The sequence below is a fragment of the Malaclemys terrapin genome, chromosome 1 (genome assembly GCF_027887155.1).
Source record: "Malaclemys terrapin pileata isolate rMalTer1 chromosome 1, rMalTer1.hap1, whole genome shotgun sequence".
NCBI classification, from domain to species: domain Eukaryota; kingdom Metazoa; phylum Chordata; order Testudines; family Emydidae; genus Malaclemys; species Malaclemys terrapin.
The window spans coordinates 201,468,237-201,612,415 of record NC_071505.1 but is presented as its reverse complement, the minus strand read 5'-3'; the positions used below and the strand labels follow the sequence as shown (position 1 = coordinate 201,612,415).

Here is a 144,179-nt window from a genome sequence, read left to right as displayed (position 1 = left end):
GGCTAGGATGGTGTTTTCTGGGAGGTCACCAATGCATTGTAGTTTTCTCAGGAAATCTGTGGTGTCACGGAGATAGCTGGGAGTGCTGGTGGCATAGGGTCTGAGTAGGGAGTCTACATATCCAGACAGTCCTTCAGTGAGAGTGCTAATGCCCGAGATGATGGGGCGTCCAGGATTTCCAGGTTTGTGGATCTTAGGTAGTAGATAGAATAACCCCGGTCGGGGCTCTAAGGGTATGTTGATTTGTTCCTGTGTTAGTGTAGGGAGTGTCCTGAGTAGATGGTGCAGTTTCTTAGTGTATTCCTCAGTGGGATCTGAGGAAAGTGGCCTGTAGAATTTGGTATTGGAGAATTTGTCTGGCAGCCTCCTTCTGGTAGTCAGACCTGTTCATGATGACAACAGCACCTCCTTTATCGGCCTCTTTGATGATAATGTCAGGGTGGTTTCTGAGGCTGTGGATGGCATTGCGTTCTGCACGACTTAGGTCGCATCATCAGTGATCTACAACCCATCCTGGACAATGATCCCTCACTTTCACAGACTTGGGTGGCAGGCCAGTCCTCGCCCACAGACAACCTGCCAACCTTAAGCATATTCTCACCAGCAACCACGCACTGCACCATAACAACTCTAACTCAGGAACCAACCCATGCAACAAACCTCGATGCCAACTCTGCCCACATATCTACACCAGCAACACCATCACAGGACCTAACCAGATCAGCTACAACATCACCGGCTCATTCATCTGCACGTCCACCAATGTTATATATGCCATCATATGCCAGCAATGCCCCTCTGCTATGTACATTGGCCAAACTGGACAGTCACTACGCAAGAGGATAAATGGACACAAGTCAGATATCAGGAATGGCAATATACAAAAACCTGTAGGAGAACACTTCAACCTCCCTGGCCACACAATAGCAGATGTAAAGGTAGCCATCTTACAGCAAAAAAACTTCAGGACCAGGCTCCAAAGAGAAACTGCTGAGCTCCAGTTCATTTGCAAATTTGACACCATCAGATCAGGATTAAACGAAGACTGTGAAAGGCTATCCAACTACAGAAGCAGTTTCTCCTCCCTTGGTGTTCACACCTCAACTGCTAGCAGAGCACCTCACCCTCCCTGATTGAACTAACCTTGTTATCTCCATACTGATTTATACCTTCCTCTGGAGATTTCCATTACTTGTATCTGAAGAAGTGAGGTTCTTACCCACGAAAGCTTATGATCCCAATACTTCTGTTAGTCTTAAAGGTGCCACAGGACCCTCTGTTGGTAAAAAGATAGGAAACAAAAGGTACGTCCAGACTACCCGCTGTATCGGCGGGTAGCGATCGATTTATCAGGGATCGATAGATCGCGTCTCATTAAGACGCGATGTATCGATCCCTGAATGCGCTCCCCGTCGACTCCGGAACTCCATCGGAGCAAGCAGCGGTAGTGGAGTCAATGGGGGGAGCCGTGGCCGTCAATCCCGCGCCGTGAGGACAGGAGGTAAGTCGGAATAAGATATGTCGACTTCAGCTACAGTATTTCCGTAGCTGAAGTATCTTACATCGACAACCCCCCCCCCCCCCCAGTGTAGACCAGGCCAAAGGGTAGGAATGACTGGTAAGTTTTCACACTGGAGAGGTGTAAATAGTGGGGTCCCACAAGAATCTGTACTGGGACCTGTGCTGTTCAATATATTCATAACTGATCTTGGAAAAGGAGTAAGGTGGCAAAATTTGTAGACAATACAAAATTACTCAAGAAAGTTAAGTCCAGTATTGACTGGCAATAGTTACAAAGGGATCTCACTAAACTGGGTGACTGGAGAAGAAAATGGCAGATGGAATTCAATAAATAAATAAATAAATAAATTAATGGAGATATCCCATCTCCTAGAACTGGAAGGGACCTTGAAAGGTCATCGAGTCCAGCCCCCTGCCTTCACTAGCAGGACCAAGATATGTTGATAAGTATGAGGAAATGAACATTGGAAAACATAATCCCAACTATGCATACAAAGTGATGGGTTCTAAATTAGCTGTTACCACTTGAGAAAGATCTTGGAGTCATCGTGGATTGTTCTCTGAAAACATCTCAATGTCCAGGGGCAGTCAAAAAGCTAACCATAATAGGAACCACTAGTAAAGGGATAGATAATATGACAGAAAATATCAAATGCCACTGTACAAATCCCCACCCTGAATACTGCATGCTATTCTGGTCACCCATCTCAAAAAAGATATTTTTGAATTGAGAAAGATAGAGAGAAGGGCAACAAAAATTATTAGGGGTATGGAACAGCTTCTGTATGAGCAGAGATTAAAAAGACTGGGAGTGTTCATCTTAGAAAAGAGAGAACTAAGGGGGAATAGATAGATATCTATAAAATCATGAATGGAATGAAGAAAGTGACTAAGGAAGTGTTATTTATCCCTACACATAACACAAGAACCAGGGGTCACCCCATAAAATTAAAAAGCAGCAGGTTTAAAACTAAAATAAGGAAGTACTTCTTCACACAACACAAAGTCAACCTGTGGAATTTGTTGCCAAAAGTATAACTGGGTTAAAAAAAAGAATTACGGTAGATTAATTCCTGGAGGATAGGTCCATTGATGGCCACTAGCCAAGATGGTCAGGGATGCAACCCCCATGCTCTGGGTGTCCCTAAACCTCTGACTGCCAGAAGCTGGGACTGGATGATGGAGAATGGCTCACAAGATAATTGCCCTGTTCTGTTCATTCCCTCTGGGGCATCTGGCCCTGGCCACTGTCGGAAGACAGGATACTGGGCTAGACAGACCATTGGTCAGACCCAGTATGGCCATTCTTTTGTTCTTATGTATCCCTTGAACACACCCTTTACCCCCCACAGGCTCATACCCAGTACCCACTAAACACAGTCTATATCCCCACACACATACACACTCTGTAGTCCCACAAACAGACACATACCTCATACCCCCTGCACAGTGACCCCATACCACTTGTACACACACCTTGTACCTCAAGCCCAAACCCTCTGCAACCTCGATACACTCATATACACCATGCATACACCTCCATAAACACCCCACATGCACACCCTGTACCCCGGCATCCCTCAGATCCTGTACCCCTGAAACACAGACACACTATACCTCCCCATACACACATATCCTGCACACACAGATAACCACAGAAACCCCTAATTGTACTCTGCACGTGCACATCCCATCCCCCTCTGCCCGGCACACAGACCCTCTGACCCCGGTACACACAGACACACCGTATCCCTGCTATCCCAGGCCTGCCAGGGCAAGTGATGCCAGGCCTGCCAAAGTGTGAGTGAAAGACAAGACTCCACAGGTCTCTGTCTGGGAATAAGAACCAAGATAGGATCAGAGAGGTAGTACAGGTATGTGAACAAAATCTAAAAGAGTCAGCTCTCTCAGGTACCTATTAGAAGAAGATACAAGCTGCGCAGGATGGGGATTCACATTGTTTGGGTTTTATTCCTTGTATCCATTTGTCCATTCTCTTTCTAGTGATGGGTTGCTACACACTGGGAGCATGATGCCATCTCTTCCATAGTTGGCGAGTTCTATGGACCCATGGTGCCTGGGAACCAGGAATATTCCTGGCCTGGGACCCACCTCCACCAATGTTTCAAGCCAGGTCTCTCCCTCGGCCCTGCATTCCACCCCCGGGCGCTCCCTCCCGCCCCCCCGTGTCCTCTGGGTGATTTAAAATGGCCCGGGGCCCCCACCCACCACCGGCAGCGCAGCAAAGCTGAGCGGCTTCCTTCCTGGTTGCTCCACTTGGCTGCCGGCCCCTCCCTGCGGCCCCTGGGCAGGGTGGGTCTGTATCTACATGCGCTGCTCCCGCCCCAAACGCCCCTGCGGCCAATAGGAAGCTGCAGGAGCAGTGCCTGGGGATAGCAGCATGTGGAGGCCCCCCGGCCTGCCCTGCCTAGGAGCCCCAGGTAAGCATTGCACCCCGCCACCCCTTCCCAGAGCCTGTACCCTCACCCCTTTCCCACACTCCTGCTTCCACCCCAAACTCCCTCCCAGAGCCTGCACCCCCACCCCAGCCCAGAGCCTGTACCCAAACTCTGTCCCAGAGCCTGCACCCCTCACCCCCTCCTGTACCCCCACCCCCAGCCCGGAGCCTGCACCCAGCACCAAAACTTCATCCCAGAGCCTGCACCCCTCACCCCCTCCTGCACCCCACCCCTTGCCCCAGCCCAGAGTCTGCACCCCAGACCCTCTCCCCCACCCAAACTCCCTCCCAGAGCCTGCACCCTGCACCCCTCCTGCACCCCAATCCCCTGCCCCAGCCCAGTGTCTGCACTCCAGACCTCCCTCCCCCACCCAAACTCCCTCGCAGAGCCCTAGGCAGGTGGGGGGTGGATTTTGGGGGGCGGAGTTTGGGGGGGCAGGCTCTGGGCGTTCTGGGCACCACCACCATTTCTACAAACCTGCCGCCCCTGATCTCTTCTATCGCCACCCAGGGTTAGATATTTTTACCTCATCACTTTTTGATTAAAAGACTTTTGTCATTCCTGATAATGCAATTTGGACAGTGGAGAAGAAGGTGTTTCTTCTTGGTCCCGTTGGTTTTAGTCACTACTCATCCTTGTTTCTCCCTAGTTTCCAACTCTAGTTTATGGTCACTGGTTCTGTATTTGGTGAGAATGTATTGTACCTTTGCATATTTTATTGCAATGGGGTAGTCTGTTAATGTGGGATCTGTAGCAGTCTAGGTTGTTGTTTTTTATTTGGTCTTTCTAGTATTTGTTTCTTGGTTGTTTAGATGTCTAGTGTCTTGGCCATTTTTCAGTTGAGAGCGGAGTTGCTTGCTGCATTGGTCAGAAAGTTGGTGTTGTTGAGCCTAGGAAGTGATATGTGAATGGATCGTGCTTTCATGTGGATTAATGTTTTCATCCTCTGGTGCTTTGTGGTGGAGTAAGCATGCGCTGTTTTGGCTGAGAAGACACTAAACATTCAGGCTTCATCTACCCTAGAGATCTGAGCTGAGATTTTGTTCTGTGCCTCCAGGACGTACAGCACAGAATGCAGAGCCCAGGGGGTTGGCGGGTTTCAGGCCGCCCTTGCACGCCTCTAATTCTGGCCTGCTCCAAGGGGGCCAGTTCAGCTCCCCCTTTTCCCCACAACAACCCCCCTGACATAAATTAGAGACGTTGATTTGCCTGCCCCTGCTGCTAGCTCAGAGTTACATCCTGAGCCAGCAAAGCTGCTTTGATAAAGAGACGGATCTGTGAGGGATAGAAATAGGAGGCGGAGAAATTTCTGGAGAGGGCTTTTATAGGGGCAATTGCTATTCAGCTGACTAATCTCCCAAGGGGCTGGGGTCAGTGGGGCCTCTCCCAAGCACACATCTCCCTGACCCCCACCCCGACCCCAAAACACACACATTGTTTGGAGAGCATCTTGCATAAGTGATAGTATGAACCAGTTCATAGATATACGGTCGGCATTTTATCTTTGAGTTGTTTAGCAGGAATCCTGGCTGTAGAAATTGTTCCAAAAGGGTTGATAGGTCAGTGGCATATATGTTGGAAAGAGTATGGTTGGGGTTACATCCATGTTTTGCTCTCTTTTAGCAAGCTGCTTATTTTTAATGATGCCCTATGTTTTTCCACCAAAGCCATATTGTGGTAACTTAAGGGTCAGTCCTGAGGGTCAAACTGAGTCAAAAGCTGTTTCTTTGTCTATCTATGAAATTGGCAAGTATCTTTGTTTGTTTTACGTTTGTTCCTGATCAAATGTAAGGTAAACATGTGACCAGTGGTTCATTTCTCAGGGAGAAATCCAATTTGACTAGCGGGAATACATTGTTGTTAGTCAGATAGTGCATTATTAGCATGCTTGCTAGTGAGATGGTTTGGTGGTTAGCATGCCTGCCACACACTTCAGAGACCTGAGTTTGTGCCCCTGCAGTGCTGCAGACTTTGTGTGTGACCTGGGGTCAGTGTGTTAGTTCCCCATCTGTAAAACAGCAATAAATATTACTTCCCTACTTTCCCGGGGTATTGTAAGGATTAATACGTTCGATTGTGGTGCTTACATATTACAGCAATGGGTGCCTAACGTAATAACTACCTCATAAAAGGACAGTCTATTTTAAGGATGCTACAGGTGTAAATGCAAACACAGATTCCTCTATACCTATGTGGACTGAGGACATTTTTGCTTTTGTGTATTTAGTCCATCCGACCATTATCTTAGAGAAATGTCTGGACTGGAGTCCTTTCCTGAGAACATGATAGCATGATCAGGTCATCTGAATGAAACAGGCAGATACCCCTTCCCACAAACCTTTCACAGGGCTGGCTTTGGCTTTTTTGCCGTCCGAGGCAAAAAAGCCTCCCGCCGCCCCCCCCCCACCCTCCTCAGCGCGGCAGGGGAGGCCGCCGAGCCCAGCCGCGGGCCGCTCTCCCCAACCGGCCGGAGCGCCAGGGGGAGGGCGGCGAGCCCGCCGTGGCTCCGCTGGCAGCCGGAGCCCCAGGAGGAGGGCGGCGAGCCCGCTGCGGCTCCGATCTCCCTGGCGGCTGGAGCCGGAGCACTGCGCCGTGCCGCCCCCCTCCAGGTGCCGCCCCAAGCACAAGCTTGGTGGGCTGGTGCCTGGAGCCGGCCCTGACCTCATATAAACTCTTCATACCCCCCATATTCCATGTGCACCCACATGCATGCCAGTACATCCTATATGCACCACATGCACACACACAATATTTATCAGAAAGCACTATCATGTATGTAACCCAAATCCTCCCACACACAACACAGGCACCCTATATGCACCCCATACAATCTCCATACACACCTTTCCACATGCTCCTTTTACATACCATACATGTGCAGCCCATAAAAAGAACATATGCATGTTTCATACATGCACATGCATTACATCCCCTCTAGCTGCTAACTCACAGAGAACAGCCCCATACTGTTCTCAGCTAATGGCATTACTTCTTCAACTCAACTAGTAGAGGTCTGTGCTTTGGTGTTGAAAGTTCCCTTCTGCTGACCATTGGAGGGAAAAATTAAATATGTGTTCCCTATAAACTCCAGCACATGCATACCCTATACCTTATATAGGTACATGCATACTGTACACTCCCTCTCTAGTACATAGGGAGTTTCTCTCTCTGCCATTTGAAGAAAATCCCCCATCTAATTTATATATTTTATTTTTAAATCAAGAAGACAATGTATCCTCTTCGCTGAGGTTTGGGGACAGGAAAAGGAATACAGTGACAAGATGTGGGAGGCAAGGCTGGGAAAGATATTTCTGGGGTTGAGTATGTGGATTCTGGGGGCCATTGATGTCAGCTGGGAAGTGAGAGAGACAAAAGTTCAAAACACTTCCCTGCAGCTGGGAACACCATGGCCTGCTTCCAAGAGGGGCTTCACATCTGGGAAGAAACTGCCTGCGGGTAATTGAGTTTGCTAGAGTTGCCTCTCTAATTAATAAGTGATTTGACTTGGAGATTGGAAATAATAGTTGAAATGATGGCATAAGCACAGGGGCATTGGGGCTGCTGCTGCACTATTAAGAAAGGCCTTTCCTGCAAAATCTAATGACACTATATGGCAGTTTGAGGAATGTGAAGTTGTTTGCCCAGGAGACCAACAATGTGATAATATTGGCATATAACCTTCTAGTATTTGAGTAATTAGTTGCTTAGCTACTTTGGATAGGTCATTATTTTGCAAACTGGAAACATTTGCAAGTGGTGATATTTTCCTCCTCTATGGTGAAAGAGCTAAACCTGTTCTGGCAGCGTTCAACTCCTAGAAATATATATGCATAAATTGTTTCTAATGAGACCATCTGCCTTTTATAGCCCCTTTGGAACTAAATAGTACCCAAAGACCACTCTGTCTTTTAGATAGCTGTGGTCAGAAAGCCTGCTCATGCCAGTAAAAGTATATAGGATTTTACAGATAAGGTAGCTTTTTTTATTCCTACAATTCTAGAAGGTTTGTATGTGTCATACTACTCATGTTTATTAAAATTATTAGAAATCACTGGCCCAGATCTCTTTAGAGACAGTATCTAGTTACTACTCTGCTAAATTAGGTAGTATCTCAAAGCTAGCACACGTTCTGATAGTTCAGTTATGGGAGGGGGGAGCTTTATAAGGCTTCTTTATTATCTCAATATGTCTCTTTATAAATGAAAAGCTTTGTTTTAAAGGGACACTCCATTTAAAAATCATGGCCCAAATTTTCGAAGTGGGCTCCTAAAATTAGGTGCTTAAATTTAGGCACCAAAATAAAAGTAGCCTGATTTTCAGAGGAGCTGCCTATCTGCAGTTCCCATAGAAGTCCATGCCATTCCTCTACAGTCAACAGGAGCTGCAGGTGCTCAATATCTCTGAAAATCAGAGGTGCCTAAATATGGCTTTAGGCACCTAATTTTAGGGAACCAAGTTTGAAAATTCTGAACAGGATTTTTTAAAAAAAGCTTTTCTTGACTTGTGTTCAGAACTGCCTACCTGTGAATACAGAAATAATTTCAAAGCTTACCACTCACACTGTTTGTCTAGTTTCTGCATTTCTCTTGGCTTGAACAATTAAAATAAACTAGTCAGATTTACTTTTGCTCACGGTTAATTTTTAATGAGTTTCATGTACAAGTTCTTACGCAGTAACAGAGATGTAATGTTACAAAGAAGGGTGTTTGTCTGTAAAAAGCTTCCACTGGATATTTTTGTTTTTTAAATTGTGTAAATGTTTGTATTGATCTTAGCTTTTACAAAAGGTGATTTTTTACAAAACTTAAATTTTGGTCTAAATTAGACTTGTACAATGTCTCTCTTTCAACATGCTTTGCAGCTTTCCTTGGAGAAGATAGCCATTGTATGTTGGCTGCATCCTAGAAAGATGATCTGGTAAGTAGAAAGTAAACATGTTGCACATTTTTTCAGAAGCTCTGAGAGAAGTCAATGAAGCCTGTGAAGGACAAAACACCGTACTTTCAGTTAGACGCATAAAACAATGCATTATCCTGGTAACTTGAATAAACATGGCATCTAGTTTACTTGTATCAGAATGCAAGTATCTTTGATTGGTTGGTTAGATGCCGTACACTGTGTCTGGTATTTTTTTTAAATCTCCTTCTTTCCTCCCATTTCCCCACATTGTATTACCATTGCTTCTGCTCCACTGGTGGTTACAAAATTGGAAGCATCAGTGGCTGGATTACTGTAATTCGCTACATCTGAAGCTGAATGGGAAGACAATACACTGGCTCCAGCTGATACAGAATGCAGCTGCCCACCTCCTCCCTGGCCTAGGCCCACTGTGAGCAGGTCAGGCCTGTGCTCAAATCCCTCCACTGGCTCCCTGTCAGCTTCTGATGCCAGTTTAAGGCCTTGGTCCCAATCTTCAAAAGCTATTAATGGCTAAAACCCCAGCTACATTAAAAACGGAATTTCAAGCAACAAACCATTGAGACAGTTGTGTTCCTCTAGGACAAGATCACAAAGCCCAGGACACAGCACGTGAGAGCTGGGGACAAAGCATTCTCTGTTGAGGGCATTTGGCTATTAAACAAACTTCCACAAGAGATTAGGCAAATCCAGAGTCTGACCATCTTTAGAAAATGCTGCAAAACCTTCCTCTGAAAAAACCTTTTCACCATTGCAAGTATGACACTCGCAACATTGATAGGCCCTTTTACGCAGATACTGTCCCACCAAAAAAAATTACCCTTGAAACAAATACATCAACCAACCCACAAATAAATACATCAATAAAAACCAGGCAGAGTTTGTTTTTTTCACCCCAAAAAGAGAGAAGTTCCAAAGACTCCATGAAGTCCACTAAGGACTTCATTATTGCTATCCATTTTATATGTAAAGAGCTCAGATACTATGGTGATGGGTGCAATCTAAAACCCTAAAATAGATAGATTGGTAGTAGAGATAGACCAGCATCAGTTTAACCACGGTGTCATCTAACTGCTCAGATCATGTATAGATGACCCAGTGGTTAAACATTTGTGGCCTGTCTACACTAGTGCTACTACCAATGAAATGGTAATTAAAGGGACATTTTTAGAAAAATGGTAGCATAGACAAAGCCATAAAGTCCACTTCTGGATTATCTCTATTAAAAGAGAGATTCAAACACTGCTAGGTATGGAAATGCACAAAAGTGGGTTTTAGGCGGATGATTAGTAGGTCATCTTCCTTGAGTAAGTCGGATAGTTCGGTGATACTCTGTGTTGTATTAAATATTACCTGCCAGGTCATGTTAATTAACATTCCATCTGTCATAACACAGCAGGGTAGCGAATGGAGGAGGGTGGAAAGATAAACACTTTTCATATTCACTGCCTGCTGCTAATTAGTGTAGTTTATAAAAAAAAGCGGTGTGTGTGTGTGTGTGTGTGTGTGTGTGTGTGTGTGTGTGTGTGTGTGTGTGTGTGTGTGTGTGTGTGTGTTTTGGGGTGGAGAAAGGTAACTGAACTTCCCTGAGTGAGTCGGGTATTTCTAGCACACCCATGATTAATTCAAAACTATAGACACTGAGCCTGGTATAATCTAGTCTTACTTATGGAAGGGTGGTAGCCATTCTGTAATTGAGGCTGAAGCTAGCTTCCCATTATAAGTCTGAATTTTCAGACCTTCCCCACCTCAGAAAGAAATGGCTCTCCTTGAAATTTCACTTGCCATATTTCATTCCAGAGTCGAATTTTACTGGGCAGTTTGGTAAAAACCAAATAAAGGAGTTTTAAAGTTAGTGTTTAAAAAAATTACCTCACCAACTTTTTTTGGCTGATATTAACTCTAGAACAGCTTGGCCTAGATGTGCGGGGGGTGGAAGGAGAGCGAATGCTAATCAAGGTTTGTGATTCCCAGTTCACATAGACATACCTGCTATAGCTCTACTGGAGCGAGTGTGCTGAAAGTAGTGTAGCTGGCATAGCATGGGCAGCAGGTAAATATTTGGACAGCTAGCCCAAGCCGCTACCCTGGCTACACTGCTATTTTTAGCACACTAGCTCTGGCAGAGCTGGCATGGGTACACCCATGAGAGCTGGGAATCACACCTCCCAGCGCAAATGTAGACATCCCCAAAATTATATTTGAGTGACGCTACAAGGTAGACTGAGAGTGAGTGATGAAAGATTGGCAGTGGGAAACATGCTGGATCCCTTAGCTCAGAGGTGGGCAAACTATGGCCCACGGGCCACAGCTGGCCCACGGGACCGTCCTGCCCAGCCCCTGAGCTCCTGGCCTGGGAGACTCGCCCACAGCCCCTCCCCTGCTGTCCCCCTCACCCCCGGAGCCTCAGCTCACCCCGCCGCCGGCGCAATGCTCTGGGTGGTGGGGCTGTGAGCTCCTGGGGCAGCGCAGCTGCAGAGCCGGGGACTGACCCAGTGCTCTGTGCTGTGTGGTGGCGGCCAGGTAGCGTGGTAAGGGGGCAGGGAGCGGGGGGGGTGGATAGAGGGCAGGGGAGTTCGGGGTGGTGGTCAGGGGGTGGAGGCGTGGATAGAGGTCAGAGTGGTTGGGGGGGACAGTGGGGTTGAATGGGGGCAGGGGTCTGGGGGGGCAGTCAGGAAGGTGGGGGGGTTGGATGGGGTGTCAGGGGGCAGTCAGGGGCAGGGGTTCTGGGGGCAGTCAGGGAGAAGGGGTGGCTGGATGGGGCAGGGGTCCCGGGAGGGGGGGCCGTCAGGAATGAGTGGAGGGGTTGGATGGGGCAGTGGGGTCCAGGGGCGGTCGGGGGACAGGGAGCGGGGGGGTGGATGGGGCAGGGGTCCCAGAGGGGCCGTCAGGGAACGTGGATGGGGCAGGAGTCCTGGGGGGGACAGATAGGAGGTAGGGGCCAGGCCACGACCCCCTCCCCTAACCAACCCTCTATACAATTTACGAAACCCGATACGGCCCTCAGGCCAAAAAGTTTGCCCACCCCTGCCTTAGCTGTTCATTTCCAGACAACAGGATTTTTTAAAGGTGCGGTATTGTTTAAAAAATGGAGCATATTGATTGTGGTTGTAATTGCTAGCTGAACTCCATCAAAACACACTTTCAGTGTAATTATTTTTTTAAAGTATTTTTTGTTTCTGAACACACTGTAAATATCAGCATGGTAGGCCTGCTGCAGAAATGTACCTTAATGTGTTTGAAGGCCATCCATACACATGCACAATGCCAGAAATATTGCTGTCCAGTTTGGAAACCATAACTGCTGGGATCAGAGAGAAACTTCCCTTGCAGCTTTTGGCATGGTTCAGATTGACTTTGCTACAACACAAAACGGCAGTAATTTTGTTTTGCACCTTTTATTTTTAAATTAGAGAGGGGAGGAATTCACACTTTGATCAAGAAAAGAGGCTAACTCTCAAAATAAATCAACCTGTGCAAATTGTTTCATTTACATTTAGCACATTATGGGCAAAGTAACTGTTATAGACACTAATGAAATAAGGGCACCCAGAAGCTGTGGGGAAGAATTAAAAATAAAAGCTCATGAGAAAACCCCAGTAAATAGATTTGAAGGCCAGAAGGTGTTAGCCTGAGACAGTTGGAACTAGGTTTTCCTTTACAGAAGATGGGCTATCTGCAGTGTTCTACCCCTTCACATCTATCATCAGTAATTGTGTAGTTAAGACAGGGGTAGGAAAACTATGGCCTGGGGGCCGCATCCAACCCTTCAGACGTTTTAATTGGGCCCTCGAGCTCCCGTTGGGAAGCAGGGTCCGGGGCTTGCCCTGCTCCAGCACTCCATCTGGGGAGTGGGGTCGGGGGGCTTGTCCCGCTCTGCGCGTGCTGTGGCTCCACGTGGCTCCTGGAAGCAGCGGCATGTCCCCACTCCGGCTCCTACGCATAGAAGCAGCCAAGGGGCTCCACACGCTGCCCCCGCCCCAAGCGTCGCCCCTGCAGCTCCCATTGGGCTGGAACCACGGCCAATGGGAGCTGCAGGGGTGGCACCTGTGGCCGGGGCAGCGCACAGAGCCACCTGGCTGCCCCTCTGTGTTGGATCCAGATTGGGGACATACTGTGCTTCTGGGAGCTGCTTGAGGTAAGCACTGCCTGGAGCCTACACCCCTGACTCCCTCCTGTGCCCCAACTCCCTACCCCATCCCTGATCCCCCTCCCGCCCTTCAAACTCCTCAGTCCCAGCCTGGAGCACCCTCCTGCACCCCCAATCCCTCATCCCCAGCCCCACTCCAGAGCCCACACCCCCAGCCGCAGTCCTCACCCCCCGCACTCCAACCCCCTGCCCCAGCCTGGAGCCCCCTCCCACACCCTGAACTCCTCATTTCTGGTCCTACCCCAGAGCCCACACCCCCAGCCCAGAGCCCTCACCCCCGCCACACCCCAACCCCCAATTTCGTGAGCATTCATGGCCCGCCATACAATTTCCATACCCAGATGTGGCCCTCAGGCCAAAAAGTTTGCCCACCCCTGAGTGAAGACAAAGGCAGACTGAGATTACAAACAGTCAGGTGGTATTTATTAAGAGTAACAATAACAGGCTAGAACTCCCTGCAAACTAAGATAACGCAATAACAGCTCAGTTGTTAACACCAATGATGTAAATGGGGGTGAACCCCAGAGCCCCAAACCCAAATGAGGAACACAGGACTAAACAAGAACGACTATACCATATCTTGCAGACACTGGACAGGAGAACAGGAACAGGAACACAGACGAGAACCAGGATCTGAGGGACAGGTGTCAGGAACGGGAAACACAACAGGAACTGGACCTCAGGAACTTCAGTGACAGGTAAGTAGATCTTCAGTATGTTGTCTTCTGTCTTCTATTCTTGATCTTGTCGTCCTGCATGCTGAATGCGAACGCTATCTCACGTGATGATGGAACAGGTGAGTGGAGGTAAGTGAAGGGAACCTTGGCAGATGTTACTGGTTCACCTCAGTCCTAATCCCTCAGGGCTCTAGCCAATAGCAGGACTGGTACACTGTGGGAGGGCTTCTATGCCTCCCTGGGATGACCTACTTCCACAGCATCCAGAGACACAGAGCGCCCCTCAGAAGGTGACACTCCCTTATATGCATTCTCTGTTGCTAGGCTGATTCTACTGCCATGAGACACTATCTTTCCCGCCTTTTCCTTGTTTTGGCGCCAAACTCGAAAACAGCGCCAAAAGTTGAAGGAGAAGGGATGCCAAGATGGAGGACAGGTTGTCCTTTTACCAATCCAAAATGGCAACTATGTGCACTTAATAAATTGAACCTTTCCTACCCAACAAAGGGTCCACTGTAATCATCTAGTCTGAGCTCCGGCCTAACAGCCTAACATAGGCCATAGGACTTCCCTGAAATAATTGCTGTTTGCACATAGCTTGGACATGGGGCTGGCCCATGCAGTGTTGTCATAAATGTACAGCATATGAGAAGTGAAAAATGTGACTGAGGGAGACGTGATGATGGTGCGGCTTTATCATTCATTCATTCTAACTGGGATTTGTGCATGTTAAGAGGGACTTTACCTTTTAAAGACAGTTAAAGCAGGTGAACATAAGATAATAAACACGGGGTGAAATCCTAGCCCCATTAAAGTTAGTGGCAACATTCCCACTGAGTTCAGTAGGGCCAGGATTTCATTCAAGGGAACATTATCAATGGACAAGAGACACTTGCCATCAGAGACAGTGTTTAGCACCCTTTTAAAAAAAAAGGTAGAAATGTGAGAGCTCCCTCAAGACAAACCATTTCATTCACTTCAGTAGGTTCAGGCACTGAACAGTGGAATCCAAATTTGGGGGGTAATTTCTATCTCTTGATATTTCAGAGGTATACACAGCAAGTATTAATTTTGACTTCCTACCATTTCTACTGCCTACCAGAAAATATTTACTGAAGTGTCTGTAACATCGTATATTTTGGGAAGTGAATAATATAAAATTTGTTTAGAAAATATTTCTCTCTTATATGATGCTACAGACAGGTTGGCAGTCTTACACTGAAGGAAGTCTCATGAATACTTCTGAGTAACAGGATGGCTGTGGCTGTATACCTCTGGCAGGTAATATGATGCAAGATTACAATTCTACACTTCAGCAAGCACTGGACACTCATTGTCTTAGTGAGTCCCATACAGTGTCATCTGAATACCAGAAGGTGAATTCCTGAAATTAAACAGACATCATGGAATGTTAAAATTGTCTTCATCTAACACCTTTTGTATTAAGTCCTGTTTTCCAGGCAGTAGATAAACCAAAATGGCCTATGTACTTAAAAAGTCATCAAGTTGTGGACAGATAAAGCAAAGCAATCGCAATCTGGCTAGCAGCATTAATGGGTGAGCGTCCTTAGAATCAGCTTTTTTAAACCTTTCACTAATAATTTTTACTTATATTCAACCACACACATGATGTAAGAGCATTGTGTATAGTGTGCTTCATTTCCCCTCCTTCACCCAAACCTCTTCTGCGTATGTGCAATACATATGTGTCATCTTTTCCAATAAGAAAATTATGTTGCTCTCTAGCATCTCTGGTCGGTTCATAGTTGGAGAGTGTGTGTCATAACCCCTCACCTGCCAATGCTGGCAACATTTGCAGATTTATTTTTAAATTCTAAAAACAGCCAAACCCCCATTAAATCATAGCATCAAAATATTGCATAAAACAAACCCCTTTATAAAATAAAGTAGCTTACAGTCTTTCCTCCATACATTTCCTTTTCCCTTTCTCTTCCTATTCTTCACTTTCATCTCCATCATATCTTCAGTGTTTTCAGTGTCTCTCCTACAAATTCTTCAAGAATTTTTCATCCTCTTTAAGAGGTTTGTCTTTGTTCAAAGACTCTTTTCTTTTTTGATTTGTCCCTTCTCCCCTAACTATTTTTACCTTTGGTGTTTTCTCTGTTTTGCCCTTTCCCCTCTGATGGAGTTTCTCCTTCCCTCGACCAGTGTTCCCTCCAGAGTCTCATGAGCACCCTGGGCCTCTTGTGATGGAGGTCAGAGTGTGATCACCTTCTATAAGCAGATAGTGAGTATTTTGGAGAGTGAATGACTGACAGTGGATTAGAGGGTGTCATCCTCCAAATGCTGATCAGTGCAGCCCTCAGTATGGGAAGTACTTACCCTGACGTCTCATAATTGGTGACTGCCTTACAGCTTCCTTGTTTGGTAGGAGATGTGTCCTTAGCTTTTTCTCTTGCTCCAACTGCACTGTCCCTCTGAAGCTAGCAGTCTACCAAAATGGACTGGGCACCAAGCTTGAACTGACACGTTATTGCCTGCTGCTTGTCCAGAGGCAGGTCATTGGCTTCTCCCTGGTTCTAAGGTGGAACTTTATTCTTCTCCATGTTCCTTTTACTATTGTAGATAGAGAGAATTCACAGTTGCTTTCCCCATTGTGTTAATAAAAGAGCACCAAATCTGTTCATTTAATAATTCACCATTATCTGAACAGATTCCAGTTGGCTCTTTAGACTCTCAGTTTCCCCTGGGACTTTGTGGATAGCAAAGAATCTATAAAACACATTATTTAAAAACATACATGCTCACACCCGCCATCAGCCTTGGTAACTGTCCCATAACTGCTGTTTTGCTCAGACGGCCTGTCAGCACCCCTGCTTCTGAAGCAGTGTAGCTGGTGCAACTACCCCTTTAAAAGCTGCAGCCTCTTACAGCTGCCTCCTCTTTGAGGCTATACTCTTCCTCCTCGAGGCCTTAGATTCTCTCTCTGCAGGATGTCAGCTGTCCTCCTTGTCTCCTCTCTTCGGTGGGATGGCCTCCTTTGCTCTTACTGTGATAAGAGGTTTTGTTTTTTCTCTCTAATATACCCTCAAAGAGGCTGTTACTGCTCTCTGCATTTTTCTGATTTATACCTGCATTTATTTTATTTCTCTAAAGGTCACACTGCCTTTCTTTCTTCACCCAATGCAGTCCAAAAGAGCTCAGCTATAATACAGTTACAAATAATAATATTCTGCTGGCTAAATGTAGGGTTACCATATTTCAGCAAGCAAAAAAGAGGACGTGAGGAGCCCCGCCCTAGCCCCGTCCCGTCCTGCCCTAGCCCCGCCCCTCCCCCTCCCACTTCCCGCCCCCCTCAGAACTCCCAACCCTCCCCCCCGTTCCTTGTCCCCTGACTGCCCCCTCCTGGGACTCCACCCCCTACCTGTACCATGATTGCCCCAACCCTTATCCACACTCCCACCCCCAGACAGACCCCTGGGACTCCCACGCCCCATCCAACCACTCCCCACCCCCTGACTGCCCCCCCCAGAACTCCCGACCCATCTAACCCCCTCTGCTCCCTGTCCCCTGACTGCTCCGATCCCTCTCCCCACCCCAGCGCAACACACAACCCGGTCCCTGCCCCTGCACTGTGCTGCCGGAGCGGGGCGCTGGGCTGCAGGGGAGGAGGAGCTGCCGAGGCCCGATGCAAACGGCCTGGCAGGCCGGCCGGCTCAGAATGCAGGGAGGGAGGGAGGGGGGGAGGAGGAGCTCTACAGCTGCTCCGGAGTCCAGCCCGGCAAGCTGCAGGGGGAAGGGCTCTGGCTGCCAGAGCCCCATGCAAGCAGCTGAATTTCCTGCAGCCCTCCCAGCCGCGCCTCGTTCTGCATGGGGGGGAAATCCCGGACATTTTTAATGATTTACAAATTCCCCCCCGGACGCTATTTTTAACACAAAAAGGAGGACATGTCCGGGTAAATCCGGATGAATGGTAACCCTAGCTAAATGAAGCAGTGTTCAGTCTACCGCTTACATCACAGGAACTAATTTAGCATAGGCAAAAAAATGCTAGTCTAAGATTTACTTGTGATTTTATTTGTTTAAGTGGCTTCCTTAATTCATTATTTCCAGGGAATTGTCAAACTAAGGAAGTGCATGCCCTGTCTGACACTAATTCTGACTCCATTAGCAAACACTTTTCACGTGTTACATTGACAGGTAAATCCTAGAATGGAGTTTGTTATACTAAATGTGTTCTAGCTGACCCTTGAGCCCTGTGGTTGTACTGTGATTGGTTCTGTTTCAGACTAGAGGAAGAAACGATGGACCATCAGGTTTGTAATGCCTCACTTCCCCAGTCTGAACAGTGGCAGCACTTTTTGCTCCAAAACAGAATGCAGCAGCAGCAGATTCACATGGCCGTGATGTAGTTATGGTGGTACATAGAACAGACTTTCATCTTGGCAAAGGTCAGTATGGGAGGATTTAGATTTCGTAAATCTGTCAAAATTGCATCTTCCAGCCTCGGTCATGCTTGGCCTTGTGCTCTACTTCCTTGGACCTCTTCTGCACATGGGGCATGACCCCACCACTGTAATCATCTTGTTCAGGATCATCTAAATATCTCATTTGTGACAATATCAAACCAACGGATGGTGAGAATACACCATAACTGTTGACAGTAAATATTGTTTAGTTTACTCTCCTCAGCTGTTTTTAATGGCCATGTTTCTGCTCTGCTCCGTATAACAGAGTTGTCATCACTACTGCACTGAACTCTCATATCTTATGAGCATTCATATCTTAGTTGTCACATAGACATTCCGCCACCCAGAGGCCTTTGAAGAGTCTGAAATATTATTGATGCAAGACCAATCTGATGTGTGACTTCTTCAGATATAGAACCTCCTGCTGTCAGCCGACTACCCAGATAAATAAAACTATTCATCCACTCTGTGTCATTGCCAGCTACATGCAGTGTTGGCAGGTCATTCATTTCCATTTTGTAGGGGGCATGCATAGCTTTGGTTTGATCACCATTGATCTTAAGTCCCATAGATTCTGCAGTTTTCACAGCTCTTCCAGCTGTAGTTGGTCTCTTCAAGTAAGGCAATACCATACACGTTCTCAAGATCCTCTAAATTATAAATGTCACACCTCCTACTTTGGCCTCAATCAGATTTGTCATCAAATAGTCTATTAGAAAATTAAATAATGTAAGTGAAAGAATGCATCCCAGGCATACTCCTGATTCTACTGAGAACCCGTCTGTAATACAACCCTTGACCCATACCCAGCTAAGGGTACTGTGAGAGAGTTCCTCTCCACTACTCACATTAAGTCCTCTGGCACACCAGACTGGCATAGCAATTTCCAAAGTCCTGGTCAATGCACTGTATCAAAAGTGGCTGCAAAGTGTATAAAAGCTTCCTTTTGTCGCTCTAGTCATTTCTCAGTAACATTCTGCAGAGCATACATAGCATGGACTGTAGATCGACATGTGTGGAAACCACACTGGTTATCTCTCAGTTTTGGGTTGAGACAGTATTTCAGTCAGTTCAGTAGTATGAGCATAAACACCTTCCCTGGGACTGACAGCAGCACTATTCATCTATAATTTGAGCAAACTTATCACTCTACATTTTTTAAAAAGGGATGATGCAGTCCCTTATCCAGTCTTCTGGAATGTGACCTGTTTCCCATACTTTTAAGACAGCTCGATGAAGCCAGTGAACTAAATTCAGGCCTCCACTCTTTAGCAATTCTGATGACATTTTGTCACTACCAGGCACTTTATCATTTTGTAACTGTTTGACTGCAAGCATCACTTCCTCTGATGTCATTGGTCTATTTTCCGCTGGATTCATTTTTGGATTAAGTGGTAAATTTACATCTTGGTGGGGATCTGTTCATTAATTCACAAAAATGTTCATCCAATACTTAAGTTGTGCATCAACAGCCTGGCAGTATTCTTCATTTTTGTCCTTAACTGGCAGAAACCGAGAGAATGGATGCCGAATTAGCACCTTCAGAGTCTCAAATACACATTTCTGGTCATGTCTTTGAGACTTCTTCCACCATACTATTTCACCATTGATTATGATCATTCCGACAGATCCTCTTGGCTGCTTGTTCAGGACATTTATTTTCTTTTACTGACTCAACTCTGTGCATCTATTCTGCACCACACTTCTTTCTCCTCTCCTGCAGTTAGATGATATCATCTGTAATCCAACGTTGCTTTTTCAGACTTCTTAGTCCCAGCTGTCCTCCAGCAATCTCTGTGATAGAATCCTGAAATAAAGTCCACTCTTCCTCTGGTGTGGACCGCTAGTCATCTACTTTAGAATATTTGTTGGAACTCTCTACTGCATAACTATTAGCGATCATTTAATCATGAAGCATATCAACACTGAAGTGTTTCTATGCAACTGATACCCATCTCTGGAACTTTATTAAACAGAACATCATTGTTGCTATTAGGAGTCGATCAGATTCCAGAGCAAGGTCAGTACTATTTGTAACTTTAGCGCCCTCATGGCCAAGATGGAGTCTGCTCTTCAGGCAGCTCTGGCCAAGAGAAGGAATGCAGCAAGAGAAATCCCTTCCCCCCCAGGGGCACCTGTTCCAAACCCCCCAGAGTGAACACACACACCCACAGGAAAAGTACAGTGGATATAACAAGGGAAATATTTATTTACAGAGGGATGAGAGGAGAAAAACAACAAGGGTAAATATAGGGGGAGCAGTAAGACAGGGCTGCATCCAAGCCAAGGCCCCACAGGCCCAGTGGTAGCACAGTCTGGAAGGGCAGACACTGAGCAATGTGTCTGCACACAGAGTTCAGAAGTCCTGAGCAAAGTTCCAGTCCAGTGGTGAGTCTTGGGTGCTCCTGGTCGTCTTCAGCACCAGTGAACTTTCCCCCAACAAACCCCTCCGGTGCCCTCTTCTGCCACTCTCTGCAAAGCCACACAGAGCGACCACCTCCCCACTTAACTAGCTACAGCCTCCCTCCTTGTTCCCAATGTAGAGTCAGAAGGAGGGAGCCTTCTCACAGCCCTATGCAGCTCTGGGCAGCCGTGATACTGGGTCCTCCCTCTCCCTCTCCCTCTCCTTGGAGCTCCAGCGCTGCCCCCTGGGAGGGGGAGAGTAAGAAAAAAGGAGGGAAACTCCAGGGGGCAGCGCTGGAGCTCCAAGGCTTTGGACTGGAACTTTGCTCAGAACTCCTGAACTCTGTGTGCAGACACATTGCATCATGTGGCACATATGTGCTAATAATTACCTCACGTCCTATTTTCAACCTGAAAATGGCAGCTATTACGCGTGGAGAATAAGCCTGACAAGCCAGTTGTGCAGGTTGCACCTCAGGAACAAAACCAGAGCAACTGCAATGTGTCCATCAGCTGTATCACAGGCATGCAGCAATCAAAAGTTCTGATCACTATGAGTCGGAGTTGTGCTCTCAATGTTCAAATTCCAATATGTCTCCTGCACACCACATATGTCAACGTTCAGTCATTGTTCCACTGCTCTTAATGATTGAACATTCCACAATCCCATCTTCAGTTACTGACGTTGCTGAAGACGTAAACAGATGCTCTTTATATCAGGTATTTTCCCTCCACCCCCACCATCATCATCATATAGTCCAACTCTTCTACATATCACAGAATAGATTAATCTTGGAGCTTAGTTCTGCTGTGAGTAGCAGATGAAACTGCCAAAGCAGATGAAGCAGGTGAAACCACTGAAGTTTTATGTCCATTTTTTCCGACGTTGTTGGGCTTGGAACCGGCACTAGGAATACGGAACTCAGTGGTTTGGTTCCAGACCAGAGTAGAGCTACTGGAAAACAGCCATTACGTCTGTGCAGGCCACTCACCATTTGTTAGCTCTCACGTGGATTTTGTGCAGGAGTAATACAGCAGTGAGCCACAGACCCATTGAGATTCTTCTAAAACCAAGCTCCATTAGAAAGAAATCCACTTTTATGCCTAAAAGTTAAATATTTTGAAATGTGTACAAAAGCTTTTGTGGCCTGCAGCCGATATGTGAACTAGCCCTGGATTTTACTGTGCATATCTTCATATTAAAGAATACATTCAAAATAATGAAAAATAGACTTGACTTTATACGAGGTCTATAACAAAATAAATTGAGGGGAATGTGTTAACTTTTGTTAACTTTTGTTTTATTTAACTTTGCCAACTTTCAAGTCAAATCTCAAGCACCCAGAAGGTTTTAGAAAATGTTTAATCTAGCTCAGACAATTTCCTGTACTCCCTTACTGGACCACCCCATTTTCTGAAATGCTGCCAAATCGTCTTACTTACTCGATGGCTCCGGCTTGTTATTCTTTCACAATTTCTTGTGTCCTCTAACCTCCACCCCTAAACTGTTGTGTGCTCCTTAATATAGTCCAGAAAGAGGAACCTCCTAGAATTCTCTGTAAAAGCCTGATTAAACAAACCACTAGCAATAGCTACCAGTTGTCACACAAGCTGTATCTGCTAAAGAATTGCACCAGCATAATAGCATGACAGTCTGATTAAACTCGTGCAAGTGTATCAGGTTAGTGTGTCTGCACTAACCGTCTGGTTTCAGGTAAACACAATGCAGCATGGCTACTCAAAGCTCTCCCTGCCAACACTGTGGGCCTGTGAATTCTTGCATCTAGCCCATAATGCTTGGCAAAGCTCCCTTGAGCATGTGCATAGAGTCTGGTTCAGTAGTCCCTATTTGCACCTGTTCACATTCGTGGTTTGTTCCAATGGATGCTTTGAATGGTTCTGTCCTGTACCAGGAGCCACACACATGCTGTGAGGGACAGAGGCTACACCCGTCTACCTCACACTTTTAGTGCAGATACTCTGGTGAAGAACCACTTGTCTGGCCCCTGAGCCACTGCAGGCCTGGGATACATAATGAGGAGTACCACTCCTTTCGGGTGGCAGGGGTCAAGGAGGGAAGGGGCCTGGTTTCATTCATTTTGCTCTTTTAGTCAGTAATTCTTATCATTGTGTTTGATTTGCTGTTGTTTGTTTTGCAGCTAAATTAAAAGCTTCCTTCTCCACCTTCTCCCATCCTTCCTATTAGCCCAGGTAGATCCACTTAACTCCCCAGGTGTGCTACCACCCATTTGTCATCCCAAGTCCCCTCTGCATTACATGTGGACTGGAAGAAAGGGGCAGAGTTCTGGAAGGCGGCACTCCCTCCACACGTGGGCCTGGCTCACTCCTCTTTTTGGAGCTTAGAAGGAATCACCGGAAGGGCAGTTGCAAACCAAACCAAAAACACACCATTACAATGCAAAGAATTACTGAAGAGATTAATGAAATCAAGAAGAATGAAATCAAGCCCCTTACCTCTGCGATCCCTCCCAGTCCAGCAGGGAGGCTAGTGACCCTCTACCAAGGCATCTGCAGAGGATGTAACTCCTGCCCTGCATGGCACATTCACAACTCCTCATGCAGAACAGAAATAAGCACTGAACCAGTGCAATTAGCACTAGTTCGTTCACCCCAGTGCAGGCAGGAAACAGTGCATTTCTATAGTGAGACGCAGCCAGAGGAGGACAATGGCAAGGTGGAGTCCTAATGGTGAGCTGCCCTGCAGGGGCAAGGAGGCCTCTGGCAACAGTGTGGATTTGCAGGCCTCATATTCAAATACTCAAAATCCAGAGATTTCCCATTGGAGCTAGGGTGACCAGTTGTCCCAATTTTATAGGGACAGTCCCGATTTTTGGGTCTTTTTCTCATATAGACTCCTATTACTCTCAACCCCCGTCCTGATTTTTCACATTTGCTGTCTGGTCACCCTAGTTGGAGCTGAGGGCGCATGCACTATTAGATGACCACACTCCTTCCTCTTCCATTCATCTGCAAATCTCTCCCCTGAAAGGGCTGGTAGGTTGGATTTCCAAAGCCTTGTGGGTTTTTTAAAATGTTTATTTTTTCATTCTGCACAAAATTTGCATGAAAGGGGATTAGCAGGTCAATACTTTATAAATAGGCTGCTTGGCAGAATTCAAGTTTATGTTTTCATAATTTTGACAGATAATATTGCTGTTTATTTGTAAGCATTTTTTAAATTTTTATCAATTTAAATTTTCACGTTGCACAAAATTATGCATTTTTAATTTTTTTATTGATTTACATTTTCATAATTGTGTGAAATTATGAAGGTCAGACAATAATTATTTAATGACAGTAGCTGTTGAGATTTAAAAAGTTAAAGCTTGATAACCATTAAAACACCAATTGTCAACATCCCATGTCAAAAGATACAAAGTAAACGTCCTTACTTCAAACTCTAATAAGGAGCATTTTTCTTATTTTTGCCCATTTCTAAATGTTGATCATTATCGACTGAAATATTTTTTCACTAGTTTGTATGTGTGTGTGGTGAAATAGATGTTTATTAATATTTACCAGTAAAAATTTAATCCTTCCAAGCCTATTTATAATGCATGTTTGGATGAAGGATATGGTATAAGATATTACTGTATTATTACTAATCTTTAAAAGAAATTAGCATATTTAATAAATAAGGAACCCACCTTCCTCCTTTAATGGATTAAGGTGCACTATTCTCGAGTTTTCCACATTGATACTACAGAACATTCTAAGTAATTTAATACCCATCCCTAGTTTGTAAATAAATCTGATTTTAATTACATTGATTTTTGATTTAGGTATTTGTATTTGATCAGTCAATAGTGTTGCAAAACTGAGGGCACGGTAAATAAGAAACTTTATCCATTGTATGTGTTCCTAATGCTCCCATCCCTAGGAGCCACATGTGAACATTCTTTTTTTAGCTCCAGAGGATCCAGAAAACCCTAACCCCATCTCCAGTTCCCACTTTTGACTTCAGAAAACACTCTGAAATGTATGTTAGTGAAGAGCTAATTTGGACCTGTTTACAATAGCATTATTATGAACTTTTATTTTCACCGGTCTTGTGTATCATGCCAGCCCAAAGAGATATGTGTAAAATGCACTGTTCAAATGAATACCTGGAATCTGTAGCTGTTGCCTTGAAGTTACCCGGGGTACATCATTAAACCTATAGCACTGGGGCTGGGGTTTGTGGACTCTGACTGCTATGGTTAGTAACTTTGAGAGTCTACATTTTAAGGTTAGTACCAGGAAATCAACTCTCCTGGTGTCATGGGGTTAAACAAATACCTGATAAGTAAATTTATTTGACAGGTTTATTTCTTTTACAGAGAGGCCTGGCACTGGAGGAGTCTATTTTGAAAGTCTCTCTTCCATGTTCTCTCACAGACACTGACTGAGATGCTGAATCACTTTTGGGGTTTGAGTGAATGGTGACAAAAACGGTGAAGAATTAAGGTAAGTAATAAACTATCCCTTTTTTGTGATTAAATAATAACTATTGGACAGGGACTATCTTTTGCACTATGGCAGCAGTGCCTAACACACTTTGGGTGTTTCTGAAGAGTCAGTAATAATATTGCAAATGTTGTGCTGCAAAACACAATAACCTTGTTAAAAAGCAACTTGCCCCCTCAAAACTCCACTGAATGTCTGTATATATATACACCTGAGAAGGGCAGATTAGTGTATTTTAGCCCTGAATACTCATCTCAGAAGTAAGCCCATCCTGGAACTGGGCTTTTTTCAGGGCTCAGTCTTGTTTCATTTTCATTGAAATTCCTCCTACGTTCTGGAAATAATGAAAATATGAACATTTCAACAGCCTGATGCTCAAATGGGTAGATTTTATTTACTTCAAACAGCAATTGTGTGTATGCTATGAAATAATCTTGGTGACAAGATAAACTGTTTTGTCTACATCAAGATAAGATCTGGTCTGAATCGCCAGTGTCTCCCGAATAACACACCCTTTCCTCTTCTGTGCTTTCCAGCACCAACAATCACTGCTTGCCTCGAGGAAGATAACAATGTGCCTTTATAATGCATTGTATTGACATCTATTTATTGACTTTGCTAATCAAACTTACTTTTAAGGTTTTGAAAGCAATGATAATCAAAGGCCCTTTGTTCTCTGGACACAGCTGCCATTTCAGTCACTGTAGAGACTGCACACCTTGCACCACTGGAGCTCTGACAATTTACACCAGCTGAGTCTCAGGTCCCTGCAGCACTTAGAGTCTAGAGTCACTTGTGACATGGTTCTGTTTCGATCCCTTGATGTTAACTATGGCCATCCCCGGTAAATTGCCTTTAATGGTGAGGAAGACTATGTGAAGCCAGCTAGTGTCTGATGTCACTGGTGAAGTGGCTGTGCTTAACTCTAGCCCTAGAGTTAAGGATGTGAATTTTGAACTGGTTCTAATAACATCCAGGGTATCTCAATGCCATGGAGTAAGGCTGAACTGTAATTGTAGTGCTCCACCGTGATGAGTAGGTTAATGAGATCAACTGACAACTCACCAACTCCACCTACATAAAGAACTCAAATAAGACCCCACACCACAATTTACCAGGAATTTTAGGGATATCATCAAATCCTTCCCCAAACAACTGGAAGAGAAACTCTACAAACTCATCCCCCACGAACCCACCCGAGGGATTTTCTACATGCTTCCCAAGATACACAAACAAGGGAACCCAGGATGACCCATCATATCTGGCCATGACACTCTTACTGAAGGAATATCAGGACTCATATAAATCATCCTCAAACCACTCACCACACAAAGGGCCAGTTTCCCCAGGACACAACTGACTTCCTCCACAAACTCCTCAACATTAACAACCTCCCTCAGAACACCAGCCTCACCACCATGGATGTCACCTCCCTATACACCGACATCCCTCACAATGACGGCATAGCTTCCAGCTTCAAATATTTACAAGACAATGGACAATCCTCAGATATCCGCCCCAAACACATCACCAAACTCATCCACTTCATCCTCACCCATAACAATTTTACGTTCAACAACAAACACTTTGTCCAAACCATGGGAACAACCATGGGTGCTAAGATGGCTCCCCAACATGCCAACCTCTTCATGGGCCACCTTGAAGAAGAATCTCTGGACAAATGCATCACAAAACCAATGAGATACCTGAGATACATCGATGATATTTTTATCTTCTGGATGGACAGCTTAAACTCCCTCATAGATTTCCACCACAATCAGCTCCCACAATGGAACCCTACAAACAATTATATAAAAGAAACCCACAGATCACCACATCTACCTGGCTAGATTCAGTAACCACCCTAAGCACACCAAGAAATCTGCGATCTACAGCCAGGCACTCAGATACCATACCACAGAATATGCTTCGAGGAGAAAGTCTGGGATATACACCTTAACACATGTAAAACCACCTTCACCAAACAAGGACATGCCACCAGAGAAGTAGATCATACCATGGAACGGGCCACCCAAATACCGAGAGAACCTGCTTCAACACAAAAATAAAAAACTTTCTTCGATTGCACACCTCTAGTTGTCACCTATCACCCCACACTGGAACCCACACGGGGTATCATCAAACAACTACATACCCAATGGGGGGCCGCATCCTGAAAGAAATCTTTCCTGAATCCCCTCCTCTGTCCTTCAAACAATCCCTCCCCACCCCCCAACCTCTCCAAGCTCATCCTCAGAAGCAAGCTCCGCACAGCCCAGGACGCACCAACTCAGAGATGCACCAGATCCTGCCAGAACAACAGATGCAAAACCTGCAGACATCTCTCCACTGCTACAACACCCCCCCACAACACACCTTTCAGGATCCAGGAGTCTAACACATGCCTGTCACAACATGTGGTGTACCGCATCCAGTGCACTAAATGCTCCAATAACAACTATGTGGGTAAAACCAGATAATCACAACGCTCTTGAATGAACTCACAGTAAAATGATAAAGGACAAAAACCCTCTTGCCTGTCTTTGAACACTAGTCACAAAGCGATCATGCTACATCTGACCCATTAGCCCTCATCCTCAAAGGAAACCTGCACAACATTTTCGAAAGATGAGCCTGGGAGTTTAAATTCATAACTCTGCTAGACACTAGAAATCATGGGCTGCACATAGACACTGGATTTATGGCTTATTACAACACTCTGTCACCCACTAACCCCTGCTTTTTGTCCTAGAATTGCAGTGGTGTTAAGGGACTCCTCTACCTTGAATGGGCCCTTTGGCTATGTGTTAACTACGTATGCTAAACAATCTGCTACACCTTGCATTTAGCTGTGACACTCAGGCTAGGTCTATACTGGAGGGGGATCGATTTAAGATACGCAAATTCAGCTACACAAATAGCGTAGCTGAATTCGACGTATCCTATTCGACTTACCCCGCTGTGAAGATGGCGGCAAATCAACCGCCGCGGCTCCCCCGTCGACGGCGCTTACTCCTCCTGACGAGGTGGGAGTACATGCATCTAGATGAGACGCGATAAATTGATCCCCGAGAGATCGATTTCTACCCGCCAGTCTGGGTGGGTAGTGTAGACTAGCCCTCAGTCTTAAATAAATGGAGATATACCTATCTCATAGAGCTGGAAGGAACCCTGAAAGATCATTGAGTCCAGCCCCCTGCGTTCACTAGCAGGACCAAGTACTGATTTTGCCCCAGATCCCTAAGTGGCCCCCCTCAAAGATTGAACTCACAACCCTGGGTTTAGTAGGCCAGTGCTCAAACCACTGAGCTATCCCTCCCGCCTTGTCTTGAAGAAGAGTTGTGTGTGGCTCAAAAGTTTGTCTCTCTCACCAACAGAAGGTGATCCAGTAAAACATATTACCTCCTGGATTTTTGGCTCTGTATCCTGGGACTGACACAGCTCTGACGGCACTGCATACTGTAATCACATAAGGCAGTGTCAATCATCTGCTGCAACCTTGTGGCTGTATCTACAAACTCATCACTGGCATCGTGACTGAGAAGAATAAATAAAATATGAATAATTCAAGGCCTCACTTTAGGTTCAATTTTTGTACTTTACAGTACAATGTCCTGTGGTAATATGGACTGGGGCAATATGGGAGGGGTGAAGTGGTACGCGTAGCTGTGTGCTTGGACCTAGCCGTTGCTGGGCCAAGTGTTAAGAGGCAGGATTTTGGGGGCTAAACACAAAAGTATTTGGAACTGATAATCTCAAGGGGGGGGTCATGTGATGTCTCAAATAGTTTAAAGCCAGTTTGTGCCTTTGTAGTGTTATAGCAATTTCCAGCCACAGATCTCAAAGCCAACCATTGTTATCCCCATTTTACAGAAGGGATATCGGCAGAACAGAGAGGTTACATGATTTGCCCAAGATCACACAACAAATCTGTGGCAAAGTTAGGCTTCGCAACTAAGTCTCCTGACTCCCAACACCATGCTCTATCAATAAAAACATAGTTGCCTTTTACCCAGGTTATTTAAGAGCTGTTCAAGACTAAGCCAGACTATTTAAGAGACGCATCTTTTGAGCATTCCAGCTATGGAGTTACATTTGCATAGTTTATTTGCCAAGGGTTATTAATGTTGATGAGTTGTTAAATAATCTGCCCTTTTCATTTCAGAGGCTGTCAGGACAGGCCTTCATGTAAATTGTACATCAGCAATGGTTTTACGGCACGCAGGCATAGGGCTTTCATTATAGAGCCTTTTCCCTGAAATGTCTACAGCTACAAATACTGAACTGTAGCTCTGACATCATGAGTGTTTGCTCCCTGTGTTGACTAGCTCTACATCGACATCCACAGTACATTAAAATGGCTCCAACCAAGGAGCCCAGGAATCAGCCCTTAGAACCACTGACACTGAACAGGCCTGAGGAAGAGCTCTGTGTCAGCTCGAAAGCTTGTCTCTCGCACCAACAGAAGTTGGTCCAGTAAAAGCTATTACCTCAATCACCTTGTCTTTCTAATAAACAGGCTGGAATTCCTGCCTCTGCTGGAGAAAAACCTAACAGATCAGATGAAGATAAAACCATCTGCACTTGAAAACAAAATGATTCTCTTTTAGAGAAAGAGCATGGAGATGTAAAGGTTGAAAATGTTCCTTTAAACTGCCCCACCTTGCACCATGCCCCCAGGGATACAACCACTGAGGGAATGCCTACACTACAGCAGCATACTAGACACTTCCTACATAGATGGAAGGGTTTTTTCCCATCAGCGTAGTTAATCCACGTCTCTGAAAGGTGGTAGCTAGATCAATGAAAGAATTCTTCCATTGCCCTGGCCTCAGCTATACTGCAGGTTAGGTTAACCCAAGTACAGTGATTAGTGTGAACAATTTTTCACAGCCCTGAGTGATGTAGCTAAGTAGATCTAATTTTTAAGTGTAAGGTAGACCTGAGATTACAGTTCTAGTATAAGTTCTTCACAGAGAGTGAAACTACATCCCACCAAGGCCATAAAGTCCTTGGGTATCTTGATATTAGCCAGCAACAGACTGGGCTTGTTTTCATGTCCAAAAGAGACTTCACTTCAGCCTTTGACCTGTGACTGGTACAGAAATGGAGGGGGCTAAGTCAGAGGGCATCAGAAAAAGGAAGAGCTATAGGGACCACTTTCCAGTCGAATAGTTGGATAGCTCTGTACAATCATCTGGAAATTCTAGAGAGAGAGAAAAACAACATGTGAAGATTGAGCAGAACTTTGCAATAATCCATGTGTTCCCGTGTGCCTAGTAATACTCATTACCTTATCAAATTCACAAAGCCAGAAAGAAACCTACATATAGATTCAATGAGGTATTTAAGAGGGATTTCAACATGCACTGGGGCAGTGAAGGAACCATCCCATCACCCTCATTTCTCAACCTCAGCAGAGTCAATTTTGTTCTTCTTTCTCTGCTTTTAAAATGCCGGCCATGCTCAGGGGGAAAGAAAGCTTGCGTTTTTCTGTGTTTAAATAGGCCCACAGAAAAAGAAAGTGTAAGTATGCTGAAAGTGACTAACACAGATTACTAGCTGATGAACCACAATACAACTATTCAATACATAGCCCTTCATATGCATCCCATCTCCTCTCCCCTGGCATGTGCCAATAGAGTTCAAGTGGCTATTGAATTTCTGAGTTTTTAAATTGATTTTCTGCGGAGCATAAAATAATAATGGTGCTTTAATAGCATATTCTTTGCACATGGGCATTTTCCCTTATTTCGCTCACCCTCCCTGCTTGGCATGTTATCAGTGGTCAAGGATGAAACACAATTACCCAGTGTCCTGTGAATTAGAAGGGGTGCTGCAGCTAGCACCATCTCCCCAGTCCTGACTGGTGTATAGGCCTAAGATCCTACCTTTGGCTGAACCTTAGATTTCCGAATGGCCAGCCACTCTAAAAAGCTTCGCTTTATTTTACGCTGAATACATTGCCACACCATAATGGTGGTCTAGTCCTACATACCGCTCTTTCTATGGGGGATTGACTTAACAGAACACTAGTAAATGTCAACAGATTCCATGTGGGGAGTGCCTGACTGCAGAGATAAGGGTGAGTGGTGCAGGTCCCTGCTTAGCTGTGATTGAAACGTTTCCCCATGACAGCAAAGGACAGGCTATGGTGAAGTGAGAGTAAGATGAAACTGCGGAAACAAACAGTGCATGCTGAGCCAGTCAGTTCAGTGGTGAGTAGCTTCTCATCAGCAGCTCTGCGTGCTGCAGTCAAGCTCCTGGATGTGTGTAACTGTCTTTTTCCATTTTAAAAACAGACACCACACTGAACATGTAACATCTGTGAGAACCCTGAACATTGTTTGACAAGCAAGATGGACGTGTTTCGCTTCTCTTCCTCTGCCCTCCCAGCACTGGTGTACATTTTAACCACCCTAGACAGGGCAAAGCAGTACCAAACTTTTTATTGTAATTTCAGTTTGCCTGTCTGAAACATACAGTACAGTAGCAACTAATCGGCCTATTGCTCACCCCACTGTTGAAGAAATTCTGCTGTACTCTTGCTGATGTTGCCGGTATATCATTCATTAGCCAAAGTTAAAATGTATAATTGATTTTTGTATTAAATAGATATTCCTATTCAATTATTGACAATTTTGTGACTGGCTTAGTATTTCAATTATTCTGATTTTTTAAATTACGTTATTTTAGAGATGCATATTTACTTTAAAAAAACCCCACACAACTGCATCTATTAACATATTTAAGAGAAAATAAACCATCCAGGCTGCTGTAATGTACTGTGTAGCATTACTTTGGGTGCTTCCTAAGCTAGGAAAATCTTATTTGTTTAATAATTTCCTCATGAATATGTAAATCTGCATCAGTGCAATACTTCACTTCTGTCACTATTAATGAGTTGCAAATTAATGTGACAACAAAAGGAAAATCTATTTAGTGGCAGAACTGTACTTCATACCTGGTGAAAGAGAGCAGCCAATTCCCATCACTTCAATCTCATGGAGTGTATGTGTGTGGGTAGGGAAAGTTAACATCTAGACCAGGGGTGGGCAAACTCTCCCCAAACAGCCAGACATGGCCCAGCCCCCACCCGCCCCCCACCTCTTCTTGCCCCCTGATGCTGCCACCACCTCCCAGGACCCCTGCCCCATCCACCCCACCCGATCCCTGTCCCCTGACCACCCCTGGAGCCCCCACCCGACTGGCTCCCGCTGCCCCATCCAACCCCTCCTCTCATTCCTGAATGCCCCCCCCATCCGGTACCCCTGCCCATCCAACCACCCCTTCTCCCTGACTGCCCCTGGAACCCCTGCACCCATTCAACCCCCCCATTCCCTGTCCTCTGACCACCCTGACCCGTATCCACACCCCAACCCCCAATACCCCACCCCGAACTCCCCTGTCCTCTATCCAACCCCACCTGCTCCCTGCCCCCTTACCGTGCTGCCTGGAGCACCGGTGGCTGGTGGCACTACAGCCGCGCCACCCTGTTGGAGCCAGCCACGCCACCATGCAGCACAGACCACCAGGCCAGGCCGTGGCTCTGCAGCTGCGCTGCCCGGCCGCCCAGAGCATTACGGCAGCACAGCATGCTGAGGCTGTGGGGGAGGGGGAACAGCAGGGGAGGGGCTGGGGGCCAGCCTCGTGGGCCAGGAGCTTAGGGACCTGGCAGGAGGGTCCCATGGGCCGGATGTGGCCTGCAGGCCATAGTTTGCCCACCTCTGATCTAGACTAACGCCATACTACATTATTTACCCAGCTGTGAGTTAACACTTGCATAGCACTTTTCACCATTCCCAGAGCCCTTTACAAAGCATTATCATTCCCATTTTCCAGATCAGGGAAACTGAGGCACAGGCATTGCTGGGAGGAGAACAAGGAAATGTACCGTGTAGAATGCGGGTAAGAATTGCAGCTGTATAAAGCATCAGAAGCAGCAAAACGTTTGAGAGTTCTTAGTGAAATCAAAGTTGAAAGGCAGTGCTTCTTGTACCAGTTCATCATGGTTGTCACTTGCAAGAAGATACAATCTCTCCACTCTGCAGTCAAAGTGAACCAGTACAAAGCAAACAAAAGATTGGAATACAAAACTAGCATGATTAACCTAGGAGTGAACATTATATATATATATATATATATATATATATATATATATATATATATATATATATATATATACACACATACACACACACATATATATACACACACAGGCTGAGAAGCATTACATGCAACAATTATTTTAGATCTGTTAGGGGTGTTTTTCATCCCCTAATGAGCCAACCCAATCTCGTGTGTGTGTCCTGTCTGATTCCTTCCCAAAATAGGTGTATCTCCAGAATATGTAGAAATGAAATAGTGTAAATACAAATCCAATAAAATATCAAAAATTATATCATATTTGTGGCATCAAATCTTTTACCAAAAGATCCTTTTCTGCCTGTGAATCAACATAGATGTAAAAATATAGTGCTCACAGACAATTTTAAACTTAGACACGATTTTTAAAACTACTTTAAATAGTACAAGTTAAAAATAGTAATGCCTTCAGTTTTCTTTTATAAACCAAAATAATCTTAGTGTTTAAAGGCCGTTTCATCAAGTATTACAGAATCTGTAAGGGACTAGAGCTACTGCTGTCTATATTTACCTCACTCTGACTTACTGAATAGTTCATATTAATGCTTAGTCCACAGATCAGTTCTCAAGTACAACTTGTGCTTGGCACAGAAATGAAAGGGGGGTGGGGGGGAAGTAGTACTTTCTCTATTATGGGATCAGCATGGCCTCTAGTTGCAGTTAGAGCAGATTCACGGTTGCTCTACTTTACCCTCTGCTTCCTATGGCCCTGAGTTCTACGCTGGGAGCTACTATAGGATTGCCTCAATAGCTGTGTTGCGGGGGTACTCCCTTACATGGAGGGCACTCCCCAAGGGCCGTTTTCACCACCTTTAAGCCACCAGATACCTTTCTCAGATTCTTTTGCACCAGTTACTATGTCTATAGCTAGAAGTATTACTTTCAAAGCTCTTTGGAACAGAGCTTCAGCCAGGCCGCAGGATTCTGGAGTGTGTATGGATGAAACAAAACCCCAACAAACCAGCAGAAAAAAGGGCACCCTTTTAGGGGAGAAAGTCCTCCCAAATGGAAGACTGCATTTGTAGTCAGGGACCTAAAGGAATATTCAGCCCTGTTGGGAGCTAGACGAGGCAAAAGGTAGGTTTAAGCATCACAGACCTGAGCTTTGTGCATCACTCTTAGGAACCATTTCCAGGATCAGACTTACTCCCCACCTAGCCTGGAGCAGGGTGTTTTCTAGACTTCCTCAGCCGTCACCGAGTAAACACCAACCAAAATAAACCATACACAGAGATCTGAGAGAGCAAAAGTAGCCACAGGCACCACCACAGTTCCCATCTGGTTTGTAAGCAGCTGAATGTGACTAATTACTGATGGGAATTGAGGGAAACTGTCGTGGGCAATGCCAGATTCTGAGCAACATGATTCCAGACAAGCAGGTGGGCAGACTCGGAACTAGAGAGCAGCTCCACTGCCTCCGAAAGATGTTTATCGAAGACAACTGGGCCAGCAAGGTCACCACAGCACATTCTGGCAGGTGTTTGGAAAGGAAGTAGTCCTACATGCTGCATCATAAAAGAGAACAACTATTTTTTTTTAAACCACATCAGGGGATAAATGTTATAAGGAACTCCCCTACCATTGCTGTATTTATATAGCATAGACAGGTCCTTAATGTGCACACAAACTTCGTTACAACAGTGCAGGTTTCTAACTGTATTCGAAAATAAAGTTCTGATGTGGACAAGGCATGGGTGTATACTGAGCATCGTGAAAGGACCCCACTGGCTGATGCTGAAGGTTCTGACTAGGCAGATATTTATTCTGAGCACATTTCAGACGATTCCGAAGGAGGTGGTTCAGAAAAGGAAATATACTTCCATTTCCTGTTTACCCACGGAACATGAAACCCACAGAAATTTCCCTCCTTTACGCTCCATGCCCAGAGATGTGGTCTCTGCCTACACCATAAAGAGATATACAGCTGATAAATACCCAGAAATCACCAGCCAATCAGCAAGCAGCTGATCAAACAGGTCCAAGAAACATTTGTTTTTAATACTTACACACAACGTAATTTCTATGCTCAAACCCTCATTTCCAGGGCAAGAGTAGAAATGTAACCAGCAACTAAGAACAAGAACTTGCCACTTTCAGCTGTTAGCAGACAGCCGAGCAAAGCAAAATGCCTGTTTCCAAAATCCAACTGCAGACTATGCATTCAAAAGAGGAGCTCTAAGACGTGTATTTTTTTTTTTAAAACAGGGGAACTTGCATTTTAAATGTAATTTGCTTTTGTGCAAATACTGTAAAACTGCTTCAGTGAGTGCATTTCAGCTAGATATCCTATGACCTTCTAGCGGCATCTTGTTTTCCGCCACCCACAACATGTGGGTGTTGGGCCTATTTCTGATCTCACATTGTCATAACTCCTCTGACAGGAGGTAGTCTAGATTTAAATTGGTGCCCAGATCAGAACTGGCCCACTATGAGTAACACTGCTCCTAGTTGGGGGGAGGAGTCAATGGGGGAAGGTGCCAGAAGAGGCTTTAACCCTAATGCTTCACGTATTCTCAGCCCTTTTAGGAGTCAGCCAACCTCTAGCATCAGTTAGGGCATCTCTGAGGTTGCACTAACTTCACTGCGTCTCATGGACCTCCATGGGCCCTGCGAAACAGATTTCACTTGCACACTGTGAACCAGCCAGAACCCCTGCATGCCACTAGTCCTTCTTCCCTGTACATCTGGGACTAACACTGAGCTCTGCGGCAATTGGGGAGAACACTCAAGGGCACAGGAGGTATTCTCAGGGATCCATTTCTGACCTTTTTGAGCCTCATGCATTTAGAGAAATTTAGATATTCTTTTTCAAGAAAAACACTCAGTTATAACTTGCAGATGGCACGATATGAATCGTTGCTGTATTTCCCCAAATCTTAATACAATGGAGGAAGTGTCACCGTGCAGCAGTACAAAAGATAGAAAACAATCCAGGAAAAAATAAAAACTTTACTGTGTCTATAGGAAGTCAGACATTTGTATAACAGCCCTCAACAGTTCCTTTAGATGTCAGTCCTGTAGGCATTTTTCTTTGTTTGGCTAACTGCACTGCTTCTAAATCTATTTAAGCACATTATGGTAGTACTGGTCAGAGATAACATCCAATATATTGCAAAAGAGACGTAATAAGGAGGTTTAAGTGTTTGGTTTTCACACAGGGCACACTTTAATATTAAAGATGGATCTGAAACAAAACTCAGGATCTGGTTCACAGTGGGAATCTGTTCCTCTAATGTACCAAACTTGAACACTGAATCAAAAGACTAAGAGAGTTAGGAAGGTTTAGATCTACATTTGGAGGCCAAAACCCCTGGATTTGGAAAAATTTGGGTTTCAGGATATTTTGGTAAGGCACTTTATAAAGGTATGAAGTTTAGAACCAGGAATTTGGTTCAAGGCTGTCTCTAGTGTAACAGGAGAGCACACATAAAATGCCCAGTGTGCTCACATACTCGATGCCTCTATACAGAAATTATCTAACAGAACATGTATCCTTTCTCTCCCCCCTCCCTGCCCCCTTAGGAACCACTGAGAAAAAAATTCAATCAGTCTAACTTTAAAGATGACAAGTGGGAAAAACATATTAAATGGATTCACCGTTCTTTAACTAAAATGTACTCCAGAAAGTCTTGAGACTACTGGTTTTTAAACGTCTGACCCTGTAAAAGGCCCATGAGATATTTTTCTTTTGACCTTGATAGTAGAAGGCTAATATAGATTCCACATCATATTTTATAAATTGCTTCCCAGCACCTGCGCCATTCCTGCTTGGCTCCAGGAAATGAGATCAGATCCTCCTTTTACAAACTTTAGTAAGTCAGTTTGTTTTATAATCGTGCAGAGAATAAAACTCATTTCAACATCTTAATTTTCTCAACAGTTTTATTGCCTTTAAGAAAATTTTTGTAAAATATAAATACAAAGGCAGGAGAATTTACTTACAAAGTTAAAACACGGATCTCAAACGTAAACACACAATTCAGAAAATTTTAGTTTATGTACAGTTTCAAGCAACTTCAACATATGTTAGTTTTTCAATATTTTACAAGATACAGAAAAAATAGTTCAAAGTCTTCTTTAAATAAAGAGCATAAAATGTTTAAACATATATAAACAATCCGGTTTGATGTGTGAAAACTAAATTTCACAGTTTTTAAATTAGGATATAAAAGTTCATACAATTAGTTGGTGTATATGGATGTGGTTTTAATTTATATTACAAGCTATTGAATTATATTCAATAGTGCTTACCTGGCCAAAGCAGGTAATTCTGTAAACAAAAATAATATCACGAAGTGCCTTACCAAATTCTATCTCCCAAACAAGCCACATGACTTTGATCACATCACCTATAAAAGTATGTTCTGTGTAATCAGTGCTTTGTATGAAACAAAGTCAATGTGTGGGTGTGTTAGATTTTTTAAATGTGTTCCAAGTAAAAACAAAAGTATCCCAAAGCCTGTGTGCATTTAAAGAAACATTATATAACAATTTTGTAAAAACTGATTAAAGTTCTTAAAAAAAAAAAAATGTTCCAAAGTTCATCAAACTGGAATTCAAATCTCTTATATAAAGGAAAGATATTTTAATATTTAATAGTGTCCTTTCTTTACAGAAACAATTGCATTTTTAACACATATACATAAAGAATTAACTTTATATGGTACTATACATTAAATGGCCTGGTGGCTCACCAATGGATATCAGAGAGATTATCATCATCCGGATGCAACCACTCAAGTGAAGAGCCAAGTAAAGTCTGAAGTTCACTTGTAAACTCTACTAAGTCCAAGAGTTCCTTGCTTTCCGGATTAAAAGCTTCAAGGTCCTTAGCACAAGAGAACAACTGACTCAAAGACGTCTGTTTGTAAAACTCTGCCTCGGTGATCGTGACAACTTCTACATTAGGGAAGTTGCAACGGAATATGCGGGATGACATTTTCAGCCTCTTTACTATGTCCGACAGCAATAGCCAGTTTCGCGGTCTGCAGAACAAAAAAAAAAAAAGGGGGGGGGGGCATAAATAATTGACAAAGTTATAATCATCCTGGTTATGTAAGCAGTAGCTTTACATTGTGTGTTAAATCCTGCTCACCACATTCCTGCAAACACTTTCACTGGCATCAATGAGACTAGCCGTGGAATTAGAATTTAGCAGTGTCCAGATGCATGTAGACAGACATACACGCATACTAATGTCATCCATGGCTTTTGGGTGAGAGGCTGGTTGTATGATGTATCAAGACAGGCCCTGACCCCGTAAATTGAGGTACATAATTTTACACAGGTGGCAAATAGTCACACTGACCACTACTCACATGTGTAAATGTTTACACGATGAAGCCTTGCTTTTTATTTAGCAGTCAAGAATTAGCTTACAGTTAAACAATCAGTATCTTGGGCAGCTATGAATTCTCAAGAAGCAATTAATGGGGAAAAACAGTGGATTTTTCAGATTAATATTAAACACTAAATATTAAATTCAATTTTTGTCTGTGTCAAATTTTGATTAATGTGCATTTAACCACAGTCAAAAAAGCTAGTCCAACATGGCTTATAAACTCTTCAGAGATAATAGGTTATGAAGAAACACTGTAGTTTTAAGTTATGCAACTGTTGCAAACTACGAACAGTTGTTTACTGAGCTAATTCACACTCAGGAGAGACTACACAACTGAAACAGTCCAGGTTTCTGCTTGTGATGAACAGTGTTCCAGTATCTGTATACAACCAACATGCTATAAGCCATTTCTCGATGTGTTTGATCCAATGCATTATTCATGGGTCAAATCCAGCTTTGCATCGGAGCGTTAAAACTGTAGTAACGCTGCCATGTCACTCATGAAGTGTCTATTAAGTGATAAAGAGATGCAAATTCACAAGGAAAAATTTCAAGATAAAATGTTAAATTACTTAATATTAATTTGCCAGAAGCAAATGTGTTATTTTGGGACCGTCAAGATCCTTTTTTGGGTGGTGGGAGGACGTTTGATATGTCTTGGGTTAAAACAGTAATTCACTCTTTTCTGGGCTGTAAAACCAGCTGTCTATGCTAACAGCATTTTGTAAATCACTTTATACTGTGGCAAATACAGTTAGCACACGCAGAAAGTTTAGACTGCAATTTCTTTGCGTACCCTTACGCTTTTGGAACTCCACCCTAGAGCTGACATATCAGCTTTCTTCCCTACCACCTCGCACAGTAGCACACGGTGTATGAATAATTGTACAGAAATACAACAGTTTAAATTGTGCTATTCTAAAAGCAGCATTCAGGCACTGACTCCTGCTACCCCAAATAGATTATTTCATAAAGTTATATCAGTTCTTACCCCTGAGAGAGAGACACTTGGATGTTGTAACATGGCAAGAGAGGCCCATCTGAAAATTCAAATTCAAACACATCGCTAAAGCCATCTTCATCCTCATCACTTGGGCCAGGTGGATTTGCCAGGATGTCAAATCCAGATTCATCTTTTGGATCTAGTTGGGGGGGTGGGGAAAAAATAAGGGCCGGGTCCAATCAGCATTAGGAGCATATTGCTAATCTTGCTTTATCATCCTGTAACTGATGCAGTAAATAAAACTAGACACTTCCCTTCAAAACTACCTCTGGCTTATAGCAAAAGAACACCCCCCCCCCCTTTACTCCCCACCCACCCACATGCTAGATAATGTTTTGAAACTCCTTCACATACAAAAAATAAAGGATAACATTTGCTCACCGCACACAGAGCTGCCATAGAAATCCCAGTACAAACCAGGGTCATCAACGCTTCGACCTTGCAGGTCAGTTAAATACTCTAGAGAAGGAAACAACAACAAAAACAAACTAATCAGAATGGAAAGCTGTATGATACACTGCCTGCTAAGCTTGCCAGAGTTCCAATATGCATATTTCATACCTCCTATCTAAAATCCACAACATATTCTTGATGCACATACTATGAAGAATACCATTCTTCTGAATATTCCTGGAATACACTTTTCTCATCTCCCCCCTAGCCCCGGTGGGTCCCTTTCACCCACTCAAAAACATCAACAAAACCCAACTCTTTGCAGCGACAGATTTTGACCCATGGATTCCTGAGCTTTAAACTGCAGCATCTTAATTTTCTGAGAGATGCAATCCTGACCCTTGAAAAAGTTCAAACTTTTCATCCGCCACAAGTCTCAAAGATAAGGAATTTGGGGCATAAGTAGCAGACATGAGGAGAAGGGAAAAGGTTTTCACACTAAGGGCTGGTATTCAGTAGGGATCCAGGCTGCTGCGATCGATGCAGCGGGGGTTGATTTAGCAAGCCTAGTGAAGACCCACTAAATCGATGGCAGAGCGCTCTCTGGTCGACTCCAGTACTTCAACTTCCTGAGAAGAGTAAGGTAAGTCGACGGGAGAGCATTTCCCGTCACAGTGCAGTGGAAACACTGGGGTAAGACGACCTCAGCTACGTAGCTGGAGTAGCGTAACTTAGATTGACTTACCCCGGTAGTGAAGACAAGCCCTAAGGTTCCATCACCCAGAGGCAATATTTAGTTTGTTTATAGCCTTAATTTTGGGGCATTTACCGGAATAAGACTGAAGTACATAAGGATTAATTTGGGAACGCCAACCCATTGGACTCCAATACAGTCCTAAAGCAACTAGCCATTCCGCAAACAATGCCATTTTGTATTTATACACAAGTACTTAAACTCCTTCATTACAAACAATAAAAGGATAGGATATTTTTCAGTTGTGAGCCAATGAAATGACAAAAGGATTTTCAATTGTGTTTACCTTAAAATAAACAGGGAAAGTGAATTTATTAAAATGATTCCACACTCACCCACCCAATTTACATATTCAACTCCTTCATATCATAGCTTTTTAAAAAATAAAATGGTAGGTTGAAGTTTTATAAACGTGAAAACTAAAAGGGGGAATTAAAAAAATTCTCTAAAGCTTGACACTAAAAGGTAAAAATTTGTATCACCTCAATAGCTGTAATTAATTATACTTAACATACTGCTACTATATTTGGTAATTTTATTTTTGTTTCAAGCAAAATTTTATGTACCAATAGAAACTACACTGATCAATGTCCAATTAGCTGGTCTCCAAACAATAAAATCTGATGGCAGCATATCATACATCCCACATAGCATATAAGGAGACAGTATCCATAGACATGCTTCTAATTTCTACTACTCAGTGTTTTCTTGGTAGGCAAAATATAAAGTCACTTAAGTGTGTTCTAGTAATTGTTATTTACATTGAACAATAAAACTTTGGTTGTTTGGTGCCTGGGAGGCAGAGACAGGAAATGTCACATTACATTCACAATAGCAGACAGAGTATAGAGTTACTCACCTGTTAGAAACGTTTCCATCAGTTCACTGTGTGTCATTTTCACAATAGTTCTACCTGAGTAGGTAGCAAGTGTTGGATCAGCGCCATAAGAAAGTAACAAGCGTACAATTTCTAAGTGATCATTTTCTACTGCGTCATGGATAGGCCTAGAAAAACAATGTCAGTGTTAAAATTTTAGAAACAGTGGGCCAAGTTTACCCTCCCCCCCGTTACCCCAGAGTAACTAAGGAGTGACTCCACTGACTTCAGTTCAGGATTATACACACACAAGACAAATTAAAAAACCAACATAGAACTATCAAGAGATCTACTAATCACTACCTTGCACAGTTTGCTCGTGCATCATTGTTTCATCTTTCCCCACACTGTCTTTTCAGAGCGAAAGCAATTTGGAAAAGGTACTTTTGCTATATGCTTGTACATTGCCTAGCACCTCTCAGTTGCTACTGTAATAATTACACTGATATAATGGAGTGCAGAAATTGAACAAATGTGTGTCACCACAATATACTTCACTATAGGCAAAGCACAATAACATTCCAAATTTCAGTCAATTTAACTTAATTGGATGGGCTGGGGAGGACACACTTACATATCTACCCAGAGGAGAATTGAAAGTCAAAGTTACCCAAAGGTTCTAGCTTATGTACATAGGAGCCATCTGTGAAAACGTACTATGAATGAATATGGAATAGTATATTTATTTAAGTGGTAGTTTATATATTCACACCATGATTAATAAATTCCACTTGCAGAATATATTCATCTAAAACTCAAAAATGCTGCATTAAGATTAATATATAGTGAAGTTATATAATAAAGTTATAAGTTTTACAGCAAAACATTAAGAATGTGGAAAAAAAACTAAAAATACCCTTTGAGCCTATAGAAGCAGTAATTATTATGCATGCATATAATTCTAAGTTAAGACTCCCCCTAAATTGTAATTAATTTCGGTCTTTAAAAATACTGAGTACATGTAACTGGAGTTATTTTAAAGTCAACATAGTACACCATAGCATCTAATGAGAAACAGGTCTTAAAATCCCAGCTTTTAGAAGGAAGCGAGTAGAGGAGGCATGTGGACCCAGAAGAGGTGTTTACATTCAACAGACTCTAAAGCAGAGTAAATTCACTTTCTCCAAAAAGTAAGAGTCCTTGTATAGACTTTCACTTTTAGACTCCCAGGTAGGAGCATTGTTACCACTAAACATGATACACAAGGGAACTTAAGCTTTCAAACTCAAGTATTTCCAGACAAGAAAAAGTAAGATACTGTTTACAATTATCAGAGGGGTAGCCGTGTTAATCTGGATCTATGAAAAGCGACAGAGTGTCCTGTGGCACCTTATAGACTAACAGACGTATTGGAGCATAAGCTTTCGTGGGTGAATACCCACTTCGTCAGACGCATGTGGTGGAAATTTCCAGGGGCAGGTATAAATATGCAGGCAAGAATCAGTTTAGAGATAACGAGGTTAGTTCAATCAGGGAGGATGAGGCCCTCTTTTAGCAGTTGAGGTGTGAACACCAAGGGAGGAGAAACTGCTTTTGTAGTTGGCTAGCCATTCACAGTCTTTGTTTAATCCTGAGCTGATGGTGTCAAATTTGCAAATGAACTGAAGTTCAGCAGTTTCTCTTTGGAGTCTGGCCTGAAGTTTTTGTGCTGCAGGATGGCTACCTTTAAATCTGCTATTGTGCGTCCAGGGAGGTGGAATTGTTCTCCTACAGGTTTTTGTATATTGCCTTTCCTAATATCTGACTTGTGTCCATTTATCCTTTTACATAGGGATTGTCCAGTTTGGCCGATGTACATAGAGTGGCATTGCTGGCACATGATGGCATATATTACATTGGTGGACGTACAGGTGAATGAGCCGGTGATGTTGTGGCTGATCTGGTTAGGTCCTGTGATGGTGTTGCTGGTGTGGATATGTGGGCAGAGTTGGCATCGAGGTTTGTTGCATGGGTTGGTTCCTGAGTTAGAGTTACTATGGTGCGGTGTGTGGTTGCTGGTGAGAATATGCTTAAGGTTGGCGGGTTGTCAGAACTCCACTGGCCATCACCTACAGTCCTCAACTAAAACCGCTCCAACGCATCATCAGTGATCTACAACCATCCTGGACAACAATCCCTCGCTCTCACAGGCCTTGGGAGGCAGGCCAGTCCTCGCCCACAGACAACCCGCCAGCGACACCATCACAGGACCTAACCAGATCAGCCACATCATCCCAGTTCATTCACCTGCACATAGCAAAAATCCTTAACTCTGACTCTGCATCCCGACCTGCTGTGCACTCCTCACTAGTAACTGAGTGTGAAATTCATCCCCCTGCAGAGGGCCAACGAAAGCGTTGAGGGCCATTTACATCCTCAAAATGGGGCTTAACTGGGACTCTGGTGATGCACAGGTCTTGTGCTAACCATCCACAAGGGGTGAAGTCCTTCCTGAATTAATATAGTCGTCTTATGATGCAGTTTCTAAGTAACTTCAGGAGAGGACGTGGGTATATCATAATGGCGTAGCATCAGAAGCGCTGGAAAAGGAAGGTAAAGTGGTGTCTTCCAGCAACTCCATAGTTTTTCTGGTGGATGAAGTTAATTGGGTTGTCCATCTTAGAGTGTAATTACCAAAACTGTGTGCGCTTTTTATTCAATTCTACACTATACAGTGTCTTATACTGCCCTCATCACAGTAGCATCCAAGTATCTTCCAGAAGCACACGATGCAATGTGACTAACATCCGTCACATGTGATTCATTCTCGGTTTCATTCCCCAGATGGAAAATTGTGTTAGTGTGGTGTCTTACTTATCTAATATCAACACACAGAATAGTGTATATAACATTTATAAAAGTAAGTGGAAGATGTGCACCTTACACTTGGTGTAGAAGCTCGTGAGGTTTGAGGTGGTTCTTGGTTCCTGTGGAAACTTGTCCCACAATTTTTTTTTATTTAAAAAAAAAAAAAACAGGCCACTGAGAAAACTCTGCCTCTACTATACAAACAAATTTACCCTTTCAATGGACAGCTAGATTGTGCCAGAGGAATGGAGTTGTCAACTCTGGTCCTCATCCCACAGCTTTATGAGATCTTTTAGATATCCTGGTCCCAAACCAATGAATGCCTTAAAAATGTGGATTAACACCATTAAGCTGACATGGTATTTTATGTCATATCATAGATTTTTAAAGTCAGAAGGGACCATTATAATCATCAGCTATGACCTGCCTAACACAGGCCATAGAACATCACCCAGTAATTCCTGCTTCAAGCCCATAGCATAGAGAGCAGAGAACCAGTTCAATATGCTTCTGGTGGCCCATGCAGCTGAGGCTGCTATGGAGAAGAAGAAATTTTGGAGTTTCTTGCTTCTACACTCCTCTGGCACAACGAAACTCTGTACAATAAGGGCAAAGCTGGTCTGTGCTGGAGACAAAACTTTCTCAAGGGCTGGTCTGAGACAGTGGAGTGAAATCCCCCAGAAAGCAAGGATCACCACAAACCTCACCACTTTCCACTCCAAGCACAAGGCACATTTATTTGACCTTGCCTTCTCCAACACAAACACATAGCAACATGCATTAAAAAGAGACAACCAAGTGTAAAACCCTACCAAAACAAGACACTCCACTACCCATGCTTTTCCTGCTGGGGAGGATGAGAGAACAAACAACATGTGACAGATGTATAGCCAAGTGGCTTAATGTACTACTCGAAGGCATTCCAATACTCTGGTGATGAGCATGGTGTAAGAACGTATATAGAAGAGAAGCTAAAGTCTGAGTCACTGGCCCATATGTGACTGTTAAGCTATTGTGTATATCTGTATTGAGAATAGGAGAAGGGACAACATCTGAACTATGTTGAAAATGCACACAAGGTCTGGTACCTGTAAGGGAGTAAAGCAGATACTAGTTGCCTAGAGGGGATGAACACTGATAGCAGGTCAGAGTTAGGCGGTTTGCAGACATTCAGTACAAATTTTCTATTTGTATAAAATTAGTGAAATTTATTGGAGCCTTAAACTTTGAATTCTTTGGCTTCAGTGTCTTATCTTTATGATTTTCTAACAATGATTTTATTGAAGTGATATTTATTTACAATCTTAACTACATTTTAAAGAAGTGGTTTGTCTGAGATGTCCCTCAAAGTCTGTCTACAGAAGGAACATTGTCCAAAAGTTGCACTAGTGTCACTAAATCAATGTAGTGGCCCTGAGAGGGCCTACACAGGGGAAGCAGTATCAGATCTGCTGTATCTTCTATGGGAGCGTGCCGCTCCTGCTCCATGGGTCACACAGAGTGTGAAGAGGCCTTTCACAGCAGGTCTGACTGAGCAGAGGAGAGATCAGAACACCTGCTGCCAGGGCCGCCGCGCCCCCCCCCCCCCCCCCCCCAGCGCGACAGGGAGGGCGCCAAGCCCAGCCGCAGGCCCACAATCCCTGACCGGCCAGAGCACCAGGGGGAGGGTGGAGAGCCCCCGGCAGCCAGAGCACCGGGAGGAGGGCGGCGAGCCCAGCCGTGGCTCTCTGCTCTCCCCGACCGGGGCTCTCTGCTCTCCCCGACCGGCCGGCGAGCCTGGCCGGGGCCGCTCTCCCTGACCAGCCGGAGCACCGGGGAGAGCGGAGCACATGCTTGGTAGGCTGGTGCCTGGAGCCGGCCCTCCTGCTGCATTCATTGTCACCCCTCTGGGGGCAGGCTTGGCTCAGGCAACTAGAGATGGGCGCAGAGGACCAGCCCTGCTCCTCTATCTCCTCCTCAGTTACGGGCCTGTGATGATTGCAGCTTGCTGTGCAGAGCAGCTGTCTAACTTCCCCCACACCAGCAAGTGACCTGCAGGAACGGTTTCCCCTACTTTAGTGGTGCAGGAAGCCTGCACAGGAAGCAGCTGCTCTTCAGGGCCTCAGAGCCCTATCTTTTTTACGCACACACACCCCAGTGGCAAGCAGAACTGTTTGAGCTTCCTAACCCTCCCACCCTGCCACCAAGAAGCGCCTCTTTTTTGTCTCCCTCAGCTGTCTGCAGTTGGGTGAGAGAGTGTGCCCGAGTGAGGGAGGTGAGGACGCTGCTCTTTAAAAAAGGAGCAGGAGTGACAAGTTAAGGTGGCTTGAGAAAAAAATGGGAGATAAAAGACCATAAAGAAGGGGAGGGCACAACACAGGGAAAGGAAGAGAGAGCAAGAGAGACAGGAGGAGGAAATGAGAAAAGGAAAGAGAACAACACTCAGAACAAGAGGAAAATATACCCAGAGATAGGGTAGAAAAAGGAAAATTAAGAGGAGGAGAGATGGGAGAATAAAATATGGACAGTCGTAGCACTGTCAGCGTACGGGGTTAGCAAATGAAGCCCCTACCAAAACAGTGTAAAGGCACAAGCAGGTACTAATATTTATACTGATGAAGGGGAGATATAAGGAGATTTCCTGTTTCTAGTGGAGTTTATTGCCCTCTCCGTAAGCTGCTAAAGGCCTTCTGCCAGGGATGACAACTTTTATCTCAGGTCCATAAAGATACACCAGACTGCATGAAATAATAGTTATTTAAAAAAAAATTCCCTTGGAATCCCCATACAGGGCTTTATTCACTACCACCCTCAAAAAGTGGTTATTTTATAGGAATTTCAAAAAAGAATTCCTACCTATACCTACGGGTACAATTAAAGTGGTGCAACCTGTGTGTAGACAAGCCCTTACAAAGGAAGGAGGCCCCTCCTTGGGAACAGGGGTGCGCTGCTAAAGCAGTAGCATCCTACACAAAGCATGGATTCAAATTCTCTACCATGTATCACCTCTTCTTAAAGGGAAATTTGCAAGCAGGGGTTTATAATTCCATCACTGGGTTCTGGCAATATGCAAGCCATTCAAATTTTGTGCTCAGTCTTTATGACACCATCAGAATTCCCTTGTTGCAATGATAACAAACTACTAAATTACAGGGCTATTTTATTAGGCACTGTAGTGTGTGCGTGCCAGATTTTTATTTAAATACATACCTTTATATAAAGGGCTGTCCTATAGAGCATATGAGGTGCAACCTGCTTGGAGGGTGGCTACTCCAGTTGAAGTTCCTCTAGTAAAATTAGCTGTTATAGGAGATCATCTTGTCAAGATTAACACAGGAAAAAGCATAAGACGACACCAGTTTTGGCATGGTCCTCTTAGGAAGAGGACTGACTAAATTCAGCTGCTAAAAACAACAAAAAACTGGCTGTGAAGAGTGAGTCTAATGTCCTAGAGAACTGACCACAGAATTTGTGACAAGAGAGAGCCTGGTAATAGAGATGTATGGTTGCAATGTGCATCAGACTTCAACATCCCCAGCCTAAAACTTTTAGGTTTAAAACAGCCTGCATCTCAGCTGAAGAATGTCTGCTCATCATGAAAAAATGGAAAAGTGTACATAGGGTTCTTACAAATAAGGATGAGATAAGGCCCAACATGCCAATAATGGTACTTGCAAATATCAGATGGTTGTCTTACACCCGTTGTTGAGCAAATATATTCCTATCTGGGAAAGAAAATGTTTATCAGAACCCCTTACGCATAGTCTACCTACTACTATTATTTAAGGGGAATACAGTTAAGAGTATATTTGAGACATAAAGATCTCAACCTTTTCTACAATAATCTTTGATTAGCCAATAGTTTAGCAACAAAATAGACATGTATTCACAAAGGCTGACACACTACAGCAATGACTAAGTATTCTAGTGAACATTCACGTAGCACTGGATTTCTAAAACCACATTTAACATCCAAAATCACTGTATTCAGTACAGGCTATTCTGCCACCTTTGTTCTCACGGAATGATACTTTAGTTAGGGTTACCATTCGTCCGGATTCTCCCGGACATGTCTGGCTTTTTGAGTTTAAAAATAGCATCCGGGGGGAATTTGCAAATGTCCGGATTTCTCCCCCTCTCTGCCCCCCTCCCCATGCAGAGCGCAGCACGGCTCACAGGGCAGCCAGCCGGATCGAGCCAGAGCCCCTCCTCTGCTTCCCTCCTCCTCTCCCCTGCAGCTTCAGATCACTCTCCTCCTTTCTCCCCTCCCCCCGCCCCTCCCTGCATTCGCAGATCGCCGGCCATTCGCATCGGGCCTCCAGCAGTCTGGAGCTCCTCTCCCTGCTCCCCCTCCCCTGCTGCCCAGCGTGCCGCTCAACAGCATTCTGCGAGGGCGGGAACCAGGCTACGCGCTCTGTGGGCGACCGTGTCGGGCTCCATGCGTGATTCTGAGCGGCACGGTAAGGGGGCCAGGGGGGTTCTGGAGGGGGCAGTCAAGAGACAGGGAGCAGGGGGAGGGTTGGATGGGTCAGGAGGGGACAGTTAGGGGACAAGGAGTGGGGGGGTTGGGGTTTCTGAGGGGGGCAGTCAGGGGGTGGGGAGTGGGAGGGGCTAGGGCGGGGCTCCCGCTGTCCTCTTTTTTGATTGTTGAAATATGGTAACCCTAACTTTAATCCACAAGCAGTATCACTGATTTAAATTACTACTCAGTGGGAGTATGGGTAACATAACTGTGCCCTACTCATGACACCAAAACGCAGTTGCACCATCTAATTTCTTCTGTTACTCAGATTTTTTTTAGTTCAGCAATATTTCAAAGGATTTGGACCCTTCAAAAAATATCTAGGTAAGTAATAAACAAGAACACCCAAGTATTACTCAGGAAACTTTCTTCCATTCATGTACTTTGCCTTATTTTCTATTTTAAAGATGTATCTCTAAAAATGCCAGAGACAAGAAGAGGCCATCCAGTGACTTATCAAACCTAAGTACATATCAGTATAGTACACAGGCACTGAACACGAGGAAAATTATATGCATGACAATTGTCCATAGCAGACTTACAGTGATTTCATAAAACCCTCAGATTTCAGGAAGTCACAAAGACAATGTCGTATCGTTCAGACTCCAGCAATAACCTCAGCTGTCACATCTTTTCATTGACCGAGCCAACCAACAGAGCTGACCAAAGGTAGAAGGCAATAACTAATTCAGATCCTACATTTGGTTAACTGGAATCAATTTGAAAGCCAAAACAGGCAGACCAGAGAAACAGATAATGCACGTAGATGTGTCATTGTGGGTTGGCCTTAACAAACTCACTTCAACAATCTGATGGAACTCTGAGAATCATTGGTTAGCAACATCAGCATTCCCCATCAGAGGGCAATGATGCATATTGTTCCTGGTCTGGTAAGTGGAGAACATACTCAGTAGCAGAAGAGATGAAAAACACAAAGTGGCTGAGAACCTTTTTTTTTTTTTTTTTTTTTGGGGGGGGGGGGGGAGGGCACATACAAGCTTACAGGGAAAAATACAGTTAAGGTTCCAAAGGAGAAATGGTATTTTTCTTATTACCAGCACTATCTTATACTCAGATATACACTTGGCTATACAAGCCAAAAAGGAGGAGAAGATGATCCTCCTCAAGGAATCCTTCACAGAAGCTTGTACTCTGTATCCTGCTGAACTCTAAGAAACAAACCTAAGCAGATCTGATTTGGAATACGCTAGCCTACTCAGAAGCCTTTGAAAAAGCTAAGAGAATCTGCCACCAGGAAGCAAAAGGAACCACAAGATGATTTCTGAGGGCAACACCTATGAGTGAGCTGTTAGACAAGATGATGATAGATTGTATTTTAAGACGCATTTTTTCCAAAACACGGCAAAGAAATAAGACTAGCTCCTGAGTGCATATGTACTAATATTTCTTCCCTGGCATAACTGTAATAATCTCCATTTGTGAATTTGAACTTATACATACTAACAACTGTTTGGAAACTTTCTTAAGACATTTTTCTATACGGATTATTCTGGCAAGTGAGCTAGAAACCATTTAGGATTCTTTTTTATGGCAACCTTACTTATGCATGACTGATTTAGGGAGTCCCAGAGATAGTAGAAAACAGTTTGATGGAGGGTTTTTTGTTTGGATGTTTAAGATCTCCCCCTTTCTCTCCCCTTTGTATTTTTTAAGAGGTGGGTCATGGGAAAGGAATTTTTACTATTCAGCCCTAGATTCAATGTTTCTCCAGAAACATCTTTCCAAACTGATGGGCTGGTAATGACAGACCATCATGGACTTCTAATGGACCATCTCTAGCAGGACTCTTGGAGCTTTGTTTTTCTGAATCCTCCCTCCAACTATTTCAAGTTGATATGCAAAAACTTTAAAAACAAGAGAGACAGATTCACAGTTATGCTAATTTTATGTCCTGACTAGAAGGTGGGATCTGATAAAACATTCAAGTTAACTAACTGCAGGAGCACCTTACCCCCTAGATTTTTTAAAAGAAGTAGAATTATAAAATAACCTGCCCCCAAGAAATCATGCTCCTTAATACATTTAAGAAAAGTTGTAACCAGATCAGTTCCTCCGAAACAGTAGAGAATGAACCATTTACGATTAAATTCGATAAAGAACTTTCTTAGCACAAAGAGATACACATTCAAAGCTTGAGAAATCATGCATGGCAACTTCCTCAACCCCCACGTTACAGAAAGAGGCTCAACATCTACTCAAAACAGGAACTAAATGCATACGGGGATTCTGAGGAAGGCAAAATATGCCAGCAGAGGAACCATCAACTCAAAACACCAAAGGAACAGACCTACTTTAAAAAGAGTCGTGTTTGCTAAATTAAAAGGAATTTGTTTTAAATTAAAAATAAATCAAATCAGAGTATCAACAAACACAAATATAGCTAACGCAAGAGGGGCTCTCTTGGGCACAAATTTTAATGGAGGAAAAACACAACTTTAGCAAAAATAAAGGATGTGGAACTTATAAAGAGGATCATAGCCTTCAGGTATCGTTTCCTCTGACTGTTCAATAAGAAACTTCATAAAGCTCCAGAAAAGCAAGTATACTATTTCCTAGAAAAAATACCAGTATAACAAACACTATTAAAATTCACATGTAAAACAAGCAGTAAATCAAACAAGCCACAATACAAAAATGTGTTTCCCACAGTGCAAAAGAAAGTGACATGAGAGTGAAGATTCTCTCACATCAGTTTTGGACAATAGAAAAAAACAAAAGTGAACTGGCAGTTAGAGGCTAGATGTGCTAAAGAAACATGAACAGGAGTACTTGTGGCACTCCGAGACTAACAAATTTATTTGAGCATAAGCTTTCGTGGGCTACAGCCCACTTCTTCGGATGTAGCCCACGAAAGCTTATGCTCAAATAAATTTGATAGTCTCCAACGTACCACAAGTACTCCTGTTCTTTTTGTGGATACAGACTAACACGGCTACTACTCTAAAGAAACATGGCGTAACTATTTCAGAGGCGTTCTAAATTTTCTTGTGTATAAACTTTAGCTAACGCCAGAACTTACAAGACAAAAGAGTGAGAGATCTAGAAAGGACACCAACTTTTGGAGAAATTAATTTTCTTTAATCATTCTTTCAAAACAGCTAATACCATGTACGTGACATTAATCCCACCATGTGTTATTTCGTTAATGTGCCACAAAGCACTAGTTATTTTATCTTAGTAACTATAACATTGCTAACCTGGTTCCATCCTGAGCGCTGCAGTTAACATCAGCCCCATACTCTAGGAGATGTCGCACAATGCTCAGCCAGCCTCTGGCGCAGGCCTCATGGAGGGCACAATAACCTGCGTTGTCACGATGATTTACATCACAGACCTTGTTTTCCAAACAATACAGAACCACTTCCTGAAAATGGTGGGGGGGGGAGGAGAGAGAGAAAGAGAAGGATAGGTCATGTTATTTGTTGCTGTTGAGATGTGCATACCTTTAACATGTTTGGGTTATCTCTCTTTGAATGAGGAGGGTGTGGGGGAAAGAATCATGTGGCTCTCATCCCCATAGAAGTATCATTTTGAAAGTCAAAGACCACTATTTTTTCACAAGCAAGGCAGCATTGTATTGCGCAGCACTAAGATCTCTAGGCACACCAGTGGGATTTTCTGCATTAAATAATGGTAGAAAACACAGAGAAAGGATGTACCCATTTCACACTAAATTATGGCCTCTGTTTCCTCAGAATTTGCTTGGTGTAAACTGTTAGAAAGGTTATTAATCTTACCCCCGTGTATTAAAATATTAATACGAAAATGTTCCAAGCACAGCAGTAATGCATTCAATGTTAGCTTGATAAAAAAAAGTTTTTAAAGACATGAAGGACAATGGTTTCCATTAGAAAACTAATCATAAGAAAATCCTAGCCCCAATGAACTCAATGGAGCCAGAATTTCACCCACAGTGATTTTCTTCATTCAGAACTAGAGCCAGATGCTCGTTTCCAATAAATAACCTATCACTGTGGGAAGCCATGTGGATTTAACACAATTCATCTTGCAGTCAAATGTACCATGGTTGAAGGCCTAGGCCATTCTCAGCTCTGTGCTCTCATGCAACCTTGAAACAATGACTGTTCCATCACTCAACCAAAAATTTGGGATTGGCGCAAGTTTCATTTATTTGTGTGGGAGGCATAAACAAATGATACAATACGTAAAATAGCTCATGTGCTCTAAGATTAGCTGCAATCCATTAATTTTGCATTCTCTACCTTTAAAGGTCAAGCAGTGAACTATACTACATGTTTATTTGGAAGCAATGTGGGGTTGTTTCCTTTCTCAGACAAAGTAATAAAATGCTGGGTGCAATGCATATATTCTTTCAGTTTCAAAATCTACCGGAAAGCCTACAATAATCTGTGCTCTTGGTATACCTGACCTGAGAACTGGTATCTAGGATACAGCATGAAGCTGTTCTTTTAGCAGGCCCTCACTAACCAGACTAAAGTGGATAGCAGCAAGCTAATGAGCTGTCTAACCCAGTCAAGGAAAGAAACCCAGTCACATGACATTGGGATCAAGTGCATCAGCCACTTACTGCTGGTGCACCGATCAATTTACCTCGATCCCAGCAGTCTGGTGTCTCACCAACCAAAAGCTTTATTGTTCCTATTAATAATTCTGAAGGCCAAAATCAAAGAACTATGGTTTTACCTGAATTCCCTCATGTCTACCTGAAAGGGTCTGTATAATTAATTCTGGAACCTGAATTTGCTTTAAAACAAAAAATGTTGATTGAAAATTTTCAGACCAACGGATTTTTACTTTGGTAGAAATTCACGTGTGCGTGCAGAGACACATTTTAAGGGACATCATAAAAGGGACTGATAAATGCTGCAATAAACCATTTTCTTTGGTAGTAATTTTTCACCGTAACAGGAAAAGATTTAATAATGTTGGTTTCAAATATAATACCGCTCAACTGCATATAGTTAAACACAATAGGCCCAATTATGCGTTCAGATTTGCATGAGCTTATTAATATCCTAGGAATATGGCACAATCCTCTTTAAAAGATGGGCAGCATGTAGCCCACTTACTGGACTAAGTATGAAGCCCTTACTAGTTGCTGCCTTTTAGCTAACAGCAGTTCCTATAATATTGAGCTGTAGTTTTAAAATGAAGTTATTCTTTAAAACAATTTTTAAGCCTCCAAATTTAGTTTAATTTTATTTTTATTTTTGTAAAAAGGAAAGACTTTCTAGGACAAAACGTTTACTGGACCAAAAGCTAATTTTGTTGGACAAGTTCATCTTAAGAGGCAACAAGAAGAAGGTTATTAACCACAAAATGTAAGCATGAAGAGTATAAAACGCTACATTGTTAATTAATTATATGCCTCATTAACATTTTTTTAACATGATTTACTCAATTCGTAGAAAATTTAACCATCACTGCTGAATGTATGAACATGTGGCAGCACAAACATTTTGGATTCATAAGCCTCCCCCCCCCCCTTAACCTTAGAGAAAGGTTGTGACGCTCGCATGGGTCAATTTAGATATATTCATATGGCCCATTTAAAGCAGTGATCTGAACATCACATGCTTAATAAATCCAAAGAACCAGCTAGCTTGCCACCAGCAAAAGCTACACCATAGCTGTGTTCACTGCCTGCAGTTTCTTTAGCTAAATAGTAAACAGTAATGGTAAGGAAAACACCACACATTTAAAAAGCTTTAACATATTTAAAATAATGAGGGCAGATCTCTCTCCCCCCTCCTCCCTCCCAGATCTTAATGGGAATCTCTCCCTTTCCACATGAAAATGCAGGTGAGCTTTCTCTGTGCACCATGCTCTCTCACCCTGGACCCACAGACAGCTATATGGATTATCCTCCACCCAATCCAGTGTGGAAACCACTGGATAAGATAAAACAGCTGAAGTCTGTATTCCCTTTTCTGCTGAGCCACTCTGCACCATGGAGGTAGCCTCCTCCCGACCTAACGGAAGGAAACCCAGGAGAAGTGGCCAGCGCAGCTTCCATGCAGCCTTGTGGAAAGGGGACTAGGAGAGAGCAACATGTGGATGGGAGGTAGCACAGAAGCACAAGGCTCTGGGAAGATGGTCCTATCCAGGCATCATGGGGATCCCTGGATTGTGCAGGCCAAACCTCCTGCATGATCCATAACGAGGCAAACCCCATCCTCTGTCTCCACTGAAACAATGGGTAGAGTCCCGGAGGGGAATTTCAGTCCTCTTCTCCCAGGCTCCTCCTGCATTTATTGCCCTCCCCATATCAGCTACCAGGTTTCTCCCTAATGCCACTGCCTTTCCTGGCATGATGTAATCCTGAATTGACTTAGGGCGAAGACTGTTGAAAACTTTCAGGTACAAACACTAACTAAAAGCACCAAGCGAGCTCAAATCAATTCGGTATGCAAGCCTTTAGCGTATGGCTTTATGCTTCCTATAGGCAAGGGGAAAAAATGTGTGTGCTTAAAATTGAACTTAAGTAATTTAAATAAATATTTATTTGATGGACCCGTACAGAATGTACTTGTAATACTAATATCCTAGTTAACTAAGGGCTTGATCCAAACCGCCTTGAAGTCAATGGAAAGACTCCCATCAATGTGCTTTGGATCAGGCCCTAAAGACATACAGGGCTAAAGCCTACTCCATCTTACTTGCTTACATAGCCCTATTGGCTGCAGCCAGGATACACATCTGCATAGATGCAAGCCAGATTTATCACTAAATACTTTGTGAGTGCGTGTGTGTAAAAGCTGAAACAGGGATATACACAAACAAATGCTCCAGTCTAGGGAAAGTGACGCTGTCATAGTCATCTACACTGTACTACACAAGAATTAGAATGGAAAATGTTCAAACATGGCCAAGGAGGTAAAGTAAGGCTTCATTTAAAAGACAAGTAAATGGACAGCCTGAGTAGGGGGCTTGTAGAGATTCTATAGCTTCCAGTGCTACTCTGCTCTATTGCAGAAAGAGACCCCTTTACTGCCAAACAAACCACTAAACTTTCTGAAATGCCAGGCATGTTCTTTACACTAGCCACCTACAACAAGGTTTGATGGCAAGATTATAAATCATCATTCAGAATGGCAAGGTTTTGGAGGAGAGGGGAGACAAAAGCACATTTCTCCCTGGTAAGAAAGCAGAGGGAGAGAACAGTTTTATCAAAAGACTTGTAAGCAGTGTCAAATACATTGCCTTCATTTAAAACATGACATCAGTGTTGTACCCTCTTCAGAATTATTTTGATTTGTCTACACTGCAGTAAAAAAATCTACTGCATGGCCGCGGCTGGCCTGGGTCACGTGAATTGTGCTTGCGAAGCTCAGGCTGTGGGGCTATAAAATTGGACATTTGGGTTTGGGCTGAAGCCTGGACTCAGAGACCCGACGAGGGGAAGAGGGTCTCAGTGCCTGGGCTCCAGCCTGAGTCCAAACGTCTGCACTGCTATTTTTAGCCCTGCAACCCAAGCCCGAATCAGCTGACCCAGGCTCTGAGATCTAGTGCCACGGGTTTATCATCGCAGTGTAGACATACCATTATAACCCCAAGGAGTCCTCCCCACTTTCAATGTCATGTGGGTGTGCAGAACATGCAAGGAAATGAGTAACGACAATTGAGAGCCTCTATCTACAAGGACACTGAATAGAGAGTGCCAGTAATTTCTCTAGATGAAGCTAAACTCCCATTTTCCAATGATTCTCTCCTACTGTTTCACTAGATACAAAGAGCAAATTACAGTTAGAAGCAACATAAGCATAATGGGGTTCTTAGACCTATGCTATGCATCATTCAACTACATGTCTACTGAAGGCTCCCTGCATGCACATATAATTTATTTCAGCAAAGGCAGCCCCAGAGCAAGGACTACAATAGAAGAACCTGGTCCTAGGTGGAGAGGAAGCTGGAAAGGGCCTCATTGTCTTGCTTTGTACAGAGCTCTGCAAATCACAGAGCTAGTCCTGCCTAGAGAGACAGATGAAGTGTCTTTTAAATTTATATTTGGAGTTATTTGCTCGTGACTCACAGAATGCAACACCGAGCTCTCTCAGTATACTTGGATATATGCTCTCTAGATCAGGGGTGGACAAACTACAGCCTGCAGGCCGGATCCTGCCCACCAGCCGTTTTAATCTGGTCCTCAAGCTCCAGCTGGGGAGCGGGGCCTTGGGCTTGCCCCCCTCCGGTGCTCCACGCGGCTTCCAGAAGAAGCAGCAGCACATCCCCCCTCTGGCTGCTACGCGTAGGGGCAGCTAGGGGGCTCTGCTCCGCAAGCTACCCCCGCCCCAAGCGCCGTCCCCGCAGCTCCCATTGGCCGGGAACTGTGGCCAATGGGAGCTGCAGGGACAGTGCCTGCGGATGGGGCAGCGCACAGCAGAGCCATCGGGCCTCACCTCTGAGTAGCAGCCGGGGGGGAGGGGAGAGTGGAATGAGATGCCGCTGCTTCCGAGAGCCACTTGAGATAAGTGCTGCCCAGACCTTGTTTACCTTACTATGTGAGAGAGTTTTAGGCCCTGATTCTACCCAGACTTATGCATGTGCTTAACCTTATGCACTGTGTGTAGTCCCATTGGCATCAATGAGACTACTCGGAGTGCACATGAGCATCACACAGCAGTCTGACATGGAAACTGTGGGTCAGATTCTCAGCTACTGTGAAGGAGCAAGAGGGAGAAAGACTCTGGAGCACTAAAAAGAAACCCTGCGTTTAAATTTCAGGTCCCATGGGAACAGAAATAATGCAAATTATAAAGATTCCCACAGCAACTGCATAATAATATAACTCCTAGCTAAAGTGAGACAACCCAGAACTAGAATGTGTGTTTGTCTAGGCCAGGGGTTCTCAAACTGGGGGTTGGGACCCCTCAGAGGGTCACGAGGTTATTACATGGGGGGTTCTGAACTATCAGCCCCCACCCCAGACCCCGCTTTCCATCCAGCATTTATAATGGTGTTAAATATATTTAAAAGGTTTTTTAATTTAGGGGGGGGGGGGGGGGGTTTGCATTCGCAGGCTTGCAACATGAAAGATGTCATCAGTACAAAAGTTTGAGAATCACTGGTCTAGGCTAAACAAAAGATTTTCCAGACTAAATTCAGCCTTCCAAAGTTGGAACAGCTTCTGCCTAAACTGGGGTTCCAAACAAGACAAAATCTTTATGGGCTGGAGCAAATCTTTCAAGCTGGACAGGCCTCTGCCGAAACCTGACCTCCAGGCTGACTCAATCTTCAAAACTGGAGCAGGCCTCTGTCTAACCCAAGTTCCCAGGCCTAACTGCCTCTTTCAAAGCTAGGGCAAGTTTTATAGCTCCTTATCCCTGCTCTGACTAAATACCATCAAAATCAGTAATCACACTCACGATGAACCACTTTTGTCACAGCAATACTTCGTAGGATTGGGACCATAATATGATATTACAAAATATCCCCTCCCTCAATAAATAAAACCATGTTTCTGAGACAGCAGAGCTGGTGGATTCAGCAACTACTGATTTTTGTAGAAGCCAGGTCTGTTTGTTTAGAGCAGTATTAATGCTGAGAAGCGTCAAAATATTTAGAACACTTTCTGCAATATATCCAAACACGCAAGTGGACACACCAAACATTACGTTCAGGCTCAAATATCAAAACTGTCCATTTTCTTTTGTAAATTACATGTCCTTAATATTAAAGGAAAACAAAACCAGAGCTCATTAAAGCTCTCCGTACACCACATGGAACATTAATTTGTGATTTTATACAGTGTCAGACAATATAGTGGTGGGGTTTCAACCCCTTATAAAACCTTCCTAGGTAGGAGTCCAGTTCTCAAGACACTGCACGCCCTCCACTCCCAACAGCTATAACCAGAGTTCAGGGTGCACAGCACCAAAGATTTAGGCCGGTATTGAACACACTATAAACCAAGAGAGTTATCAAGTTTTTGCTCCTCACCATCACTGTAAACATTCAAATTAAATGATGCTTTAATGAAAAACAATAAAAAAAAAAAAAACAAAGACGAGAAATGCATAAACTACAAATCTGTTTGTAGCTACCTCATCAGTGCACCAGGATTACATAAACTAGAATTACAAAGTGACTTTAATCCTGGGTACAAATAAGATTTTTTTTTATTATTATTAAAGAAAGCAAACAGCTCCCGCATCTCAATTCAGAATATTTAAAGGGATTCTTGCCTCATATCCCAGACGAGCTGCCCTTTGCAGAAGAGTTTCGCCAGCATTCTTATTGACAATAAGTCTTCGTGCTTCAGGCGGCATGGGACGACTTGGGGTGGTCTCCTGAGGGGTGCTTGCAATCTGCAACTGCGAGGGCTGAGAGACAGGTAATAATGAGGAAGTCTGCTGCAGGCGATCATACAGCTTCTGCTCATATGATTTGGCTGGTGAAGAGTCACAGTCTGAAGTAGGCTCTGGTCGCTTTCTGAATCTTCTTGTTACTGTGACCTGTCAAAATCATTATTGGATTTTTTCTCCCCCCTTTTTAACAATACACTGATGGGAATATATTTTGCCACTTAAGAATTACATTTCTGTTCTCATTACAAAAATCTACTACGGTTACTAAATTTACAACTCCTCAGTCTTTATGTCCGCACTAGGCTTTATCTCAGATAGACTAAGAGAACAAATTCAAAATATGCAAATAGTAAAAAGGGGAGGAGTTTGAATAAAATTACAGTCCATCTTCACTAGAAAATCCTTCATAATAATGACCCTTTGGCTATAACAACCCCGATGCCTAGATCCCACCTTGACCCCCACAGCTGTGGCAAGGGCTGACAGCATAGCTGGAGGAGCTGTCAGCTGCCCTCCTGCCCCGGAGGCAGGACTCTTTCCCTAGAACCAGCCCCTAGCTCTAATGAACAAATGGTTTGGATCCCAAGGGGTTCATTACAGCGAGGCTGTCCTGTATTGCTACATAGCACAATAACGTGTTAGCTTGAGTGGCCTGGCTCTGCTGTACACTCTAGGAGGTTAGTGGATGATTAAATCTAAATAAAGATACCTTATCTTCAACATTTTCAATATCTGTGGCATCATCCCCTGTCAGGGATGACCTCCTTCTCCTCTCCTGTAGTGCCAAGTGTTTTGTTTTACACTGACGTTTCCCTGATGGCTTCTCACACTCAGAATATCTCTGCAGCAGGGATGTAGCTTGGAAATCCTCCTCTTCATCTGTGCACAGCACATCTGTATTCCGGCTCTCTTTAATTTTCTGCTGTTTGGCAGCCAACCTCGAGGCTGGAGTACAGCTTGGCTGAGTCTGCCTTTTGCTGTTTGCATTGGTGGATGAAAGGCTCTTCGCGGGTGGAGACACCATGAATAGAGGCAATCCTAAATGGGAGGAAAGGCATTACATGTTGCATGGGGTGTTGAGAAAATGCATTGTTAACACTTAACACTAACTCCTTTCCTGTTTAGGAGATTCACCAATTACATTTTCAAGTCATTAATATTTTAAATGTTCTACATTCAAAATGTAAATATGTGAACTCACAAGTTGCTAAATTTAAAGTAGTTGTAATTGTCTGATAAAACTACTACAGGAAATTCTTTATTACTATTGTGCCGAGATACTGCAGAGGCCTATCAGTGCACTGATACACAACCTACACACTGGAACCCCTAGCCTCAGTGGGCAAAACAAGGAGCAGAAAGCCTCAACTGTGAATTTCCTGGTTTGGTGGGTGTAAATGACAAAATTAGTTTCCTTACCTGTAATTGTCTTATGTGAATGGGAACTCACCTTCCTCCTCAGGCTAGGAACTGCTGGTTTTTTCTGCCTTTTCCAAGTTTAAGTGGCAGGCAAGAGGTATATGGGGAGGGGAAGATATTCTGTGTTCTAGGTAAAGAATATAAGAATGGCCATACTTGGTCAGACCAGTGGTCCATCTAGCCCAGTATCCTGTCTTCTGACAGTGGCCAATACCAGATGCTTCAAAGGGAATGAACAGAACAATTATCAAGTGATCCATCCCATCATCTAGTCCAAGCATCTGGCAGTCAGAGAGGGTCACTGGAGGAGAGCATTGAGGGAAGACTCAGAGGACTCTAACCTCAAAGACAAAGGATGGAGAAAGTAGCAGGTCAATTTCTTAGTGCTTTCCAAATAATTCTGAAATAGGCTTGCTGTGACTTTCTGCCTACAAAGTAGATGGATTCCTAGTGGAGTGAGCAACTATATCTTCAAGACTACTTTAATTAGATGCCTTGTAAAACTGGAGGATGAATTAAATAAACTATCTACATACAAAATATTTTGATGCTTTATACCCCTTCTACATTTCCCAGAGCACTGGGCTTCCTCCAGGGTTTAGTTCTACAGAAGTAGAATTTCACAACCCTGACCACATGTAAAGTGTGTAGTTTTTCTAGGATGCAAGGGGGTCTAGGATAAAGTGAGGGCAAAGAACATGATAATTTTAAAAGAAATTCAGATTTCTATTTAAGAAACAGAATTGGGGCTGACTTCTGAACCACCTTCTTTGGAAAAAAATTAAAGCAAAGCTGTCTGATGAAAGGGGACAAAAGTTTCCCATCCTGATAGCTACAAAGAAGGGAAACTTCAGTCAGATTATATTGAACCACTTTCTGAGTCACTGGAGAAAGTGAGAGAGATTACAGTTCTTCTTCCTAGATCCACAGGTTCTAAGACCAGAAATGACCATTGTGATCATCTAGTCTGACCAACTGTATAGCACCAGACAGAGCATTTACCCCAAATAATCCCTACAGCATCTTTTTTAGAAAAAGATCAAATCTTGATTTTAAAATTGTCCGTGATGGAGAAGCCACCCCAGCCCTTGGAAAATTGTTCCAATGGTTAATTGCTCTCATGGTTAAAATTTTACACCTTATTTTCAGTCTGAATTTGCCTAGCTTCAACTTCCAGCCATTGGATTGTGTTATAACTTTCTCTGCTAGACTCAAGAGCCCATTATTAAATGTTTGTTCCCCATGCAGGTATTTGCAGACTGTAATCAAGTCACCCCATAACTTTCTCTTCAATAAACTAAATAGATTGAGCTCTGAGTCTATCACTATAAGGCACGTTTTCTAATCCTTTAATCATTCTTGTGGCTCTTCTCTGAACCCTCTCCAATTTATCAGCATCCTTCTTGAACTGTGAACACCAGAACTGGACACAGTATTCCAGCAGTGGTCACACCAGTGCCAAATACAGAGATAAAATAACCTCTCTACTTCTACCCAAGATCTCTGCTTATGCATTCCAGGACTGCATTAGCTCTTTTGGCCATAGCATCACACTGGGAGCTCATGTTCAGCTGTATCTCCCATGACCCCCAAATCTTTTTCCAGAGTCACTGCTTCCCAGGATAGAGTCCCCCATCCTGTAAGTATGGCCTGTGTTCTTTGTTCCTAGATACATTTATCCATATTAAAAACACATGGTGTTTGCCTGCACCCAGTTTGCCACGTGATCCAGACTATTCTGAATCAGCCACCTGTCTGCTTCATTATTTACCCCTTCCCCAATTTTGGGGTCATCTACAAACATTATCAGTGAAGATTTTATATTTTCTTCTGAGCCATTGATAAAAACATTAAATAGCATAGGGCCTAAAACCGATCCCTGAAGGTCCCCACTGGAAACAGATCCACTGGATGATGATTAGGCCCCTACCAAATTCATGGCCATGAAAAACCCGTCACGGACAGTGAAATCTGGCCTCCCCCCATGAAATCTGGTCTTGTGTGCTTTTACCCTATACTATACAGATTTCACAGGGGAGACCAGCATTTCTCAAACTGGGCATCCTAACCCAAAAGGGAGTTGTGGGGGGAGGCGGGGGGTCGCAAGGTTATTTTAGGGGGGTTGTGGTATTGCCACCCTTACTTCTGCGCTGCCTTCAGAGCTGGGTGGCCGGAGAGTGGCGGCTGCTGACTGAAGCCCCAGCTCTGCAGGCAGCAGCACAGAATTAAGGGTGGCAATACCATACCATGCCATCCTTACTCTGCGCTGCTGCTGGTGGCAGCTCTGCCTTCAGAGCTGGGCTGCCGGCCAGCAGACGCCACTCTCCAGCTCAGAAAGCAGCGCCACCGTCGTCAGCAGCGCAGAAGTAAGGGTAGCAGTACCGCAAAGCCCCCACCACCACAGCTCCTTTTTGGATCAAGCTCCCTACAATTACAACACTGTGAAATTTCAGATTTAAATAGCTGAAATCATGAAATTTACGACTGTTAAGGTCTATGACCGTGAAACTGACCAAAATGGACTGTGAATTTGGTAGGGCCCTAATGATGATTCCCCATTTACAGTTACGTTTTGAGACCTATCAGCTAGCCAGTTTTTAATCCATGTATGCCATGTTAATTTTATATTGTTCTGGGATATTTTTCTAATCAAAATGTCATGCGGTATCAAGTCAAACGCCTTACAGAAGGCTAAGTCCATTGCATCAACACTAATACCTTTATTAACCAACCTTGTAACCGCATCTAAAAAAGATATCCTGTCAAACTAACAATGTGTTTTGAATAAACCTATGTTGATTAGCATTAATTACATTGCTCTTGTTTAGTTCTCTATTAAAACAAATCTTGTATCAGCCCCTCCATTATGCTGTCCGGGTTCAATGTTAGGCTGATAAGCCTATAATTACTGGGTCATCCGATGACGGAGGCTCCATTGTTCCAAAGTAGGGTGACCAGATAGTAAGTGTGAAAAATCGGGACGGGGTTGGGGGGTGATAGGAGCCTATGTAAGAAAAATCCCCAAATATCTGGACTGTCCCTATAAAATCGGGACATCTGGTCACCCTATTCCCAAGGGCCTCAAATCAGGGCTCTCTGAAGTGATGATGCTTTCAGAAAAGAAAATGTGGATGAAGCAAGCTGGAACTAGAATAGAGCGGACACATGGCACCCAGGACAGAGACCTGCACTTCAATCTAGAGTCTTAGGAGAGCCATCTAGTAGGATGCCCAGAATCTCTTTTGGGATTTGTCTTCCTTCAGTTACCCATGTAAGCTCAATTTGCACTGGGCTTCCTGGATTTGAGAAAAGTCAACCATTTACTCTCAAGAGCTATGTTCTAGGAGAAGTGTGTCAAACATCTGGCTCACCTGATGTACTTATTGGCCCATAGGATACAAAAATCTATGCTTTAAAAAAAAAAATTTTTTTTTAATTCAAAGTTTCTATGTTTCCTGGCTATGAAAACCTTCCAAACATGAACAGCACATAACCGATGTGGTGTTGTCTTCCTGAATGTGCAGACAGCCTGAAACAGTAACTGAGGTGCAAACTCTCCTTCCCCTAAATAGTCTCATTGGTGTAACATGAGTAAAGCCCAATAACATCCTTCAGTGTCATCATTAACTATTTAACCACCAGTTGTTTTAATGGGGGTGAGAATAAAACTGAATGGGGATATAGTGGGAAGATGGTGGAATTAAGAGTTGCTGCAGATAAAGAAATAGAGAAGACTCTCAGAGATGGGGAAGAGGGAGAGAAACACAGAAAGGGAGGACGGGAAAGGAAAAGAGACTGAGGCTGAAAAAGCAGTGGTCCCAAAGAACAGAAGGTCTTCCCTCTGAGTGATGCTAAATGCAACAATAAGGTGCTGATCAAATAAAGTATAGTTAGTACATAAAGACTAGGTTCTACTCTAACTTTTCACAAACCTCCTACTGATAATCACTGAAATCCTAAATCTATACATCAGCACATGAACTATTACAAGTTGTAGGAGTTAAAGGGCCTTGGTGAATAAGGTCACAAGAGATTGGCAGTATCCACAGCAGACATGCACATCAGTCTGGGAAATATAGGGCCACCAAAGGGTGATCAATCCTCCATCTTGTCTGATCTTTCTGGCTACTCTGAATTTGAGGGGAAAGAGTGGACAGGAATATCCTCAGACACCCAGACAAGGGAACCCTATGTTGGCGCCAATGCTGGGAGCAGAATTTGGTTCTCTTTTTGGTGGACTGAGTTGCAAATGGGTCTGCTTGTGGAAGGAACCACCTCTGTGTAAACTGACTGAATGGTCATTGGTTTAGCATTCATCTTAGAACTGCTGAGCCAGGCAGACTATTGGACTTGCTGTGGATGTACATGACTGAGGGGCAGATGCTGGTATTCCAGATACAGAAGAATCCTTCTGTTCTCTCTATTCTGGCTTTTGTTTTTTGTCTTGCCTAGGTGGCAGTGATATACCATAGTGGTTCTGTGGTTATCCTCCATATGAGTGGCTGCAATTCCCAGAGGGACTCTTGGGACAAGGTCTATTTCATTCCTCACTGCCCGCAACTCCAGGAGGCTAACGCTGTGCTGGGATTCCTGGGAAGACCACTTGCTCTCAGCCACATGAGGACCCATCTGCACTCCCTATCCTGAGAAGCCAGCATTGGTCATCATGCAGATTGCTCATAGCTCTGGCACAGGTCTGCCCCGAAGAGAAAATGGAGTGGACACCATCATTAAAAGGGACTCGTGCCTGGAGGGACTGTCAATAGACAGTCCATATCCTAAGTCTGCAAGCTCCAGTGCCTGATCAGGAAGGGGGAATTGCTCCATAGGCCACCTGGTGCCAAACAGCTGAGAGTACTGGTGTGCTGTTGACTGGAAGGCACTGGGGAATTGCTTGATGTGGGGTAAAATTTGGTCAAATTTCTCCTCTGGCAAAACCATGAGGCCCAGGTTGATTTTGAACAGGGCTCCCAAATGCATGAGTCTTGAGATCGGACAAGGGAGCTCTTCTGGTCACTCTCTATCAATCTAAGATGTTCCAGGACCAAATTTGGCAAGCTTATTGTCACTTAATATGACTGAGTAGTCACCAGTAGGTTGTGCATGTAGTGGCAGATCTAGATGCCCCTGTTGTCTCAGTCCAGCTCCCTAGATGGCCATCACCATTACAAATCCCCAAAGAGAGGATGACATGTCCAAGGGCACTGCCTGGAGCTGATAATGTTTTTTCCCAATTGCAATTGCCCCAGCACTGCAACACATAGAAGCCACTGAGTCACAGGGACATAGAAGATAAACTTGCTTGAGATCTATGAACCATGAGAAAAGTTGGGGGACTTTTGGATCAGAAGAGCTAAGGCCGACTTCCTCCTCATGCAACTTCTGTACATGGAGAGGCCTATCTAGATAACGATGGGGAAGAATTTCCAAGCCCTGGTAAATGGAGAAAAACAAATCAAAGAATTTACAGTTCAGTGGGGATGGAAGTAGCAGTTGCAGCAAAATGACTTGAAAGCCCTTAAGTGTCTCTCGAGAATGGGTGGGCCGGGCATAATTTAAATCAGGTCTAAGGTGCTATTAAGGGCTTATTCTTGTTTCACATTGTCAAAGGGTGCCAGGATGCCTCTAGAAATAGCATTGGCATCTAAAACCACATATTTCTTCGAGCCAACATGTTAAAGAGAAGAGAAGATCTGGCAATATCACACCAAGCATTGCAAAGGAAAGCTAGCATCAACATTACAGAATCCAGCTGTCTGGCCTCCCTTCTTTTGAGTTCTACAAGACGACTTCTTCTGAGAGCACAAGGAGCAGCAGAAGATGGACAGGTCTGTCTGAGCCAGTGCCAGACACACCATGGTAGCTCGCAAAGTAATAGAGAAGAGGCTTTGACTCTTCTAAGACAGCTGTCCATCTTCAAGTCCACCAAAACTTGCCCCATCGATTTACCATCAAGATCTCTCTCTTTCCCCCCTGCAAACAATCCTGACTGAGATGAAGGATGGACAAGAGGTCCCTTCCAACCCTGATATTCTATGAATTGTAGTTCTATAATCTTTGGGACAATTTGGTAACTTTATCCAATTGGACTGGATACCATTTTAGAGACCTTATTGACTGGACTTCCCACCTGGCCTCAGCAATTCTCAAGAGATTCTGGTATGGGGCAAGTGGAGCGGCTTTTCCTATGCCTCATCTTGACAGGGTCCTGACTGAGGGTTGGTTGAGTTGCAGGTTTGGCTATCTTGAGGGTGAAATGTATCAAATCAACCAAGTCTGTTAGTGAACACGCAACCTGGGACATCCGATTCAGAGAGCTCAGAGCAGGTGGGAAGCTCCTCTTTAGCCTCCAAGAACTGGGGCAAATATTAGAGCTTGTCTACATTTAAAACACTGCAGCAACGCTGCAGCACTTCTGTGAAGACTCTACCAATGACAATGGGAGGGATTCTCCCATCAGCATAGGTAATCCGCCTCCTGAGAGGCAGTAAGTAGCTGGGTCAATGGCAGAATTCTCCCGTCGACATAGCACTGTCTACACTGGAGGTTAGGCCAGTTTAACTACGTCACTGAGGGATATGAAAAATCCAACCCCCTGAGCAACATAATTATATCGGCCTAATTTCCTCATGTAAATCAGGCCTTAGTTACATCTAGGGGAGTCCTCAGAAAAAACAGACTAAATTTGCTTTGGGGAGGGTGGGGGGAGAAGGAGACTGCTTACAGCCTTTGATCTGCAAATCCTGAAAGGGAGAAGAAGGAGAGCCTCATCCTCTCTGAGAGTGGGATGGAGGGAGAAGGAAGAGCTATCTGAGAAGATGTGGAGTCTCTGTGAGCAGAAACAGCCACATGGTTTGGGTTTGCAGGATACCAGTCAAGACAGCACAAAGCATGTTGAGGATATCTGAGTGCAGCTGAGATTTTAAGTTGCTTAGGTTTGTGGGAGCGATACCTCCTCAAGTGACTGAGGTAACTAATCACTTGAGGTTTGAGAGCTGGGGAAGGGGAGAGAGAAGACAGAAATGATGCATGCGGGTGAATGGTGGGAGGGAGGGGAAGCAAAACAGGGAAAGAGCCGTAGTGCTTGGCCCCTCCCTGGAATACTGTGGGCAGCTGGAGCTGGCCACAGTGACAGTCTGAGGGAGGTCCCAGGGAGCCCACCTCTTCCACCGATTGGCTCAACACTTGCTGGCTGCCACGGTGATGGAGCAGAAATAACAGAAGCGAGCAAGCCCCAGACTGGAGTAAGTGGGGAGACAGTCCTGCTTAGGAGAAGCCCCGGTTGTGGGAGAAGACTGCCAGCATGTAGAGCTGAATATAGGAACAGGAGCCTTTGATGCTGCTGGATGGGCCTTGCTCAGCTATTGAAGCAGTTGTGGGGGTGTTAAGGAATCATACTGCTAGTCAAGGGGAATCCCTAGATTCACTCAACCCCCCAGCCCCTCCACACAACGTCCCGGGAACCCTCTGAGGGCAGGTCTACACTTAAAATGCTTCAGTGATACAGTGAGGCGCTTCAGTGAAGAGCTTCTCCTGCCGGAGTACTTAATCTGCCTCGCTAGAGGCCGGTAGCTATGTCGACAGGAAAAGCCCCCCCCCCCCCCCCCCCAATCAACATAGCGCTGTCTACACAGGGGTGAGGTCGATTTAACTGCATCACTCGGGGTGTGGATTTTTCACACCGAGTGATGTAGTTATACCGATGTAAGTTTACAGCATAGACCTGGCCTGAGATGGAGAGTGAACTAGAGGAGAGAGAGAGAGAAAAAACCTGGCAAAATATCCTGAAGAACAGAGCCCTCAGTGAGTCACTGAGGAAAGCTCTGCGCATGGAAGAACACTGGGGAGCAACCACAGGGCAGTTCATCAGGCGTGTCTGTAGAGAAAGCAGACAGGCAGACTGCACTACGGGACAAATCAGGGGTAACCTCTTGACTGCCTCTAAGCCTTTGAGAAAGCAGAAAAACTCAGCAGTTCTTAACCTGATGGAACAGCAGATTCCCATGATAGAGAATCAAAGTCTTCATGCTACTCATACTGGACTTCTTGTTTGTTTTTAATTATACCCAAAAGGCACTAATCCATTTAGCTATACATGCAGTAAGTATTCTTACATGGACTAACAACCTGAGTTTTCTTTTCTAAATCAGAACTATTCATGAATTATAAGAATGCCAAAACATCTGCAGACACAAATCTTCAATTGTAAAGTCATTTAAACCACAATTCAAAAACAAAAAAACAAAAACCACATACACACCCATCTGACAAATTTTAGCTAGTGATTTTTTTGTTTTTATATATATATAGTGGAGCTGTAAGTCCTTATACATGTGGACTTCTATAAAAACTGCTGACAATTCCTTAACAGTGGTGGCAGCATGCATCACTACTAATGCTATGCCAGCTGATGTTTCCCTAGTTGTCTCTGCATACCTTGTTCATTGTCACTTGTTTTGAGGGACTCTTCAGACCAACTTCTATTGCTTTTGACCTCTGACCTTTTCCTGGTGTGCCTTTCTTCTGTGCAGTCTTTGACCTTTGCAGTGGCCTCTGGGTGAACAGCCTCAGCTAAATCTTTCCTGCTTTGCCGGCCCAACTTGCCGGACGGGGATCTCTCTGGTGACACCTGCTGCTCCCATAGTTCCCTAAGATGCTGCAGGTGACGCTGCTTTTTGGGATGGAGCCCTGTTAATTCAATGCACACCTTCAGGTTGGTCACCTCATTACAATTGGGCTCTTCTAAGTGGTTAGAGGAATTGTTTGTCATTTCCCTCTCAGGCCAGTCATCTAATGGAAAAATAACTAAAAATTAATCAAAAAGCCCCCTCAACTTAAAACAAAAGCTACATTTCACTTGCGGGGCATATAGTCTCAGCTTTACCACCACACTATGCATTTTAAAAGGTTTGGTCATTAAGGGTCACATGCACTAGGGTCATTTGCATTGCTATGGCTACCGTGCCCAATGACTAGTGCTTTACCCTCAGATACCAAGATATGATTTTAAGTGAAATGACAGTGCTCAGACTGGTAACTATCCAGTTATAAATGGAGACATTAATTCATAGGGATACTCCTTTCACAAGAAATTCTTTAAGGGACACCAAAGCAATGGAGTTACCTTTGGAGCTCCTCCTCTTTTTTGCCTTCGACACAGCTTCATCCTGCAGTTCATCCACAAAGTTTTCGTTTTGGCTGCCCTCGTTCTGTACTCTCTCGCCAGAGTGTTTACGCTTTCTATCCAGACGTGGGCATGGATGCTGGCTGATATCTTCTGTTGACTGGTCCCCTATATTTTCATAGAGAGGATGTCTCTCCAGATAATATTTCTCAGTTGCAGGGTCTCTTTCCTCTGAGGTTTCAAGAAAATGATCTTGGTTGTTTTCTGCACTATTAAAATCACCTAAAATAATTAAAAAACAAAACAGAACAAAAAAGTCTATTGTGAAATAACTCATTTCTGATCTCTTCAATGTCTATCTCCTAGCAATAGATCCTTATGATTTCTGAACCAAACAAGAAATAGTTCACTTTAGATCTAATTTTGCTACAGCCAGCTGTAAAACAGCAACTTTCCCAGCAGTGAAGTTGAAAACCAAGCACGTATTCAAATTTTTGGCCTTCAATTTTTAGCCAGCATCCAGCCAGGCACTTCACCATACAAGTAGCCATAGAAATGCCACGGTATACTTACCTTTCTCTTTAATTCAGGGTTTTTCCATGACTTTAAAGAATCACCTTTAGATATCAAAAGCACATACTCTTTCAAAAGAGTAACCTTAAAAATCAGATAGCAATGCAAGCTTCATTTCTGCAATGGCTTTTATAAAATTAATTTCAGCAGCTCTGATACTTTAAGTCAATGCAAGACTAATCATGCCAAACTGCAGAGCCTGATTACAAGAATTCAACCCCGCTACTGTGTGTCCTTGGATATACAAATGGGAAACAGAAGCGAATGCACATTCTAGCACTCACTCTTTGATAGGAAAAACACTTCAAGAATAGCTGTGAAACGATAAAATGCTACCTGAATTTATTTTAAGGTTATATGCAGCCCTGTATACCTGTAATAATCTCCCCGTCACCATATAGCAAGTTCCTTCATAAAAATCAAGCATTCACTTATTCCATGAAGCTTTCCAGCTACAGTGACCATATAAGCCTTGAAAAATTTACCTGCCACTACTTGAGTAAGATTACTAGCCAAGGAGAAAAACGCCTGTGCTACCATGCCCCTCCAAACTTAAGAACCCTGATTCAGGATCAGCTTAAGCCCATGCTTAATGTCAATGGGACTTAAGCATTATATAGGGACTCTTTGAATAGAGACAGGTTTCAGAGTAGCAGCCGTGTTAGTCTGTATCCGCAAAAAGAAGAACAGGAGTACTTGTGGCACCTTAGAGACTAACAAATTTATTAGAGCATAAGCTTTCGTGGACTTCCGAAGAAGTGGGCTGTAGTCCACGAAAGCTTATGCTCTAATAAATTTGTTAGTCTCTAAGGTGCCACAAGTACTCCTGTTCTTCTTTTTGAATAGAGATTAGTTCTTGAAACAGGCCTAAACAAACAAAATAGGTGTGTACTACTTATTAAGCACTATACAGAAGTAACATGTCAATCAACTTTGAATTTTTATACTAGATACACACACTTTTATATATTAGACTTTAGGTCTCTCATAAGTCTTACCCTTCTTGGCTCACTCTCTTTTGTTCTCTGATTGTTTACAGTCCATTTCCTCTTTTCTTTCTCTCCCATCTCCCTACATTTCACATCCCTTTTGCTTCCAAATACATTGTCGTCTTTTCCTCAGCCCCTCTATTTTCAGTCTCTCTCCCATTTCTCTCCTCAAAACTACTCTCATGTACACACACACACAAAGTCCACTTAGTTTCTAATTTATCCTATCAATCTCTTCTCTTCAACCATATCTGCTCACCCACTACCCTCTTCCTTACACTCACCCTGACCCCATTTACTCATCCCCACCCATCCCATCTACTTACTCATGCTTGCCCTTCTTACACAGGGCTTGCCACATTTTCCAGACACCCAACTGTCTGTGAACTAGATTAAGGGTCTCCACTCTCCTTTTGGCAACGCCCAGGCAAGAAGCAAAGCCAGGCCCCATTGACTGGGAAAGGCAGAGGGTAAATTGAGCTGGCATGCCACTATTCCATTTGCTAGTACTTCTCCTTGGTGCCTGCCTCCTCTGCTCCTGAATTTAAATTTATTTTTAAATGAACGCTTAGCCCTTTAGTTCCTAGCCCTCATGATTGCAAAGACAACCTTCAAAATGTGAATCAGCTATAAACCAACTCAATCATGTCTACCTGAATCTGCAGACCAAATGAAATAATGATGTGTAGTGCACACTATTTGCTTAAATGGGTACTGGTTCTGAAGTCTAATGCTGACATTTACATGGTCTTCATTATTTACTATTTTACTGCTGTTTAAGGCACACAAAGGAGGACTATCCTATTATGAAAATTTCAAAGGTATTCTACAAGCAGCATCTCATTGTGCAGGGATAGTCAATTATTTTTTGTCAAGGTCCAAATTTTTTGGTCAAGGTATGGTCAAGGTCCAGACTCCAGAGAAAATAATAAAAAAACCCAACAATGATAATGATAACAAATAATAAGTAGTAGTAAATAAAAGGATTTCATGGTCCGTTCAGTCTGGTGATCTGGATTTGGCCCACGGTCTGCCTATTGACTACCCCGTTCAGGGCCGGCTTTAGGAAGTGCGGGGCCCGATTCGAACAGTTTCGACGGGGCCCCGACAGGGATGACTAAAAAAAAAAAAAAAAAAAAAAAAAAAAAAAAAAACACACCACATAAAAAAACCACGTGGGGCTTGTACTCACCAGGCCGCGCTCCTAGTCTTTGGCGGCGGGTCCTTCACTCACTCCGGGTCTTCGGCGGCACTGAAGGACCCGCCGCCAAAGTGCCCCCAAAGATCCGGAGCGAGTGAAGGACCTGCTGCCAAAAACCTGGAGCGCCGCTGGGTGAGTAAAAATTAAAAAGGTGCTTCTAGCCAGGGAAGGGATTCTCTGCCACTTGCCCCCCACTCTGGGCAGCCCTGCCACTGGGCGCAGGGCCCTCTTAAGCACGGGGCCCGATTCGGGGGAATTGGTGGAATTGGCCTAAAGCCGGCCCTGACCCCGTTATAGTGTGTTGTAAGTGAACCGAGCTTGAGAACGTTTCCCTCCCCCCCCCCCCCCCCGAGGAGTTTATGCTGGTTTTCCTACCAGAATGGTAGGAACCTGGACCCTGCTTGTGGCATCATCTTTTGTAGCCTTGAGCTAATAGGTTCCTGACAAAGCCAAGCACCCAAATAGTCTGGCTGTTGGAAGGAAGGGGGGAAGAGAGCGTGTGTTTCCCCAGCCTCTACCTCAGAGCTCTCTAACTACTACAAGGATGGTATCAAGTCCTTCCTTCCTTAGCCTTTGTCTATGTTCTGCCAAAGCTAAATTGACCTCATGTTTTTCAGTTTTACTGCTGCCCTTCGGGTTTCCTTTAGCAGCAGTGAGAGTGAAGCTGCCTCGGGTCAGTTTACACTTACTGCAACTTGGAAAAGCTCTAAGCAGCAGTTAGGGCACTTCAGCTGTCTACAGGCTCCAGAAAAAACACTGCATAAAAGTTTAAACTCCATTTAGAAGGTTACAAACTCAACCAATAAAAGGACAAGAGGTAAAAGCCGGAAGCACTTTATTTGTCTTATGAAATGTTCATGCCCTGACCATACCTCTCTGTGGCTGTTTGGTATTAAGTGAACCCATTTTTTAGATTGTTCATCTTATACATAACACTGATACGTCTTTTTCTTTTTTAAAAAATACAAAGATTGGAAGAGTGGAGCAGCTACCTTAGTTTATTATACGCTTTCTCCAAAAAGTTACTGTCCAAAATCAAAATGCACTTGTAAAATTAGACATCTGCACATCTGGTAACAATGTAATAAGAATATCCAGCCTTGTATAACATCAGCACATCAATATTAATCAGATTTGTTCTGCACAAATTTAAAAGAAGTTGGACCAGCAACATTTTAAGTTATCACTTCAAAAATGTTTCTAAAAACATAAAATAAAAACTGATAAAGTGATCTACACTCTTATCATTTTGTGTTTAACTTCCTGAACAAAGTCAGAGGGAATTTCACCACATTTCCGGTACACCTCTACCTCGATAACACGCTGTCCTCGGGAGCCAAAAAAAATCTTACCGCGTTATAGGTGAAACCGCGTTATATTGAACTTGCTTTGATCCACCAGAGTGCACAGCCCCCCACCCCACCCCTGGAGCACTGCTTTATCGCGTTATATCCAAATTTGTGTTATCTCGGGCCGCATTATATCGGGGTAGCGGTGTAGTTACATTTTTTAAGGTGTTCACCCATACCACAAACTATGTAGCATCTTTCAGATTGAAAAATCACTGTTATGGAACGGTCTCCCTGTTGATAATGCACTTTGGAATGAGAAAGGGGAAGAACACCCTGATTATTTCCTAGAGATCCTTGTAAGGACCTGGAGAAGCAGCAGTCCTTATTGTGACCATCCAGAGACTGCAGATGGGATTTGCAGGGAACAGCCATTTAGCACCCCCTAGTTACTAACGAAACAAAGTTACATCAAATTAATTCAACTCCCTAATTTTTTTTTCCCCCCAAGCAGGATCTGACCTAGAAACCCAGAATGCCCCACTATGCCTTGCAAAGGATAGCCCCAAGAATGAAGAAGTGGCAATGTTCAATTTAGTCTCATTATCATTAGTCCTTCATTCACAGAGTTTTTCTGGTGCATTGTTTCTAGAGAGAAGAACACCACAACTACCAATGCCAGTCAATGTGTGTGGCAAATGGCTGATGGGAGTAGTTCCACTCATTCCTGTACTCTCTCTGATTCTACCACACAGGCAGTAGGAAACTCAGTGATGCCTCCATGATGGCAGTGTGACATCCTATTGCTGCCAAGCTAGCAGGCCAGTCCTTTACTGAACCATTTAAAAGATTAGGAACATTAGATGCTCAATGTACATAAAATGTGTGACATTATAATCCGCCTATGCCAATGTTGCAAAGTGAGGGAAGAGATATAGTCAGGCAGAATTGTAAAGTTATTAAAATATTTTGGAAAGCATCTTGACTATACTGTATTTGCAGACTACCAAAAATACACTTTTCTACAAGTGTATAACAAATCCACAGGACAAACCAGAAACAGAAGTCTGAGCTGTCAGATGGCCCATAGTTTGGCACTGTCTTCTCAGGCATGTACTCTGCATCAAAGCATTATCACTATGAGGTCTAGTTATGTCAAATGCCAAGAGGTTGCTGGTTTTTGTTTTTTGCTCATAAAAACTACAGTAATTTCACAGAACACAACTCTATTCATATTTTACCACCAGATTCCACTCTGTCCTGAATCTGGTTTGGAAAGCCATCTGGATCAAAGACACAGGACTCCCAAAATCCAGGTATGAATATCAAACAGAAGTGCACTAGCACAAGGACAGTCTCCCCTCTTTGGGCCCATACGCAGAGTTTGGTCTTTCTCAGGCACTCACGCCTCCTCTGTACCCTTTACTCCGTTAAGAAAGCAAACAGCAAAACACACTTAGGAGTTTTCAAATCATCACTATTCAAATAATAAGCAGCAGAAAGAGACTGATGGAATAGTAAATGCTAGTTTTCATATCAACACATCACATAAGAAAGTTCACTCTAAAACAGCAAATGCTGCTACAGTGAAGGGCAACACGTTCCTGACATCATTTGCTAACCTCAGTCCAGCCATACTAACTCAGCAACAAAAGCCACCTTTTACTATCCTGTAAAACTGGAAAGAATGACCACTCTACACGTATTGTTTTCTACTTGAAGCAGTATCCCCAGTGCACTGGTCACATTTTGTGAGGAAGAAATTATTAAAAACTTTTCATTTTCTCCATCTTCCTTTTCCTGCCAGCACAAATACTGTTTAACACCACATCTCCCATACAATATGAACAGGAAACACATACCTTGGTTTTTAAACTGTAGTTATTTCTTTATAGATAAAGTGGCAACTAGAACCAGCTTTTCCTCTCCTCTTCAGTGACTTGTCATTGCAGGCATTTAAGTAAGATGCCTTTTAGTCCTCATCCCAACTCTTCACAGGACACTTTATCTGAACATGAACTAGCATTCATCACCAAGATCACAACAAAAATAGAACAATTCAGCAAAGCCAGTTGTCAGGATAAAGCAAGCAGTGTTCTGACTATCCCATGGGGGGTAGGGGGGGAGGGTGTCACTTTTTCCCTCTCTGGATGTCTTTTCCTGGATGTCTTCCATCCTTGTTTCCTTCACCTAAATCCATTATATTCAGAATCCTGAGGCTTTTTTGCACCACTGCCAGTCATAGCAAGGTAATTCTGACCAGGCCAAATGACAACAACAGAATGTTTGCTGTTTTGATCTTTCATTACTCAGCATGCGTACAAACAAGAAACTGAAGCATTACCTATGCTGTGTGCTAAGGAACAGACACCTAGCAAAGAGGCTGCAGATCAGTTCTTAACATCTGAATTTTAACCTCCTTGCAAATAAAGGCATTATACTTCTATGCACAGAATTGGAATAATCTCCTCCTCACACCCACATTTCCCAAAATCTCTGGTCTTTAACATACCAGTTTTTATTTTTCTCTATTAAGGATCAAAGTATTTCTCTACTGTAATATTAGACAAACTGGTAGTTATGCTCCTCTATCAAGACATTCACAGCTTGCAGAATTTATTTACTCTTAAATACTTTTGTATGATTTTAGTACTGCTCAAAAATTGTGGTTATTTACCAACATGCTTGCATCACATGACCTACTCTGAAGTAAATATCTGTATGCTTAAATCACTTGATCACTGAACAATTCTATGATTCACGACACACGCATCCCATAATTTATCGTGTTTGTGCTATGGAAATGCTCCATAGAAGCATTGCCACAGCAACATTTACTAGTCACCTTAGCAACAAAGCAGCTTCACTACTGTTCTCGTATTTCCCACTGAGTCCTAAACAAGATGGAAGAGTATTAAGACACTTACAATTTACCCCTCTATTTAACCAAGTTTGAATCTTTGTACTCTTCTGCAGAGAGAGAGAGAGAGCGCCTATTCCTAGCAATAGTCTGCATCCTAAACTCTGAAGAAATATTTTAGAAGTCATTAGACAATGTGGACCAGTTTATTAAGTTATCATAAGGTTTTTTGGGAGGGCAAGGCTTTACCCATGTGCCACTTGACTAAATCCCCAAGACAGCCCAGGAAAAAAAAATTGGGGCTGTCAGATGGCTGTACTAATTCTCTTAAAAAAAGTTGTCAGAGTGGCAAAAATATTTATTATACTATTATTATTGCTGTAGGAGGCAAGGGTTATAGAAATACTCTCTGAAACAGCCACTAGATCTTAAGGCAATGATCCTGTATTATGTTCTATGCACAAAGACTACTGAACCCTGCACAGAGCCCCACTGACATGACTGGGGCCTTGCAAGGTCACAGCAGTCAAGCTGCATACCACATGTTACAGGATCAGGCTTTAAATTGTATTTGTTTTTCTTTCAAATGCACGTTAGCCAGCTAAAGGTTCACAGCAGGGTGCAAATTTAACATTTTACCAGAAATTACTGATCAATCCATTAATTTTGTTCATGAATTTCCTGCTAGCATCAGGAAGGTCTACTGCTGTAATAGTGGATAGACATTTATGTATAAAACAAAATGTACATCTTTTCAGCATCAAGATCCAACATAGGAGACCGAGCATAAGCTGGGAGAAATTCTGAAATACAGCTGTTTAAAGTTCTATTCAATTTTAAACCTTTCAGTGGAGATCAGGAATTGGAGGAGGGAGTGGGGAAATGGAATGAAAGTATTTACATTTTCTCCTGTGAGCATCCTTGTTGAAAGCCACAGCTGGTAAACTGAGGAGAACACTAGGCAAGGTTTATCACATCTTTGCCAGTTGTTATTCTGTTAGAGAGATGTGTCAGGATTCCCAGCAATTCAAGCTGCACCAGAGCACCAAAAAGACTATGCTAGAGGCATTCAAGAGGTGCAAAATTCATATCCCTGATTTAATCAGCTGCTATACCAAGGAGCAGAAGGTGAAACAGGGCAGTAAAAAGTTTTACTGAGGCCAGGTCTATACTATAGACTTACACCAGTATAACTAAGTCACTCAGGGGTATGAAAAATCCATACCCTTGAGTGACGCAGTTATACTGACTTAACCCCTGCTGTAGCTCGTGCTATCTTGACAGGATGGCTTCTCCCATCAATATAGCTAGCACCTCCGCAAGAGGCGGATTAACTACACCAATGGTAGAAATGCTCACGTCAGCTAGTAACATCTTCACTGAAGCTCTACAACAGCGCAGCTGGGCCACTGCAGCACCTGAAGGGCTCGTCTACACTACAAAAATGATGTTGACTTAAGTTACATTGACGTACAACCACCGCAGTAATTAAATCACTTTTGCATAGCCACATATATTATGCTCCTTGTGTCGGCAGCGCACAATCTCACCAGGAGCGCTTGCACCGATTGTACTATCAGCGTGGGGTACTGTGGGATGGCTTCGGAAAGCGAGCAACAGTCCATGTAAGCAATGCAGTGACACTGCATCGACCTAACTATGTCAACCTAAGTGCTACACCTCTCACGGAGGTGGAGTTTTTAAGTTGCATACCGAACGAGTTACATCATCAGGAGCAACATTTTAGTGTAGATGCTTACAGAGTTAGGTCGATTCAAGGCATCTTACGTTGACCTAACTCGGCAGTGTAGACCAGGACTAAGTGCAGACCTGCCTTGAGAACCGAATTATTATCTGCAAGTGTAGTCACTGCAAAGCCCATCACGTGCAAGAGAAACTCCTTTACTAAAAGAAAGCTGCATTTTTAAAGGTTGATAGATTTAGCAATTTTAACAAGCCTATAAAACTTCCCATCAACTCATAGCTAATTAATTGCGCACAAGAACATACTCACAAAAAGTCATAATACCCTTCCCACTCCCAACAATTCTTTATTAGTTCCAAATGCATTTCATCCAATGGAGTCTCATGAGCCAGAACACTGCTAAGTTATGGATTTGAGAAAACTGCAAATTGTACCGTTTGGGGTTTGGTTTTATTTTTTGCTATTTTCTGCATCATCAAAAGTGTCATTTTAAGATTACATTATAATAGTGAGGGATAATCCTCAAACAAGTCTGAGCATCTGAAAACAAGTGCATCTGAAGAAACTTTTCTCTCTCCTTCCCTCACCCTCCAGACTATTCCCTGTTTTCTCTCTCAATCAACTTGATCTACTTTTGGCAATAGCCTATTCTTCCCTTCATCCTACCCCTGTGAGCACTTAGGTGACCTGCCCTCCCTCCAACAGTGGCATCCAGGTGGCAGGACCCAGATGCTGCTGCTCTTCCAACACTTTGAAATTTCAGAATGTGTGTGGGATTTAATGGAGGGCATTACAAGTGTGCAGTGCACTCTGTGGTGCGAGTAGTGCTGAGAACTGAAGAAAGCTCTAGCAGTAGCACCCTGTAGAAAGTCTATCATGCTTATGACCAGGCAAGGGATACTGTAGAACGAGGCCTCTTTGCTCTTGGAAACTCACTCAATACCCCTTGAAAGGAACAGAAGGCTGAGGTTCTAGAAGCTAAGCTTGATTGCCATTTTGATACTCGCTGTAGATTACAATGAAATCGTCGCTGTTATTTTGCCAAGCTACTTTTTTGTTCACATATTTTTATTTTAGTGGCCACAGCACCACAGTAACTTGTCTGAGGTGAGGAACTGAGCAGGTGCAGATCATCCCGTCCACCAAAATCATTAAAGACCAGGACAATAACTCACAATTATTAAATTGCTTAGATGACATTTTCTACCAGCCCTACTCCTAAATCCTTGACTATGGAGGGGCACATCAACCCAATAAATTAGACATATACTATAGACCATCCAGTGTTCTAACAACATTTTTCTTGAATTGCAACTTTGAATTTTCTGCAAATACGGAATAAAACAGTGATCAGCTCCTTAATTACTTTGTTACAAGCTGTTGCAAGGAAAACAGTTTGGAGACTGATGGAACCCAGACTACTTGCTATGAATTAGAGCTAATTTTACAAATATCCATTAAAAAATTAATATGACTTAGGAAAAAAGTGCTTTGTGCCTTTTGCAATACAGCTCACGGACAGTACTTCCACACACTGTCCCACGCTACTGCAAAGCCTCTTTCCCTTGGCCCAAACAACAATGCATCAGCAGCAGACAGTTTCACAGCATGGTGACTGCCCTTGAGGACTTCTGATGGCCTAACACATACATACCCTGCCACAGTAATAAGTGGAGGGGATGAGATAGTTACAAATGCATTTTCAATTTCACAGCTACAGTTTATTTATAAATAAGTAGATGTGGTAGATTATATACTTGACTTCCCCTGCAATCCTTCCATTTTGCCTGCCCCCATATAGTGAAGGAAAGCTACATTATTGGAACTTAACAGTGCCACTCGTTTTTAAACAGAACTTCACAAAGGGAACATGGGAAAGTTCTACTTAAAAAACTAATGGTGCAATAAGACCCTGGGTTTTTAGTTTCAGCTGTTAAGGTACTAGTTCATCTACTGCAAAGTAGATCCGTGTAGGGTGATAACTGCTATGACAATAACCTGCTATTTTCACAGAAGCTACACTGCCAAAAGGTGCAACTTTTCAACAGATATTCATAGATCAAAAAAATATGCATGGAAAACAGCAGAGGTCACAACTCTATATATGAAAATGTGACTGGATGCTGTTATGTAAATTTGTATTAGTTACTGCTGTCACTATTAATCACTCTTATTTACAAAATTCTGTAGTGATAAAAATTCTACTAGTTTCCATGTATTATGTAGTTTTAGGACAAACTGCTATAGTATACATACATACACACGCACACACACTTCAAAAAGCCATCTTAACGTGCTTACATCTATCATTGTCATTTTGATCAGCAATGGCATCTTCCAGAGTGACAGACTTTGGCTTCTTTTCATTATTTCCTTTCAAGTTTTCCCAGTCTGCCTGGTTGAATCTGCAGACCTCTGAGTCTTTGGTTGCTGTGTGGCCTTCTCTCTCTTTCATCTCCAACTCTGAGAAGCGCATCATTGCACGCTAGAAAGAGAATTGATATGAAAAAAAATCTCACAATAAAAGCTACTCCATTTACCTTACCTTATATGAAAGTATTTCCAAAGAAAAATCTGCTCAAAACCAAGGTTTGAGATATATCTAATATATAAAGTTTAAAATATCTCAGTTGTATAAAAATATTCAAAATTTCTAGTATCTATATGTAAAAATCCACACAATTCTTTCATATATAAAGATATACTGTATATAAACAAAAACATTCTGTTTTGGAGGTATAAGAAACAAAACAAAAACATAAAAACAGAAACTGCACAATGAATAAAGACGACCATGGCCCACAAACTTCCCTTTGTGTATTTGGAAATGAAATTTAACTCAAAGGTTTATGTAAGATTCTAGTAATAAAAATTTGAAGAACTGACCTCACAGTAAGCAGCAGGTAGACATAAAATACTGTCCTCTTGTAATCCTTCCATCTATGTAATTAAAATGGGCACTCAATGGATCATTTAAATAATTTCATCCATTTTTATAAGCATAAACCAATTCTTTTCTTAACAATGCACAACAATTTGGTTTAACTCATCTTTTAATTAAAAGTAAAGTATCTTAAGGAAATTCCTATACAATATCTGTCATCGCTCAACATCAAATTCAATACTGCTTCTATTCCTTTACTACATTCTTGATTGGTGAAAAGGTTGCATAAAAGTTGCATAAAACCCACCAACATACGGCTGCTACTCCTCTCCATCAAATGTCATGTATGGTATAGTAATCAGAACTTCTGGATACCCTTTGCTATCTTACAGTACTGGCCTACTTGAGAAGCTAAAGCAACCACTAGTCTAACATATCATGCATTCTTCAGCTCCCCTAACTGCAGAATATTTAATACTTATGTTATCAGCACTTTATCAGTTCTCATTAAAAGCATTTTTTAAACTGACTAGTGAATACATATAGTTCACATCTACTACTATTCACATAACCTGGCTTCACAATTTTATAAACAAAAAATTATGGTTACCATTTCTGGCAACATCTAGACCAAATAACATATTCCCCACCTGTGTAGGATATATCAAATTTAATACTTGACTGTGACTTTATAAACAAAAACACAAAAAATGCTTTGGTAGTTAAACCTCACAGACTCACCTGCAGTGCCCGCTGCTCTCGGCTGAGTTGACTAGAATCTGCATACAGTTCAGTTGTAACACACTTGAATCGATCACCTACATAGCCAGCAGAGTTTGCAATTCTTTTTGCCAATTTAGACGGCTTGGGTTTCAAAATTTTGCCATCAGTAGATTCTAGATCATCAGTTCCATCTTTGGTATATGTCTGATTAGACTCAATATTTGACTGTATATTTCCCATACAAAGTTGTTTTGCACCATCCTGTACTTTGCCAAAACACATAGCTGGACCATCACTTCCATGAGTATTCTCTAAGAAAGCAGAGGAAGTCTGAACTGGTAATCTTTCTTTATTTTGGCTTCCTGATACATCCTCTTTCCTTAAATTGAACAGTGATGAATTCTGGGACTGTTTAAAATTATAGGTTTCGTGGAAGTCATTATTTCTTCCAAACTCTTCTCTCATTACAATAAAATCTCTGTGCTGCAACACTTGTTCTACCTTGCGCTTCGTGGGGTCACTAGTTTGAATACTGCTTTCAGTAGTAAAGCCAGTTTTTGCTACATTTGTTTCACTTTTCACATCTTGTTCATCTCGCAGAAGATCTGAAAAGAGGTGTTTGTCACTTTTGGCCGCGTTCTTACTATGACTTGAACTTTGGTGTGATTTTGTGTTCTTATCAATAGGTACTTCATAATGTGTCTTTGTACTGGTTTCCAGCATCTCTGGCAATCTGTTTCTTGTAGCAGGATCCTCATAGCGGAGCCTTTCGTGTGACCTAGATCTTCTTTCTGATTTTTCATCCTTATTTATTTCCAAAGCTGAATGCTGTAACAACATAGGATGTACCATCCCCATCCCCAGGGCATCTTGATAGGTCATAAACTCTCCTCTAGCCGCTGGCAGGGTGTATGGAATGCCAGGTTTTGGTGCCAGATGCCCAGGGAAAAGACTGCCATTAGGTAACAAAAGTGGATGAGGATACACAGGTCCTTTCCCATGTAAAGATAAAGGGCTTATAGCTATACCCTCTGGAACTGGAAATGGGAGATAACTTCTTGGATACGGCAATGGTGGAGATCGGAATGCCTCATTTGGAGGTAAAAACATGGAACTTGATGCAAGGGCATTCTCATTTGCTTTGAAACTAGATTCTTGATTATTGGATTTAGTCACTTTACTGTTATGTTTTGCAGACGTTGCTAACGGTTGTCCTATATGCTGTATGACAGATGCAGTACTTTCCATAGCACTCCTGTTTGTCTTGGTGCAATCTACATTGGCGTTTGGGGCTGGCGAAGCAGATGCTGGCCGACCTCCACTTGACACAGACCCTGAAATATTACTGACTACTGCTTCTGTTCCACCCATCCTAGGGCAAGAAGAACTTCTCTGTTGTGGTATCACCCAGTCTAATGCTTTGTTTTTCAACTGCATGTTTTTACCACCGGTATCTTCGTTTGGACTTGGACCAGGAACAACCCAGGATGAGGGTGCAGTGCTAATTATGTCAGGTCTATAGAGAGGACAACCATTTCCCGAAGGAAAAATAGTTTCTTTCTGAACATCGCTCCCAGATAAAACTAATCCACTTCCACCTCGGTTATGAACTAAAACAGTTGGTGCCATTTTTTTAATAAGGTCAGATTTGGTTGTCTCTGCATCAACAACTTTTGATGACAAGTCTAGTGGCTTGTCTATGACATCTTTGGCAGTTGTTTGTTTTTCTAGTAGAGGTGACCGGCTGTCCTTTCTATCGTGACCTGTTTTTCTTACATGTGTTGTAGCTTGCTGTGAAATTTCACCAGTGTCATGTGTTTTGGGAACTTTTCCATTAGACAGTCGTGAAGGAGGAAATTCATTACTTACACTCACATATGGCTTTGGGAGCGTAACTGAAGAAGGAGACGTCGAAATTCTGGTAAACTGTTTGTGATACTCTGAGTAGGTATCCCCAACTTGTGTGGGCAGATGAACTCTAGGAGATGGTCTCGGTGAATGAGATAACAAGATAGCAGGGTCTGTCGACATATTACCAGCAGCTGACTTTGCTGATGGGACTCTGGGCTGTTTGCTGTTCTGAATATGTGGATAGGCATGAGAGTCAACAGGATTTCCAGGACTGACTCCCATCTTCCAAGACAAGCTTTTATCTGGACAGTGTACTAGTGGGGGAATTGTTGGAGATGCTGAAGCAGCTGAGATCCTCATTGGTGAAGCTAAAGATGATGGAATGTGGGGAGCAACGTAGTGAGAGGGCGGCAAATATAAAAAACGTTCACCATTTGTACATACAGGTGAATATGTCAGATGTTGTGGTAAGCTGTATGTGGACTGCTGAGGTAGCAATGCCTTATACATGTTCAATGAATACTTATTTGGTGAGTCAAGAAAAGGATATAGAGCAGGTGTTGCACCCTCCATATAAGGATTTACCCAGGGAAGCCTTAGGTAACTAGCACCATTGACATTAAGAGGACTTTGTTTGTCACTTGAAGTTCTGTCCAAGCCTAGCGTTTCCCCTGTTGGAACAGAATTTTTTTGTATTCCAGGTGGTGTTTTATATATAGCACTGAAGCCATTTGGGGGTTTTCCAGAGACAGCTGCATTTTCTATTGCTTCGGAGGGATTCGATTTGAACTGTATCTCTGGATTTCTTTCAGAAGTAAATCCAAGACCAGCTATAGAACTTGTAGCATCCCGTGCTTTCTCTGAGCCAAGTCCACATAAACTGGAATAGACAATACTACTGGGGACTCTAAGTCCTTCCCGCATAAGTCCAGACCTGTCCATGCTCAGAGCTGCAAGACTGTCAATGCGATGTGCTGCAGTTGCATCCACCTTTGTAGAATAAGAAATGTGTTATTTGTACATGTTAAAACAACATTACTCTAGACTATAAACACATCTTTAATTTCGAAGAGAAACAATACTAATACAAATACATTGTTCATTGTTAAAATGTATGTAGGTTGATTGAACTGGTGAACATGGCTGCCGGAAATAAATCTAATTAATTAAGATGTTGGCTGCTTCATATTTGTCTTGGAGAACCTGACAAGCTGTAAAGGGGCACCATTTAGTAAAACAAGTTTTAAAATGAATAATTTGACAGATGTGTTGACCCTTTTACACTTGGAACCTAACTATGTTAATATTGCCTTTAAATAATCATCTCCTTAAATTTCCACTTCTCAGCAGAAACCATTACTACAAGACAGAAGACAGCAACTATGTCATCCCAAAAATGCAATCCTTTCAGGGGCACAAGTCTTTTGAAATATCCAAAAGGCATCACTTTTGCCAGTCTGTCTGCAACGGAAAATCCAGGATAGGAGGCTACATGTGCTCCACTCCCAAACTCACCACCCCTTTTCTACAACATAATAGTGGGGGAAAAACAATCTGACTTGTTTGCAGATGGATCTCAATAAATTTATTAACAAGATTATATAAGGGGGTCGACAGTGATAGCAAGGGGATAGACTCGATAACCCAGGAGGTCTCTTCCAGTACTACGTGTCTATGAAAAGTACATCAATGAAACAGTGCTGAAATTTTTTTTTATTTCTACTTCCAACTTTTTAAACAGAGCGCCAAATAGCTGGTGTTTTGATTTATTTTGTGACTTTATAAACTAATCCTGCCAGAATCACAAGTGTGCCACAACACATTATTCCTAATGGCTTAGAAATAACAGTGCTGGTGGTATACCACTCTGCATACAGAAGATTAACAAGATAACAGAACAGAATGAAAGAAATTGTTTCTAACATGAGGCCTTCTTCACACCTTTGAAAAATAAAAAAGTAACCTTTTACCACAGCTTGAAGAAGGCCTCTAATCTGAAGCAACTTGTGTCTTAATTGTAGTCCTAGCTGCACTCAAGGTATTTTAATTTCTTTAAATGAAATGTCATCACACAAAAAATGAAATAAAAAATAATCAGATGCTATTTCAGTCTAAAGCTATTAATCTCTTACCACACTGTGATTCAGGTGATTTTCTTCCCTCAATTCCAGTCTGCTTTTCGGAGCATCGCCATCATTTACTGGAATTTTCCTATTAAAAATGTAAGCTTACTATTTGAAAATATTCCTTGCATATAATATTAATAAAAGATTGTAAGGCTCCATATTTCAATTCTCCCATAACAATCCCATATGAAATTGTCTCCATCCTCTACATTAACTCACAAAAATAATGATATTTAAATAGTGCTTGAGAACAGATTCAAGGTAAAAAAGGTTTTGACATTAAGAAAATTTTAGTCCACTTCAAAAGAACTTATCCCAAAGGCAAGTGACTTCTTTGTTAGTTTTTTTTAAAACTTCATATCTAGTGATAATTATGTAATTTAATGTACCATATTCACATACCATCTCTAAATGTTAGAGAAGAGAAAATTAAATACACACTAATGTCCATGCTAAAGAGTAAGCTCCACATCTGCGCCATACCAGGGCTGGGAATTGTTATCACAGAAAGCACTGATAAAGAATATACCTTAGTGCCAACTTTCAAATCCCATGAATAAAACAGCTGACATGAAGCAGAAGGAAAGTTTCATCATTACCCAGAAGAGACCGTTTCAATCATTTGATATTTAAAGAGCTAACATAACTTGAAAAAAATTAAAATTACACTTCTGATTTTATAAATCTGTTAACGATACAAATAACCCCTAATATTATATTACTGTACCTGGAAACAATTAGGAAAAATAATAGCAAAACTTTTTAACCCAGTTTGTTTATTTTGTGTTTCCACAGAGCTGGCAAATAGTCACTTTCACTGTTTTTCCCTGTATATATCACAAACACCCTGCTTCTGGGGGGGCTGTCAGTCAGCAACAAAGGAGAAAATTGTTTAAAAAACAGAGGAGGAGCGGGGAAGAAACAGGAAATTATATATATCACAAAAGTTGGCAGGGTTACTCAAAGTTAAGTGTAGTCTCTGAAAGTACCGTTTGAGGCTTATTGTTTTTAAATAAACTAGATTTCAAGTTGGTGGTGTCCCTTTAGCCATAGAGTCCACTTGGAAAATATGTATTAAGAAGCATAACTAAGATTCTTGAATTAATAGTATTAGGAGGAAAAAAAATAACATATGGGGTGACAATAAGGAATCCAGTAACTAGATAAAAAGGCCATTGTTTCGATTTTTAATCACTGGGCAAGCCATTTGTTTTAAGGCACTGAGAGGCAAATCACATGGGACTGGCATGCCTAGCATTTAGAGTTAAAAGAATATGTATTTGGATTAATACTCCTTCATAAGAACGAAATAATAAATTAAGTGTAAAAGTGCATTTAAAGGCTGCTTAGGGGAGTAATCTTTTTTTAAAGGGCGCTCCTGCTTCACTGAACCAGGTTGCCTGTTAAGCAGTAAATCACTAACTGGTCTACTGCTGTCACGCACATGTCTCCCCCCCCCCCATGCTGGCCTGATCTCCATGCAAGAAGGCAGCTATCTACTCAGGCATTAGGAAAGCGAATGAACTCTGAAATCTCACATCACAGAATCTCGCCGTGGTTTAACTTGCCAGAAGCTTAAATATTTACCTGTCTTCATTAATTCCACACATGCGGACCCTTTCATTGCTCATCCAGCTATGAACGTTGCCATACAGGGGAGTTGCAGAAAGCATGACGTCGTCTTAAAAGCGCTGCTTTTTCTTCACGATTTTATATTCTATTAAAACAAAAGTTGAGAAGATTGGTCTAGGAGGAAGTGCAAACAGCACAGTGGAGCAGCTAGCCAGCCTCCCTCCGGGTAATTAATAATGAATGCAGGATTGGTGTGGGGAGTGAGCTGCCTACGCTAAACGCTAAGGGAGAGATACCCTGCAATAAAGGAGCAAATTGAGGGCATTTATAGGTCAGAGGAGATGGATCTTTTCCCTAGTGCATAGCCACAAAATTAAGAATCACTCCAGACTATCGACAATTAAAAAAAAAGTTTCTCCAATGCATTTAATTTGAACTAAGAAACGATTGGACTGGCAAAGTCTACACCGATCCCCAATATGTCCCATGCACCTCGCGTACACCCAAATAAGGAGAGATTCTGCATGCTGGATAGTGCGTTTTAAACTGGAAACAAATCTACATTCGGAATACGCACTAGCAGAAAGCGCATTATAATAACAAGCATGTACCTTCTAGATCACCCACCCTACGAACTGCTGAGAAAGCTTGTACAGTACGAGTTACACTGAAGAGATGCCTCTGCGAAATGGATCTAAAGGAAAACTCGCTCCTAATGTTTGCACATGGGTTAAAAATAGCAAGTGGGTTGCTGAGCTCCCCACCCCTTGATTTGATTAAGCACCAAGCCCTGATGGCTTTTGCATTGGAGCTGCTGCGAGTGCTTTCAGTAATTCAAATGACGCCTGCTTACTCCAGGGAAAGAAATCATTAGCGGGCTCGCTGGAGGAGTATTAGCAGTCCGAGAGGATAGGCGTTGTGTGGTGCAGCAGCAAAGGCAGGTGAAAGGTAACCGGATTGTCGCGGAGGGGGAATGCCTTTTCTTCCTTTCTTATGCCATCGCCACCCCCATTAAATTCCAGTTTGCTGCATGAGTGAAGTGTCAGGACAAGCTGCGTTTTATTAACAGGATTATCGCGGCGCATGATTTATTCCAGTGCAGGATTTTAATTGCTCTTTGGAGGTTGAGTCGTTTCTTTTGACTGAGCTTCAGCCTGCATCCTGCTGTTAAATGCTGGGTTAATAAGTACGGGGAGACTTTAATGCACAGGATATCCCTCAGCTCTTCCTCTTTTACAAAAATAGAGTCCTTCAAACGGGAGGCACGGCACTCTTTTTACACATGCATACAAGCCAGTAATGGATGGCTGACCATGGGGAATTTAATCCAGAACGTTTCCCAAAGCATATATGCTTCTCGAGTAAACTCACTTCCTTTGTCAGAGTCCACGATATGCAAATGATTACTTTGCTATTTAAGGGGGAAGAATCCCAGATTGTGTGTTTAACACAACACTTCACACCCGTTCAGCGAGATTCAGGAAATAAAACGGCAGGAAAGCCCCGTGTTCTCAAACATCCCCCCCCCCCCTCCTCCTTAGAGAAGTCTATTGTGTAAAGCCCCATGCCTGGAACAAATGTATATTGATGAAATAGCACGTTCCCCCTCCTCCCTCCAGAATAGTTAGCTTTCAATAATGAAGTCCACAAAAACTGCGCTGAGGACACAAAAATCTGTAGAGATTAGATAGTGCGCTATCACTCAAAAGGAGTTATTTCACTGGAAAGACGGTTTCTGGACAGATTTACTGGTTTCCAGATGCACCGCTCGTAATGTTTTCAATAGAGCAGCAGCATGAAGAGAGAGTGATTTAGGGTTTTACAGACGGTTAGTAGCCGCCCCGTGTGCTGCCTCATCTGTAAGGAATGGACACAAAGTCCAAATAGATAGGGCTGTGTGTAAAGGGGCCCACTGCTCTCCCTTTTTTAAACGGAGGGCACGAAAGGCAGACTGATATTACTCATTAGCGGAACTGCTAATGCTCCTCGTTTCCTCGCTGGAAGTGTATCATTAACATCAGCTGCGGTGCCTGAATTAAAGCCTGTCAAGCCCCTGCCATTTGCAAATAATGAAATACTAAAAATTACGTTCGCGGCTTAAGGGTTCACTGGCTCGCTAGATCGGGCAATACGGGAGATCAAACTGAAAGTGCCCAATAATAAGGCAGACAACGCCCGAAGTATTTAACCAAAAAAAAAACCCTACTTTTCGACTGCAAGCCAAGAACCTCCCCTCCTCCGCCAGCTGCACGAAGTTTGCCTGAGGCCGAGGTGTCTGAGCCGGCAGGCTGCGTGCGGCTGGAAGCACAGACCTGCTACTGAGCGCTTGCAAAGAAAAATTTTGCAATTCCCTCTCCAAAGCAGCACTGCAGTCCCCTGAGCGTGCGAAGAAACGTCTCTCCCCCACACACACACACACACACTCGTTTCGCGTGTGCAGCTGAGCAGCTTCTCCAGGGCGTGCAATATTAATGCCCTCTAACAGAGCTACACTGATCCCAGTTATCCTTTCGGAGCGGAGGGGGGAGGCAGTGGCTTTGCGATCGCTTTCGGGGTCGCGCTGTGCTGTGGATACGTACGTGTGGCTGTATTTATAATCGCCGCCCTGATGAACTTTTTGTGAACTGTTTAAAAGTGGAGGTCTGTTGAACAAACAGCGGCGCCACTGCCAGCCATAATTTCATTGCAACAAGCAAGAGACTTTAACTCTTCCGACTCCTTTTTTCCTTCGGCGGACAAGGGGTCGCAAAATGAAGGAGGGTGACCCACAGCGTTACAGATAATCCACCTCCCCCAGCACCCCATTATCAGCAGGCAAATCCCTCTGTAGAACCTCTGTCGCTTCCACCAACCTTGAAGCATTTAATACGCAAGGGGGGGGGGCCTCCTGCCCTCCATTTACAGCGGGTCTACCACCCTCCCCGCAGGGAAAGGGAGAAATCCGTCTCCTTTGGTATTTTCCTCCGCGGATCGCCCCGATCTCTAACCTGGAGCGTTCGCGGCCGCGCTCCGATCACAGACCTGTACGGGCGCGTGTGTGACTGCAGCCAGAGGAATAAAAGACGCGTTTAAACCCTTGCCCGCCCAGCTCGGCTCCAGTTTCCCGAAACATCCACAGAGCACACCACGGCCGGCTATTTCCAAGCTGGTTTATCCAGTCCGGAGTCAGTCGGTACGAGACCCCACCGCCTCCGCACGAGAGTCAGCGCTGCAGTTGCTGGCTGCTGCCATGCCGCTCTCGCGTACGTACCAGCACGGACTGGAAAGCCCGTTCCCCTCGGGGGCAGGAATTACCGATCGCGGCTCCGCCAACTCCTCGGAAACTAGCCTGCTGCGGGAGGGGTGCCCAGCAGAATTCAGCCTAATATGAGAGAGCACGGAATTTCCTCCCGGAGGTGTCTGGCTGGGCGAGCCCTTTGGTGCTATATATAGAGCGTGATACACACACAATTTCAGAGCAATGCCGGCGTGTGAGACGCACTTAAACACACTAACCTGGCTCCAAGCGTCCCGCTGAGCTGCCCCTTGGCTCTCTTACCCCCCTCCCTGCACTGCCAGGCGTGCTCGCTTTACAGGGCAGCCTGAGACAGCAGCGCTGGTGCCCGGAACACCCAGTTCTCGGCGCTCTCCGCACGCAGCCAGAGCTCCGCGATGCAGAGACAGGCACAGACACACACAGCGCTGTTTGGGCATTTGATTAAAAAAGGGAAACGTTTGGGTCTCCCTCGCAACGTCAACAGACTTTTGGCAGCCATTGACGCCAGCAGCAGCAGCAAAGTTTTGTTAACACACTCCTGGCTTGGAAACTAGAAAAACCCGATGCCGGGGGCCAAGGGACGCCGCCGCTCATTCTTGCCTCTTGGGCAGGGAAGCCAGTGCAAAGTGGTAGCGCCTTGCCCCTCCCCCCGACTTCCCTTGAGTCACTATTGTGAGGACGTCTTCTTGATTAGGAACAAGTGGAAAAGGTGAAAGCGGGGTAAGGAAAGGAGAGGAAGCCCGGCTGGGGACAGGCAGCTGCAGAGAGCCAGGAAGGGGAGAGAATGCAACGGCGCACGAGTTCCCTTTTGGCGCCTTTACTCTTTCCACCTCCAGCTCCTTCTGGCAGCTCGCCAGTTTCCACTGCAAAAGCCACAGACCCACCCTCAGCGCGACTGCGGGCGGCTAGAAAGCTTCATGGGTTAAAGTCTGCGAGTAATGTAGTAAGCAAGTGGCACCGACAGAGCAAGAGGTAGTTAAACAACCTGGCCCTCGGAAATGAAAATAGTGCAATAAATTACCCCGTCCTGATTGTCTCCAGGCCACTGGAATGATCATTTCTAGGTTTGTGAAAATCCCTAAGAGAAGTGAAAAGCAATTCGGGATTCATACCAATCGACTTCAATTAGACCAAACTGTTCAGCCAGACTTTGATGTATAGGGCAGCACTCCTACAGTATTTAAGCTTAAATACGGACAGCTACTTATAAACGTGTTTAGCCACCTCGTTTCTCTTATACTTATGGCTAATATATTTACAAATTATACATTTACCGACACCAGAGTTAGAAATGACTTTAAAGACACCATATTGCACAGTTTAGGATACCTAGTGTACAGCTTTCGGATCGGCGGTCCAATATTAGACAGACGGTTAAAAGGGAAGGTATTTTTCTTTTTAATAAAAAATACCCAAGGTATATTTTGCAAGATCTACACAGCATCACTGATTTGACACACATTTTGCAAGCCAGGCTAGGAAGCAGCAGGCTAAGTAGCCGCCGCATGGCTCTGCGGATTAGAAAAAGAAGTTTGACCTTTACCCGGGACGTGTGGCATTTCATTTAACCATAAAGCTAAGTACAATGTGCCAGCTAGGTCTCTAAACCGATTTAAAATACATATTGAGTCATGCACAACACTAGTGCATTTCGGTTTAAGAAACACACACACACGAGGGTCGGTGTCTATTTTAAGATTTTAAAACAACCTCTTTCCTCTGCGTGTTGACTCCTCTTTCCTGCCGAGGCTCCCACACAGTCACGTGTAGCGAGGCTATCAGGACTTTCTACCGTGTAAACAAAACGCGGCGGAGCCATCTGAGGGCAGCCAGAGCTGCTACTCGGCATCAGCTACATTGGGAAGAGGACGGGGACAGGGGTGCGCCGAGAGGGACTCCACCCACAGACAGACAGACAGACAGACGCTGCAGCCGCGGGAGGGGGAAGTGGGGAGGCAGAGATGACTGTGGCCTCTGTCTGCGGCTCTCCAGCTGCCAGCGATTGGATTCGCGGGGGAGAGGGCCGCAAAGGGCAAGCCCCCGCCCTTGGGGCAGACACGGAGGATCGAAGGGGTAGGAGGGATTAGATTTCGGGGGGCAGAGGAGGGTGTTTCCCACTGGGGCGAAGGATACGAGGGACTCCCGGAGACGGGGGACATGGGGAAGGAAGGAAGGCACCGACGACTTCAATCGCTCCCCTTCACGGCCAGGCACTGCCCCCCTGCCTGGCCCAGTGACGATTCCCTGCCCCGTGAGGGAAGCCTCCCGCATGCACCCGTTCCTCTGCCTCGGTGCGTGATCGGGGCGCGGGCAGGGGGACCCTTCACCGCCAGACGCGCCCGGGAGGAGGCAGAGCAGCAGCGCTTGGTTCACGTGCGTCTGCTCCGCTCGGTCTCCCGCGCGCGTCCGAGCCTGCCATAGAAAGTAACTCCGCGGCGGCCGCCCCGCTCTCCCCCCGCCCCCAGCAGCTGCCTGCGCTACCAGGCGAAGCGGTGCCGAGTTCTCACCGCCATTTGCAAACAAAAGTTTTAAATTAATGATAAACCTGGGATCGGCGGAAGGGCGGCGGAGAGGAGGCCAACGAGGGAAAGTTAAAATGGCTGGCGATCCTTCAAATAACCCTGGCCATTTCGCCCACGTACGCGACAGAGTCCCAGTCTTCCCTGCCAGCGCTGGGGAACCACCCCCACCTATTTTAGGGGGAACCCCGCGGCAAAAGGGGCGGGGAAGGGAGCACGCGGCTCACTTTGGAGAGTTCACAGAGGTGCCGCCGTCTGCAGGTTATTAGATCTGGAGCACAGTGAAGCACATGCTTGAGCCCCCCACTGAAATACACCGAGGAGGTGGGGGGGGGGAAGGAGGACATTTTATTTGCTGAAGCAGAGACACGGCTGGCACCCAAGTTGGGGTTGTTTAGGGTGAAGAAGAGGGGCCTTGACACAGGGGAGCTGACCCTCCACGGGCCACCCTGTGAGAGTGTTATAAGGGTCACCGCTGAAACGTGCACTTGGCAAGCGGTAAGTGGCGACACCAGTTCCATTGCGCTTCTGCGTCTCTCCCCCCGCCCCCGCCACACATTTCCCTTGTGTGAATGGCGGAGCTGAAGCGGAAAAGGCTTCGGCTCCACGCGGGGGAGGGGGGGTTTCTAGAGTATAAATCGCGAAGGGCAGCTTCGCATTTCATCCTGCCACTTCTCCAGCAACGACATTAATAACGCCCCCTCCTCCTCCGGGGAGGAGATGACTGGAGAGAGAGGCAGCTAGGCGGACATGCTTGCCAGAGAAGGGAGCTCCTGCACCATACGCCACAGAGCCACTAAATCTGAACCCCTTTTATCGATGGCCCTTAGCCACCGTCTGCCCCCCCCCTTCCAAGCGATAGTTTAGGCTCCCTCTGTCACCGATCCCCTCTTCTGCATCTCTCACTTCCTAGACCGTCCGCGCCATTTTAGAGACACACAGAGGAGCGAGGGTTTCCGCTGCTGCTGCCAGAGACAACAGGCAGCAGCCGAGCCTGAGCTGCGCCGGAGGAGCAGCAGAAGAGAGATAGATACAGCCGGCCTGGCACCAATGTGCATTTCAGGTAATTAAGCTAACATTGCATCCGCCGAGCGGAGTCTCGGGGAGAAGGGAGAGCGCGCAGGGCCGGGCTCCCCCACCCCTTAACCCTTCAGAGTCCTTACAGCTCAGCAGCTTTCCATGTTGGGTTGATTTCGTATGGCTATTGCTTTGAAGAATAAAAAAACACCTTTAGCCACCTTTCCCTCCACACACACGTCTGGCTTTGGCGAGGCTCACTGTGCACATCTAACTCAGCTCCCTGTACAAACGCATTTTCCATCCCACCCTTCCCCGCTTATTTTGCCGACAGGAAACTTCAGGTTGGAAAAAAAATACCCCCACACATTGAATAGATAAGTCCGCCTGTTTCTGTGAGAGCCGAGCGAAATGGTGCACTCATTTCCGCAGCATTATCTGGCTATAAATACCACCGTTCCGGGCCCCTTCTCCTCCCCGCACAGCACCCCCTGCTAGAATGATTAATGGGACATACGCCCTTGGTTTTCCTCTGACCGCCCCTGATCCACGTTGCTTTCTCTCGCAGTCACCAGTTCAAGCTGTACCGTACGGTGAGAGAGCGCCCCCCTCCCACGCCCCCCGCAGTATCCACAGGGGACGTTAGCAGATATTGATCACGGGCGAGTTGATTTTGCATAATTGGGGCTGACAGTGCCTGTGGTTCCCTCATTTACGGAGCAACAGCTTTGAGAGGCTGATTGATTAGGAGCGGCCCCCTCCCTCCCTTTCCACAGACAGACACACAACCCATCACCAACAGGAGGCAGTTTGAAGGCGATTCTCTCCGGAGAGTAAAGCAGCTCCTCATTATACAGCAAATGGCCGGCGCGCCGACAGCGAGATATTAAACTTGGTCCCCTGTCTAGCATATCTAGCTTAACTAACCTGGGATCCGTCTGCTGCCCGCAGGACTTTGTCTATGCAGCAAGGTTTGTTGGGGTGGGGGGCGTAACTCAACTGCACTCTTGTAGGCACAAGATAGACCATTATATTCAGCGATCATTTAAGAAAAGCGCTTGGGAAGTTGGAGCGGCTTATAAACAACTCAGTCGGCGTATGGTTAGCAATACTTGAAGAGTACCACCCCGCCTCAAAAAAAAAAGTGTGTGTGTTTACAATGCGAATGTTTCCCCCTCCTGGGAAATACTTTCCGAGTACTTCTGAAAATCACGGAACACTTTAGACAACAGTTATAAACAAGGAGCTGCGCGCACATCTACACGTTTTTACATAACGACTGGTCCCAAACCCTCACATCGTCTTCTCCAGACCGTTTAAAGAAATAGTTATCCTATAGAGAGCAGGTAGGCATGTGCCAGTCATCTGATTTTACAATTCTTGTTCAAACAGCAGAAACGTACGTTTATTACGTGAATCCGAAAGTTACTGTAAAAGCAAAGTCAGGCTTTCTATACAAAGTTTTGCGATGTTCCTCTGGGTTAATACCCCACAGTTGTATGAAGACTCACACAGACATCGGTCATACAGGGAAACACTAAGGACCATTGCAATTTCTGTTTTTTCATCTTAGAACTCAGCACGGAAACAAAGCACTGAAGCAACTGCTATGCAGATGGGCGGCTATGAATTTTTGCTGCTGCTTAGAGCTTTAATTACTCGCTCTTGATCCGGGGGACTACGACACTACACCGCCAAGGTTAAAATGCCCTGAACAGCTCTGAGCAGATGTGAGCGAGTTGGCAGACGCGCAAATGAGGTCTGCCTCTAAGCACGATAACAAGTGACTAATACATTGCATATCTCTGAAAGAAAATTATTTTTCTCTAATTTGCATTAGCTTTTTTTAAAGCCAGCGACAGTCCCTCCGCAGAGGCAGCACTATAATCCTGGAAATACTGCTCCCTGACTTTAAAAGATTTGGAAGAAGGAAGAGAGTGCCAGTATTTTGGCGATGTAGACTTGTTTATCTTTCCGCCTTAGCTTCAAGGCGAAACTAGTTTCGCAAGCAACGTTCCTACAGAAATGGCATACGTCATATAAAAGATTAATTTATAGCATTGACGCTAAGATTATTGAATTACTATTGGAGTAACTTCCGCCGTCAACAGCACATTATTCATAAGACCCAACAGTATGGGGGGGGGCAGAGGGGGACTGAAGAAAAATAAAGACAGTCACCCTTAAAAGAAGATTATACCCACTATGTGAAATTTTGTCTTTCTAAAGAGTTCTAGACCAAACGAAAATAGATTTTAGAGATTACTTTGTGTGTAAAAACATAACTATTCTCTGTTGCAGTTAAAACTACCTAATTTGAAAATATAGGCAGACCCTACAGTTCTTAATCATGCGGGCTGGGTTTGGATACATAAGGAAACCTTAAGGACAGACAGAATCAGGTAGTGAATTTCTCTTTAAGTTTAAAACGTCTTTGTTTTAAGAGATCTAGCCTGACCAATTACTTTCTCGTTTTTACTTTTTTGAAGCTGTTTTTGACCCAGAATCTTACATACCGTCCTGACAACATACTGTCTAGTTGATCAGAGAATGCCTACAACTGATCTCAGGATAACAACTTTCTTTTACAGCAGCACCTGCATTAAAAACAAAGGATGCGATTCACCATACTGTTTTGAGAAATGCTGTCCAAGTTGGAGTCATCTCACGTTATCAGCTTAGTCCAAGGGAAATTCAGATCATCATCATCCCATGTGTACAATCCCCTGCACCACAGGGCCTGCTTTTCTTCTCACAGAATTCAAGGGGAACTTTGCTATTGCCTTCAATAGGATCTGGCCTGTATATGCACATTTCAGCACTCTACCCACTTCCAGGAAAAGGAGCAGGGCTCAGTAGCCAAGATTCTCTCTTTTGGGGGGGGGGGGGGCGGGGGGGCAAATTCCGAGCCCGCTGTTGTCCCTGCGTTTGCCCTTGCTGACGGCCAGGGCAGAATTTGACCTTTAGACTCTCTCTCAAGCTTAACAAAAGGAATTGAAGTCATTATCCAGTCTCTTGTTTTAGAGAGACCCTCCACTCCAGGAAGAGCTTTTCCCCTACAGGTGTATTACTCAACTGCGATATCAAGGGGTCTGTCTGAAATTTAGCCCAGGTATGTGCACACAAGTTATGATGAGAAAAAAAAAAATCACACCTCTCGAACTATTACATTAAAAGCAACACACACACAAGCCCAGCTCATTAGTTCTTAATCCGCGCCGCCGCTATCTGTGCGAGCGCTCTGAAGTGCTACTGCTGCCTACATAGTGAGAGCTTTGTTGTAGGTGCCGAAGAGGCGCAGGCTACTCGCGCTCCAACAGCTGTCACATTATTTGCACTAGCTGTAAACAGCCTTCACATTCCCCCCCCCCCCCCCCTTACCGCATAGTTAAATCCAGACTAACAATCCACAGTTCGAGATCAAACCAACAACAGCAGCATTGTGTCTGCCTTCAGTGCTGTAGCATCAACTACTGCAGCTGGTTTAGTCCAAACAAGGAACCCCCTCTACCCCACTCCTACTGTGGAGAGAACCGTGTTTGTTTCATCCGATTTTTCGAACAGAATCTTGCTGCTGTCCGATACAGTGGAGTTCCTTTTATTAATTTCCCCACCAGACGATATTTCGGTTTTTCTCCAAACTCGAGACCGACCAAGCACGCGCACCCACTCTTTTCTTTGATAATAAAGTTTTGTCACAACTTCAATTGTTTTTGATTTCCCGGCAAAAGAAGCCCCAAAGCACAGCTGCAGCTTTGACTTTCTCGTGTAAAGTACCCTGTGCCCCTTACTATAAGTCTCGGTCATTGTAGCGTTTGGAAGCTTAAGGCCCCTTGTTCTGCTGCAGAAATGTCATGATTGAATGGATACCACTGGCTGCCCCCATACGGGTGTGGGCGGGTGAGGACAAGTTTCCTTTATTTTGTATTAAACTGACTTTCCATAATCGTCAGTATCGGTGCAAATTGCACCCCCAGCTCGTCTTTAATTAAGATATTTTTGTTATAAAGTTTCCCCATCATGAAGGCCTATAGTAAGAAACAACCCTCTTTTGCGGCATTACAATACCGAATCTACATAATGGACCATTCCAGATGGCTTCGCTCAGGTTGATATCCCCAGTGACTTTAGGAGCGAGTAAGGCAACTACGATTAGATTTTAAGATATTGAGTCAAATCTGTTTGCCTTTAGTTTGACATCGCAAATGAAACGGGCTGTGTGTCATATTTACATGACTACCCTTGGGTTTCCTGCACCCTTTCACCTCCGCACATATATTGATTATCCCACGATAGACATCCCTTATTGTCCCAAAAACTTGAACAGAAGAAATACTTTATTTTCTATCTCCATATGTCCAGTTAAAATAAACTGTCACCTCTATTGATCCCACTCAAGTCTTAAGAATGTTTCTAAACTGAATCTTAAATCATGCACGCTCTGTTTCTCGTTTCCTACTTTTAAATTCTACTATTCTGATGCAAATCAGACTTTACTTGTGAAATACGTTGTACAATAATTAAACAGCACGTTGGCTATAAGTTGCCTGCTCTTTCAATGATTACACTTGTGCTAATATCTCTCCCATTCTGTGTAAATTTTTTATTGCGAAGGTGAGATTTCGATAGAACTGACGAAGTATATTTTCTCCCTTTAATTTATTCTTGGCTAAATTATGTATGATTAATTGGAATGTATATGTTTAACAGTAAGCCATTTTGCCTAAGAGTTTTAAAATAGATTAAATTTGATAAAGAGACTATGAGAACCGGCACTGAGATGCACACTATATAGCTCCCGGATGCACAATATATAGCTTTGTGACCGCCGACTGCAAGAAAAGACTGACGATTTTTTGTTTTGTTTTAAAGAGCATTTTCATCGCGGCCCAGCTATTGCTATAGGTTAACGTTTCTCAAGGCAGGCACAGTGGCTACTACTGACGCGGTGGGTCTGCACTGAACTTCTCAGACAGCTTCCCCTGTAAATTATTCCAGTAGGTATTTGCAGGTTGGTGGCATCGACTATTCATTGCCTGTACGGAGCTAAAAATCTGCTTGCCTGGTAAAACCCATTGCTAACAAAACAATGTCAGCAAAGGCTGCAACACATTCTTGTGAGAGACCAGCGATTCGTGCCTACTGAAGCTCTTTCAGCACAAAGGCTTTTAGAGGAAGAAGAGAGAGAGGGAGGGAGGGAGAGCTCTCGTGTTTCAGGGCTGCTGTCCCCTGGGAACCAAGAACCAAGTGTAGCTTCAATCAAATGCTCACTTCTCCTCCGGGAGCTCAGTCGGAAACCTGATCTCACTAGCTTATGCCTGCCTCCATGCATATAGACTTGCTTTTCTTTCATACCAGCAATTTGTATAAAGAGGAGAGCCAATACAGTTTATTGAAAATGCGATCTCATAGTAACGGGTTCTTTCTATAGCTAAAATAAAACAACCTTGAAATGTCTGCTCAGAAGGGCCCACTCCTCTTTCCCAACCTCACTAACTTATGGGGAAAGTGATAGTTTAAAACTTACATCTCACATATTTTCTTCTCTGACTGGATCATTTGACTTCATCTACCAACAGCTACTTTTTAATGGGCCCTTTTAATGTCAAGTCACATAGCCATTAAAATGTTTACCATTAAACACATTACAGCTGTTTTTTTTTTAAAGGCAGATGTACTTTGGGTCAGCTTTAGCTGAAGTCTATCTCAAACATTTCTATGCCAACCTTCCCCTCAGGCCCCAGCCTGGCCAAGCTGTGGGAGCCCAGACCTTGCCCATCTTCCCGCAAAGACATAGGTCTTGTGGAGGATTTGCTAACACAGCTGAAGCAAATGTTGGCCACACATAGGTAGGACAAAATTCACTGGACCAGAAGAAGTGGAGAAATGAGGGGAAGACCACTTCCTGTTCTGATCTACCTAATTGCTTTGGCTGGAATTGGGAAGTGTTATTTCCCCTGATTTTATATCCATGAAGACCTTGGAAAGCCAAGGTACAGTATATGGGCCTTTTTTGAGTTCCAAATTGATACTTCTATAGTTAATTGTGCTAATGAAGCTCCTACATAAACCTGTAAAGTGTTTTGATTGATATATTTGGGGATGTATGTAAAAGGTGCTGCTTCCTGAGGGGCCAATTAAATTTGACCCTAACAACATATAATGTCTGGGAGTGACATGTTAAAAGTAATTCCCACAATGATGGCTAATACAATTGGATATAGGGATGAATGAGTTAGGGAGATTCAGAGTGCAGTTTGTGTGCAAGCACACACACTTCTGTTCACAACTATTTTAGTAGGCAAACTATGGTACCCAGATTATAGGCGATTTTAAATATCCTGCTAAATGTTCAATAGTGTGACTCTAAAAACATGTTACTGTCTTAGCAATAATATGTGCATTAAAAGGTCCTTATGAATTTAGATTCAATAGCACCAGTGGGTGGATTAAGGAACCCTGGTGGTACCTATCCAAAATCCTAAACTATCATGTGGAAGATGTTTGGGTCACAGCAGCATCAGATCTTCCAGTGAAAATGGGTTTGTCTCTGTCCCTTCTAATACCATTAAAAAAGTTTTCTGAGAATTCAAAGCAATACTGAGAATCTGCCTCTGAATCCTCAATTCACTTGTGTCTATATGCTGCAACATAAAAAAAACAGATTAACATAAGCTAATATCCAACCTTAGCAGAGGAAGTGCAACTAACCAAATATAAAATTGGATTAACTTAATTCTTTCCTCCTTCCTATTGGGTACACAAAAGAAACCTCCACACAGGTAGTGTTTTTGTTTGGGTATTAGTTCTAACACAAAGCATGAACCTAGATGTAATTTTAATATTTTCTTAATTATTTAGGTTAAATGTCTATAGGGTTTAGTGCCTATACTACAGAACTACTGAGTGGTTGGACTTGTACAAAAATATGATTCCCGATGAAGTGTGAATGCAAACATCAATTACTTTGGAGTGCTCAATTGTCCCATTGCCTGGACTTTTAAAACTAGGAACATGAACCTATGTATTTTGTGGTACAAAGCTATTTAAAGGCAAGGGTCACTAGGTGATATATTCCAGAGTATTTTAAATGAACACTTAGGATAAGAGTTTTATCTATTTTTTAAATTTTAATCTATTTTAAAGTTGAGCCAGAACTCTTACAAGTAACTGCTAAATGACAGTATTGACATACCTATGCCATACTAAAATACATTGAGACATCTGTAAAGTGAATGACAGCATAGAGATTTGTTATGTTATTGCAGTTTTTAATGGCATGAGAGTTATACATGTTTGCTAAGCATAATTTAAGGGGAAAGTTTAATTTGTGGCCTACTGGATAGAGCACTGGAGTGGGACTCAGCAGACCTAGGCTCTAATCCTGTCTCTTCCATTAATCTGCTGGGTGATCTTGGGCAAATCACTTCACCACTCTCCCACCTCAATTTCCCCAATTGTAAAATGGGGATAAGGATGCTGACCTTTTTGTAAAGTGCTTTGAGATCTACTTATAAAAAACACTATACAAGAACTAGATATTATTAAAAAAGTGATCTTGCTGATAATAAATTAAGGTGATCATACATGCATGAAGTACTTACTGGTGTGAGTGCTGATGTAGAGCGGAACTTCTAGCCTACTCTCTTTCCTAAGGGTTACACTCAACTCTATACAAAAAATTTCCAGTGTAGTTGGTGGAGTCTGTACTTTCTACTTTAATTGTTCTAGTCAAATAAAGCATGTGTGTGTTTACTATCACACTAAGGAAACAAATCACAAAGGGACTTGGGGGGAGGAGATTAAAAAAAAGCAAGGATTTTATTATACTTTTTTTTTTTTTTTAAGTAGCAATGCTTACATGACACAGAATTGGCATATATACTTTGTCAAAACTGGGTAGTTACATTCCACTTTTTAAGAATATGTAATTTTAAAGGGACTAGCAATGTAAACATCTTTCCTCTCCAAGTTTCAGATTCTTAAACTCTACCCTACACTTTAACAGGTCTTTTAGTTTGCACCTAGACAATAAATTTAGTTTAATTTAGCTTCCGGTCTTTAATTTTAGCAGGTCTCCTCTCTGCATGCAAATCAATATGGCAATTACCATCTAAAAGCTCGCCCAGCCCCAGGTCAATGTAAATTGATCATTGTCCGCCTTCTACAAAATAACACCGGGAGTCTGTGGTGCATAATGAGATTATACTGGAAACTGTCTTTCAGATCACAAATTATATTTTATGCTGTCAGGGTCTTCTCCAAGCGGACTTCCTTGCATGCCTAATCACAGGGCAACAAATCTATTAATGTATAAAGGTAAATTTCATACAGAAAAATAGCACCAAAATAACCCCTACAGCATATACATATATGGGGGGGGGGGGGGGAGTAATGCAAAAATCTTAACTTGTCTCACTGGTGAAAGATATATAGGAAAATCTTAATACTAGCTGAAGGTTGTTTTGTTGTGCGGCAAAAAGAAAAAATAGAAGCGCCTCCTGCAAATTAACAGAACTTCTCTAAGAGAACTGTTTTCTGTGAGCTGGTGGCCTTCTTGCTTTCTGTCCCTAACTAGTCAACTCATCCATTAAAAGGTGCTACACATGACAGAGAAACCCTTGTGAAACATTCATTAACTTCTGCTTGAAAGATCGTTCAGGCTTCTAGCTAAAGGTTCAAGTCCTGACAGCCGAACAGGTCTGAGGGAAAGGTCGATTCAGAGTAATACTCCCTATCAGCCTCTTCGGTGAAAGGACACAAGGATTACATGTAGCCAGTCCTGCTCACGGACAAGGGAACTCCCCCTATCTGCAGATGAGGCCTCCTCTGCCTCTCATTATACACACACAGCGAGAGCTTTTCGACGTAGTTAAAAGGGGTTAGTCTGGCTCGCTGGAAGGAATCTACTTGATCTTTAAGTGGTTAGATTACTGCAAAAAGCAAGAAGCATAACATTCATCCTAGCTACCATTTATTTTTAAACATCATCAGTTTAAGGAGGAAGTATTAAGCCTGCTGTTCCTACCCTATGCACTGCTGTTTAAAGGCCCACACTAAAATGTGCTATAGATGTAGACGTAAAAGACAGTATCACATGTCATCCGTGTAATGAAGTGTATTGCACTATCCAAGTCCTACCAACAGATAGCTAGCTGAGTGGCCTTTTATGTACATCAGCCGACATTAAAAGGCCTGAGTAAAATAGGAATTAACTCCCTTGTCAATGAAATTACAGGATTTTTACACCCCCACTACCAGGATCAAGATGAGGCCTCTAGACTGAATTAGTCCTTTAACCACTCCATTTTCAAAGTTGTAAGGTTCTTTGGGGGGTGGGGAGGGAAGTCACAGATTTTCATTCCTATAATTCAGACTTTAGTGTCCTATTGTTCAATTTTTTTAAATGGTGGCCTTACATTTTTTATGTCCACAAATTAAGAACCAATGGGATTTAAACCTTGTGTATTGTTTTTCAATCCTAGGACTAACCAAAATTCTCCGCCAGTGATTCTACCGAATCCTCTAAATACTAGCTTAGAATGGCTATGAACTGTCCTGATTTTTTGAAGCCCCTGTTTATGAAGAAAGAGAACTGTTTTGGGCAGGGTTGTTATGAAATTAGCTAAAACGCAAGGCGTCTATAGATAAGGATCGCATCCTGGTACTGAAGGATAGGGACTCAGTGCCTATTGCACTCTAGCCTGTCCACCAGCCTAGTATAGACCCCAGACATATATTAATAACCACTCACACTGCAGTTTGGGCCCTCAGTTCTCCTACCTTAAGTACTTCTTTAACATTAGAATAACCTCAAAATAGGTCTGTGGTGTTTACTACGAGGTTATTTCAGTTCGGTCTCCAGATTCTTGGCTTGGTTTTCATGGGCTCTTTCTTTTTTGGGGGGGTGCAGGGAGAGAAGAGGGAAACTCTGTAGGGTCTATTGGTACTCGTCTCTATTAGATATGCAACCAATCTACCATTTCCGGTGTTGCTTCTATCTAATTAGAGATGTATTTAGATGTGAAGTGTAAATAAACCCTGAGCTGCCTGCTGCCCTGGCTCTGCGCTGACTCCTCGGGAATATTTCCAATAAGGCTGGAGCGCCCGGAGCCAGGGCTCAGACAAAGAGGAATGAGGATGGTCTGCGCTGCAGGCAAATCCAACACAAACCAGCTTTTATCTACGGCTCTGGAGCCTTAACTCCTTTTAATCTGCACCGCATAGGCTTACACAACACGATCGCCTGTATTCCACTGACAATGTCTGATTACAAAAGGAAAACCCATACGCCACTCAAAGTAACCCAAACAGGAACGGAAGCCTTAGTCCCTGTTTGCCTTTTCGGGCCACGAGGTATGACCCTCCCTGTGAAGTCCGCTGGGCTTCAAAACAACCTGAGGTAGGTTTGCCTGCCTTTCAGCGTATACATTAAACAAACCGAGGGCAGCCCGGTGCTATAAAACAAAGTCGACTCCCTCCCCACCCCCAGGTCATTAGGGCTCCGGGGTGGGAGGGGAGAAGTTGATCCGATCTGAAAAGCTCTCGCGGAAACTCGCTTTCCTTTCGGTATTCGCCCGGAGTGGTTGTGAATCCGCTGTGGGTTTTCCATCGTGACCCGGGGGAGGGAGGCGGAGGGAAGAGATGGGGAAACACTAACTGCGTGTTCCGCTCGCTCGCGGGGCCCCTTGCACGCCAGGCTCAGCCTGTGTGCGCCTCTCCGTGTTTGTCTGGCCCCGCACCAATCTGACACGGGGTTAACGCGCTCCTCGGAGTTTCTAAACAGAGGAAACTTCTGGGAACGAAATAATCTGGCACTCGCCTCGTAAACTCTCTTCCTGTTGTGGGAAACAGCTCTTAAAATGCAATTAGATGCATGGGGGTAAGCCCACGATCCACAGCGCTGCCCCCTTTCCCTCCGGGCACATTCCAATCGCTTCTCCGGTTCTTTTAACCGCACCAGCCAGCTAGATTTTCCTCATCTTTAAGGGTTAACAAAAAATATCGCGGTGACCTTTTCCTCTCGGTTTCCCCCACTCTCCCTTTCAGGCTCCGGTTCTTGAGCTCGCAGGGAGCCTGAACGGCTGTCTAGACCGATCTATCACAGACGGACAAACAATACCAGGAGAAGCCCTTTCCCGGTCCCTCAGCCTCCGCCACTCACCTTAGAAATGACGAAGGAAATAAAGAAACAGTGTCCGCAACATAATCCTTCACTGTACATGTGTAGCCTTCAAAACAGCCCACCTTCATGCCTGACAAATAGGATTTTGTCTGCTCTTTTAGCGTTTGCTACGACACACACTTTTTCTATTCCACGATCATAATACTTAGCTGAAAGTGCCAGGGCCTTCCCCGCCCTTCGAGAGAGAGAGAGGGTCAGCGTGGAAAGCAGAAGAACAGCCCGCTCCGCTTGTGAACAAACCTATTAACCTGAAAACTTAAATGTTTCTTAATCACGCCCTTTCACACCCATCCAAGTCAACCGAAGTGCTGCTCTGTCTCTAGCTCTCCCTAGGAGTTGCGTATTCAAGAGGGACGGTATTAGAGGTGGAGGTCCAATCCTGCAAAAATCTAGGGAATAGCTAATGAGCTGTGCAACTCATTGATCCAGAGCATACTTCCTAATTAACTCTCAGTCACCTATTTGTGACAGCAATTCAAAGAGCTGAACTGGAGATAAACCGCAACCCCTGCCTGAAAAAAAAAAAAATAACCCCCTTCCCATCCCCCCAACACACTCGCCTTCCTAATCCCCTAAAAGCAGTTAAGGTGCCCGTTGTCTTGTCTTCCTCTCAGAAAAACCGACGGCTTCCACTTAAAAACTGAAAGGGAACTTAATCCGTGTACACCAATGCAATTGCACCGAATCCTAGACAAATATATAAGCACCAACGTCTGTTATAGTAAGCTATATTAATGGACTCGCGTGACAGAAGCAGCCAGACACGATTCTCCAAGGTTAACAGAATGTAAATGTTCTGCGATATGGGGGAAAATGCAATTCTGTTGGCAAAGCTGAATTAAACACCTAGTAACAATTGATTTCGGTGGCTGGTGTCTGTTTCCAACGCCACGGCAAGAAATACTCAAGACTGCACTTAACACCACCTTATGGGGAGGTTTCCTTTTTATCTTTGTTCCCAGATCGTACTAGTAGGGTCGGCTACGCAGCCCTTTGCCAATCCCCACTTTATAGGAAGCGATGACCTCTTCACCACGGAAAAGTTAATAAAGCCTTGAAACAACCAGGCTCTGCTACCAGATTGTAGGCGGGCTAGGCTCTTTTCGTTTTTAATACAAAACACAAATGCAAAGCTGCAGGCTCCGCGGAGCAGATGAAAGCAATGAGCGGACTTTCTGCAAAAGATTCATTAGAAGAAATTAATGCTGCAACAAGCTCTGAGGCGAGACCATTAAACACAATCCCACAGTTCGTCAGTGTTACACCAGTCACTGGTCCGTCCCCCCCCCGCCGCCGCCGCCCGCAACCTCGAATCCTACACACATCGCGGAAAGAAGAGAGAAAAAAAGAGGAACGTGAAACCTTCGCAAATATCGCCCCCGGACTCGCTTCACGAACATCAAATACATGCCCCATATGCTGCGCAGACCAGCCTCGGAGTTGGCGAGGGCTTGCAGAAAATAGACCTATCTGTCCTTCTCCGATCGGCCTTCGATAGCAAGTTCCTATCCTCTCTCTAGTTCTCTTTCCACAAAAAACTAGCTTTAAAATGAATAAACTTCTACATCAGACTGGACCCCACACCAGCAATGATCTTTGAACGGGTAACCACGGTGACTGGCTCCCCCCCCCCCCCGCGGCCCCCAGCTTGAAAGAACAAAACCCCTTTGCATTCGCAAATCAACGAGAAAACCTCACGCAGCTGCAGCTCCTTTAAAAATAGTGTTAAAAGTCCACCCTTTACCTGGCTCTGGAACAAACAGCGCCCGAAAGCCCCAGCCTCTTCCTCATGAATGTGGCTAGTCTCGCTTGGGCTTCTCCACCAGATGCACTGGCGTGGAGGGGAAGCCAACGCGAGGCCACAGAATACGTGCCCTCCCTCTCCCCTGATTTAAAAGTGCCCCCCACCCCCTCCCCCGAGAGCCAAGCCGTGGCGGCTGCCAGAGGTGGGGCTTTCACAGCCCTTTCCAGAGCGGAAAGCGAGACACGACGGGAACCCCCCACCTCCTCTTTCCTGCTGGGGACCAGACAGAGCGCGACCGGCAGCTTCCCGTTCGCTTACCCCACCCTGCCTCCCTGGGGGCATCTCTACAGGCCAACAGCCGACAAACTTCCACTCCGCGGCACCCACGCACGCGAGGCGCGCCCCGGGAGGCCCCATCGCCCCCCGCGACTGCTGCCTATCACCCCCTCGCCCCGCTCGGCTCACTGCCCCTTGCAGCGCTTTTGGCCCTGCCACAAAGCGAGCCCTCGCCCCACGTCCCCCAGGGGAGCGCCAGGGCGGGCCGGGCGGCTCCCCAGAGCCCAGCCGCCCGCGGGCCGGGACGCCACGGACTCCGCGCAGCACCGAGGTTTCGAGCAGCACTGACCTTGTGCTCCGGCTGGGAGAGCAACAGCGCCGAGTGCGGCCGCCTGGGTCCCGGGGCCGTAGTCCCCTCCTCTCCCCGGAAGGGAAGCGCAGGCTGGGTGGATGCAAAAAGTTTGCTGCTCCCCTCCCCCTCTCGGGGCGTGTGTCCGAGCTGCGGCGCTGGGCTGGCGGCGCTCGGTGCCGCGCGGGGGGCAGCAGAGGCTGGCGGGGCAGGTGGCCGCGGCGAGGGCTGCGCGGCTGCCTGGGCTCCGCAGCCCGCGAGGCTCACTCGGGCTGCGGGCGCTGGGCTGGCAGCGCCATGTTGCTGGCCGCTCCGGGCGGAGTGTCCCCTGCCGGCGCCGGCTGCCCTCCTACATCGCGCTCCCGCCGCGGGGCCGGCGTCTCCAGTGGCCTGGCCGCGGCTTTGTGTGTGTGGCTGGGGATTTAATCCCCCTCCGCCGGGAAAGCCGCTCTTCCTCCCCTTGCCGCTGGGAGCCCGGGCTCCGTGTGCTGCACGCCGCGCTCCCCTCACATCCCCCCTTCCTCCTCCTCCTCCTGCTCCAGCCGCCGCCTCCCCCCCGCGGGCGGGCGCTGAGCTCAGGGAGCCGCCGCCAGCAGCAGCGCCGCCACCGCGCTCTCCCGAAGCAAGTTACCCCCCGCCCGCCTTTCCCTCCCGAGGCTTTTCTCGTCCCTTAATTGATTCTCTCCCGGCCCCCGGCCGGCCGCCCCCCCGTCCCGCCCCTGCGGGCTGGCACTCGGCCCCAAAGCTGAGGGCGTCCCGGGGAGACTCCGCGCCCTCCTCAGCCAGCAGCGGCTGAGAGGAAAGTGTCTCCCCCGCCCGCGCCGCTGCTCCCCTCGCTCGCTACCCAGAAGGCCAGTGGAGAACCGCAATTACCATAAAGCTCCGCTCACTCCGCTCCGCCAAGCTGTCAAAGCCCGGCAGCGGCAGCAGCTCGCTCAGCCAGACAGCGCGCCGGGTGCCGCTCAGCCCCAGCAAGCTGCCGCCGGGGAGCGCCCGGCCAGCTCCGGCCCAGCTCCACGCGCGCTTCCCCGGCTCAGCCCCGCTCCCGCGCGTGGCGTGGGCTCTCGGGCCCCTTTCCGCGACTCCCTGCGCCGCACACCTCTTAGCCTCGCTCCCCCCAGCGCTCGTCACTGCTCCACGCCGTGTCTGAGCAGCCCCTGGCTCGCCGGCCTCCCGCTGCTCCCGACCCCGAGCCTCTAGCAGCAGCCCCCTTCCCGAGTGGCAGTGTTGGGGGAGGGGTAGCTCTTTATTCCCTGCTCCCACTTGCCGGTCTTACTCCGAATTGCCTGCGCTTGCTCAGGTGAGGGGACGCCCAGCCCCCCCAGGTGAAGCGCTCTTTTTCTACAGCCGCCCCAGCCCCACTCGCAGCACCCCTTCCCCAACCGGAGTGCCTCTTTGTTCCCTCCAGCTCGCTCTCCTTGGCACTCCCGAAGTACTGTTTCCTGATCAAGCCCGCCGCTGCCCCATCAGCCTCTTCATTCTCAGTCACAGTCCCCCCGGCCCCCCAAGGCTTTCCCGGCCCTCCCCCGCTTTTCCTTCACAAGTGTTTTCCCCACCTGCCCCCGCGCCACAACACAGTCACTCTTTAAATTCTCATTCACAATCGTCCTCGAGTGGAAGATTGCCTGTATCCCCCCGCTCCGAAACACACTTTCCACTTCGCTCCCCCCCCTTCCCGTACTGCGTCCATCACCCTTCAGCCCTTTTCCCAAAAATGTCTTTCTGCACATCGCAACGCTCAGCTTCTCCTTCTCATCAACACATACCCCTCCACTGGACTGCTCTACTTATCCCCACATTTCCCTTCTTCTCCCGTTTCTCAACGGCTCGCTTTCGGCGTGGAAATGCCACCCTGATTATCAATCTTTTGCCTGATCCAAGTCTGAGACTCCTTAACACATTTTCAGAGCGTGTGAATTGTTTGGAAATAGTGCGGTGGGGTGGCGCGTGAAGAACGCAGTTCTCCTTCCTGGATTTTCTACTGCCGATTTCAGATTTCTGCCTGGCTTTTGGAGCCCTTCAATCGCTGGGCTGGTGGTTATCTACTGCATCTATTTACTTTGGCAGCGCAGCTTTTGGCTCAGGCAGCTCAGCTGGTAAATTTCATGTTCGTAACGCCCGACTTGACAGATATTCATACATTTAGTTGGTTGCTCTGCGTTAGCGGCATAGTTATATAAAGGGCTAGGTAATTTTTCATAACGTTAGTAGAAGAGAGACTACAGCATAGCCCTACCCCCATTTAAGGATGCTTAAGGGGAAATCCTGCTCGCTTTACTCACACAAGTAATCTTTGGAGCCCGATACCGGTCCCATAGAAGTGACTTGGAGTTTTGCCATTGCATCTAATGGGAGCAGGATCGGGCCTTTATTAGTACTGTTCTTTGTTAATTCTTTCCAGATAGAGCACGGTTAACAGGCAATTTAGACGATTGTATTTTTCATCTCTACGTGGAGGATTCAGTGTGAGAAATTTCATAACGTGTTTACCTTAGTACTTTTACATACCTTTAACCTTGATTTAAAAAGGTGTCTGTTCAATACGGGCACAAAGATATTGGTTAATAAAGGTTTATTTTGTAATGATAGGAGTGACTTATCTTTAAAGGTGGAAAAACAGAAGTTCCTAAAGAAGACTGGACTAAAAAAAACAAATGAAGTTGTGAATCTTAGTTACCAACAGTGTTTTACCAGTCAGATACAAAATAAAAAAGTTCTGACAATAGAGTTGGTATTCTGTGAGATTTTATTCATACTGTTTTACCTTTCGGTATGTATCTATTTAAAAATATCGTCCCTCTCAAAGCAGAAGTGAAATATCAACTGTTTGAAACCCGAAACTCTAGACACACAACTGAATTGCCTTGCCCTGGAGCCTCTAAAAACAGCTGATGCAAACGAAATGGGATTTTTAAGCAGTAGGTAGATACCTAGGCTTAAGGGAAACAGTGGCAAGTGCCTTACAGATATACTGAGCATCTGAGATGTTTTCCGCTGTGATGATACTGAGAGTTCACATTCAAACACTGAAAAAAGTTTCTATATTTTATTCCAGGTTTATGGGGTTTACATCTGAAAACTATCCCACAGGTTGTTTTAATCTCTGATAACAAGCAGAAGGACACCTGGCCCATTACCTTGTAACGCTGTTTTTTTTATAAAGACGTTTTAGGGCTAGACATTAAAAGTTATTAGACTGAACACACGTGGTTACAGACACAGAGCTGGAGGAAAGGCCTCTGGTATTTTTGTTCCCCTGGGGAAACAACTAATTAAATTGCTTTTTTTTACTTGAAAAGTAGAACTATAGGTTCCCCTCTCCTTGTGGGTAAAGTCTGCTATTGGACTAAGTTAATTCTCTGTCAAAAAAATATTTTCTTTCTTTACATTTCCTGATTCACAGTGTATATAACATCTACATGTTGTAATGAAACAGTTACCCCGGCCCAGTTTATAAAGGGCCCTGTTTCACACGTATTTTTAGAACTATTCCGTTCAAATTATCTTGAGAAAAGACCAAATTGATCACTCTTATTTTTTTAAATTACTTTCTTTAACTTTGTTCGTTGTTCAGAGGAACAGAAACGTGTTTGTTCTTCTGTCTGCTTTATTGTTGTTTTTTCACGTCCCAAAGCTTTGCAATTGGAGAGTGGCAGATGTGATCCACACTTCCCTGTGAAGCCATTGGAGCTGCAGTTCAATCCCTCAACCGGGTTGGCTCGGTTCTTCTGAACACACAGGGCTGCATTTCCTTCAAACCGATGAAGGCAACGCCTCGGTACATTCGGAGCATAGTGTTGCCTGCAGACTATCAGGCCGCCTTCCCCCTCCCACAAGCCCTTAAGGGAGCTGACCTGGAGGTCAGGCCGCTGTACACTGCATTCAGTGAAGGGAGGATTTCAATGAAAGCTTAGAGAGAGCGCCGCCGTACACAGACGCTGGGGTCCTTGCGCTGATGTTTTTATAAAGTATGGTGAGAATACGTTCACAAACACAACTGTTCCAATAACGTGAAGCACTTAACAACCTCGTAAAGACAAATCCTTTGTTAACGGTAGAATGGGACTTCTAACATGAGGCCTGGAAAAGGGGGTTATTTCACTCCCTCTTTAATTTACCTGCCATTCCATGGTTCACAATAGTACAAATAATACCTTATTCTGAAATCTGTGTGTACCTCTGTTATCACTCTACTTCTAGACTAGAAGGTGACGGGTTAAATCCCATACCAGCACTCAAAGAAAATTGTATGGCTAGTGCACTAGACTGGGACTTTAATCTCTGTGTGCCTCAGTTCTCCATCTGCAAAATGGTAATAATAGAATACTTCCCCACCTTACCGAGGTTCTGTGAGGATACATTAAATAATGCATGTGTGGTGCTCAGAAACTATGATGATTAGTGCCATGAAAAAGCCAACAAATAACAGATCACTATCCTGAGCTTTGAATTGTTCTGCCAGTGTGTGTCTTAAACCAAACCTTTATCCTTGCAAATTGTAAGTCTGTTTTTAATGGAAGTGGAGAAATCTGAATCATAAAGCAAGACAACCTTCAGTCGGCCTTATGCAGAGTCAGTACAGTAGTTCTTTCAGGCCTGACACAACGCCAGCATATTGTTACAAAATCCTACAAACTCCCATTGACATCAAAGGGAGTTTGCATATTACAACTACTATAATTGTATTTTGTAGCACAGGGCAATTCTGTTCATAGTAGATCAATTTTTAGTTCCTTATGGCTAGCATCTGAGATTGTTTTCAAAGGGAAGTGACAAAAATGTTGCTTCACACCCTTCCCCCACCCAATAAAACAGTATTGACGTTTTTGATATCTCCCAACTATGTTTTAAACCATCTTAACTAACAACAAAAGATTCACTTTTATAATTTGTTACGGGTTTAGGTCTGATTACTTGGAACCTCACAGTTAAAAATCCTGAATAATAGCTATTATAATGGAAACTTCTATGGCTTGTACAGATCAGCATAATTCAATAACCAAATAGGAAAATATGTTTAGGTTTTGTCAAAGTTGTGACACTCATCCACAACAGAGAGAAAATTTAAAGTTGAGGCTGCTTTTCTATCCTTAATTTATAATATTAAGGAAACAAACCCAGCAAAAGAGTTAAGGATAGTATGTCAGCCTTGTTTGTCTGTTTCCTGGCTGGTTTTGGTACATGGCACAAACCACAAAAAATTGTAACAACTAGTTTAATAATTCCCACCTTCCTGAAATCTCTGTAGTCACCAGACTAGTACATCTAACACTCCATTCTCTCTACTTAGGCAGTTTTATGTATCATCTACCTGATCAGCTCCTTGAATAGGTACATTACATAAAATATGTGCTTCCTGGACAAAGAAGACTGTCCCTTCGAGTTTTTCTTTTAGGAAGCATATTGGAAAAACCATGATTAATATCTCTGAAACAAAACCATATATAACGAGTGAACAGTAGCCACCTCTTGAACTTTAATATTTCAGCCATTTTGATTGTTTGCTTGGTTCAAAACACTAGAAATAGTTAGGGAAGGCACTGCTGAGCAAGGAGTAGCTTTTTCTGCTGGCACACTGGAGAGCAGAGTTGTGTTATCAGACTCTGCCTGTCACTTCTGGGGTGCCGGAGAAGCAGCAGCATGCCCATCGCGAGGGAGGGGGGGGGGTTCGCCTCCCAGTGCTCTGACAACCAATCAAGGAGCGATGTTGACAGGTTCTGAAAGGACTACTGTCTGAAATCCTGTCCCGTTTTCCTAGCAGGAAGATGCAGCTGCGAAGCAGGGCCCTGCAGGGGAGGGGGCTGAGAATTCTTAAAGGGAATAAAAAATAGAATACACTCTTTTGGTTTTGCAGCCCTTTTTATACTCTAGTTCGCAACGCAACGATCTAAATATTGGTAGCATACACGGACTGTACATGGAGACACTGAAACTACTACGGAGAGAATCTGAGCTCTCAACAGAGCAATTCAATCTCTGTGCGCCCTAATCGCTTGCTAAAATTCGTGTTTAAATTAAAGCCCTTTGCGTCTCAAGTCTGAGTCTGCAGCTAATTTTTGCAGTTGATTTATAAACCCTCCATGATGGGGTTTTATACTAGAAACACTGATCAGACCCTTCAGTATGTACCAGGCATCTCTGTAATGCGCAATACACAGCGCCTGGAATCCCAGCCATTAGCGGCCTGCATGTGACACAGACAAACGAGCAAATATCCACCAAGCTCCAGAGTTTAAATATCATACAATGGAAGGGGGAAACGCCATTATTTGAAAGCGTGTTTTTGCAGACACTAGCTTGTATGTTAATAATTTGATACAATCGGTGAATCACCTCCAGCTACCTTTTTTTAAAAGGGGTGCGGGAGGAAAGTCATGAGATAATCCTGTTTCTGAACAGCCAGTACAATTCTGCTATTGGTTTCATAAACAGTGAGTTTATTCTATCTATTTTAGAGGTGACTCTAAATTCACACTTTAGAATTAAACGTGAAAACGACTGAATGTATTGAGGCCTCCAGAGTCAGTCGAATGCACCAATGAATCGTCCTTGTGGGCTGACTGGTATTAAGTGGCTGGATTTTCAGTTCAGCTGAAAGCCCAGCAGCAGCGGTTTTTCTAACTTGGATGCACACGTATGAGATGGAAATGTGCAGCCTTAAAGCACGGTGGGGGGAAAGCATACGAGGGTTTCTGTGTTTGTACAGAGAACATCTCCAAATTTGTAAACGGAATTATTTTCATGGAAGACACCGAGAGATTCCTTAGTCCTGTACTTAACACTTCGCAGTGTTTTTAGCAATTAAGGCAAGAGGGCGGTGGATACAAAGATAAACCACTTTTTTCGCCCTGCAAGTGTGAAAGATAAGATAACAGTAAGCTGGGGCAAAACGTCCGCTTACAACCTCCCCCCCCCCCCCCCCAGCGATTTTGACCTGTCACCTCTTATCTCAAAAATGTTCATTTCGAAAGCAGCTTCAAAAAGTCAAAGGGAAATAAAAGTATTTTCAGTTTAAAAAAGGCATTCACAACCAAGTTCCCTTCCACCGGTTTCTATAACTAAAACAAAGCAGTAGTTCGGTCAGTTAAGGTTTTCTTCTAAATGTGTCTGTTGGAAGCCAGAATTATTCCCGTAATTGATTAAATTAAATAAGAACGAGGAATAATTCAGATGTACTGTGCATCAGAGCTCTTGTTCTCACCCACTACTACTAGCGACTAGCCAGGCTTTTATTTTAGTAGTTAAGGAACTTGTCTTTGTTTTACTAACCACTCACTGACTTGAAACTAAACAGGTAGCTGTATTTGGGAGGGTCACATAACAGTGTCAACATATGGTGATTGTTAATACAAAATAAGAGCCACTACTGACTTTTTACAGGCCTTTTTAGAGTTACAAAATGGGGGAAATGCCATAGGACTGGCTGCATATTGAACTAGTGCAGAAGTGGATTTAAAAAAAAAGTTCACAAACTAGAGGACTTTCTCAGATTTATACATCTAGTTAAGTTCTAAATTTCACCCCATTGTATATACTATCTGCTTCTCATTGGAGCTAATACAAGGCGGCTTCTTCCCATTCCCTGTTGTAGGCACATCCCCAGACACCGCGGTCTGGAACAGAAGTAGAAGGACATACAGCCCCTTTCTCCAGCCCGACAGGCACAGACACACAATTTATCCAATGTAACTTTTGGAGACATTCAGCACCTCTGAACTCGGCAGACAGTGAGGAAAGAAGCAGGACATACAGCCCCCAGACACACAGGCATACCACCACCAGCCTGGAATATGAAGTGACACTCCTCAGAGCAACCCCCATTCCCTCTTTCCACCAGGACAGAAGCGGGACATGTTTATCCCTTCACTCATCCCCTAGCACCAGACTTTTAATCCAGGAACACACACACTGCACATCGAGCGCCAGGCATCTCCTCCACCTCCTCCCCTTCCCACACATGCTGAGAACAGGGCCCAGGCACGAAGACACCCTCTCCCATCACTCCAAGAAGCCAAGGCCACAGGGCCTTCAGCAGCCCTTCTTCACTTCTCTCCCTCCAGTCCTGCCCCCCCCCCCCCAGGGTGCAGCCCCCAATTCCCTGGCTCAGTCTAGACAGACGGCGCAGCCCTCCGCCATAACATACCCTCCCCCCACCCCGTCCCTTCCTGGTTGGGAGCGCACACACGGAAGCACACCGGGCCCGGCCGGCTTAGCAGCCGCGCCGAGACAGTTGCTGAGGGCGCAGAGCTGATCTCCATGCGGGGAGAGGGGAGTTCCCCGAGGCCAGGCGCGGCCCCAGTCTCCTCCTTCTCAGAAACCCGCCGCAGTTATTTTCACGTAGCGAGTGGGTCAGCAGCTGATGACAAAAAACCACCTCGCTAAGCCCTAGCCCTAGGCGATTAGTCATCCCCAGAGTTCCCCTAAGTCACAGCAACTTGGCAAACCCCCAAGCCCAGCCGTTAGCAGGGTCTGCGTCTCCTGGCTCCCCAGGCACCCTCAGCTACTGAGTCTGGGGCGACTGCGACAGAGGAGGAGGGGGGGCTATACAGGGGAGCAGGAGTGGGTGTTGGGCTCCTTCCCAGGCGATTCTCGCTCTCAAATGATTGCGAAGCGTTTTATCTTCACAGTCACATCAGCAGCTAACGAAGCTCGGCGGCTGCAACCCACACGACTCTTGTTCCCTGCATTTATCCTTCAATAAAAGCCGATTCCTTTATTAGAAACAGGAGACTTGTCTCCAACCCGCCCCTATCAAATCCCAACTGGCAAGGCGCAGCCGACACCTCTCCCCCCCACCATCTCTCTCACACACACAGCCCCTGGCCAGGGGCAGCCCACACTCCCCATCAACTCCCCAATCTGGGGCAGCCCACACTCCCCCCATCAGGGCTAGCCACCCTCCCCCATCAAATCCCCCCACTCCAGGACCAGCCAACCCTCCCCCATCAAGTCCCCCCCACCAGGGCCAGCCATCCCTGCCCCCACCAAATCCCCCCTCACCAAGGGCAGTGGCTGCCCCCATCTAATCCCCCCCTCGCCAGACGCAACCCACACGACTTTCGTTCCCTGCATTTATCCTTCAATAAAAGTCCTTTCCTTTATTAGAAACAAGGAACTGTCTCTCCCACCGCCTATCAAATACCCCTCGGCAGGCGCAATCAACACCCCCACACCACATCCCCCCTCACCACCAGGCGCGGCCCTCCCCTATAAAAAATTCCCCAGCATGAGCGACAGCCGTCCCCTCTCCCCCATCCCCCTTCACCAAGCGCAGCCAACACCTCCCTCCCCGTTCTCTCTGGCTCTCAAATCCCCCATCACTAAGCGCAGCCAACCCAACCCCCTCCTTCCCCCGGCTCAGCCAACCACCCATCAAATCCCCCTCACCAGGCTCAGCCCCCCCTCCTTTAAATTCCCCACCCACCCCCAGGCAGCAGCAGGTCTGCGAGGCGGCCGCGCGCTTGGCTTGTGTGTGACTAGTAGAAGCCAGAGCTGCTGCCGCCTGACCGGGCTGCGCGAGGCTTCCCCGGGCGAGCCAGTGTTCAGGGTGCCCACGAGCTTTCTTCCTGCCCCTCCTCCCGCGCCCCGGGGAGGCCGGGCTGCTGCGCCTGGCTCCAGTGGAGGCAGGTGATTCTGCCAAGCACAATGAGGGGTTTGAGCGCTGGATAATAACGCGCTATTCAGGGGGCTGTGGGCAGCGGTGCCCGGCCGCGCTGCCGGCTCAGGGGCGGTAGCTCTCGCCCAGAGAGATCCACCCACCCACCCAGTGTCGGGCCCCAGAGGCGGAGAACTCGCAGCGCACCCCACCCTCGCCCCGCGGGGGAGGAGGCTGGCAGCAGCCGGCGCGGGGCCTTGGCTCCCCCTCCCGTAGGAGGGAGCGTAAAGCTCTAGGGTTGCAACGCCGGCTCCTCCTTTCCCTGCTGCCGGGCGGGAGGGGATCGCCCAGCTGCTTCCCCGCGATAAGGTGCAGGGTGTGAAAAGCGAGAGGAATCAGGGGCCTTGGCTCTCCGCCCCCGCTGTCGGAAGCGGTGACCGCGCAGCCCACCCCTGGGTGCGGCAGGGCCAGGGCTCGCCTCCAGTGCCAGCTGTGCAGAGCAGGGGGCGCGGCGCTCCCGCTCCAGGGGCGAGTGCCCACGCAGCAGCGCTGTTACACGCAGGGAGGTTGGGGCCCGCGAGCCCCCAGCTGCCCCCCACTCCGGGGCCTGGCTGGCCGCGCCGAGGCTGGGGCAGGCGTTGTTTTGCGATGTGGCTTTGCAGCGAGAGGCTGAGCGCCGGGATCACGCGGAGGGAGGGGGGAGCGAGTTGCGGGCTGGGAGGGCGGCTCCGCCTGGCTGCCTGCTAATCGCACGTTTTCCGCTGCTAAAAAGAAACCGAGAGACACCGTGGCCGAGCCGAGCGCTGTCTGTGTGGCTGTGCCAGGAAAAGATGGCGCTGTCTCCTCTCTTCCCCCCCCCCCCCTTCGCTTGCTCGGCTTCCTCTTCCTCCCCGCCAGGCCAGCTGAGCCGGGCAGGTTTCCGAGCCCCCTTGTTCGGCCGGACCCCATTAGCCTCCCAGCTGTGCGGCGCGGCCCAGTCTTTCCCAGCCGGTATTGGCGGGTCCCCTTTTCTCTGCAGGGCTCGCCTTTGTCTGGCGCGCTGCTCTCTGGCCGGGGAGGCAGTTGGGGGGGGGGGGAGACTCTCCCAGCAGCTTCCTCCCCCCACCTCCTATTTCTTTTCTCTCCCCACGGGCAATAGGGAGGGGGCCGGACCTCGCAGCCGGAACCTTTGGCGGGGGATCTGGCTGGGTTTGAGACACAACGTGACCTCGCTGGGCTCCAGCGGGCTCGCAGTGGGCTGCTGCTGCTGCCCTGGGCTTTGTATGTGACGGGGCTCCCCCTCCTCCTGTCTCCATGGTCTCCCAACACCTTTATTGACAGGGAAAAGAAGTGCTGTGCGTGGGTGCGCGCCTGCGGGGAGTAGGCAGGAGGTGCGCCGCGCTGGTGGCCTGCTATTGCAAGAGGCACGCCAGGCTCGGAGGAGTTTTACCTGCCCGGAGTTGTTTTGTAGGGCTGCACACAAAAGGCGGCCCTGGCGCTTTGCATTTGCCCCTGTTAAACCTGCTCTGCTGGGGGAACTCGCGGAAGGAGCGTGTCACCCTCCAGGGCAGACAGACTCGCTGATCTAACAGTTCAGGGATCTCTCTCCCCCTGTACGATACCCTCAGAGTTGCCCAAGTGCTAACTTTTTTTTTTATCTGCAAATTAAATTCAGCGTTGCTCTCTCCCAGTCCTGTTCTGTTAATTGCACATGGCATTGGGGCGCCGCTCGCCAGGGATGCATGAAGGCCTCAGAGATTAGTTGCAGGCTCGTTCCAGCCCTTCCTAATCGGACTTTTCTTAAAACAGCCCTGAGTTGTGACTGATTTTCAAGGCGTTTTCACGGATAATATCTGCTCTAGGGACGTGGTGTTTTGAGTTAGCCGCTTGCCCAAGCTTATAGCTACGAACTATGTAGGGAGAGGTCAGGTCTGCAGGGGCTTTGTGTGCCTGCAAATCTATTTGTGTAATGATGATTTGCATTAAAGGAGCACATACCCCCCTTCCCCCATGTAAAATGCACAATCAGTGCTGATGTTTCTAGGCAGAGGCTTTATACCACCGTGTGATTTCACTGAAGGTGTCTACAGTATTTTGCCTTCTGTATAAGAAAAAAAATAAGACACCTTTATCAATGATTTCTGGCGCCATTATCATAGCTAATTCCGTGTTTTATCGTCGTTTAAATCTGGATAGCATGTGATTTCTTTCACATCCCCTATTCCGACCAAAGATTTTTTATTTTTGTGCGTGGTCAGTTGTGACTTGTAAAATTATCCTGTCTAAATCGGCGGCAGCGAAAGGGTTTGCATGTGGCCTTTTCAAATTTTTCCTTTAACCGACGCCTACTGCATCTATCTGGTGATCAAGAAATGGTGTGTGGAGTGACAGAACCTAATAACTTGTCCACTTGTTCATTTCAGGGACGTTGATTTCTGGTTCCAAGGCATTCTTAGCAATGGCTACAGTTGCGGGGCATTTTATAGATGGCCTTTAGCCTAGATAAATATAAGCGAGAATGTGAATGTTATTAGCCAAATAAATAAATAACTTATGCACAATGTTATTTTAGCATAATTCCCAAGTTGCAGAAGGAAAAGCAGCACTCGGGGATACTTTGTCCTATGTGTTGGGTTTTTACTTCCTCCATTTTAAATTTTGCCAAGAGCCTGACTGGCAAACTCAGTTGTTAAACGAAGGGAAATTCTACATCGTCTAATAATGCGCGGGTTAGAAAAATCTCGAGACTTTTCACTAACCTGGTCTCTCATTCAAGATTGAACATTAACAAATCTCGACCCCCTGGGGCACACCCGGAGGCCTTGCCTTTCAGACCTTTGTCTGCTTTTGGCAAGGCAGACACCAAGCACTTTCCTCCTTAAATGCAGTTGGGCTAATACGATTACAGCAGGGCTAGTTTTAGATAATTTTTTAGATTAAAAATCATGCGGGCTGACCCTCGGAGCCATATTACTCTGAACTGATACACTTACAGGGGCAAGTGCCTTGTCTGTTGACTCAGTTAAATGTTCAAAATCCCATTTGCATTTGCTTCTCGGCATATCATAAAGGTTTGATCAAACTCTCTGCGCCTAAGGAAACAGTGGCAGTAAACAGGCAGAAGATTGCACTGCTAAGCAAGCACAGGGTAGGCAGGTTTTGCCTGTAAAGTGGAAGGGGAAAGAGTCGCCCAAACCTTCACTTAAGTACGATCCACCCTGTTCAAAAGTCTCCAGAGAGCTGCAGTAAAACCATGATTTGGGAGGACTAGCAAGCCGATCTCACTTTGATATTCGTCGCCACGGGGGTTCCTCAACTGATTTGTAATCAGGAAAATGGGAGCTGCTCTCACGCTCACCATAATAAACGGCAAACGCATTTCTGCGGGCTCCCAGAGTAAATATTGCATAGAAAACAGACTGTGTTGGAAAGCAGAAATCTTCCACTTCTTAGCACTTAGCAACCGAGGGAAGCGTTGTACGCTCTCCCTTGAGCCAGGCTCGATGTGATTTACTTTCTGGTTGTGAGGCAGATATACAAGAGCACAGAGTAATCCACAGAAGTATCAAATGGATAGTGACAGCCAAGAGGAGTGGGGGTGCTCCAATGTCCTTTCAGCACCTGTAGTCTTCGCTGGCTTGGCAGAGATGTGTCTTGCAGCGGGGTGGTGTATAGCCAGCTCTACCTCTGTGGCAGGAGGCTCTGACTGGCATTTGTCTCAGTCTTTGCTGAAAAGGGGGGACTCAGTTGGCAGCACAGAGATGACACACTCAGACTTCTAGACTTTTGTCGAGTATTTCTAGAAACACGGAGCCTTAACGAATCGACTCTTTGGAGCCCCCGTTGTTGGACCCTGAAACTAAAGGTTCTCGCCTACTTCTTACACCATTGAGTTCTGAGAGAAACGTTTGACTAATTCTATTGTGCCCCACGGGGCGACTCTTGGGGGAAATTATGTGCCTTGTTTAAACTGCATTTGTTGCCGCATAAACACTAGATGTTCCTGACTACCCCGCCCTCTGCTATCAGCAGCTAATTCAAACTATGTGCATTTAACCTGGAGCCTTTTTCCTGAGCACCCTGATTATGGTTTGGCATTCCAAGTCATTAGCAACAAATGGAGCTGGTTCTTCAACAAGGCAATGGCCCTCAATGATCTAGCCTCCCTGCATTTTCTGGGGCCCTGACCTTGCAGAAGGCTTGCAGTTCTTCCAGTCAGGCCTGGAGTGCTTGGCGGGTAGGAACAGCTAGCTAAAGTAGTCTATTTTTAATTCCTTTTGTCCGATGAGGTCAAAGTTATTTTTATAGCCACATCTCCAGATCTCCCTCTCTGGCTTCCAAGGAGGTCTTAGACCAAGTAAGTAAACATACACCACTAGCCCCAGATGTTAAGTCCAGTTGAAGGCCTATGTCATGCCCAGGTTCTTAAGCAGCAGGTTTGTCTTATTATTCTCCAAAATCCTGCAATTATGCAAATGTTCGGGATGTTTTCCCCTTTGATGTGAACTTCCTCAAAATTATCCCTTCTCATTACGGAGCATGAAAATGCCTCTTGGACATGTAAAATGAACTACAGAGCTCCTTTCATCCTCTTGTGTTGTGTTCCTAACAATAGTCTCTCAAGCCCTGCACTCTTAAATTCTTTGAAATTGAATTAAATAAGCTTCCACAAGACTTCTCTGCCATGACTATGTTAGGGGCCGCTCTGTGCAACCACTGGATGTTTTGTTTGGGGAAGGACTGAAGGATCGTGTCCTGACCTAGGTCTTTGACTTGGATGTAAATTTTACTTCCTGCTTACTCCTCCAGTTCCCAAAGGGTGTGGATTCTCGCATTGTTATTCTGAAAGTAGCATAGATTTATGGTAGTATGTTATGACAAGTTGATCTGTGTTCTCAAATTATGTACAACTAATGGGTTTACGCCCCTATCCAGCTAGGAATTCACATTTGCTTGTGCTGTTTTCCATCACCATTGACCTCCCTATCTCTCCCATGTGCAGTGACTGTAAGTTGATACTCTCTTATCTACTAAGAGAAGCTCATGAACAAGTCACTAGAGAGCATGAAGCTGACCAGAAGTTGGTGGTCAGTCATATTAATTTTATCCAAAGTGGACAATTTGCTCCATCTGCCTGCCTGGTGAATTTGCAAGGCTTCCCTGACATCATTCCCTCTTCAGTGTTTGCACATGAAACACTCCAGTGTGTGTTTTAGACATCAAATAACAGCTCAGTCTCTGAGACACTTTTAACTCAGTGTTTTGTTGCACCAATTACCATCTCTTGTTCCATTTTTGATGAGGAAGATTAACAAGGCACTGAATGTACCTTATATTTAGTATCTCCACAGAACAACAGGTATGATTTACAAGACCCCGGAGAGTCATAGCAGGTTTTCTTCATATAAGGGACTAGAAACCAAGCTGTGTCTTGAAAACTTACCTCCTTCCTCCCCCTTGAGAAAAATATTGTGGTTTAGTAAAGACAATTGGCTGGAGGTATTTTTATGAAACCTCATAAAGGTTAATAGCTTAAATAATCTCAAGAATATCTAGGTGTCTCTCTAAACCCCCTTACCCTTTCCCCTGCCATTCATTCAGACAAGCTATAGGGCTCTTTAGGCTAAATACCAGTCCTGTTAGAGAATGGATTTCTATCTTTAAAACAGGTCAAATTGCCTTTTGCCTTTTTCTGCTTCTTTGTGATGTATAAAGAAGGGCTGAAAGGAGATTTTAAGGGGCAAAGGGGTGGCACTCAGGAGTGTTGGCTGCTTCTTTATTTATTTATTTTCATTAGCATTTCAGCTCTTACGTAACCTGTAATATTATGGCAGTTAGAGAACTAGTGAAATTGTGGCATCACAAGACAAAGCTGCGCAACTGGAAGTGGTTTTTGTCAGACTGTTTTAGAATTCTTTGTCTTGTTTGTTAACCACTATTTAACTCCATTGCCCAATGAATGTTTGAAAGAGGAGTCTATTTTAAACAGATGTAACACCCTTGCCTATTTACAATTAAGATCTGAGTGTTCACGATACACATCTTTGAGACCTTTGGGAATATCAGGGATTAAGAGACTTGAAATAGCTGATTCACAGATATTAAGGCCAGAAAGGACCATTATGATCATCTACTCTGACCTACTGCATAACACAGGCCAGTGAATTTCACCAGTCATCAGACCCATAACTTCTGCCTGAACTTTTAGGAAAGCATCCAATCTTGATTTAAAGACTTTAAGCGCTAGAGAATCCACCATATCCTTAGGTAAATTGTTTCTCGTTGTTAAAAATGTGCCTCTTATTTCTAGTCTGAATTCATATCATCAGTGTCTAACCAGTTTATCTAATTATGCCTTTCTCTGATAGAGTAAAGACCTCTCTAGTATCAGAACTCTCCACCTCTAGATACTGGTAAATACCATATCAAATCAGCTCATATCCTTTTCTTGGGTAAATTAAATAGATTGAGCTTCTTTAGTTTGTCACCCTAAAACAGGTTTTCCAGACCCTAAATCATTTTTGTAGCTCTCTTCTGAACCCATACTAATTTCTCAATATCCATTTTAACATGCAGACACCAGAACTGGACACAGTATTCCAGTAATGGTCTCATTAATGCTGGAAACAGGAACAAAGGCACCGCCTATATCTACTCAATATTCCCCTGTTTACAGACCCAAAAATAGTGTTAGTCTCTTAGCCACGCTATCACACTAGGAGTTAATGTTCATTTGTTTTCCAGCATGGCCTCTAAAGTCCTTTTCAGAGTCATTGCTTTCCAAAATACAGTTCCTCCATGCTGGAACTGTAACCTACATTCTTTGTCCCTTGATATATGGCATTGTATTTGGCTGTATTAAAACATGTAGTTCAAAGTGAGTCCAGTTTACCAAATAATCCAGATCGCTGTGTAGAACAGACCCATCCTTACACTAATTTATCACTCTGACAATTTTTGTATGATCTGCAAACTTTGCCAGCAATTATTTTATATTTCCTTTCTGATATTACTAAGGTTTAAAAAAAAACAGAAAACAAAGAAACAGAAAAAAAGCTTTGTTTTCAGAAATAAAGTAAAGATGTCATTCAGGCCTTCTTTCCCCAGGATAAAGAAGCAAATGAGTCCAAATCAATGTTTAAAATCCTTCACAGACCACCTTTAATAGTTGTTCTCTGCACTATAGACTCTATTAAAAACACTGACTTTGTTTAGAAGTCACCCATCTGCATGCAGGATATTGTTTTCAGCATATTGGGCATCCGTTGATCAAACTAAGGAGCATTTGTTTTGCGAGGTAGGCATTATTTTACACTGGTTGACCACCATAAACTTTTACAGTGGCTGCAGAAGTCTTACAGACAGAGTGAAGTGTTTTTTTCCTCAAAACTAGCTACTTAAAGGGCTTTCAGATTAGTGCTAACCCATGAGATCCGTTAATCTATTGAAGCACAAAGAAGCCACTGCAGAACTCCTGCATTTTCTGCCTTTCCTCATCAGTGACACCTGAATCCAGCTGTAACTGTAAATTATAAACATGAGAAAAGAGGTGATAGTTGACATTACTCAACAAACCCTCGTTATGTTCATCCTTTTTATATTCTAGGTCATCTTCTGGAGCTAAGGGTGACCCTATCTAGGGGCTCAACTTGCCTGTCTAAGTATGTGAGAATATCAGTCAAAGGTTCCCGGAGGATATATGTCTTAACTTCACAGCACCTACTCCCCTCTTTATTCTCAAGCTACACCTGCAGTTTAACTCAAAGACAGCTGAACAGGTCACCTCAATGGATGCCAAAAGATTAGACTCACCTACATAAAATAAATTATGATTTAACTCCAGCTACTTCTTATTATTTGTATCACAGTATTTCCTAGCCACTCTATCAAAGATCAAGGCCACATTGTGCTAGGCACTGTACAAACATACATTGAGAGAGTCTCTGCCCTGAAGAGCTTTCTTATAAATTACCTGTCCTGAGTCTCACAAACAGGCTTCCCCTCTGCCCTCCTCCAAATGTTGCTTCTTTAGCATAGCTTGGACATACATTAATATTTATATTACCCTTTCTACCAACTATGATGGAGACTAAGTTTTGTTCTAGATCCGTTCTTTATATCTTTTTAGAAAAAGTACGCATTCAGGGAATGAGCATACACTCTTATATCAGGGTCATACACCATCCTAGAGAGATGATTACAATCAATACCAAGCTCATTGGCCTAGGAATTGCAATCTAGACCAATCATTCATATATTCACAATGGACCAATAATACATATATACTATGTCAGAGGTCATAGTACAAATTGGAGACGTTGGCCAGACCAGCTGGTGTGGTGTGGCTGCACCACTCACATGGTCTGCTGGTAAAGCTGGTTTAGCTGGCCCAGGAAAGCTCACCCTACATAAGGGTGATCATCCAGCAGCATATAACTAGGGTCTCCTCTGCAACTCATCTTCCCTGCTGCTTGTGTAGCGGTGTAAACGGGATGTGGCTACAGGAAAGGGGACATGGCACTGATATACCTGCATTATGCAATCCCCAGATGCATCTTTGCCCCCATGTGACCTTTAAAACCTGGTGTAAAGTAGAGGACCCTCAGGCTGCTGTAACACAGCACAGGGGGATCGTCCAGCACAGAGCAGTACCAGGATCGGGGCAGTGCAAATGTGAGGTTTAAGCCACCTTTTTATACACACACCTTGTATATGCTCTGTGCAGCATAACTGCCCCAGATGTTCTGGTCCCTTATATTTGCGCATGTAGGGGAAATTACTTTTGCAGTGGCACATGGTACAGCTTTCAGCTCCTAATAGGGTGACCAGACAGCAAGTGTGAAAAATCGGGACAGGGGGCTGGGGGTAATAGGAGCCTATATAAGAAAAAGACCCCAAAATCAGGACTGTCCCTATAAAATCGGGACATCTGGTCACCCTAGCTCCTAATAGCAGCAATCATTCATTTGTATATTCAGATACCCGCAATTCACGATGACTGAGATCATACAGGTTTGGCCTGTCTACATACAGCCCAAACTTCCCTAGCTAAGAGAAAGCTTGTGTCTATAGATATATTTGTCTACCCTGATCATGGACGTCTTCTCACACAGTTATTATCACTGCCCTCTAAAAGACTGTTATGCAGACCTCACATTCAAAGCAGGTTCTTAGTTTGCCCTCTCTATAGAAAGTGAACATGGAGTAGTCACCTTTGTTATAAAGCACCATTGGGTTTTAGGTAACTCACATGGGCTCCATGTTAATTTCAATGCATCAAAATGCAATTTGTAATTGTATAAAGCTAAAAAGCTAAATACAAGAAGACGTGCAGTTTTGGGTCACTGTATGCTCTGCTCAGGATCATTTCTAGTTTACCTATTGTTGCACATAGCCAAACTGCTCATTACAACATGTTCTTTCTTACATTCAGCTATGAGGAAAGTTATTCTAGTTTGATGTACTGTTTCTGGGCCTGCTCCTGCTCCCATCTGACTCTCTGGAGATTTTGTCAGTTTCACATGTGTCTAAAGCCAATATTGACATATCCTTGTTTAAATATCTTACATCAGAGGGGCCCCCAGGAACCTAGGCCAGGAGAACTGTTCCCCTACAAGTTATTGCTTCCTTTTTAAAAGCACAAGAGATCCAACAGTCTCGATGAGGCCTCACTCATCCAACCCAGATCTGTACTGTTCTCTGCAAGCTGTTGGCTGGCTGATGTAGGTGCCGCTTAGCCAGTACAACTTGGCAGAACTTTATCCTTCACTGTGGGTGAAGCTCACCCCTGAAGGCTAACACTAAGCCTCACTTAAGTCCTGTTTTGAAGGCGTAAGTGGGATTTAAGAGATGCATAGGTCATGTTCTTGCTCTCTGAACACCCTGTCTTGATTTTTAAACATGTTCAGTGTTTTCCTATTAAATATTATATCAATAAATAGCACTCCAATTGATTTTAAAAATTAATTAAGATACACATTAACAAGTTCAAAGTTTTTCTATGCCTGTGGAGCTGTCTGCGCTTAATCCAGTCACCTCATAAGAGAAATTAGGCCAGGAAGAAACTAATCCTCCATTTAAATAAATGGGGAAGCATTGGTCTTTGAACACCTGTATTGAGACTGGTTGTACTTTAAGTTGTTTTTCTTTAATTTAGGGCCAGACAATGTCCACAAGCATCAGAAGAAGATAATCTGTTCCTCAAAATGGTGTACATCTGATCTCCATGCTTCTTCCCGTCTGTTTTCTCCCAGTACTGGGAGATCAGACCACTTCAACATGAGGGTAGGTGGGGCCTCAAGCTGAGATCAGACTTTCGAGTGGAGGAAAAAATGGGCTGGGCTGGGATAAGTGGGCAGAAGAATCAGAGAAAGGGGAAGGAGATAAGAAGCCCATTGTTCCTCAGTGTGGGGATGGCTGCAGAGTTTCTGTCTTCATCTGAAACTCCTGACTGGATCTGGCTTTAAAATGAAGGTAATAGCTCACAGTTCCCTGCACAGATCTCAGAAGAACCTCCAGGGAGATTTGAGAATGCCAGGGCATCATCGGACCGTAGCGGAGGACTATCTGAACCACTCTGTCCTGAACCATTGTAGTACAATCTGCATTGGCATTAAAGCAGTGCAGGCTGAATTGGATCAGATTGAACTGGCATCCTGTTGAAAGCATGTTTAATCCAAATGGTTTCTGGCATGCATATAAACCAGGTGGATCTGATGTGTTTTACAAGTGTGCAAAAAGGATCACGTGGTTCTCGGCAAGGTAAATTTCTCTACAATAGTCAAGACCTAGACTCGTGGTATAGGCTAGGGTAGTTAGGTTGGACTGTTAAGGCCAGGGCAATCATTTTGAAAAATTTCTGCCTCTTAGTCTGCCATTTTCTTTCTAAATGCTACTTCTTTATGATAATCATCATATTTAAAAAGAAAATAGACAATTTTTATTGTATTGGTGCAAACCTAGTTTTTTCTGATGATGTTGAATGTCCATGGCAAAATAACCGCTCTCTGCAGGAGGCCAGCACAAGGTGCATAGACCCTAGAGGTGAATTTCAGCCATAGCCCTTTTAATTAATCAAATGTTCAGCTACTGTCTTATCAGTGAACACTGAGACTTGGAGTGGACACTGCCAAGAAGAAGAAAGAGGGGCAGTGTCTTCAACCAACTTGAAGAAGGTTCATGGCCAGGTACATGCTCCGTTGCTGGTTTACTCTACCTACAGATTCTTCATGTGCTCCCTTGGTCATGGGTGTGTGTTCTCACACTCTAACATACACACGTCTGTTTCAATGTCATAGATGACATTACATTTTATCCCAGATACAGTTATTTTAACACCTTTTTTGTGTTTATGGCTCTATCTTAAACTGATGCCTATAGTCTCTCTCTCTCTCCCAGTCAGTGGCAGCAACATATGACCAAGGATCAACTGTTCTTGCAATCTGTTCAGTTACATTGCACACCTGGTCCTTGTGCTTTGGACAAAGTCAGTTTCCTCTCCCACTACAGCTCTTTCTACAGCTCTGGCACAAGACACATCTGTGGCACAAGTGCTAACCTGGGGTGCAACAAGGGCCCTTGAGTCATTTGTCTCTTAGCCAGTGCTGTCTGTTCTGCTCTCCTGAGGATGATCCACTCTTGCTAGGTGTTCTTAAGCAATGTATAGGGCTGGTTATAAATGTTTCCCTCTCTCGCTCAGCTTTAGTAGCTGTACTCAGAAGGCCCTTCTGTTTGTTCGTTTGCAAGGATTTGTCAATGGCTGATGTCTTCCTTGCCCCCAACCCATAAATACCTTCTGTTCTTTAAACTGGGTCCTTTGTTATACCGGTAGCCTTCTATGAAGAGGCAGGGATTTTTCCCCTTCCTAGAAAAGGGCTCTGAAACTCAGGAAGGAGAGAATCCTCCTCGCAGCACGGTAACTGCTGGGGTGCCAGCCGGTAGAGAATGTTGTCCATTCACAGCTAATGATCGCCTCGGGCACTTAGTGATGGAAAATCCGGGAAGGCTGCAGAACTTGCACAGCGCTGCCCAAAATAATTGTACGGACCCGTTCCACGTGTCAAATTTGTGCAAGAACGTTCTCTCGCCCCCTCTCCTACGCCGGGAGAGATTTTAATGCCTTTATATGTTTCAGTAAAGCTAGGAATTTTAAACAGGATATTTGTAACAAGTGCGAAGCTAACCAGCGAGCTCCTCCAATGTGCTAGGCAGGCATGAGAAGTCACTTTGCAAGGAACATATAATTCACACGTTCTGCGCTTTTTTCTGAACCTTCGCATATGGAAAGACAGAGGCGCACTAATAAAACTGTAATCGAAGGAAAGATGGAAGCGGGGAGAGACGTTAGCAGGAACCCTTGGGTACCAGACAAAAAGGCCAATGGCAAGTCTCAGACGATGTTCAAGTGAAACCATAAGGCTAAATCTTGTCCGCCTTACTGCAGCCAGTGTGATTCTTTGCAGTACTGGAGACAGCCGAATTTGGCCCTGAGTCTATTTCCCCCGATATTTTTCTTCTGTCCACAGTTTCTTTAAGCCTCAGCAAGTTAACATTACAAATTAGAAGACCCGCCACCACCCTATAGCACTTCCCTGAAATGATCCAGAGGCCTAGGTTTTTTTCCATCATAATCCTTTAAAAACATTAGATTTTCAGTGATTCCCTATTGAGATAATCAATCAACAACTAGAGAAGTCCGGTTTGTGGACATTCTATCTGCTTGCCTGAGTTGCATAGCAATAAGCAGCTAAAGGAACATGCTGTTATCCTTTGATGTGTGACATTGTCTATGAGAAAAGCCAAACTACTGTCTGTGCATGGAGTCTTTTCAAAGGAAGAGTTTTGATTGTACTAGTTCCTTGTTTAGGTAGCTAAGAATAGGAAGTATACATAAAGTAGGAAGCTTGGGCTACCTCAAAGGTATTTATTTTAATTATCTTTTGGCTGTAACTTCCATCGTTCGTCTTTGTATTATCGCTGTTAAAGTTTACTTGCAGAATTAACTCTAATTATTTTTGTCTTTGTTCTCCATAGTGTGCTTGTGTTACTTTTGTACCATGTGCCTTTTTCAGTAACCACCCCTCATATCGCTGTATTTACTTTATCTCGAGTTAATTCTTAGTGGAAGAGGACAGTGTATACATTAACCCTCTGGGTGCTTGTCTTTTTTTCAGTCAGTGATTTCTGCAACCAGTTCAATACCCTGTAGTCGGATGGGGTCTGATTCTCCTCTCACAGAGATCTAAATCCGAGTGACATCATCCAAGGCAATGGAGTCACTCCAGTGTAGAAATTGGTGTGAAGAGACTCAGGCCTTCAGTCTCACAGGAACTGGAATAGACCTCTTCTCCAGTTTGGCTAGTTTAAATTCTAAATGAGGTTGAGAACGTTTACAGATTTGAAACAGCTGCTGGTCTTGCTTTGGCTTGCCTGCTAAAATGTGCCGATCTCCTTTTAATCTGTTTCATATTCACAAATTAAGCACTTAGTTTAGGCAATAAATCATTAGGCAGTTTACCAGACTAGCATGAGACAAACAAGTGAAAAGGGAAAACAATCTCCTAACAGTGTATTAAAGGTAACTGGAAAGACGCGTTTGGAAAACCCTGCCTGCATTCCCGTGGGTATATAATGCACAGAGCAAATCCTGTAAATTCTGACATCCTGCCAAGAAACACTTTCCCGCGTCCCTTGGACGGCGCTTGTCCTAAGAAAACTGCAAGCAAAGAAAATCTAGCTTAGCCAAACAGTTGTCCCCCGCTTAAAGCAGGCTCCATAAATGTAGAAGATTCCAGTCCCCTGCTTTGTTTGCCCAGGTATTGTCTCCCCAGGATTGTTATACCTGAAATGTGCTATCCAAGCAGCAGGCTGGAAATAATGACTCACTCGAAATGCGCGATAACCTTGCACTACACATTCACATCAGATCGGCCTATTGGTTTTTTCTTCTCTGCAAAAGTGCAGCCTTTTCTCAATATTTCATGACATTGCTGCATATTCCCCTCTGTGGTTTGCATCTGAGGCGCTTCCTGATGCCCAGGGACTCCTGTCCAGCAATTGTCGAATCGATTAGCTCCACTCTTAAAGGAGCCCGAGAAGAGACAGAAACTGAACAGCGAATTTCTCCCCGGAAAGAGATCCTGTTAAGAGATCTCCTTTTGAGCCTGCTTGCCGGGATCGCAGCGCGTGTTCTGGACTTCTCCAAGTTCCCTGTGTAGGAAAAGCTTTGAGGCAGAGACGCAGTGGTTTACTCCGGGAGCCAAGCTCACGTTTGGCTGCCTGGCCACAATACAAAGGCTGCCAGCAAATGTGCTGGGAGGAGGACTTGGAAGCAGCACAAGCTACGAAAGGGATCGGATTTTCACCTCAGTACATGTTCTTCCATTATCCGATTCAAGCCCGTACTGTACAGACTGGGGCGCATCTTTTACACCGCAACAGTATGTAGAAATACAGGATCTCAAGCCGAAACGCAGCCTAGGATGGTGAGTGCGATTTCCCACAGACTCCGTGATTTCCCAAACCGCAGAACAGACTCTCCCTTCAAAGTGGGGTCCGGGCAGCCTGCTTTGCCTGGCCGAGGTGAAGAGCTGTAATGCTGTAGTTTACCTGAGCTACAATCCCGCCTGGGGAGAGATGTGCAGTAGGCCGGTCTCAGCCTAGCTCCATTTACACGTAACCCTGTGTTCTCCCCCCCCCCCCCCCCCCCGACGCTGATGGCAAATGTTAAGGGCAGGCACCCAGGCCAGCACCATTAGGTTTGTAAAGCTGAAATTGATTTCCGTTTGCAATCAAATATGTGCCTGAGCTATCGGCCAGCAGTAACTCCAGGGTTTGCGTGGAAGTGTGACTTACTCCTAATCAGGATAACTAACCTCTGCTAGTCCGGGAGTTGGTTTAAAGGCGTGAAAAAGTCTAATCCTATGTACCTATCTGAGCCATCTGAAATTATAACGCCCCTTTCCCCCCCCGCAAAAGTCACGATAACAGCCTCATGTAATACTTTTTAAATATTTACAACATAGTTCCACGGTAACGTTATCCATCTAGCTCAAGGACGGGTATTTCCAGAAATCTGCCAATGACCAGGGAGCCCTACCCTAAGGCCCGAGACAAAAGACCAGTGGCAGTACTCTGGCTGCAAACGCGGAGGTTGCGGAAACTATTTCAACAGAGACTTTTTTTTTAAGGGCTCCGTGCCGGGTTAGCCTTTTCACACCGCATTTTCTAGTTCAATCCTGACTCCGGCACGCCAAGCACTCCGAAGGCAAATACTGTACATCGTTCCCAGCCCCGACTGAAAAACATTAAAGGGAGGGATGGAGAGATCGGAGGGGTGGGGGGTCGGAACAACAGCGAGGGAGCGGGAGGGAGAGAATGCAGATTTAAAGGGACTCACATGAAAGAGAGCAACACAGACCTGAGACCGTCCGCCTTGTGAAATTTGATGAGATCTCTTTGCGAAGAGGCGCTGTCACAGGCTATTTATCTCTCGCCAGAGTGGAGGCTCCGGTTCCCACATCGCCTGTGAGTAACAATGGCAGCGATCAGCAGCTTTTCACGCGCTTCAATGAATGAATGGATTGCGGAAGATGCCTGTGCGCCGCTCAGATGGCTTGACTGATTCATCCCTTTCGTACAGCGCCCGCTCGCTACTGCCTCTCTGCCAAGGGGTCTGACCCGTTTGCCTGTACAACCCCCGGCCCAATTTTCTAATTTCTTTGACTTTGGAAGTCTGCCAGAAATGTCGGTGTGGCTGCAGCCACAGCGATCGCAGCCCGGGCTGCTTTCCACCCTCACCCCCCTCCACCTCCCAGCCCGCGCCCCTAAGTTAACTTTAAACTAGTTTGGCCATTTTTTAGTTTGAAAAGAAGAGGAAAGTGCAGGTCATTGGAACATATTGTGGATGGGTGTGGTGTTTTTAATTGGAAACGACAGATACTGGGGCTTGAAAAGCATTTGCTGCACAGTGCACTTGGGCTGCTTTCCTCCCCGTCATTATTTCTTTAATCCGTGTGTTTGTTGTCTGGATGCCCTGGAAAGCGAAGAATTATACCGACTGTTTTGTGGCCGAGGGTATGCATAACCCAATGGACAACAAGGGGCTTAGAAGCCCTTCCAAACTTTGTCTTCAATAACCCACAAACCAAAGATTCGACAATACACATTGAGCCATTGTGGTCTATAGCGATGGTCCTCGCCTCTAAAATAAGTTTAATAAGCTGTTAATTGACAGTAAATATTTTTTCTTTACATAACATTAACTAGTTGGTACCTTTAAGGTCACCTGAGCATTCATTTCCTCTGGGAAATGGGATCTGACTTAAACCACTACATCAATAAAAGTAAGTTGCTATGGAGCCCCATCAGTCCCATTCAAGGCCGAAGGTACATGACAAGGTGGGTGAGGTAATATCTTGTATTGGACCAACTTTTGTTGGGGAAAGAGACAAGCTTCGAAGCTTACACAGTGAGGGCAGACAATGGCAGATCCAAGCAATACCTAGTCTCAGAGGACAGTAGATGAAATCCTAAACCTTTACCCAATGGTTATTGGCTTGGATGGATTTAAATGAGGCCCTCCCCTTTTATATTCAGATAGCATGTTCATTTTATTCACCATCAAAACTTGGGGTTCCCTTTCTGAGCCCAGAATAACACTTTCAAACGTCCTGCCCATTTTCTGCTGAGTTTTATCATCCCGTGGGCCTTGTGGCTGGTTAAAGGAGTGTATAGCGATTAGGCCCCTATGGTGGGAGTATGTGATCAAATGCTGTCTGTTTAATTAAACTGAAACCTCTGTCGACACAGATTGAGTTGTAGTTCACTTTGACACTCGTGTGACTGAGCCACCTTTCCCCCGCCCTTTCTCGATGGAGGGGGAGAAGAGTCGCAGATGAGGAGACAAATCAAGAACTGAATCCAGGGATAGGGGATCAGTTACAACTATGAAGCAAGGACGCCTCAGCACATTTTCTATTCTGCATTTCCAGCACAAGGAAAACTAATTCCTCTGCTGAGGGCCCCAGTCAAGCATTTATTTGACACACATGATGCATGGAAGCCCAAACAGTATTCTCAGCGCAGCCATTAGTTTTCGGCTGGCAAAGGTTTTGATCCAGGTGAAGGATGCTGATTTCCGAATTTTAATGTTAAAGGGGAAAAAAGGAGGGGGTGTAACTTTTTCAGACCGATCTCCCCGATACAACTCTCCTGCTGGAAGCCCTATGTAACGTATCCCTCTCCCCGCGGCACACACTTTGCCAGATACCCCCTCCTCCTCCTCCTCTTGTTTCCTTCCTCTCTGCCCCCTCCTCCACTCTCCGCTTTGTGTTTTCCTGCCGCTCCGCTCCGCGTGTGCTGGTGGCCACAGGGTGAAACTGACTAAAATCTAGAGCTCGGCAGCGCTCTGCGGCAGGCGCTAGCTTCACAGATCGCGATTCTAGTCACTTTCACTCGGCGGCTAGCAGCGCCGAGCGAGCCAGCCAGCCAGCCAGCCAGCCAGCAGAGCAGCAGGGAAACACTACCTAGCGGGTGAGAGACATAACATGGAGAGGGGAGAGTCACCGAGACAACATGGAGGGGGGGAGGAGGGAAGAGACCATATGGAGCAGGAGGGGGAGGGAGGCGACATGGAGAGAGCGAGAAAGAGAGCACAGGAACGGAACGGGGAGCGAGGCAACATGGAGGGAAGGGGGGGGGGGGCGGGAGCTGAGCGACAGAACCGGGGGAGAGAGCGGAGCACGAATTGCCAGGGAGAGCGTCAGGTTCAGGAAAGTTTGAGAAGTAGTCTATGTGCCTCCTGATCTTGGGAGGATGGTGACTCTGGTTGCGCGGTGGTGGCTGCAGATTTAAAATGATCTGGGGGCCTCAGCTAGGCTCACTGTTCTCAGAGAGGAGTGTTTTTGTCCCGTTCCTCACCCCCCCGACACACACACACCCTACTGTTCCCCAAATACAGCGTTTCATCCCCCCCATGGAGAATTTTTTCACTTCCTGGCCTGTTTCCAACTGTTGTTTCCTGACAGAAACATAACAATCAAGTGAGAATCTTGACTTGTGATTTGCACAATATCTTCTAACCCAGGAGTTCAATTTTACACCACATTTAATACAAATATTAAAAAATCAATACATCAAGGGGATTGTTAATGAAATAGTGTGCAGTCATCAGATAGAAGTTCTGCAGGAAACGTGTCTAATTTAGTAAAGCTGAATAGAGTGTTGTTTTTTAATTATTCTGTTAAAACAAATCAAATCAAAATATATTGACATGTCCTTACAGCAGAACAGGAATCTGAATAACTTGACTTATCCTTGCACAGGAAAATGACATCAGAACAGGAATCAGAACATATTAAAAAATCAGAATGCTGTTCTAAATCGCAATACAGGGATTAGGCAGTATTTACATAATTTTACAAGAAAAGGAAGTGTAGAATCCTGCTACATTGGCATACATGGACACCAGAGGTGGAATCCAGATTTTATAAAAGATAGTCACATAAAATCTCTGTGTATGCTCTTTCCTACCCTCTCATCCACAATCTCAACATCTGCCATTTCACTGCTGCAACATCCTGGCCTTGACAAACTCAATAATACCGCTTGCTTAAATCCATTCAAAATGCTGCAAATTATTATTTCTTTAGCTCTAGCTTAGACCATGTCTGACCTCCCTTTGCGTCTCTCCACTCTCATCTTTCTCCAGCCCATCAACCATAAACTATTTTCACTTTCAAAGTTTTCCATGGCCTATTCCCACCAAATATCGTCTCTCATACCCTATGGAGATTTTCTCCAATAGCCTCATGATAGCAGCCTTCATTGCCCATTTCTTAAATTTTCAAAAGAGCATCTTTGTGCTTTCTCCCATGCTACCCTTCTCCCTTGGAAAGAGCTCCCTCTAAACATCTGCAAAGCTATCTCATCGTTTTCTTTCTTAAAACTCTCCTTTGCCAGTGATGCCAACAAAATACTTGACAATAGTTTAGGCTACTGGTGAGCAGCAACTCCTGCCAACCATACTGACCAATATTGTTTCATTGTTTTCTTGTGTTCCCCCTGACTGTTTTATCCAGCTGTTGTCTCTTGTCTTCTACTTGGTTTGTAAACTCTTTGGGGGCAGGGACTGTCTTTTGGTTCTGAGCTTGTACAGCGCCCAGCACAGTGGGGTTTGTTCCCTGACTGGGAATCCTAGGTACTACTCCCATAGAAATAATAACAACTAGGGGAATACTAAAGTCATGGGCTCCTAGCACACTTTTAAATAATCCTTCTGAGAGCCAAGGATACACAAGTTAGCGCTCGCTTGATCAGAACATTAAAACACTTTAAAAATAGCTGAATATTGAAATTTAAGGCATAATTTGGATAGCATAACTACAGACCACTGTATATCTGGAAGTGTACGGCACAAAACAGTTACCTTAATATTGCACTTATCAAATAGCTTCTGAGTACATGTAAATAAACATGCGGCATTTTTCATCATAACATACTATGCTGCTATCAAACTATAATGTAATATATTACCAATCCGGCCAAGGTGCAGTATTCATGATAATAAACTTCAAATCAATACTGATCGACTTAGGAAATAACTTTTTTAAAACACCACCACCAACACACGATTACTGTGTTTCTTCAGTTAATGCATCAGTCTGAATTTCTCTGCCTACAGAACAATTTTTTCAAATGCTTCCTCTGCAACTTTGGAGATTGTCAAAATTTATGTTAGTAAAATGATGGCTACATTTCTAAAGTATTTACCAAGCACAGGCACAGTTCTTTGCAATGTAGCAGTAGTTTCTCTCATTTTTCCCCAATGCAAAGTAGAAACTTGTAAATGGAATGGTTATAATGTTATGGTTCTCCTGTGGTCCAAAAAGTGAAACCCAAGGTTTATCGTGGTCACTACCGATTCAAATCCCCTGGGTTCATGGGACCAGATACCTCCACGCGTACAGCGCATGATAATAAGACTGCCACGGATCTCTTCTGATTCCATATTTACTGGTTTAATAAAGGACTACAGGAAGTTTTGAACGTGCATACGTATCAGAACAAGGGACACCTTATTTCCCGTTTGAGATAAATTCACTTCGGTTTAGAAATCAGTTTCACGTTGTGCCACGAGGGAGCGAGATTCCGGAGTCGGATCGGCAGCTCTGCCAGCTAAATGAACGATTCCAGCATAGCCGTTCCTTGACAGCCGCAGTGCGCAGGCGCAAAATTGCAAAGGCATAAGAAGGGAATTTTGTACCAGCTCCTTATCTCCAGTATCTTGCATTAAGCTACAGACTTTGACTTCTGCTTTTCTTGCACTGTACAGTTATTCCCCTCATTTCCCTCCCTGGATTAACACCCCTGCATGTGTAGATCGCTAGCTATATGAGATTGTAGTCTCGGTGGGTTCGCTCGTTGTAACACCATGTCAATTTGCTATACAAGGAACTACGGTGGTAACCGGTTCGATATAAAAAACTTTTATTCCGATCTTAACTTGCAACTAGTCGCCCCCCTCCCATCCTCCCGGGGCCATTACAGAACACTGCCAAGCACACGGAGCTTTTCTTTTCTACCAAAAAAGCAATGTTTATTAAAGTATTCACAAGTATTTTCATTTATTTTTGACATATATTATCGAACATAATGTTCGTGGGTGCATTGGTGAAACAGGAGAGATCGCTATGTTGCTGTTATAAACGTTACAGACACGGCTAATGTCATGTGCATGAAACCTTCTTCCCTGTAGTTCCATAACAAATCTCTCTGTTATGGCTCTAGATTTATAACGTGGCTTTACTAGGTTATTTCCCCGACCAGTCAAATTATTTCCTGCCATTATGTTGTTGCCTTCTTGGTCCTTCTCGGGCTGGGGGCTGCAGCAGGGAATTGTGTGTGTGTGAGAGAGAGGGAGATTTGGTGGCTGTTTCTTCCCTTGAAAGGCATTGACGTTACGAGCAGCTAACAAGTTGCTCATTATGGGCTGGGGGGAAGGGGGCATATACAAGGCTAAATGATTGCGATCTGGAAAATTCAACAAGCAGCTGATCCAATTAGCAGAGCCAACCAAGAAACAAGAGAAGCCCTAAAACAGAGAGGGTCAATGCCATCCTGCAGAAAGGGAGGAGGAGTGTCCGCAAAGCTCGGTAGGGGTGCAGCACCAGTGCCGACGCTTTGGGACATCCCAGTCGATTCTCCTCGCTGCCAGTACCAGTCTAGAGAGAAGAACTGCAGCCACCGACCGTTTGCCATCCTCTGCTTCTGAAGCCCATTGCTTGGCAAAGGCTCTGCTGCAGCTGAAAGCACCGCGTATAAAGCACAAAACTTAACTGAATCTAAGCGTCGTTAGTTGGCAGGTCTCTAATTCAACTGTGCCACAAAGTCACCCTGCGCCCTCATCTCCCAAGGCAGCACAGAGTATGCTCCGGCGGTCACGGGGGAGGAGCAGGACTTGGAGGGGGGGAAGGTGTGTTTGAGAGGGACAGGGTGCGGGCGCGCTTCTGTAAAATGCAACGTATCCGCCCACTCCAGCAAGCACGCTGCCATATAGTGATACAAGCATTAAATCAGACGTTTGCCTCGAGAGAAAGAGCCCAGGGCGATGGCCTTTGACTTGCTGTACTCTCAGCTACCTGACCCTTGTCATTTCGCGCTATAGCCAGAGCTCTTCCAGCTCCGTGCAAGGGTCCTGTGTCAGACGTGACCTCTTTAGGCGGTGCTCTCCTCAGCTAATGTCTACAGCGGCCTCTTCTCCGACTCAGATGGGAACATCTAAAAGTCGACCAAACCAAGCTGCTTTTCGAGCAAATACAATAATAAGGTATCTTGAAATAACTCTGCGGTTGGTGAGTTTCCAGCAATACCTCTTAATGGCACTCTCAGAACACAGTCTCTCTCTGTGTGCTAGCTGGGAAAATCACCCAGACACAAGCACATTCCACCCTTTTTAGGGCTCGCTGACTGCTCTTACAGTTATTGCATTACTCTGGGGTAAGCCTTTTTTTTTTGTAACTAAGCTTCTCTTACAAAACCCCCGCTTACAAGCACCCCGCTTAGAAGTTTCCTTCCCAGTAAGTGAAGCCTACCGCACTGCCAGTGTTATAAAGAGAGCGCAGTATAGCCACCCCTCTGAAAGTCGGCTTTGTGGGCGGCCACTGGAAAACGCTTGAGTATCTATTTTGGAGAATACCACCCTTCTTTTAGCTATCGCAGAGGGAAAGCTGCTGTGTGGCATGCGGCTCTTGGGAGAATGCTGGCGAGAGATTTGTTGGGGCGGCGGGGACATAAGGCACAGAAAGGGAGAGAAAGAGACGGAGTCCTTGAGCTACCCACGAAGTGGCGCCTACCCAGCCAGCGTTCAGACGATAAGCTTCCTGCCCGCAGCAAAAGGGCAGACGTGGATACAACGGACAGGCTAGAATGGCCATGAGAAAATTCAGACGGCAGACAATGGTATTGCACACCAATGTACAGAGGCAAACATAAGCCTGCACCTCCTCCACCCAACACACACGTACAGGTCCAGGTACATGCCACACACACGTTCTATATATAATACACCGCCATCTACACACGTGTCCAGACACATAGCGCATACATATGCAGACCCCCACCCTCCTGGCCTGCCCCCCCCCCCCAAGTACCATAGACACAGACCCTTATCCCCACCGGACACACAGAGATCAAAGCTGTCAGTTCCCACAATTAAAACAAATCGCTGCGCCGGGTTCCTTCTCAATATACTTGGTACACTGGGAAAGAAAATTAACGACTTAGAGGAAATCGCCATTTTAGCAAACAAATCCAAGGGCTTCGCTGCTTGGCACCCTATTGTATCCAAGGTGCAGGAATCCTCCTTCAGTTCTGCTAGCCGTTGGAGGTGTCTGAAGAGGCGACACGGTTGAATGGAAATTCCCCCATTGGAATGGCTAGGACTTAAAGCCCAATTTAAGATGTATTTACTTTGTCCCCCCCCTCCCCCGGTGCTTGCGTGAGCCACATAAATGCACTTTTAAAAATGAAAAGCAGTGCGCTGTAACTGTTCCTGCCTTCTGCCTGGCTTCTCTTGAGAGCTGGCAATACCATTGTTAGCGAGCAGCGAGGCCAGCTAGCCGGGTGTAAGTAATTAGTTTGATATGTCCAACGTGGACCTTAGTGACATTGTTAAGGAGGTGAAAGCTTGATGCTTATAGGACCAAAATGCTGGGCTTTCGCTTTCACTCAGGATGTGTGTAACACAGAGAGTCCTTTCTCAGCTCGCCTGATTTTAACTTCCTCTAAATCTCTTTCTTGCTCAGAAAACAGCAACGAGAGACCGAGAGGAAACACGCTGCTGCTGTGCAAAATGTGGACCATGTGTGGGAACTATTTACTCAGAGCGTAACTGCAGGCACCAGGCGAGGAGGCTGGGACGTCTGTGGGTGGGGGTTTATTTTTTCCCTTAAGGCCAAAAACGCAGAGTGTGTGTAATCGTGCTTTTAAAATACTTCTCTTCGGATGCGTGTTGTTTTGGATCACAAGGACTTAGAGATCCGCCTTTGTGCTCCCCACGCGCTGTGGCGAAGGGTTCAAACAACAAAACCTTTCCAGTCCCGCAAGGGAGCAGCTGAGTGGCAGGACTGGAAGCGCCGCCGCTTGTCCAATTGGCTGCTGTGCAATATTAAAAATAAGTAATAACAATAACAATCCCCAGCCTTTCCTTTTCATAGATTTCATGTGGATGTAGCAGGAAGTGCCTCTGGCCTTGAAGCAGCCTATTGCCTGTCCCCCCCCCCCTTCCCGGGGAGTGAGAAAAAAAGGTCTGCAGCTGACAAATATTATCCATTCTTTTCATCGATCGGAGCGTATACAGATGTGATAGCTGGATGCGCGCTGCAAACCGGCTGATCCATCGTTTTCGCTTCTCTCGGAGACTCTGGTTCGTCCCCTCCTCCTCCCCCCTTTGTTCTCCTCCCCTTTCCCTCTCTTTAAATAGATTTCAAGGCGCTGCGCTGCCTGTTGGAGAGCAGCTGCTGAGCTCTCCAGAGAGAGAGAGAGCGAGAGCAAGAGCAAGCGAGCGAGCGCTTGCTTCCCTGTCAATAACCTCCCCCTTCTCCGATTTCCAAACAGAAAACAAGCCTCCGCACTAGCAACCTGCGCTCTGCCTCCAGGAAGGAGTTAACCAGAGCCACTCCATGCGTTCCACCCCATCGTAAAACCCAAGCTCGCGTTAAAGGGGCAACTTAGTGGCACCCGCAGCCAGCGGCCTTTTAAAATGGTTATTTGTAGGTAGCAGCTTCCCCTGACTTCGGGCTCAATGGCTACCGAAGGGAGCCAATGAACGGGCTGGTTGTGTGCAGCGAAAGGGTTAACCTTCCCCTCCGCTACCCTCCTCTCTCGCTAGAGACTAAGCTCTCGCACGAAGCCTTGCTGGGGAGGAAGGATTTAACCAGGCCTCGCGCTATGGCTACCGCCACCCTGTCTGTCGCTTAAATTATGACCCTCCCTCGGTCCCCTGTGCGGGCAGTCCAACTGCTAACAGGCAGTTGCAATTAGTTTTCGAAAGGTTAGCCAAGGGCTCGGGCTCTGGCAGACGGGAGGCATTACGAAACCGTCTTTGTAGCTGCACTTACATACAAATTCTCCCTGAGCGCAGCAAGGCAGGACCAGGGGGCTCTTACTACCTATGAAAACGTGGAGAACCTGCCCAGTAATTTCTGCTGAGTCAATGCAGGGTTTGCATTAAATGTGTCCCCCATTTTGCTTGGGGGGAGGGGAGAGAGGGATTCAAAATCACCTGCCCCTCCAGGTCCCTCCCAGTTGTCGGCCGGTGTGTTAGAGACAGAAGGGTGCAACCCCTCCTCAGAGCTGCTTGGGCGAAAATGTAGTGGGAGGAACGAAAGTGTTACCCGGAGAGATGTTGTGACAGATGCTTGTCCTACGCGTGCTTGTGAGGGAAGGAGTTAAAGGCAGGCTATATACATCGAGCTGTTCCCTTCCCCGGCCGGCTGTCTGAAGGAGCTGCTGCTAGAAGCCGTCCATCAGCAACCAGTCCAACCTGCCAGTGATAATGTGCGATCAACACCAAATCACCCCCGCCAGGCACAATCCATCATCGCTGCAATGCAACGGGCCCTTGTATGGATGTGCCTGCACCGGGGCGGGGACAGGAGGCTGCAGCATATACCAGAATTGAAATTGCAACATCTCTTGCTCTCTGCATGCAAAGGCCTGCGAGCAGCCAGCCCCCCAGCTCCCAACGTTACCCAGCCAGGGAGCGCGCGGGCCTCATCCGCCCGCTCTGCACACTCACCCCCGCCCCGCGGCTGACTCCTACCTCCGCCGGCTGCCAGCCAGGGCTCCCCTCCCCCCGCTCCTCCCGGGCGAGCCTGACTGGCGGAAAATTAATAATTAATCGGGTGAAATTGATTAAAGGGCTCGGAGCGCGGGGGCTTGGGCAGGAGAAGAATAATAGTTATTTTTACAGCTCCGGATCCACCTCCCCCCCCCCCGAGGAGCCCCCACCCCTGCAAGGGCCCGGAGCTGCGGTGCCTGCTCCGCGCTCGGGCAGGGGCAGACCCGCCACGTCCCCTCGCCCGCCAGGAAGGGGGAGGCGGCGGCTGGCTCCCGACGCTCCCAGCCCCGAAAGCATGGCTGCGCCGAGAGCTGCTGCAGCAGCGGCAGCAGGGGGCGGAGGCTGGCCCCGGGTCTGGCTCGCGTGTGTGCAAAGCCGGGTCATCACCGGAGCTGCCCGAGGGCGGCGCTAAGCCCCACGAGGCCGGCCCCCTTCCCCCCGCCGCGCTCCGTGTCAGCAGGGGACGCGGCGGGGCCAGTCACGGCTCCAGCCCAGCCGAGCCGGCGGGGGAAAGGGTTAAGCGGAGAGAGGGGGCCCGGCTGTGTCAGAGCGAAACCACACCGCGCACCTGGGCTCAGCTCGGCAGCCAGCCGCCGCCAGCCTCCCTCTCCTGCCGCTCGGTGCCTGCCTGCCCCGTATCTCGGCTCCATCTCTGCAGCGGCGGCGAGAGCCAGCACTTCCCCTTCCCTCCGCGCGGCTCCTGCGCGCACTCTAACCCCAGTGACCCAGATAAGAGGCTCCCCCGCCCCCTTCCACCTCCGGCCGGCTCCCCACCAGCCCGCCTGCCTCGGCCGCTCTCGCTTCCTCGCCGGAGCCCGAGCGCCGCTACGGCGCGGCCGCGCTTCGCACACCATGTGCGGCTGGGGCTTTTGTTTGCGGCCCGGGACCTGCAGGCCGGCGCTGGGGGTGGGCTATGTTCAGAGCTAGGTCTGGAGTCTCTGGGCCCTGTCCGCTCAATGCCAAGCTAGGCGTGGGCCCTGTTAGCTTGTGTCTGAGTGTCAAACCGCCCTGGGCTTGCCAAGGGAGTGGAGCTTTCGACACTTGTTTGTTTTATGTAATAAAGCATAACAATAAATCGTGCCTTCCCTCACTGGGTAGAGCAGAAATCCAGAGCAAGCCAACACCGCAGTCAAAATATGTTTGATTAATGATCGTTCTATTGGAAATCCTCTGACTCCGCCCCAGACAGCAGCGTGTCAGAGGCTTAGTGGAGGCCCTTCCTGTCCCACTTTGTTTGCTTTTTTAGGTGCAAGTATGTATGGAGAACTTCAGTCTTAATTTCTCTCCCGGATCCCTCCTCTCCTACAAGGTTTCAAGATGCCTCTAATCTTGTTACTGCATCCTCCTGACTGCCAATTCTAGACGACCCACGATAACCCTGAGTCAAGACTATTCATGGTGTCTGGGGCCATTTGTGTACATATTTTATGATTTAAGATAAAAGGGACACAGACAGGTATAATGCATCT

General features: G+C 44.9%; 1 protein-coding gene and 1 long non-coding RNA gene across 10 annotated transcripts; one reads left to right on the top strand and one right to left on the bottom strand.

Moving 5' to 3' along the window:
* Positions 1 to 37,033: 37,033 nt before the first annotated feature.
* BCOR (BCL6 corepressor) lies at positions 37,034 to 108,318 on the bottom strand. Of its 8 annotated transcripts, none has more exons than XM_054005856.1 (15): positions 107,798 to 108,318; positions 87,467 to 87,596; positions 85,886 to 85,964; positions 81,921 to 84,743; positions 81,182 to 81,235; positions 80,597 to 80,780; positions 69,679 to 69,960; positions 68,991 to 69,344; positions 59,845 to 60,173; positions 59,013 to 59,282; positions 52,044 to 52,210; positions 41,520 to 41,665; positions 39,895 to 39,972; positions 39,502 to 39,652; positions 37,034 to 38,154 (listed from the first exon to the last, which is right to left on the bottom strand). In XM_054005856.1, the coding sequence occupies exons 2-15, from the start codon at positions 87,550 to 87,552 to the stop codon at positions 37,860 to 37,862; spliced, it is 5,298 nt and encodes a 1,765-aa protein (XP_053861831.1). In that variant the 5' UTR covers positions 87,553 to 87,596; positions 107,798 to 108,318; the 3' UTR covers positions 37,034 to 37,859. The 8 variants fall into 8 exon arrangements, with proteins under 8 accessions (XP_053861831.1, XP_053861854.1, XP_053861852.1 ...); XM_054005879.1 differs by having other exon boundaries at positions 59,013 to 59,150; XM_054005877.1 differs by having other exon boundaries at positions 68,991 to 69,242.
* LOC128823591 (uncharacterized) lies at positions 92,689 to 96,358 on the top strand. Of its 2 annotated transcripts, none has more exons than XR_008441845.1 (3): positions 92,689 to 92,780; positions 94,140 to 94,289; positions 95,817 to 96,358. It is a non-coding gene; the product is annotated as an uncharacterized LOC128823591 (long non-coding RNA). The 2 variants fall into 2 exon arrangements; XR_008441839.1 differs by lacking the exon at positions 92,689 to 92,780 and adding an exon at positions 93,158 to 93,724.
* Positions 108,319 to 144,179: the final 35,861 nt, after the last annotated feature.

Excerpts from the sequence above, each read along its gene's own strand:
- BCOR (XM_054005856.1), bottom strand. The coding sequence starts at position 87,552 with ATGCTTTCTGCAACTCCCCTGTATGGCAACGTTCATAGCTGGATGAGC. Across the intron at positions 60,174-68,990 it reads AACAAGTGACAATGAACAAG|GATTGCCTCTATTCATGGTG; the intron begins GTATGCAGAGAC and ends CCTCCCATTTAG. Across the intron at positions 41,666-52,043 it reads AGCGCTCAGGATGGAACCAG|GCCTATCCATGACGCAGTAG; the intron begins GTTAGCAATGTT and ends TTGTTTTTCTAG.